Here is a 144179-nt window from a genome sequence, read left to right on the forward strand (position 1 = left end):
CAAAATCTTTATTCTCCTTTTCTGGACCAAAATTCTGGAATTCTTTTGATAATAATGTAAAAGAAGCTTTAATTCTTAATACATTTTCTTTAAAGTTAAAGAATTATTCAAAAACTTCGTATGCATCAAAATGAATAATTTTTTTTTTTTTTTACTTTTGATTTTCAAAATCGTCTGTGCGTCGGTAACCTCACTACTCTTTGTTTATCAGCGAGCATGTGCCTCCAGTGACCTGGTTATGACCCACCATTTCCCTCCTCCCCCCCCCCCCCCCCCGTCCACCTCGGACTTCCTACCTCCCTTACTATCTTTCTATCCTATCATCAATCTTTCCTTACAAGAGAGCCTCTTTATGTTTGTTAATGTGAGTTGGTATGTGTGCATGTATGTGTGTATTACTCTGTCTGGCTTTTTTTTTTTTTTTACTACCGTTAAGGGAAATTGTTGTTGTTGTTGTTGTTTTTTGCTATTATTTTTTTTTCTGTATGAGGGGACTGCATTCTACAAGCCCTGTTTTTTAGCAGTCCCCTCCATTTCCAGCAATATTGTTTATGCATTCACCATAGTGACGTAACAGTTATTTGTATCTCTGTTGATAATTTACCTGTATCTCTTTTACAATGTTATTCTGTTCATCGCATTGTGGTACTGATTTCATGACATCTGTGTATTTGAGTGTTTTATTGTATTTCTAATTATTTTGTTTGATGGAAATGAAATAAATCAACTTGAAAAAATGAGAACGAATTTGGTATTTCTCTATAGTCTTACCCACTTTACGCTCCATGGAATGTGTATTACATTTTTTGTATATATATTGTGCTTGGGTGTGGGAGGGGTGTTTGAATGTCTTGATGTCTTTTTTTTCTGGAAATTTAATAAGCATTACTTTATTATAAAAATCACCTTTACAAAACCCAATAAGTCATGAATATCGCTGCACAACGACAGCGTATAGAACCACAGTTTGTCTATTCCATGACTGTAAGTAATAATTTTCTTACTCTAATGTTTAACTTATCGATCTATATTGTATTATATTTGTGGTATAATAATATGTTATGTATTCTTTACATTTATGAAGTTTATTCATATTTGAGTTGCACAAATAAAATTTAAACCTCAATTTCAAAATTTCATATATCTTGTATCATTGCAAAGCAAATTAAAGGATTACGATTTTTTTCACAAATTGTACGTAATTGAATTTCAGTTTTCCCCAGTCATGCCAGTGCACAATGTAAGACAGTCCACTATGTGATAACCTTGCTGTCATAACACACTGACTTAGCAGGGATCGTCACAGAAAACAATACTGTCCATAGTTATCTATAACAATCTGTAACTATCCCTAACTATCCAAAAATATCCGCAACTCTCCGCAAGTGTTCAGAACTATTATGTGCCAATTCGTCAGAATATCCGCAAGTGGACGCAAGAATTCGCATCTGATCGTATTTGTCTTTAACACCCGCACTTTTTCTCGGTATGTTTTGAATAAATTTTCTAGTGACGGCAAAGGATCCGCGGGAGTCCGCAATAGAAATGACTTTTTTGGACGTAACGCCGGACGCAGAGCATTATGTGACTGGGGCTTAAGGAATCATGATCGTAGCGAAAACGATCTTTTATGCTCCTCACTCTCCCCTCTTATCTCAATTATAAGCTGAAATATGCCATTCCAGTGATAGATTCCGACAGTCTATATGATAAAGATGAAGAATATTAATATGGATTTAATGGTATAGTTTATTTTATATGTATAATTCAAGTGATGAAAGAGCATCTCGCTCCGTGGCCGAGTAAAGAGCCGGGTTACTATATAGGTTAATGTATGGTGCGCCATTGTCGCATCGCAGAGCGAGTGACTCCACTGTAGATTATAATTGAGAGAGGGATGCGGTGTGCATCACCCAAAACCTTAATGATGAAGAGGATCGGAGCTCATTTGCATAAACTAAGAGGTAGTCTCCCGCGTTTTTTTTTTAGATCCACTCGTTTTAGTCTATGATATTTTGATTGTCAGTGAGATGAGTGTGGATTAAGGTATATACATATAAGTTTCACGATTTTTGCGCGGAATAGAGTGATAAATTTGCTTGATAACGCACGAGAATTTTAATATAAAGAGTTTTCTTTAAAGATGGTTCATAATGATGAGGAAAACTTTTCTAGGCCGCCATTGGTCAGTCGGCAAAGTCCCGATAGTTATTTGCATATTAAGTGTCCATTCACAGAAAGAGAAGCATTGTACTTTTAACCAATGAGAATTGATCGCGGGAATATCAAAAAGTGACATTGGATCCAAGCGGGGAGTATAAATAGCGGAGAAAATTCTTCAGAAAGGTTCTTCTCTACAACTTCAAGGCAGTTTGCAGTTTCTTTTCAAGTTTTCGTCAAGCTCATTCTGATAGAAGCGTGTTGCTGACGGCAAACACAGTGAGTGTTTTCATAGGCATTTCAAGACTTTGACACAAAGGCCCAAAATATTGTGATACTTGCGGAGATACTTGTTAGCGTTATTTAGTATATTCCACGAGCAGAGATTCTGTGTTTCAATTCTTCTTCCATGTCACGATATTGGATTGAGAGATTGATTGTTAGGCTTTTTTTGACTGAACTTTCATAACGGAGCATGAATTTTATCATCAGTGTCTGCTATATTGTGGCTCATGTCCAAAGACACGATTTCGTAGTCACTGTAAAGAATTCCCGTGGTTGAGGTGAAATCCCGTTTCTTTTCGGACTACAGTTTTAACTCTCTGGTGATTGTCATAAAATCATGGCATCGCATTGAATTCAGATTTAGTTCAGGTCGTGTCACAGTTAGGCTGACTGTTGATATTGTGGCTAAATCCTAGAAGCCTATAGCCTCTTCCACGCTTATTCTCGTGACAAGTAGACATGTCGTAAGAAGGACTCTGTTAGTAAATGACAATTAACGAGTGGTATCTTTTGTCATTTCTTTTGTCTTTATTTACAACCATAACGTTATAACAGAGGTCAGCATGATAGCTTTTCCGTGGAGCAGGGTCTTTGACCCTGGAATAGACATGTTTTGATACCGTCATGATAGATTTATTGGCTATTCTGACATTTCGGAACCGATTGACAACGAGAACGAATTGTGATAGCTCTTTCTAATGGTTACTGATATTCTGAAAGTAAATGACAATGAGAACGAACTGTGATAGAACGTTTTAATGGTTACTCAAATTCTGCTGGCAACGAGAACAAATCCATAACGGATAGCACATGAATTTTTATTGGTTAACCTGAAATTCTGGAAATGATTGACAATACAAATGGCTTGTGACAGAACATTTGGTTAACATTAAATATGTAATTTTGGCAATGACATACGAGAACGAAGTTTACGATGGAATGCAAATTATTCAAATAATTGTGTGCCTCAGTAGTTAGTGGTAGGATAAATATTGTAAAACTGTCAGATGTATGTGTTAGAATGTGCAGGAATTAAGTCGGTAGGTGAATGGTAAGACACAATAAAATTGGCTGGTAAAGGTAAGTGGTACCAGCATTTGATTTAGCCCTTAGCTGCTGATGGTCGCCAATAACGAAAATCGGGCAGCCGATCCCGAACAGGGAGCCCAATAGAAATCCTGAACAAGGTATGAGTAAATGGTTTTGCGCTGGCAATTCATCAACAACCGCCATCAAAAATGGGAAGGCTTTGGCAGATTGGATGTACTCCTGAATAAGGAATGTTATGACAACCATCGTAGAGTGCATCTCAAGCCTGAACAAGGCATGATGAGATCACTTGCCATGGCGTGGCAGAGTGCAGTGGATGCAAGTGATGGCAGTTGATGAAGTTAGCAATGACCCCCCCCCCCTTTTTTTTTTTGAACTATAGGTACACCCCCCCCCCTTCTTATTTTTACCATGCCATATGTCCATTACAGTTGGGTTACTGTATGTAATACAGGTTATGAAAGTACTTTAACTGGTTTTGGAGTAATGTTGGGCAAGATATTTGGTCAGTTAGAAACGACACGACAAGTCGACGTGTTTGTCGACTTGTCCTTCGTACATGGGCGTAAATCCCGGGGGGATGGGGGGATATATCCCCCCCCCCCCCCTGAGGGGGGATGGCCTGTACAATCATCCCCCCTGAATTTTTAGGAAAAAAATGGAGGAAGCAGAAATGTGATGTGTATCAATTTTGGCATATTGCATGACGTTTGTACGCCGGCCTTCAGACAGGTAACAGAGCTGAACAATATGCTATCTTGTAGGAAAATGTGTACACAATTTTCTCACGCGCTCGCTCGCTTCGCTCGCTCGCGAAGAAAGTAACATCGACATACACTACGAGGTATGGCTCAGACGTTGACAACGTCAAATAGTATAGGCCTATACATGTAAACATCCTATGATGCGAGTAACTGGGGACCATCTGCAAAATATGTACGAAAACAAACAAACAAACAATAAAAAAAAAATATCGCCATAATTGAACCCCCTCCATTTCCTGAATCATTCTAATTGAGAAACGACAGTGCAGTCAGGATACATCTATGGGCATACCCAGGGAAGATCAGGGGCGTCGAATCTATTGGTGGGGGGGCAAAGGGGCATTTGCCCCGCCCCTATACGGATGTGTTTAGGCAGACAAATCATTTATCCCCCAAGCAATTCCCGAGATGAGGACAAATCTCGAACTTTCTTAATGGAAAATATTGTCCAAATATCGCCAGAATTATGCACCAGATCGTTGTATTGCAATCATAAACATGCAAATGCTCTGCTATACAGGATCCCTTTCGATAAACTTTGTACACTTTTGATATTGACGTATATTTCCCTAATTTATCAAAGAGTGTGGAGCAGATCTTTCACTTGAAGCACCCTCATAGAAGAGGCGTCGATGGGGGGGGGGTGGTTCCCCCATAAAAGTGGGACAAACAAAAGCGAAAAATATAGCTACAAACGGCAGTTTTTGGAGTGTAAAATGTCAAAATTTTAAAGCTCGCTCGCATTTAACCGCTATGCCATTCTCCTGATGTTGCTGCCAGTGACTGACAGCAGTTGTGCCCGTTGCGCCCCCCTTAATTTCCAAAGCGAAAAATATAGCTACAAACGGCAGTTTTGGGACTGTAAAATGTCAAAATTTTGAAGCTCTCTCGCTTCGCTCGCTCGCATTACTAATCATTATTCCATTCTCCTTGTGTTGCTGCCAGTAATTGCCAGCAGTTTTCGCCCGGTGCGCCCCCCTTAATTTCCAAAGCGAAAAATATAACTACAAGCGGCTGTTTTGGGACTGCAAAATGTCAAAATTTTGAAGCTCGATCGCTTCGCTCGCTCGCATTTAACCATTATGCCATCCTCCTGATGCTGCTGCCAGTAATTGTCAGTAGTTTTCGCCCGGTGCGCCCCCTTAATTTCCAAAGCGAAAAAATACAGCCACAAACGACAGTTTTTTAGACTGTAAAATGTCAAAATTTTCAAGCTTACTCGCTTCGCTCCCTCGCATTTATTCATTATGCCATTCTCATGATGTTGCTGCCAGTAATTGCCAGCAGTTTACGTCCGGAGCGCCCCCCTTAATTTCCAAAGCAAAAAAAATACAGCCACAAAGGACAGTTTTTTAGACTGTAAAATATCAAAATTTTCAAGCTCACTCGCTTCGCTCGCTCGCATTTAATCGTTATGCCATTTCCCTGATGTTGCTGCCAGTAAATGCCAGGAGTTGCGCCTGGTGTGCCCCCCCCCCCTTAATTTCCAAAGCGAAAAAATACAGCCACAAACGGCAGTCTTTGGACAGTAAAATGTCAAAAATTTTCAAGCTCGCTCGCTCCGCTCGCTCGCATTTAACCACTATGTCATTCTACTCATGTTGCTGCCAGTGATTGACAGCAGTTGCGCCCGATGCGGCCCCCCTTAATTTCCAAAGCGAAAAATATAGCTACTAACGGCAGTTTTTAGACTGTAAAATGTCAAAAATTTCAAGGTCGCTCGCTCCGCTCGCTCGCATTTAATTGCTATGCCATTCTCCTGATGTTGCTGCCAGTGATTGACAGCAGTTGCGCCCGGTGCGGCCCTCCTTAGTTTCCAAAGCGAAAAATATAGCTACAAACGGCAGTTTTGGGACTGTAAAATGTCTAAATTATTAATGCAAAAAAATTTCATCGTGGGAGAGGGAAACCTCCCTACCATACCCTCCCCCCCCCCCCCCCCCGTCGCTTGCTTCGCTCCCTCCGTGGCACATAACCGCTCCTCCTAAGATCAAATCCTGTCTACGCCGGTGATAGGCCCCATTATTAGTAGGTCTTCACAGTGATGTCGCACAGGCGGAGCAAGAGCTGAAATACCACGATTTAGTCATTCAATAATATATTGTGAATATTTCATTTTCTTATTGTTTTTTAAAGAAAAGAAAACAAAATTTCACCAAAAGTGTGCACCAGATCGCTGAATTTCAGGTCTGAAAATGCAAAATCTTCCTCGTGTGGGAGAGGGATACACACCCTCCCCCCGTTCGGTCGTTCCGCTCCCTCTCACAGATATTTCAAAAACAAAAAGAAAAATGTTTTCATACTTTTAAGGTCTCATTTTCCGCCGAAAGTCATCTGACAAGCAAAAAAAAAAAAGCAACAAGTAACAAAACGTCTTCATATTTTTGCTGCCACTTTCCTCCCACTATAACTTATTCCATGTAAAAGAGTGGGACATCCGATCCCTGTAAAGTGTGTGTGTGTGGGGGGGGGGGGGGGTTCACCAAGCTTCCCTTCCCCCCCCCCCCCCCCCCCCCCCCCAAGGCTGCGCCGGTCCGGTTATGGGCTTGTAATCGTGGTGACGGTGACCATCCCCCCCACTCCTCAGTACGGATTTACGCCGTTGCCTTCGTAACTTTAACAACAGCTTTGTGAAACAACCCACCCCCCCCCCTCAGTATGTGACTACATTACTGACAAATTACTAAATTGACTTTTCTCGAAAATGATCAACAAACGACGAATTTGAAACTAGGATTGGCATACTCCAGATTTCTCGGGACAAAATTGAACTGAAGCCTATTAAACTGAATTCAATAAAAAAAAAATGTTTTAAATCAATGGGAAAACCTATACGTAGGTAGCCTCAATATTATGATTGCATGTTTCTATACCTTGGATCGGATGGAGCGCGAGGATGATGGCGAGATAAACGTCATTTAAAGGCAACCTATAGTCAAAGGTATAGAGCCGCAAGTAGAATCTACGTCGATTTTCGGGAAAAGGACAGAAGTGGGGGCATTTCATGAAGCATTTTGTCCGAATTTGCTCTCAGCCAATCAAATGCAAAGATTTCAGTAGCTTGTAACAGTTTGTCAGAAAAATATCCGATCAAAACGTTTCATTCCCCCCCCCCCCCATATGTATTGTGTGGAAAAATTACAGTACACACGCCTAGTGTCCCTGTATAAGGCCTTAAGGGAGTTCACGGTTGTGATTTGCACATGTGCAAAACAAAGGTCAAATGAGAATGTCTGTGTATTTGCCACTGACTTTAACTTGTGTAAAGAAGTTTCGAGCAACTATAAGAATCTGAATTATGTCAGTACAATGTATGTGTTTCGGATTAAATTAGAATGTACAGGTGTAAGTCATTCATCAACAGTGTTTAGCAAAATCTCTCCATGCCTTTTATCAACATTGATTTAATAGAAGATGCCATGCTTCAACAAGGAATTCTTGATCACAACACAATATCATGTCCATGTTATTTCAAAGTCTGTGGTGTAGGGGTCAAATGAGACATGCGCTAACCATGAACTCCCTTATACAGGGACACTACCCGTTCTATATAGAACCTCTTTGGACACTACACACTGCACACGCCCAGTGCACACCCCCAGTGCCGTACTGGCCAACTCGGTTTTTTGGCTTAGGTGTTTTGAAGCCTGTGATTGGTCAAAAGCTGGTCCCGTGACCTACAGGCGCCATGTCGTTACCAAAGTCAATCACGCGGGCGCGAGCAGAGCTCATACGCAGTGCCCATTGTTCATTACGCGCAGCTACGCGCTATTAAAGGGAGCTTTAGATTTTAGACGCGCGGACGTTCAAAGAAAAAAACATGTTCTGAGCGTGCGCAGTAGCGCGCGTAAAGTCAATCTATTCTTAGCTTGCGTCGCCTGAGTTTTTCATTACGCCGTACTGGGCTATTTTCACGTCCGCACAGTTTGCGACGTAGAGAGCTTCTTCATGCACTGATCATATTATGGGGGCGCGATTTTGTTTTTTATACGTTGCGTCCCAGCGTAATCTAAAGCTACTTTTCCACACGACGCAGGGAGAGAACGTCCAGCGCAAGCGTCGGCTCAAACGTCCGCGCGTCAAAATCTAAAGCTCCCTAATATTGCTTGCCTAGGGGACTTCCCCTGAATATCAGTCATGGTGCAGTGGGGATAATGTCATTGCCGTTGTCAACTTCATTGAAGTAGAAGGTACAATACGAAAGATATTTTGATATGTATCTTACTGCGATAAACTGATGATTCGTCATGCCTTTCTGCGCAGCATGGCGTTGCGCAAACCGACCTGGCTCTTAGTGTAATGATGCACCGCTTTCCGACAGATCCAAAACAAAGGAAAAAGTGGGAAATCAGAGTGCGACGGGAAAACTATCTGATTTGTTTTTCTTTGGATTCCTCGTGGTGTCTTTCAGACTATCCAAGTTTTGATTCACATTTGTATGTCTCCGCCATAGCATACGAAAGTGTCGCCTGAGGCATTTGTTTTGGTCGTCCGTCCGTCCTTCCGTCTGTCCTTCATTCCGTAATCAATTTTGTGGACACCGTTTGAGGTAATGAAACTTGACATGTATGCTTGTTTGAGTGGACGAAGTTTTGCTTTTAGCTTATAAACTTTTTGTGTAAACACGCTGAAAGTGAAAGGTCAAAATCATGTATAATGGTTAAATTCTTAAAATATCACTATTTTTCCCATATCTATATGCAATTTCTGAAGGTAAGTATATGTATTTCCAAACGAAACTTACTGCCTGACCGTGATTTTCTTGTGATTTTTTTTTTTTTTTTTTGGGGGGGGGATGGGGGTATGGGAGGGCGGCAACGATCAAGGATAAATGTCAGGTAAAATGTTAGAATTGTACTATCTATTGTTGAAATATTATTACCCATGCAGTTCCTCCATACCTTGGAAATTACCCAATTCACAAACTTAAAACCAAACATGGTACACTGGTATCTACATGCCATCATTATTACACAATGACGCGTGATAGGGAAAGATTTTGGCCATGATGGTCAAAGGTAGGTGAAAATACTGAAATGACAGGATTTTCTACATATTTTTAAAATAACCGTTCAAGGTATTGCCATGAAAATAGTAGTAAGTAAAAAATAGTAAGAAGAAGTAAGCAAAGTAAAAATGCTCAAATTCCTTAATACTTGCTCTCTTACAGTCTTAAGCAATAAAAGTCATCCATTCATACCTAGTTCTAGGAAAGTAAACACTCAACGCATTAAATTTTGTGACAAATTTACCATTTTTTCTGCCAATTATGTGAAACTGTCATGTAACATTGTCAAGACGTACTCAACACCTGCTAAGAGAACAATGTAATATGGCGGAGGAATACCGGTCGCCATTAGGACATTTTTTTTTTATTATTATTATTATTTGGTACGGATGTCACTGAGGATATCCCTCATGTTATCCAGGTACTTGTACTTTCGTTCAATTACATGTCTTTTTAAAATATTATTTCTAAACAATTTTAGATCATTTTACATACCTTAATACCAATGACGTTTTCATGTTGTACATTGTACATAGGTGTATTTAATTCAATTCAATTCAAAGTTTATTTCACTTTTCGACAAAACATAATGTTTCACTTCCTTTGATAACAGAGAATAAGGTAAACAGAACATTGTGTAATTAAAAGGCTGTACAATAATTGAGGACCTTATAGTAATTATACATTGTTGTAAAAAAGAAACAGAAGTGGTCGAAATGAAGTACATGTATAACCTTGCTTAAAGTGCGAAAAATGGAGAGACCCACTAAAAAGACAGAGCTTGTAGAATGTAGGCCCCTCTGGAAAAGAACATCGATGGGAAGATTAATTGAAGCATCATAAATACGAAAAAAAAAAGAGGAAGAAGTCTGTAGCCCACTGAGAATTAGATTCACAGATAAATACACTTACTTTCATAGACGCGAACAAACATGAAACAAGACTATAGACAACAAAACAATTACTGAAGAAAAGGATGTACGGGACAAAACGGAATGGACAAGACATAAACGCGAACAAGCATGAAACAAGACTAGACAACAAAACAACTACTAAAGAAAAGGCTGTACGGGACAAAACTGAATGGACAAGGCTAACAAACAGAAGACAAAATAGTAAACAAAAACACACAACAGAGACAGCAATCTTCGGCAGAAGCATGTCAAGAGAAACAGAGGATAGTTGTGGAGAAAGAAGTGATATTGTAACGCCTGAAAAGAGAAAAGCAAAGGAAATAGAGGGGCGTATGAACAGGAGTGACAGACGGAAATTCAACTCTTGGGCGCTTTGGGCAATCGCATAGATGACAACAAACAGCCAAAAGATTACAATTAATTCTTCAAAGAGGAGAAAAAGTGAGTAAGTCAGTTATGTGAGAAAGAAGGCCAAATGGCTAGTTCAGTACTGTAGAGTCATACGATTGCAATAGAAAGGACTTCAGTCTCCTCTTGAAAGAATGTATGGATAGGGCGTTTTTTATATCATAATTCAAAGAAGTCCAAGAATTTTGGCCTATATACATAAATAAGTGTGTTTTTAGCAAGGATCGTTCGTAACAGGGGTAAATAAAATTCATTGGAACGTCTAGTGGGATATTCATGAAATGATTGATTTTTGAGGAACATAGAATAAAAAATAGACGGGAGCTAATTGTTTCTATACTTGTACATAAATTGCCCCAAATTGTACAAAAACAGATCTTTAATGTTTAAGAGCTTGTTAGAGGCAAACAACGTATTTGTATGAGAACGTATTCCTTTTGAATTACATACTATAAAGGCCTTCATGTCAGTTTCATACATAACAAGGAAAAGTAGAAATTACGCGGTGCGTAATATATGTCCCCGCCGGAAGTAGCATTTTGTAACAAAATGTGCAATATAGGTAAAAAATCAAGGTCAAAGGTCAAAGAAGTCAAAGGTCAAAATTCTGTGTAGAAATTTTGAAGCCCTCACCTAGTGCCATCACATAAAGCAAATGGAAACGAAATTGGGTTAGAAATGGCGAAGGAGTAGCATTTTGTAGCCAATGTACAATATAGGTCAAAAATCAAGGTCAAAGGTCAAAGAAGACAAAGGTCAAAATTCTGTGTAGAAGTTTTGAAGCCCTCACCTAGTGCCATCACATAAAGCAAACGGAATCGAAATCGGGTTAGAAATGGCGAAGGAGTAGCATTTTGTAGCAAAATGCACAATATAGGTCAAAAATCAAGGTCAAAGGTCAAAGAAGTCAAAGGTCAAAATTCTGTGTAGAATTTTTGAAGCCCTCACCTAGTGCCATCACATAAAGCAAACGGAATCGAAATCGGGTTAGAAATGGCGAAGGACTATTTGTAGCAAAATGTACAATATAGGTCAAAGGTCAAGGTCAAAAGTCACAACTGAAATTCTGTGTAGAAGTTTTAAAGCTCTCATGTAGTGCTATCATATAAAGCAAACAGAATCAAAATTGGCTCATAAATGACAGAGAAGTAGCAAATTGAACATTTTGATCACACACGGACGCACACACGGACGGACGCACGGACGGACGCACAGACACACACACGTACGGAGCCCGTTTCATAGTCCCCTGCTCGAACTCGTTCGGCGGGGACAATTATATGGGACTAAATAGGATGGTAATTGATGATTATTTACGTGCGAAACAGTAATAACTGTGGGATTCGTCTATCCTCTGTGCACAGCTAGAATTGTAAATTTATATAACATGTTGTTATACAATATTCTTGTTCCCTGGACAACTTGCTAAATACAATATATATAGCATACAGTCTAGTGAAAGTTTACGATACGACTTACTGTTGATTCTTCTTTTATTTTTACAGCAATAATTTATCATATATTCAGGAATTATGTTCCTTAGACAGCTTCCCTATTATATACGGCATACCTGTGTGCTTGTGTCAATTTGAATGTGTAAAATGATCGATTGTTGGCTTTGTTCAACATGGATGGAATGAAAGAATGTCCCTCCCCCAACCTACCCCCTTTCTCTCTCTCCCTCTCTCTCTAAAAGTCAAGCAACACCGTGCCTTTGGGACGCCTGTGCGTACACGCTAACCAAACCCTCCAAGCGCACACGCTAATAAAACCATAAGCGCACTGTACGCTGGGTAACGACATGGCGTCCAATTTATGATTCTATTCTATTCTATTGTTGTATCAATGGGGACCTATCTATTGATAATTTTCCCCACAATGTGCGTATTCTTTATATAAAATCATTTGTTGTTAATGAGGATGGGTGGTTTGTTAGATGAAATGGGGGATGTAGCGATATATGTGTTGGGTTCATAAATAACTGTATAGGTTGGTTCATTATATTGATAATGATATTATATCGGTGGCATGTTTAAAGCTTGAGAACATTCAGTGCTCATGGCACTTTTCAGTGCCATGAGCACTGAAAAGTGGACCTGTACGCTATACAAGTAGCCACTATTATTATTATTATTATCATTATTATTATTATTATTATTATTATTATTACTAACAATGTATATATGGGTTCATGTTCATATGAATTCATAGAATATATATATATATATATATATATATATATATATATACATATATATTATACAAATAATGAATGTTTATGAGTGCAATGGACAGAATATTTCATGAGGTGAAAGATGAAATGATCCATTCAACGAGGCGCAGCCGAGTTGAATGGATCAAACATTTCATCTTTCACCGAATTAAATATTCTGTCCATTACACGAATGAAAAACATTTATTATCTGTTTTATATAACGCTTAAAATAGATCCATGTCATTTGATGTTTTATTTATTTAGAAACAAGAGAGACACTGAGCTAGATCGCGAGAGTGCAGTGCTCACTGAGCGCTTTACGCTGGCGCGCTGTCGCATACACACGCTGCAAACGCAAGGGCGTTTAACACGCGTAGTGTGCCGGGCTCTCAGCGAGCGTGCAATGGATCAAATCGTATGGATCCAAAATTGCACGGTAAATGGAGCACGGACGATGACGTCAAAGTGAAATGGGCCGAATGATCAATGTTAAACAACCAATCAAATGACAAGGATCTCCTCAGGCGTTATATAAATACATATATACATATATATACATATATGTTGCGAATTCACGTATTGGCTCCAATATAGCGAAGAATCAAGAAATAAACTAGTAATGCATTATTTCGCCAATAAGAATGAGTTTATTGAACAACTCAAATTTTCGGTGGCCTCCACCTTCTTCAGGAGTCTCGACGCGGAATGTCAATACCAATATATTGTATGTATATGTATATGTATGTATATATGTATGTATGTATGTATATGTATGTATATGTATATGTATGTATATATACATACATACATATACATACACACACTGGTCTGATACTATAAATGCGTGATAATACACAGGGCCATATATTCATATATACATACATATATATACATACATATATGGGTTTATATTATATGAATACATGTTGATGTATATGTGGGTTCATATTATATAAATTCATTCTTTATGGGTTACTATGTTTGTCTTGTAAGGGAGCTGGGCGCCTTTGAATGTTTCAACAGATAAATGGCGCTATATAAATGCTGTTTCATCATCATCATCATCATCACCAAAACTGTAACCAAGTCTAGTATACGGGGCCAAAAAAAGGATGCCTATATCCCACTGTTGTAATTGCGTGAAACATTATTCTAAAATAATTATAACTCTTCTCATATTTACCTTTCTTATCTATATATATTCAAAAAAATATATATTATCTATATTCTGTAAATGCTATAGATACTATACCCTGACATTGATGCCAGTATATATCCCAATATTACCTATTATTCATATAATTCATACAATTCTTAACAATCATTAAAATATATACATATACAAATACCTAATAGCACAAACATCTGTATATGAGTGTAGATAATACCTATATTCTGAAATAACTTTACGAATACACAAAACATATAATACCTATTTATAATGCCTATCTGAATCATTTCTACGCAAACAAATATATTTTGTATTCACATACATAATGGTATACATAATAAACATTAAATAACATCAAAAATTACAGACAGAAGTGCGACTATACTGTGATTACTGAAAATTGTGTGATTACTGAATATTTAAAGGCCTGAAATGGGTCAACCATAGAGTAAGTACTCCTATAAATTTGGTTCACGTTTACCAAATTTGGAAACAGTCGCAATTCTGTCTAATAACAAATTTTGGTAATTAATGACAGGTCTCGTTCGCCTGTATAAAAATATTTGATGACAAGCAAATCAAGCAAGACATTACAATGTCTGATGGGTATGAAGTAAATGTACATAATACAATAACTTTCAGTAATAAATTTCGAACCGCTCTCAGCTTGTTGGTTGACCTCGGATTTGAAACAGTGCTGGGAGCGGTTCATTGATACTGAACTGATATCAAAGAAAATTTCAAAGTATGAATAATTATATCAAAGAGATCAAAATTATATATAGGCCTAGTTCATATGATTCATAAACTTGAAACAGATTCATATGGAGAAAAAAAAAGGCCTTATAGGGCAATACGGCACTTTTTTTTAAGGCCTATCAATACATCATTGTTTATATGTATATATCAAAATGAAATGTATAATCGTATAAATATTGGAGATAAAAAATAGAAACAACTCAATTTATGAGTTTAATAGTGGCCAGACTCTCTTTATACGGCACTGCACCAGTGCCGTATATTAAGAGAGTCTGGCCAACTCGGTTTTTGGCGTATGTGTTTTGAAGCCTGTGATTGGTCAAAAGCTGGTCCCGTGATCTACAGGCGCCATGTCGTTACCAAAGTCAATCACGCGGGCGCGAGCAAAGCTCATAATTATGCAGTGCCCATTGTTCATTACGCGCAGCTACGCGCTAATTTTGTTTGCCTTTGGGAAATCCCCAATATCAGTCACTGTGCAGTGGGGATAATGAATTGTCATTGCCGTTGTCTACTTTATTGAAGTAGAAGGTATATGATATATTACCTTAAAGTTATTTTGATATGTTTCTGCGAAACTGAAGATTTGTCATGCCTAAATTCCTGCCCAGCATGGCGTTGCTTGAACCATCTGACTCATGTGTAATGATGCACCGCTTTCCGACAGATCCAAAACGGAGGAAAAAAAAAGTGAGAATGATGTGCGACAGGAAAACTGTATGATATGTTTTCTTTGGATTCCTCACGGTGTCTTTCAGACTACCCAAGTTTTGATTTACATTTGTATGCCAACGCCATAACGTACGAAGTGTAGCCTGAGGCATTTGTTTTTGGTCGTTCGTCCGTCCTTCGGTCTGTCCTTCATTCCGTATTCATTTTTGGACACCATTTGTAATGAAACTGTTTGACATAAGATGCATGTGTGAGTGGACGAAGTTTTGTCTTTAGCTTATACACTTTTGTGTAAACACGCTCAAAGTGAAAGGTCAAAATCATGTACATAATGGTTAAATTCTTAAAACAATATTGCTATTAACCCACATATCTACATGCAATTTTTGAAGGTGAGTACATGTATTTCCAGACAAAACTTACTGCGGCGACTATGATTCTCTTGTGATTTATTTATTTATTTATTTATTTATTTATTCATTCATTTATTGGGGGAGGGGGGAGTAGGGGTGGTTGTCATGGGAGGGGGCCAAAGGTCAAGGATCAATGTCAGGTAAAATGTTAAAATCCTAGTATCTATTGTTAAAATATTATTACCCAGTTCCTCCGTACCCTTGGAGATTACCCAATGCAAAAACTTAAAACCAAACACGGTATTTGCATGCCATCATTACTACACAGTTACGCGTATATATAGGGAAAGATTTTGGCCATGATGGTCAAAGGTCAAGTGAAAATAGTAAAATGACAAGATTTTCCACATATTTTTAAAATAACCACTCAAGGTATTGCCATGAAGTATAGATAGGTCATTTAACTGACGAGTAAAAAATGCTCAAATTCCTTAATACTTGCTCTCTTAAAAAATAAAAGTCATCCATTCACACCTAGTTCAAGGAAAGTAAACACTCAACGTATTATATCTTATGACAAACATGCCATTTTTTTCTGTCAATTATATGAAACTGACGTGTAACATTTTCAAGACGTACTCTACCGTATGTACCCCCCCCAAAAAAAAAAAAAAAATTACAACGGGACTCTCCGCATTGATATCTTTAAAAATAGTCAATCAATCTAAATACAAATTCAGGGTATGAAACTATAACTCATTGCCCACATTATTTACAGAAAACCCCATTCGATTTGCTTCAGTGGTCAAAGAGAAATTAGGGGTTTTGTAGAGGATGTCATAAATCTCTTCCCTGCAACTGTTCACTGCACTGCACACGCCCAGTACGCCCTCTTGTGCCTATAAAATATTTTGGTACGGTTACGGAGTGCGGTAGTACGCTATTTTATGTACATAGGACCTACTTGTCTTGTAGAACGTTTGTACGAAAGACTACGGAGCAGTGAGGTTTATGTGTGGCGGGAAAATTGACATGCATAGGTTATACGTGTACTAAGATGTGTACCGTACCGACCACGGATTTTGCACTGTGCATGCTCTGTATGGTCCTACGTGATATAATTCAGCGCTTGATTACAATGCATTGATTGATGCATGTTGTGATTGACGTGGTAATAAGGTACAAGGTGTCGACCGGATCGCCGCGGAAGACCTACCATGCTGATGCTGTAACGTGTCTCCTATGATGGCCTACATTTGCCCAGGAACACCTATGTTAATATAGACTGCCAGATAATTAGCTCAACTAGATATTCGAACAGTACAATTTCACGGGATTCAATCGCATGATAACTTTTATTCACGACATTCCGAGGACCGTGCGGCCCGTCCGAAGGTAACAACCATCAACCATTGAGCATTGTTAACTTCTTGTTGTTGAATGTTTAGAGGCCTAGGCCTACTACACTACACACGGTTAGGAACTAGTATATAGTAAGTGGTAGTCTAGTAGGACCTACGTCTACTAATTCCACGGTTACACACACTAACTTTAGTTACATATATGACAATATGTATCTATGTACTCAATGAATGCATTGCCATTGCATTGCTATCCTGCTATTAGCCCGACCAGACGCATTATACGCTGGGGCGCGCTACGTACGTAAAGTTTACAGCGACTGGGCTGTGTATTGAGTATTAAAAAGCTAACGTTAGGCACTAGACTTCTAGAGATCTATAATTTTATTACGGACAGTGTAGCTACAATAGATCCTATATTGACTTGGCAAGTTGTAAAGGGCCTAACGTTAGATTCTATAGGATCTATGCAGTTTAAAATGTTTTATAACTTAAGACAAATCGATAAGCTAACGTTAGAACCTTTTCTACTACGCTAGACAGAATACTCTAACGGTTAACGTTAATTATTTTCATCGATCACTTCTGCTCATGTCATCATGGTTTCACCCATCAATGAAATGGATGTGAAAAATAGAGGTGTAGGTCCTAGAACTACACAATTGACATTTTCATGTAACATTAGTATGTAATAAATTCCAACTTGGGTTTGATAGAGGTCTAACGCTAAAGATATCTAATATCAGCCCCGGGCCCGGCACGGCCTGGCGAACAGCCTTGATAAGCTAGCTATAAAATTTAAAACGCTAGCAAGCTCGCTGCGCTGCGTGCATAGCAACAACAGTTTCTGTATTTTCAGACAGCTCGCCCGCGAGAAATGTCGCCCGGAACAGGTCGCCCTCATGAACAAATTGGTCAAGTTGAGATGCGAATTTTCATATATAAAAACACATTCAATTTTTCTGATCTGAAAGGATTTGGTTTAGAATCTATTTCAAGGATAATTTTATGTTGTACCTAACTCATTCATGAAATACTTCCAAAGACTTGAAAGTGTGATTTATAAATTACCGATTCATAAGCTCGACAACTACGATCTGTCTCAGGGGCGAGTTGTCCCAGATCAGTACAACTTCTGCATGCTGCACATGGTTACACACGCGCGTACGTACCAAACGCGCGAACCACTCGCTAGAGTGACTTCAATGGCAAAGCATTTGACATTTTACACTCAACAAACATCCTTCACAATCATCGCTACGTTTAATCACACGGCACTTTCGATTGAAAAAGATTGGTCGACTCGAAAAAAGGCTAATGTACATGCATGATACTTACCATACCACGGTGAGCTGAGGCGCTGAGACGTACTGGTAAGTACGTACATAGACCCACGTAATTTTCAGTGTAAACTGTCGCAGTCGGTACGGAGGATTTTCTGAGTTCGCAGCGGGACAACCGCCGGATAAAAAATAGTAAATGTCAAAAAAATTGATACGGTAATCAAAAAGGGGTGCAGGCGGGGGCGAGAAACAACAGTTTTTGATATTTTTAAAGCCAATTTTAAAAAATAGTAAATAGCAAAAAAAAAAGCATGTGGCGGCCAAAATAGACACGCGCGAGGACGAGCAACTACTCTCTTTTTTTACTTGGCCTAAGGAAGGGGCCCGCATCTCGTCACCCGCACTCCTATAGATAAAGCACGTAAAAGATGTGTTTGGGGGGCATGCGAGTGACTGTGATGCTCCCAAAGACAAGCACGTAAAAGGTGCATGCAGGTGAACGTGATATAACACGTAGACTTCTATTCCTAATAGAAACCGTCTAAAAATTTCAGATTTTCACAGAAAACTGTTCGGTTTTCACCACAGTTTGCTTGGTTGTGGTATCCCTGTTTCAAGTTTCAAGTGTAGTGAACACAGTCCCAGGCATAAATTTTTGTCCAGGGCGCTAGTAACAATTTTAAGCAGGGTGACAGTACTCCGGCCCCTGACGAGGTGCAGGCACCTCACTATACAGTGCAACTTACTGTAAGAGCGTCAAAATAATACCCCATGCATTTGAAGCACCTATCCTAAAGCGTGTATTTCTAGATTCTACCGCAAATCGCATTTTTGTAATGTGCGCTTCTGAATTCAGAGTATTTTCTTTACATGTGAGTAAAATTTCAAGCACATTGTGACATATTCTAAGTTTCTATGAATTGATAGAAAAACATTAGGGTGTCGATATTAGACACCCGACCATAGATAGGTTCTAATTACATGATCACTGATGATAGTAAATGTGTAAACTTCTTTCCTAAACATGATAGAGGTCTACATGTACGCACTTGCAGCAAGAGCTTTCACACTTAGCAAGCGTTCACACGCTTGTCAAGGATGGCTAGCCATGTATTTAGTAAATTTGCAATGCATTGGTAATTTTATCAGTCGCATGAAAAGGGATAGATATGTTTATGACTAAAATTTGTCCACCGTTCTACAAAACGATGCACAGGTCTCCGTTTGTCAGTTTGGAATAGGGTGCATGCAGTTAACTGGAAAATAGCCTAAACCCACTTGACTGTGCCGCGTACATGTACACAATGTATGTTACACAGTTCCATTATTACTGTACCTTATGCATGCACAATTCTTGACCGAAAAGTCGCTCTGTATCTGGTCGTCGGAGATGTGTTCTGCAAAGACTGCATCTGGCTTCACGAAATTCCCTGGAGGAGAGCTGTATAAGTCAAAAAATGATAAAAGACTCCTTCAGACAGACAGATTTTTCTGTCTAGCACAATTCCTACTGACACACTGAGACCTGTGCATCACCTGTATTGTCCATGTGCAAAGTAATCTGGTTAGCATTGTACTCGCTTGTGTGTCACAACTACAGTCTTGCCATACATGTACAATGTTGTATGATATGAGTCATTTCCCTCACTATGGTACCGGTATTTGATTTAGGGAGGAGGAACAATGAATGATACATTGCTGAAAAAAGTCACAGACAGCATTGGGCTTATGCAGAAAAACCTCGAATGCTCAATTTGGTAAGTGGAAACTACACTGTACTGTATAGTTAAATCTGAACCCATATAATATTTGCTTGTGCTGCTCTCCATGTTGGGCCTTTTACAGGGTCAAAGGTAGCCACCATGTTATATTTCTTGTGTGCGCTCTATCATGCACATTCCGTTTATGATTTCCTTCAAAACTTGCATGGAGGTGCATCATGCAAGTCTATGGGAAGTATTCATCCCATACAAGCTTGCTGGTTTATGTTGATCTTGTATTGTATTGTATTGTATTGTGTCAGATCTCTTCCTCCCTACCCTCCCCCTTCTCCTCCCTACTCCCCTCCCTCTACCTCTCTCCTGTACTTCCCCCCCCCCCCCCAACCCTGCCTTGCTACAATTTGTTTTCTTATTATGTTCTTGTGGTACTAGATCTTAGTACGTAGCAGTCATCAGTATCACACAACTTTGAATGACTGTGATATTCTTTTATTGTGTATCTTGTATTGTGTCAGATCTCTTCCTCCCTACCCTCCCCCTTCTCCTCCCTACCCCCCTCCCTCTACCTCTCTCCTGTACTCCCCCCCCCCCCAACTCTGCCTTGCTACAATTTGTTTTCTTATTATGTTTTTGTGGTACTAGATCTTAGTACATAGCAGTCATCAGTATCACACGACTTTGAATGACTGTGATATTCTTGTATTGTGTATCTTGTATTGTGTCAGATCTCTTCATCCCTCCCCCTTCTCCTCCCTACCCCCCCCCCCCCAACTCTGCCTTGCTACAATATACAATTAGTTTTCTTATTATGCTCTTGTGGTACTAGATCTTAGTACATACATGTAGCAGTCATCAGTACAATCACACAACTTTGAATGACTGTGTTATTTTAATGTATTTCTTTGTTTTGGCTACCACTGAAACAGCTCAAAATACATAAAGTTAGTCTGTTTGACAAAATAAAGTCTTATCAAGTACTTTGTAGGCTATAAGGTGACGATGACACCCCCATAATCAAGGATAACTGCCTGGATCTATGTATTCATCTTATGAAGTATTGATCAAAACTGCAAGATTTATTATTAAAAAAAACCCAAAGGGCATGATTTTCAAAAGTGTCCCTTTGAGAAGCTTTATAACACTTCAATGTGTAATTCCTCATATGATGTAGGGGCAAATATCATCAAAAACACATTTATAATGTTAAAACCCTAGTATGTGGCCTGTATGGCTCCAAATTTGATGTGGAAGTGTGTATCTAAAAATCTAGCCTCCTGTTACTTAATGGTGGTAGAAAAATCAATAATTTTGTGTATCAAGATCAAACAAGTGAGGACACTTGTTTGATCTTGATTCTAAGATCTCATGTCTGCACTTTGCATGACTTACTTCCTTTCCAAAATAAGAGGTTTGTCATCAATCTGAGCCCCCTGTGATTTTTAGTAATGCTGCTCCCAATGTTCCGTCTTTTACAAGATCAAACACAGCCACCATATATATTTCTTCTGTGTGCTCTTCATTCCAAAGCACATTTCTTGATGGGTATTTGTCAAAATGCAAAACTTGATGGTGAAATTTAGGCCACTGTATTGTTTCTGGTACATTGTATGGTGCTCCCAGTGTTCTATGTACCCTTTATATGGTGTAAGGTACAATTTTGGTGGGTGTCTTGTGTGTAATTTTGGTGGGTGTCTTGTGTGTGCCATACTACAAGTGGCGTTTTGTGACATATATTGTTGAAATTTTGTACTCGGTCATATGATGGTCAGCTCTAGACCCCTGTTGTTTTTGGTGCTGTTGCCCTCAGTTTTCCGTACTACAATGTATGTAGGGTCAGAGGTCATTGGGTTGCTGACTTAAAGGACAAGTTCACCTTCATAAACATAAGGATTGAGAGAATGCAGCAATATAAGTAGAACACATCAGTGAAACTTTGAGGAAAATTGGACAATAGATGCAAAAGTTATGAATTTTTGAAATTTTTGTGTTGGAACTACTGGATGAGGAGACTACTACAGCTTGTGAGTCATATGCGTACAACAGTATAAAGAAAATGTAAAGAAAATTCAACATATTTTCACATTTTTTTTGCATAATAAAAGACCACTTGACTTGCCTCTTTCTAAAGGCAGGGGGAATACTGATTACCCATAACATATGTCGGTAACGAGTCAAGGGAATGTGTACTTTTTTTCAAAAGATGAAATTTTGTGAAATTATCTTTATATTTTCCTTATATTGTTGTACGCATGTGACATCTAAGTTATTCATACACTGCAGTAGTCTTCTCATCCAGCGGTTACTGCACAAAAACTTCAAAAATTCATAACTTTTGAACGGATTGTCCGATTTTCCTCAAACTTTCAATAATGTGTTCTACTAATATTGCTACATTCTCTCAATCCTTATGTTTATAAAGGTGAACTTGTCCTTTAAGTATAAATTCAAATGCATAATGTCATATGAGCCCCATTTTAGATGTGAGATGTGAACTGATTGATCATATCTTCCTGATTGAACATCTTTCCTTTGTATCACGAATAAAGTTCAATTATCTGCAATTTTAACTCGTCCAAAATATTTTGTACATGAATGCATGTGGACAAATGTGGGCTTAATAAAAGCCTTCAAGTAAGGCAATTTTTTCAGCTCCTGCAATTTTGACTCATGTGGAGTTAACATTGTGTAAGCTTGTTTAGAACAAAAGACAAACAAGATTTAGATCTCCCATACAAAACTGACCACTTAGAATTAGAGCTAAAATTACTTTGTTTATCAAGACCAAACAAATTTATAATATGGTGGTCTAGCTTTAAATGCGTGAACAAAAGTGACAGTTTAAATAAGTTTGGTTTCTTCTGTTCTTCTATGTCAAATGATTACACACACCCACACACACACACACACACATGAACTGTCATAGCAATAAACTGCAAAATCTGTTTGCTCCTACATGTAATTTCATGAAAACCTTTTTTTCACAATTTGTGATGCAGAGATGCCAACTGTTACTTTTTGTAGTATTTTGTACTTTTTTTGGCCAAAAAAACTGCAGGTTTCATAGAAAATACTGTTTTCCTAAATTGTGTAATTGTACTACACATGTCTATTGCAGGAAAAGTAAAGATAACTGTTTTTCCACCAAAAATAGGCCTTTTCTGCCATGAGAATACTACAATGTTAATAGCAAGGTTGGCATCCTTGGTCATGATTGTGGAAAGGCATTTCAATTATCAGGTACAGGAGGAAAAACATGTATGTGTATGGGTCTAGGGCAATGACCCTCTGGGCAATTACCCGGACCCTTCCCCTTCCCCTAATCCTAATCCTGAACCTAATCCGAACCCTAATCTTTACTCTGACCTTATCACTAACCAGTATTTAGTTGGGGGGGGGGGGGGGTAATTGCCCTTGTACGAATATGTAAACATATAAAACAATTTGTATTTGTATTCCAAATCAGTTGATTAAATTTTCAGTTACATTATATGGGACTCCTTTGGCACATTTACAATATGTAGTGTGATTAGTTTTTGATGTAAAATCATACTTTGAAATAAAATTGTATCTGTAGTAAATGTAATAAGGCTCATATTGGGGTTGTGTTGTTGTTACAAGTGAAGAATGATTGTATTGTATTGTTTGTACACTTACAGCAATGGCATGCAATTCAGCCTCAGTGCTGCTATGTATCATTCCTCTTCTGATGGAATAGCCAATATCGATCCATCTATCTAAATAGATTATATTTTTGTCATGTAACAGCAAATGCCTGTTTCAACTTTGCATAAATTTATTCAATTTTATAGCCTCGACTTGCTTCAAGATCCTGTTTGCACAAAATGTGATCACCAATTTTGCAAGTGAGTCAAATCCCTTAACTCTTTGTTATGAAGATGTTGCTGCACATACTTATCCATATAATAATGATAATAAAGAGTGTTCTTTTGTTTTGTGGGAATAAATTGATGTACCTTGTATGCCACTGATTATTTTAATGTACCACGCGCAATTCAGTATTGTCACATAATGCCTTTGTCTTCTACACAGTAGAAAATAGAATATTGATGAAAATAGATTTAAAGGTAGGGAATCCCATTTGTATGCCTTAAATGAAGAGTTGTACAAATACAGTGGTATGTTGAAGAGAGTATCATTTTAGAAACTCCCATAAAGTATTGGAAGTGGAAGGTAACATTTAGTACATTTTTATTGACCGTTAGATTTTTAATTGAATTTTTTTCGGGGCTCACCGTAAATTCCAGTACATTACTAGGCTACCTTTGCAGACCCATGCACTGCATGTGTGTCCATCATGTATATTTTGTGAAGAAAGTTCATCAAAACTTACAAACATTTCTATATACATTCTTGCCACACACTCTATATGTTATTACATCAGCTCTTATACTTTTAGATTTGTGTTTATAGATAAAAAAAAAATACAGAAGACTGCAACAAAAAGGCTTAAGTGTGGCTGACACACAGAACTACTGAGTAGTTGAGTTTTGTGCGTTATTCAAATTGTAGATAACTGTTGACTTCCAAATTTCTCAGCAGTGGCGTAAACAAGTCCCCTGAGGTTCATATTTAATGTTTTGCTGCATTTTGGGAGGTCTGTAAAAGGTATCCCCTACCTTTAAGATAGATCTTCATTATATGTCATATCATCTGTATATGAGTATATTTAATGTAATGAAAATTGTAAATTGTTTCATACTATATTGTCACATGCTATTTTTGTTTGCTTTTTTTTTTAACCTCAATTTTCAGCTTCTGCGTTCTTGCCCTCCTTCAGAGTTCAAGAAAAACTTCAGCTCCTTGTCCTCTATGTAAGGTTGCCATAACCAAAAGGTCAGTATACACCTGTGATTATTCAGGTAAAGAAATGCAGAGTTATATAATACCTGTTGTTTGAGTTGTTTGTGATGCATGCCAAAATGTACACATACCAAAATGTACACATACCATAATCTGTCAGTGAATTAAATGTGTCTATAAGGAGTCTGTGCCTTGCAATCACTGAAAAAGTGTCTTTGTTTGTTTGTTTTTTTTTTCCAAGTAGTTAAACCCCCCCCCCCCCCCCCCCACCCACACATAGTGTGTATGGGGGTTTAAAGGACTCGCTCTGAGGTCGGGTGGCCATGCGGTTGGTCAGTTGGGCAGGCTGGCGGTCATTCAGTTTGTCCATTGCAAAGTCTTGTGGCGTGAACTTCTCTCTCATTTTTGGAGCAGTTGACCTAAAATTTGGCATAAGTGACCGCTGTCATAGGTAGATGTTCAAGACACCTTTTTCATCTGTATGGAGGAGTGCATTACCATGGTCATGGCAAATTTTCGTAAGCATGCAAAATGTTGTGGCTTGAGCTACACTTTCATTTTTTGTGCAATTGACCTAAAATTTGGCATGTATGACCCCTATCATACGTAGATGTGCAAGATGTCAAAATATGCACATGTTTAACCTCAAAAACGTTGTGCATTCTACACTTTAAATATATTCAACACATCTTGTATTCCTATTTGATTAACAGTGCGATCACTGCTTGATTTGTGCTTATAAATCTATTAATCCTCTTAAAGGGATGATATAGTACTGGTTGAGGTGAGGATTCAGCTTGTAAAGGGATCGTATAGTTTTGGTTGAGACCTACAACATTTGTAATTTCAGGTTTCTAACATTTTTTTTGGTAAGATAATGAGAAACCTCCTATGAAATATGAAAGAGCATGTAATTCCATGAGGAATTCAACGTTTTTTTGATGAAAATTGGTCTTGAAATGGCTGAGATATCCAAAACAAAGCGATTCTAGTAAAGTGTGGGACCCACACTTTATTGCGATCGCTTTGTTTTAATTTGGTTTTGGATGTTTCAGTTATTCCAAACCAGATTTTCATCAAATAAACTTTGAATTCCTCTTAAAATGGTATGCTCTGTACTATTTCGTGAGTGTTTTCTTGGTATCTCACAAAAAGTTCAATGCCCAATTCTCATCTCCACCAATACTGTACTATCCCTTTAATGGTTTGCAAGATATTTAGAAACCACTCTATGAAATGTGAAAGAGCATACAATTCTAAGGGAAATTTAAAGTTTATTTGATGAAAATCGGTTTTGAAATGACTGGAATATCCAATAAACATGGTAAAACAAAGCAATCCTAATAAAAGTTGTAGCCTATTCCATTTTATTAGGATAGCTTTGTATGGATATTGGGTAAAATGATTAAAGGACAAGTCTGCCGTCATATACACGTGGATTGAGTGAATGCAACAATATTAGTAGAATACATCAGTGAAAGTTTACTGTAAGGAAAAAAATGGACATGTGTATTGCCTGGCTGTTGCTGCATTTTGGTAAGGTCAAAAAAGAAACTTTTTAAAATGCCTGTAATACTGTAAAACGAGGAATGTTCGTGTGGATTTGAATTTCGCAAATCTCGCGAGAGGCGAGATTCGCGAAATGAAAATGCACGCGACAGCTTTGTCTACACTATATGCACTGAATGTTAGAGGTAACTTGCGAAAATTTCATACCACGAAAAAAGACCGTCGGCTCCGATTCGTGTAAATTTCATGCCGCGAAAATATTGTGTTTTACAATAATGAATGAAAGAAAAAGATGCTTCATGCAGAGGGGTGAAAATGTAATATGACTTCTTTTTTTTTTTTCTAATCGATTTGCCCATCTTCATAAATGAATTTTTGCAACTGCTAATCTACATTTTTAACAAACACGTCAGAAAAATGGAACCAGTAGGACTCGAATCTGTCATCTGCATTTCCAGGCAGAGACACTACCACAAGGTTATTTCTGGTTGCCGGCTGTGACACAGTGAACTTGTATCAAATACCAAGCCCCTAAATTCTGACATTGTAGTTTATACACAGTCCAAGGTGGACAAGGCTAATTGGACGAAAGAAAAGGATTATTAATGCAGAGGGATGGCAGTAGCCGGGTGGTAGTTTTGCTGCCCAGAAAGCTGCTTGGCACAGACCTAGATAATTATACATCTGGAATATTAATAAGTGCTTTGGTAGGTGATCTGATGTAGTTTGAGTCTTATAATCATAGAGCTAAACTCTCCCTTGCACCCCAGAGGTCTCTCTTTTCGTGCACCTGCTTGAAGTTGTCGCCATCCACACCTTTTCTGCCTGCTGCCATGTCAACAGGCCTCAAGTGGTATTCTGAAATCCTTCCTAGGAAGAAATTTCTTCCTAAGTCAGGATATTTTCCTATAAAACTGCCTTTCCTAAGTTTCTTCCTAAATTTCTTCTGAACCTTTTTCCTAAACTTAGGAAGAAACTTAGGAAAATATGCAAATGATGATGAATCCTAGGAAGATATGCAAATTTCTGACTTAGGAAGAAGTTGGTATTCTAGAATGCACTTAGGAAAGAATTTGAGGAAGATTTTTAGGAAAGCCCCACCCCTGTCCTAAGTACGTTGTTAAGATATAGCAAGCTGCAAAACTTTGTGATAGCCCCTTGCCATTCACTGCGCCCAATATGTACTTTATACTTGTATGTGTGAAATGGGCATGAAAAATGGGACATGCCGCACACACATGCATTTAACCCTGTCATTGGTTGGTTCCTTGTGATACGGCATTTCATATTGGCTTTAAAGGACAAGTTCACTTTCATAAACATAAGGATTGAGAAAATGTAGCAATATTAGTAGAACACATCATTGAAAGTTTGAGGAAAATCAGACAATCCGTTCAAAAATTATGAATTTTTGAAGTTTTTGTGCAGTCACCGCTGGATGAGAAGAATACTGCAGCGTATGATGTCACATGAGTACAACAATATAAGGAAAATATAAAGAGAATTTCACAAAATTTCATCTTTTGAAAAAAGTACAAATTCCCTTGACTTGTTACTGACATATGTTATAGGTAATATTATTCCCCCCGCATTTAGAAAGAGGCAAGTCAAGTGCTCTTTTATTATGCGAAAAAAGGGAAAATATGTTGAATTTTCTTTACATTTTCTTTATACTGTTGTACGCATATGACATCACAAGCTGTAGTAGTCTCCTCATCCAGCAGTTCCAACACAAACATTTTAAAAATTCATAACTTTTGCATCGATTGTCTAATTTTCCTCAAACTTTCACTGATGTATTCTACTAATATTGCTGCATTCTCTCAGTCCTAATGTTTATGAAGGTGAACTTGTCCTTTAAAGGAGACCTCTGGATGATTTTCAGATTTTTACATTTGAACAACTATAAATTAGTTATACTTATGACAGAGTTTCAGAATTTATGGTAATTGGGGTGAAAAATAAGAATATTTTTGAAATTTATAACAAATTGCAATGAACAAGGATGATGACATGGCAGGGTCACCAAAAAAATGCATGAGTTGGGGCTGAAGGAAGCAGAACAAAAGAAGAAGGCATGCATAGATTGTACACCTTGTAGGTGAACTCGCAAGCAAGCGGTATAAGCCAGTTCGGGGTTAGCTCATGGGCACATCGGTACAAATGACCTTTCTTCTTTCTCAGTTGATTAGGCACTCCACAAGTTTTCAAGCGAGAGAAGGTATTTCAGCTTACCCGACGTAACAATTTATGGAATTCATCAGTCATGTTCAAAGAAAGAATGAACTTGCGTAGACCAGGTGACCAGAATGATCCATCAATTAGCACTTTGGAAAGCATCCATTTCATTATTTCGCATTGAATGTATTAACAATCTTTTTCTATTGATATTGTCAAATACCGCATTTGCTGTCAGGTGGATGTGCTAGCAAGCACCACTCATAATGATCACTTGAATAATCATTACATCACAGATGCTTATCTCAGTGAATAAAAAACCAACATGCTCTGCCGGTACTGATGACCTTTTTCTGCTCATGCTCTAAGTGGAACCCCGAACTGGCTTATTGTAATGGAATTACACTGCTACATTAACTACTGAAATATGTGAACCTCCTATGTCATCATCCTTGTTCAGTGTAATTTGTTTTTAAGTTTTTTTTTCAAAGTATTATTTCTCTACTCCAGAATCACACTAAATTCCACAAATCTATGCATGGAGCTGTTGATTTATGTACTACATGTACCTGATGTGAAATTATGAAATTTCCGAGGCACTTCCTAACTTTCTGACATAGGAAGTCACTGTGAATAGGAAGATTTCTCAGAATACCACACCTGGCCTTGGCCTCAACCTAAGTTGCTTAATAAAGAGATTTCAATCCAATCCTCCCTGATTTTCAGAGAGGTTTTCTGAAAATGTGTATTTTCACATAAGCCAGAGAACACAAATTCCCCCCCCCCCCCCCCGATTTCTAAATGAATCCTTTTGCTAGATGCATATAAAGGTTGGCATTGCTGTAAATAGGATGGCATTCCTTTCCCTCCTCTCTACCATGGTCTTCCTTCTCAGGTATGCATGTTTAATTATATGTATACATTATATGTACTGTAGTGTGCTCAAGATATTTTCGTGGCGTGGAATTTTTGCGAATTGCCTTTGGCATTCAATGCATATAGTATAGACAAGAACTTTCGCATGCATTTTAATTTCGCAAGTCTTGGACCCCGTTTACAGTGCGGGGCCGGGCTCGCAATTTTGTCCGTTTACACTGCTGGGCTCGGCCGCGCTTTTGATTCAAACCTTTCAATATTTTGTCGTAGTGGCGCTCTGCTTGTAAACAAACGCAATTTGGTATTGTCTGGTTTTCAGACTCTTTGCAAAATGAATTCCGTGGCGACAAAGTCGCCGTTCGGGCAAAGACCTTTGCCGAAGGAAAAAAATCCTTTGCAGGACAAAACCACCTTAAACTATACTAGTTTTCGACGTTGAGGGGGTTAATATTCTGAATAGCGAAAGATACAAGCAGAGGGTTTGGAAGCCAGACTAAAATTGGCCGCGCAATTGGCCGCGCATTTGGCCCAGTTTGCGTTTACACCAAGAAGAGGCAGGGCTCGGCCACGGCCGAGACCACCTCCAGAGCGAGGCCAAATGCGAGGCCAATTTTGGCCTCGCATTTGGCCTTTTGCGCGTTTACACTGAAGCGGGGCTGGGCTCGGCCGCGGCTCGGCCGCGGCCGAGCCTCGCACTGTAAATGGGGTCCTAGTCACAAAATTAAAATGCACACCGCATTTCTGGTTTTACAGTATAATCAAATATGATGCCCATCTTCATCTATCTCCTGACAGGAGCCTGACCAAGAATGAACAGCTGGATGAAATTGTCAGAGGTGTCCGTGCTGTCATGGCAGCAGTGGAGGAAGACACTGGTCTAAGATGTAAGTTGGGAGTTGATGCTGCAGTCTCACTTCATGTCATTGAACTGAAGTTAAACCATTTTTATCCCTCTCCCATGAAGTGTTGCCTGAAGCATTATATTGCAGGTTGTATGTCGCTCTGTCCGTAATTGATTTTGTGGGCAACGTAACTAATAAAACCATTTTAAGTAAGTTAAGTTTAAGCTTTAAACTGATGTATACTCAAATGGACTCTCGTATTACACCGTTTTACAGTAGATATTGGTAGAAAAGGACACACTCTGGAGAAGTGTGTACTGAGAAAAGATTCTCTGAAGATTAGGGTTTTTTTCAAGCACTAATTCTTATCAAACCATGCTAGCTATGTATTGAACGGGACAAAAAACAACCAACAACAACAAAAACAGGATGTTAAACACCTGACCAGCAACAATGAAGGGATTATCAGATGAAGCTGATATTAAAAACACTCCATTATCACATTCCATTTATGACTAATTCCAACTTTCAATGCAGTAGCATCATCATTTCAAAAGCTATTAAGAGTTGAAAGTGAAGAATGTGAAAAGGATTTTTAAGAAATGAAAAGGGTCCTATATGAAAACATACCTCACTACACATTTCTACAACCAAGTTTTCTAATAAAACTGCTAAAAACACAATTTCACTTTCATTTTATGATCCCAAACTTTAAGATAATGTAAAAGAAGAATTGTTCTATCAGAAAATATGAAAATCCAAGATAGACTGGGTTGACCTATTTCACCTATTGTATACGCCATATATAATAGGGAGTCTAAATTGTCGCGAATCAGGACTTTCCGGTGATTTTGCGAGTGGTTAAATTCGCAGTCGTGCAGTACTGCACTGAATGGGGAAATATATAAGTGTGTGTCACATTCATATCGGGATCAGAGTCACCATTTTTGCACGTCTTTAATTTCGCTACTAAAAAGCACCTGACTCGCAAAAATCATGAAAATAAAATTCTCGTGAAATATTCAGCGTATACAGTATTTGAAGTCCTCATGTAGAATCAGGGTGTGACACTTTTTGTTGGTGTTGTGATGCATGATCACATACAGTTAAACTCGCATAAGTCGATCCTCTCGGGACTGAGCAAAACACATCGACTTAGGCGATTTTCGACTTGTGCGTAAGTCGAAAAAAGTCGACTTACAGTTTCACCACAGGTACAAAACAGTAAGTGGTCTACTCTGGAGCCGAGAGCTGGAGCGGTGTGCCGCAGCACGGGTCGCCCAGCAGGGCCGCGGCTAACTTTGTATGGACAGTGCATTAGTATTGGCACAGGTCCAATTACTTTACACCCTTGTTAAACCTTGGGGAAGTGAATATGAACGATATTTGAGCAGTGATTGATTCCAGTTTACCATACCGTGGCTTGAAATGCATGTAGAGGTGCAATTCTGATTTACCCGTGCCCGTAACTTTCCCCCTACTTTCCGCTTTGAAAACTCAGCTGCTTCATCCATTATACCACTCCACTGCACAGCGCTGCAAATGCCAAGCTACATGTACACTGCAAGCTCAATACTGTACATGTAAATGAATGCATGTGTACTGTACAAACACTGTACGTACGTAGCGCGACAGCTGACAGGGCTGTACCAGCGGACCTCCAAATACGAAGAGAGTTAAAACGATCCCATGCGATCGCTTTGAATTTTGATTTTAGATCATTTTTTTTTTGTCACCTCAAACTCGTCTGACAAACAAAATAATGATGAGTAATGAATAATGAATAATAAATGACAGTGATTTATTACACAATAAAATCTTATTCGACGTAGGCACAGTGAATTCAATGGTTTTTCCGTGAAAGTGTTCTTGGAATTTCATCGACTTAGGCGAGTATTCGACTTACAAAATTCGACTTGTGAGTGAATTGATACACGTACGTCAATGGGGAAAAATCAGGACTTTTTAAAATCATCGACTTACGCGATTATTTGACATATGCGACGTCGACTTAGGCGAGTTTAACTGTATAAAGAAAATGTAATTGGAATTCAGCATTTTATAATTCTTCTACAACATGAAAGAGCACTTGTGTCATTCAGAAAGCGGAGGAGGGGGAATTATTACCTGCAATATATGTCATTAACAATTCAAGGAAATATGTGATTTTCATAGAAAGTGAAAGTTATGGAATATCTACATTTTTCATTATATCCTGTAGTGACATCGGGAACTGTTGTAGTCTTCTTTTACAGCGATAGTGGCACTGAAACTTTAAGCATTCATAACTTTTGAACAGATTGTTTAATTTTCCTCAAACTTAAAGGACAAGTTCACCTTCATAAACATAAGGATTGTGAGAATGCAGCAATATTAGTAGAACACATCAGTGAAAGTTTGAGGAAAATTGGACAATCGATGCAAAAGCTATGAATTTTAAAAATTTTTGTGTTGGAACCGCTGGATGAGGAGACTAGTAAGGCTCGTGATGTCATAGGAGTACAACAGTATAAAGAAATTGTAAAGAAAATTCAACATATTTTCACTTTTTTCGCATAATGAAAGAGCACTTGACTTGCCTCTTTCTAAAGGCAATGGGAATAATATTACCCATAACATATGTCATTACCATATGGCCCTTAGAAAGCAGGCAAGTCAAGTGTCTTTACTTTTTTGCGAAAAAAAGTGAAATTTGTTGAATTTTCTCTTAATTTTCTTATTATGTTGTACTCTATGACATCACGAGCCTTAGTCTTCTCATCCAGCAATGACTGCACAAAAATTTCAAAAATTCATAGCTTTTGCATCGATGTCCAATTTTCCTCAAACTTTCAATGATGTGTTCTACTAACATTGCTACATTCTCTCAATCCTAATGTAAATGAAGGTGAACTTGTCCTTTAAGTAATGTGTTCTACTAATATTGCTGCATTCACTCAATGCCATATATATATATTTTTTTTTTATACAGTCAACCTCGCGTAAGTCGACATAATCGGGACTGAGCAAAACACGCCCGACTTACGCGAAAGTCGACTTACACGTAAGTCGACATTTTGTCGACTTATAAATGAAAACTAATTTCCCCTGTACAGAGTAAGATTGGGATCAGGATGCGGATCGCTACCCAAATCTTACTCCTTTTGCTGCCAAAACATGCCTACTGACATCAACAACAATAATGTTTTAGTTCATGCATAAATCTCGCGCGGGTTAGTAACGACAATGCACAATTCCCAAATCTCTAGAGAGATTTTGAGAGAGCGGGATTGGAAACCTGGGCCCGTTTCTAGACACTTTACGTTTTAAACTTGATTTGAAATATCAAACACAAATTCCCCAAATTGCATTAAACTTTAAGATTTAAATTCAAGTGTCTTGCTGCGAAGATATGCGTGTGATTTCCTATGATTCTGTCGAGATAATTTTTCAGTGCCGACTGAGTTGAAATATGTGTGATTTTCCTTCCCTAAGTCGCCATATTTGTTTTGCGTAAATTTCTATTGCCATACTCTAAAAATGAATTGTTCTTGCGCTCCGATTCGCAACATTACCGCTCTGTACGGCGCAGGCCCGTCTGAAATAAAAAGAAGAAGAAAAGTTTGTTCATCCGAAAATGACATCTTTCGGACTACTAACCTTTGTAAAAACAAACCTATTTACATCGTCGGACTAATTTAACTTTGGACTGAAATTTAAACCTTCGGCATTGCGAACTGTAACAATAATTTGTTACCATTTTTTCATTGACATTTCATGAAGCAGCATGCATTTTGGTAGTTTGAAACGTGTAAATGTTGCGATGTCTTTCCCCTGCTAGCGCAGACAAAGTTCGGTCACGGCGAAAGTTCCGTTACAAAATAAGAAATAATGCGAGTCTTTTCAAGAATAACACCTTAAATTTTTATGCGTTTAAATGCAGTTTCTAGTTTCGTACAAAAACCGCAAGTCTTTTCTGCAACGCTCTTGCATTTTAAATACAGGGTTGCTCATGATTTGATGGACTTGCATTTGATTTTTAGAGTTGCGTTTAAACGCAGTTGAGTTTAAGTTTCCTACACTTTTCTAGTTTAAACGCGTTTAAACGCAGTTTCTTATAGTTTCATACAAAAACCGCAAGTCTTCTCTGCAACGCTCTTGCGTTTAGATACAGCGTTATGTGTGATTTCATGGACTTGCATTTGATTTTTAGAGTTGCGTTTAAACGCAATTGAGTTTTAAAAAAAAGTTCCCTACAATTTTCTAGTTTCGTATGATTATTAAAGACACCCAGTCGCGAGGATATATGGACATATTTCAGCCGCGGGCGGCAGCACGTAAACTCGCTTCCGAAGTTGCTACGAAGCGAAATGTGTGTGTGCGCAAGACATCCCTAAAGCAATGTATCGCGCTATAGTATCTCGTTTGCTCGCTTGATTGATCTGAGCGCGGGGAGTACGTTTTGTGTAATGTGAATTGAATGTATGGTATACTGTATGTACTGTGTGATGCAATGTTCACATGAGCTATAGTAGCTAGCTGCCTATACTTCGTACGACTACAGTGTACGCCTTCTCTTCATCGCACCGTCGATCGTCGTCACTCGTTAACTACACTGTAATCGTCAGATCAGGATAGGTAGGGTGGCCATCATGGACGATGACACATCGTCATGGGTAGCGGATATTACCGCCGAGTTGTCCATTCTGAACGCGGACGATTGGGTCGGAGACCCTGTGTCTTGTACTTGCCCTGGCGTGTGTAAATTCAGGACGGGGCAGCGACTGTGCCCGTGCAGGGCCAACGGCCACAGTTGCACTGCACAGTGTACCTGTGGCCGTGGTAGAAGGGGGCCGTGCACCAACCGACATACCTTCAAGTCGAAGTAGGGCCTAAACTAGAAGCTATTATTGTTAGATCTATCATCTTTGAACCTATAGTTCCCCTGTTTAAACGTTAGAGTTCTACCAGATCTATTGGGTTAGACTACATGTATGATGGAGCTTGCGATAGATCTATTCATTTTTTAAAAATTTATTTGCAAATCCTAAATCATATTCTTTGGGAATTTGCATTTTAAACATGATTGATATGAAAAACTTCTCATTTAATGGGACTAATGACATTAAACTGACCCAGCAAATGTCATTTCAATTACGGCATTATCATAATTTGACATAAATGAGAACTTAGAGAAGTTTTTCGCGGAATTATACATAGAAAAATAGGCCTACTTGTCGATCAAACGCAAATGCCCGAAAGTTACTGATACTAGATTAGAAAAAGTCATTCCACTTCAATCATTGATTCATGTGTAGACTTCTACTTACACATCATCTGGATCTGGATTCCTTGAAGTTGTTGACTTGGCCAGGTGGGGTTGCTTGATTGGCGTAAGCCGTGGCAACACAATTCCACCGTGCATGTTGTAACACGAATTTGCACATTCTAAATAAAAATTCCTGCAAAACTGTTCATGCAACTCCAGCAAGTGGAAAGCAAATTTTTCATCGGCACGCTGACGCTGAAGCCTCCCCCTCTGGTCTCTTACTTGTCCTCCAGCTAAGAACACGTCTCTCTGCGTTCTCCACTCGTCGATAGCGTCAAACAAGTAGATACGTTGCCTCGAGTTGGACGGCTGTTTGATCTCCATTGTGAGGTTTCATTACTAAGCCAAAGCCAAGGCTAAGCCGAAACAGTACAACACTTTTTATTGCAAACAGTACACACATACCACACACAATATTGATATTGACATACCGGTACCGACGACTTTCTATCAACTTTGTTACGTTACGATCCGGCCCAACGTACTGTAAGCTGTACATATAACACATGCAGCTGACGCAGCAGACAACATTGCACGATGAGATCATAACAACCTGCCATATGGCCATATGCATTGCAACTTGCTATACATAAAGCTTAGAGTTTTAATATTTCTTCATCAAAGCATATTTATAAATACCAAATATTAAACAACGTAATATATGAATAATTTATGATATTGTTATATAATATTTTCAGACATTTTGAAATATTATTGCTTAGATTGCTGAAATTGGCACCATAGTGCATATAAACAGAGACTGGAGCCAGATACGTACGTACGTACACCCGACAGCTCTCACTACTTGTTGTGTCGCGGACCGGGAGAGATTTTCATGCGCATGGCTGTTGTGCGGTTTTGTGCATGCACCCATTCGGCCCCATTCGGTAGGTATTCGGGCGTCCATGTTGAAATTACAGTGGACATCTCGCACGGCGCTCGTGCCCCATCTGGTTTTCGCTGGTGCGCTGCGTAGCGTCGTGTTCGGCATTCGGTACATACGGGGGTACAATAACGGGAGGAGCAGCTTGTCGTGCTTTTCTACTGAGCTGCGAATCGCCTGCGACGACCGGCTGCCTTTAAACGCAAGTCTTTTCAGCTTTCCGTGTGATTTAATGGACTTGCATTTGATTTTTAGAGTTGCGTTTAAACGCAGTGGAGTTTAAGTTTCCTACAATTTTCTAGTTTCGTATGATTATCAAACGCAAGTCTTTTCAGCGTTCCATATGATTTGATGGACTTGCATTTGATTTTCAGAGTTGCGTTTCATTTTTCATTTTGCTTACGAAATAAAAAATAATGCAAGTCTTTTCAACAATAACGCACTTCCGTAGATGTAAAGAGATGCTTTTAAACGCAGTTTAGTTTCGTATGAAAACCGCAAGTCTTCTCTGCAACGCTCTTGCGTTTAAATACAGCGTTGCGTGTGATTTGATGGACTTGCATTTGATTTTTAGAGTTGCGTTTAAACGCAATTGAGTTTCAGGTTCGTTCAATTATTTTCTAGTTTCATATGATTATCAAACGCATGTCTTTTCAGCAACGCACTTGCGTTTAAATGCAAAAGTTGCATGTGATTTGATACACCTGCATTTGATTTTTTTGAGTTGCATTATTTGTTGCATTTTAATAGATTTTCTAGAAAGGGCCCAGGTTTCTAATACCGCTTCGGAATAATCAACGTTAGAATATTCGGATTAACAAAAACACCTATTTCATGTTCAGGTAATGAATATCTACTGGGACATATAGGTGTACGAAATTTGTGCGTTTTGAGAATAATGAGAGGGAGAAAAGGGGGAAAGTGAACTGCCTTGGGTACTACATGTAATACTCCAGTGTAAATGAGTGTATGCCCTTTTTATTCTGGCATACAAGACAATGGACGCATGGCGCGAACGCTACCGTGCCGCACACTAGCGAATTACCGAGTAGAAATGCTGCGAATCGGAGCGGGAAAACAATTCTTTTTTCAGAGAATGGCGATAAAATTTTGAGCGAAAAATTATGTCGACTTAGACGAGGGAATTAACACGTATTTCAGCTCAGTTGGCACTGAAAAATCAGGTCGACTTACGCGAGTTGTTGACCTATAAATGTCGACTAGGACGAGGAAATTTTCAAGGAATAACAAAGGCAAAAATCGGGACTTTTTTATCGTGTCAACTTAAGCGATGTGGACTTAAGCGAGGTTTACTGTATTTCCCCTTAAGCAGGTTTTTTAAGGTGTTGAATTTTTTTTTTTTTTTTTTGCAATCTTTAACAGATGCAAAAGCCGCAATGTGTGCTCAAATCATGTGATGCAGTCAGACCTGTGTCAGTAGCTTCATGGTACACTGCTGTGGTAAATGCATTTAATAGCAACTGAGGTCAATGAGGCAAATGCTATAAACACTTTGTTTTCCTCATGTAACTTCATCCTCAGGTTCACCTCCACGGGGACCTGTCCTGTTCTCGCAGCCTGACCTGAAGACCAAGCAAGTGTCCTCAGACAGTCAAACTGAGGCCAGAGCTAGAGGCAAGGGTAAAAGAATCAAGGATAACAAGAAGGCCAGAAATGTACGAAAAGCACAACCAAAATCAGCTGTGATGATAAAGGTGCACCAAGATGAGAATGAATGCAGTGCTGACTCAGAGAATGAATTACTTGTTGTCGGCCACACCAACATCAGGTATGTCTGTTTTCATTATGAGGGTAATCTTAAGACTTGTTGCAAGTCTTTCAATTTGTGTCATTGATGATAAGACAAATGTGCAAGAAGCTGGTTATTGATCAGTGGGATTTTGCATGTGTGTGTGTGTGTAGATTTTTCTGCCATATGATACTCTGATAGAAGGAACTAACTTTGAGATACCAAGTTTTGTGGTAAATATAGAAAATGTGTTTTCCATGATAGGATGGGGCCCAAATACCCCAAATGAAGAGAATGTAGCCCAGTGGACCTGTATCAAGCCTCCAATTTTAAGATTTTATCAATAGTTTGACTTGGGTGGAGTGCCATAAACAGGAAGTATGCTGCTCAGATGAGGCCCGCATGTCTTATTAACTCACCTGAGCTGGAGGCTCAATAAACTATTGCGATTGCTCACTGTCCGTTGTTCATGAACTTTTTACGTTTTCATCTTTTTTCCCAATAACCCTATGACAGATTTTACTTAGCAGTTAGCATCCCAAAGGGGGATAGAATCTCAGTTTGTTCAAATGGGCACCATATGCCCCTTGGGGGTCACAAACCTTCCAAAATTAAGGAATCTTTAAAAATCTTCTTCTCTAGAACTAGAAGTAATAGAGCTAAGTTAATACTATGAGTTAGTACATTGATGAGTGTAGTTTCAAGTTTGTTCATGGCCGATCCAGGGGTGCCCCCTTGGAACCGGGGGGGAGGGGGGGGGGTCCAAATAAGGTGCCTAAATTGTAAATTTCATCTTCAAAATCCCATGATGAATTTTCACTTAACTTGGTAGGTAACATCCCAAGGGGGATATGATCTCAATTTGTAGAAAAGGGCACCATGCTACCCCTTGGGGGTTCAGGCCCTAACCCCCCCCCCCCCCCCCCAAATGAAAGAATTTTAAAATCTTCTGTAGAACCAGAAGAGATAAGCTAAGATAGTGCTATGAGTAAGTAGATTTGTGACTGTAGTTTCTACTTTGTTCATGGCATATCCAAGGGTGGGATGGGTGGGGGGGGGGGGGGGGGGGGTCTTCTTCTTCTTGAAAACACATGGTAAAATGTGCCACCAAACCCAGTGCAGGAGATCTTTTTTCACATAAAGAGAATTGAGCTCAATTAAATTTTTCTGATTGCAATATTTCATAGTATGGAAAAATACTTTGGATAACTTGTTAACATTTCCTAAACTCTTGGATGCAAGGAACATTTGTTCATGTTGAAGATGCCATTTTGATTCTTACAGATGATTGGCTGAAAGTTAGAAAGCATAGTTGCTTCCTTCTATCATTAGAGCTTTGTAGAAAATTTCTGGAGTTGTTTCCTTTTAACATACCAATAATTCCAAATTGATGGGGAATGCTAGTATGGGCTGCAACCACTTATTAGATGGAATGATGGTTTCATTGCCCCATAACGTACCATAAGTTCGCGTAAAAGATATTGAAAATTATGTTTTTGTTGGAGAAATTAACAGCTTCAATGCCATCATGCATATAGTCAATTGGGATATCCATATTATGTCAATACAACGCAGCAATAATAAGCCAGTTCACAGTTAGCACTAGTCTGCAGTGACCTCTCCAACCACAGACTTTGCAAAACATGGAATAGTCTTCAAGAAGAGCAGTTGAAAACAGCCATGCAGGAAGTGGTAATTTACATGTCAGTGCTGCATGAATGGCTTTTGTTAATGTTGCTGAAAAGAATGCACATTCATCTGTAAATACCAATCTGCACCTGGTTCATTAATAACACAGTTTTCACGAAGCCCTAGCTAGGTTTTGAATACCTCAGTTGTAAATCCATTTCAAGAAAAGGTCTGCAATGACCTTTATCAGCATATGCTCAGATTGGAACTGTGAACTGGCTTATTTGCTGTGAATTATACTTTTTTTTTTCTCTATGATTTTGATATCAAAACAAGGACATTTTGTGAAGATTTACATGTATGATGTGCATGTTTCTGTGAGGGACTTTTGAAGCCATGACATCATTAGCTCACCGTATTTGCAGTTACAGTTACAACTGATATTACTGTTTTGTGAATTCCCATGACCTGCTTGTTTCATGTCTGATTTTGAATAAATTTCTGTGATTCTGTTTGTTTTATTTTATTTGTTGATAATAGACAGAGCAAATTTGAGCATGGTGTGGAATTGCATGTTTAGATTAAATAGCCATTTGTCAGTGAGATGACGTTTTTTTTTTTTTGACATGTGCCAAGTGATGCTCATTTGGCAAGGTTTCAAGTGGAATTTTCTCATGTCTCTTGTTCATCTGTCATTTTGCAGGTCATCATTTCCAAACTTGTCATTTGACAGAAAAAAAGGCAGACATGCTGATTTTCAGAATGACACAGACTTGGAAAGAGAGGCAGTAGAACTCCTGAATGCGCTAAATGTTGCACCCCTTACAAGTACAGTAGTCTCCAACACCAGTTGTGACAAAGACATGGATAGAATGGAACAAAATGAGTCAGTAAATCACTCAGGAACACTTCCTGTCTTGCTGCAAGGGAATGGTCATGAAAATAAAATTTCAGCAAGAGAAGACATCAGCAGCACAGAAGTCCCACCAACAAAAATTTTGCCACCATGTGGAAAGGAGAATGTTTCTGGAGATCCAGGAGTGGATCCATATGAGTTTATTCCAAGCCAGCACACCCCAAGAAAGATTAAAATTAGAGATAATGTTCGTAAGAGGAAAACCTTGCAAGGAAAAAAACGCCTTCCAGTCTTGAACAAGAAATCATCTAGAAAAGTGACTGAAGTCAGTGAAATGGTAGTGGAGGTTGCTACTTCAGAAAATGAGAGTAGATTACATGGTAATTGCTCTCTTGTTGGTGGGGATCCTAGCAGTAATTGTGCACCAACTACCTCAAAGATTCACAACTCAGATAGCACAGAGACAAAGAGTGGTGCTGCCGCTGAAGCTCTCCAAGATAGCCAGCCAGTCTCAAGTGGAGGCAAAATACAAGATTCACAACCAGTCATCTTAAACAGGAACCACGGCAAGAAAGTATTTGCAACAGCATACAGGAAAGGTAACAAGGGGCAATGCAAGAGTCCACGCATTGATCCACAAGAGCGTGTCCTGGATTGGCTGGTTAGCAAACACCCTGGCAGTGATGAGAGTGATGACGAGCATGGAAAGGACAGTAAAGAACTCTGGGACAACAAGGTCAGTCAAGAAGGAGAAATGGAGGATCTGCATGATATCAGAGGACAGTTGCCCCCAGGCATCAATGTCTTGCAAAGAACAAACCATCAGGATTCATTGCATGCCAGTGTTAACTTGCCAATGGGAGAAACATCAAGAGCATCTACCACTCCAGATGATGCAAGTGAACATGTGCAAATTTTGGACAAGAAAGGGCAAATGACTTCAGTTGCAGGTAGAGATACTGGACCATCTTTGACTTGCATCAGAGAATCTCCACTCTCCACAAATGACAACAAAGCAACTCAAAATGAAGTGGGTCAATGCGAACCAGAAAGAGAGAAGGGAATCAGTAATCCTAAGCCAGGACTGACTTTGACTGACTTTGATCATGCTGATATGGATGGATTGATGGAACAAGAGAATGTCCAGCTTTTCTATTCTGGGGAAGGACATGGCTGTGTCCGTAAAGGATTCATGGAAACTGCAGAAGAAACTTTTCAAGACCAGAAAAGAGAAATGCTGCACAACTCCAAACATGCAACCTCTGCTTGGAATGGGGGCCAAGACATGCAACAGATACCTGAACATAAGACAACAAATCAGATGAATGCAGAGAGCTGCTCAACAAATATTAGGAATGAGGAAGGAGATGTTTCTGAAAAAGTTGCACTAATCAAAAGTGACTGGAAAGTAGCCTTGGAATTAGCTCACGAGTTTGGGACAGGGCCAATGCAACTCAGGAGGCAGTTGCATCATAACAGTGAAAAAGAAATGTGTACACATGGAAAAGGCAAACTGCCAAAGAGAAGTCAGCGTTCCACAGCTGATGAGAGGAAAAGCAGCAGACGAAACAAGAAAATCCCAGCTAATGTCCAACATCAAAGGACCCTTACCGAGCAGGAAGTTTGCAGTAACTCTTTTCAAACTCAAAACCCTGACGATAGGACCAAACGAAGCCAGAAGAAGAAACAAAAAGCTCCAGAAAGCAGCAATGCATTCTTGACCAATCAACAAGACACAATGAAATCTCACCATGTAAATAGAGATGAAGGACTCGGTGGTATACAGCAAGTTGATGTTTTTGAAGGAGACCTCGTGTCATCTACTTCTGATTTGAAAGTTGAAGATGTCACTTCCCCAAATCAGATTGTGAGAGAGCAATTTCAAACTTGCAATTCTGCAGTCACATGTTTTGAGGAACCAGTGGAAGAAATCATCATACTTCCCTCCATCCCTCTTTACACTGAAGATGTTACTGCTCCAAAACAAAGTATTGAGCAGGTATGTGGAGGCTCAGACACAACTGAATCAATTGAATTAACCAGTGATGAATGTGAGGAGATTTGTGAATCCCATGATTTACCATTGCAGCCAACCAAACAAGACAGCAGGGAGGACTCCAAAATTTTAGTGACAAATGAATGCCAATTTTCATTAAAACAGGAGGTTGCCACACACCTGGATACTGAAATGGAAATCCTAAACTCCATTCTGCCATCACATAACTCTCAGTCAGCTCAAATGGACAATTCTACATTCATCAGCACATGCAATTCTGTAGTTGAAGTGGTATCTGATGATCATGTCTGCCGGGCTCATTTATCCCCAATTTCAGCAGATCCTGACAAAGAACATCTGAAAACTTCAAACCTTAATGCAGACTATTGTTTGGGGACAGATATCGCATGTGATCCAACCAAACCAAGTAGTTCACTTGAAACGAGAAGACAAGGATCATTTCCTCTCTCATCTTTAGATATGTGCTCACAACCCAGTGAATCATTGCTGAATTCCTCTAGGAGATCAATATCACATCCTGAAAAGCGCATCAGGGAGAATGATGCCAGTGCAGGTAATCATGAACCAGTTCAAAATATCAGTGATGTTAATGACAAGAAAAGTGAGTTTTGTAACAATCTTGAAGAAAAGAAGGCTGTGCAAGAAAATGCATTTCACATAGAGGATAGTCAAAAAGGCACAATGATGGAATACAGCAGTCAGAAAACCCATACTTCCTCAACAAACTCTAATAATGAGTTTGTGTGTTCAGAGACTCTTGAGAACCAGACAATGACTGCTTTGGAGAAAATATCAAGTGATAGTGCAAAGCAAGACGTGGACAGTGATGTTCCTAAAGGTTCTGTGGAAAAGGTATCCTCCTCCCTCTCAAGTGTCATTTGCATCAGTGAAAGTGAAGACCAGCCTGTTAGGAGATCACTACGTAGCAGATCAAAGCATTCCCAAGATATGAATGCATTCCAATGCACAGGAAGAAAAAAGGAAAAGTCCAGAGGCAAGGCAGAGAGTGACAAACAAAGTATGTGTGTGTTTTCACCTGCCAGACCCAGGAAGAGTGGGATACCTGATGAAGACAACACTGAGACCAATATGCATGTGACAGAAATAAGCAGTGTCTCCATTGATTACCGAGAGACTAGTGGATCTCAATTCAGAGTAACAAGAAAGAGAAGGAACAGCCTGAAACAAAACATACTGAGTCCCATGAAGGTAAAGAGACAAAGTCTTAATACTGAAAACACAGATCTTGCCTTGGCACTTGAAGGCCCAGAGGTCAGAAACAGGATGGAAGCTAACCCACTTCAGGAAAACTTTTCAGAAAATCTCATGTCAGAATGTGTTTCACTGAGATCTCAAAGAAGTATCTGTACAGATGATGACCCGATAGATACATTGATACCACCTACACCACCCTGCCAAGATATGTCAAAATCCAGAAGTAATCTCACTACATCATTTGGAAAACAAAACATTGGGAGTCATGGAGATACCTCAGGTAGTAGAGGAGATATAGGAATTTCTCAATCCTTGCCAGAAAAGCTAACATCAACCTCTCAAATAAGTAGTGCGAGCAGCCAGCAGCAGGGAAGAGGTTTGCAAAGCAAGAATCTTATCTTGGAGATTCAAACTGTTGATAAGGAGAGTAGCAAGATGCATTTAAATGAGGACATCATTATAGTAGACACGTCTGCCAAACAAATACACAGAAGGATGACTTCTCCAGGTAACCACAGCCAGGATATGGGTACTTCTCCAGTTGTCTCTGTTTGTCAGACAGCTGTTGGTGAGTATGTGTCAACAGCTAGGGAACTCTCACCAGGGGCAATAGCAATAAAGTCTTCTTATGACAGTGATAAAGAGAGTGAAAGGAGAGGAAGGCCGAGAAAGCTTTTGATATCAACTGACACCAGCAGTGATGAAGATGGCAGTGACACAGATGTAATTCAGAGACGTAAACAAAAGAGAGCAAAGAAGATCCCTGCATTGGAAGAGGAAGAGGAACAAGAGGGGTTGGACAGTGATGATGACCTCATCCCATGTTCATTCCTTCAACAGTCAGCATCAGTGCCTGTATCACTTGAGGAAGATGGAGGAGAGATGACAAATTCCAACACCACTGTGCCTGCCAGGAGTGATAATGATTGTAAGTATGCGTTCTAGCTTTTTCATTGAAAGTTTGCTCTAGTGTAGTTTTCTCACAACAAACAAAGTTGCGAAAGTGAAAACTGTAATGTACAGTAGATAGGGAGAAAAATTACAGTTTGTGGAAAATTCTTTCTTTGTCTTTCTAGAAAACTGCAAAAGCATGTTTGAATTGGTCATGGTTAGGCATGGTCTGTACTATACTTGGACTGTACTATGCAGATTTTCATTGTATTTTCCTACAGAAATAACATCCATTAGTTTGTAGGTGGAAGATTGAGTCTATCACATAAAAAAAAAAAAACACCAAAGATTGGTTCTAATAAGAAATCATGGCATAATATTGGTGCCAACTATGCCCCATCAACATCACATCAGCTCCAGGCAAACCCTGTTGCATTGAGAGACTTGAGCTCACCTGAACCAATTATTAAATGGCTTCAATGAGCTTTTGCAATCGGGCACTGTCCAATAGACCAGTTTGTAATTCCACTTTGCGCATGAGCAGAAAAAGGTCATTTGTACCAACAGGCATTTTGGTTTATTAATTCACTGAGATAAGCATCTGTGATGTGATGATTATTCATGAGATCCTTATCTAAATAGTGCTTGCCAGCACATCCACCTGACAGCAAACCTGGTATTTGGCAACATCAAAAGAAAAAGGTTGTTATTGCATTCAAAACGAAACAATGAATTGATGCCTGCTAAAGTGTCAACTGACGGACTATTCTGGTCACCTGGTCTAAACTCAAGTTCATAATTTGTTTGAACACGAATTCCATAAATTGTTATGTCGGGCAAGCTTATGCATTATACCGCTTTGAAAACGAGTGAAGTGCCTAACCAACTGAGAAAAAAGAATGGTCATTTGTACCAAGGTGTACATGAGCTAATTACGAACTGGCTTATATCTCTTGTGCATCTTATGTAAGTTTTTTTTTTTCTTTCTTTCTTTTTTTTTTTTTTTTTGTTGTTGCCATTTTCATCTTCTTGGAGACCAGTGGCTGGATTTTGACCATTGTTTGTATGAATGGTGGTGGTGCCCCAGGGGGCCCCCTCAGAAGGGTTCAAATACCCCAGATTAGCTAGTCATAATTTTTTTTTTTCAATATTGTACCTTTTTGCGAACGGAGGGGGCTGGATTATGACCAAACTTGGCAGGTATCAGTTAATAGAGGGGATCATAGTTTGCGCAAGTAAAGGTGGTACTTTTTTCCCCCCTTAGACAACTCTGTGAGCTCCGAGGACAGCTGTGGAAGCCAGTTTCTGAACCAGACTAGTGCTTCTTCCATTCTCTCCAGCCAGAGTGAAATCATGAACACACAGGTAAGATGAGTTATGTGGAATGCTATGTGTGACCATGCATCACAAAACTAAAAAGTGGGATGCCCTGATTTTACATGAGAACTCAAAACAGGTGAAATGGATCAATCTAGTCAATCTTGCGTTTTTCATATTTTCTGAAAGACCAATTATTCTTTTACGTTAGTGAGGGTGCTGTGGCATAGTGGATATGACTCGCAACTCCCAATTGGAGTACCTGAGTTCGATTCCCACCCAGTGCTTACGTCCTTGGACAAGATATTTTTACCCACCATGTCCCTCTTGACCCAGGTGTATAAATGGGTACCTGGCAACGCGAGGGTAATAGTAATGGCAGGGTCTTATGGTAGAGCAGTGGCAACACTGGAGAGGCTACCCTGGATAGATAAGACATTATTATTGCTATTATTATTGTCGTTGTTTTAAAGTTTTGGATCATGAAACAAATGAGATATTGTGTTTTTAACAATTTTTCTAGAATTCTTTTGTTGTTGAATAGTGTGATTGGGCGTGTATTAAAGGCCTTTTTATTTCATAAAAATCCTGTACATGCTCTTCACTTTCAACTCTAATAATGTTTGAAAGGATGATGCTCCTGTTGTGAAAGTTGGTATTTGTAATGGACAGAATGTGTTATTAAAGCATGCTTTATTTCAGCTTAATTTGTTAATCCCTTCATCGTCGTTGCTAAGGTGTTTTACATCATTTTTTTTTTTTTTTTTTTTTTTACTATTCATTGCACAGCTGGCACAGCTCAGTAAGATTAAGTGCTTGAATAGACCCTATACTTTTGAGTCTCTTTTCTCAGTACACACTTTCCTAGAGTATGAGCTTTCTTTCCAATATCTAGATAGGTTAGGAAAGTCTATTTGATCTTAGTTATACATCATTTTAAAGCTTAAAGTCTGCTCTTTCAGAATCTGCCCTTGATTAAAAATCCATGTCTGGCGACTTTTTGTTGGTTTTGTGGTGCATGGTCACATATGAGGTGAAGATGTGCTGGTGAAATTTTGGGCAAATCTCTCCAGATTACTGAACCCCAAAAGCCCAGAAGTTTGTAAATTTCAAGATCTCCTCCAGCTCCAGAAGCAGTAACACCATGTCATATTTTACATTCAAATACTCTAGCATGGGACTAAAGACTATAAAATGTTTCAGGACAGTGGCAGTGGCACCCTAAGTCAGCACTTAAGAGGGTAATACATGTATATGTATGTTGGGATCGAGCGTAATAGTCAAAATTACATATCTTCATTCCTCATCATCAGATTTTGACCAAAACTTGGCAGGAATCAGTACATTGTAAAATGATTCAAAATTTTTCAAATTGCATTTAGATGGCCTCAATGGGGAAGGGGGAGCACAGGCAGGGCTCTAAGGCTAACATTGGTGTCAAATTCTGGCACATCTGTGTGAATCCAGAAGTAGTGTATGCAGCCAAGCTGTATTGTGTTACATACCATGGTATTTAAGTAAATTTATCATTCACAACAATGACAGAGTTACTTAGCTCAGTTGAGCAAATTATAAAAAAAAAAAGAATGATTTGAAATATGCATTAAAAAAGGAATGAAGTCAGAAATGATACATGAATGAAGAACCAAATTTGGGGCCAGTCGTGACATTTTGATTTTCTTGTTGAAAACTCATGGTCAGATTTTCTACAATCTTGGCAGGTTTTATTGCCAAGATATATATTGATTGTATTGTAGTGATACAATTTTCAATTGGACACCATGCCCCCTGGAGGCTCCGTAAAGCCCCCTTCCCAAGTTTTAGGATATAGTCTGCAAGAACACAGAAGGTGAACTTGTGATACTCCAGTATTAAAACTTAATACCCACTGGGTCTCATGTTATATTTTGTTTTCATGGCAGCAAAAGGAAAAGGCATACGAAAAGATACAGCAGCTGGAGAAGCAAATGGTTGAGCTGCAAGCTGCCTTAGCAACTGAAAGCCATGATCATTCTCACAAAGTTGAGGAGGAGGAAGAAAGACGTACCTTTGATTCTGGCAGCAAAACTGATCATTTTGGCAGTCACAAAGCTTGTAACCATGGTACTACAAAGATTGCAGAGATGAACAAACAAGCAGATGATCAGAGTCAAATCAAAGCAAATTACACTGAGAGACCATGTGTGATGGAGGTTGAGGAAGGGGATAGAGTGGCAGCAGAAGGTGAGTTGTCAGAGCCTGAATCACCATCCCCACCTCCTGCTCTCTCGCCTCACTCTGTGAAAAAGCTGTCATCAAGCATAGAGCTATCTGAGAGCATGCACACCGTCACAACGCTTGTTGAACAGTATCGAAAGAGGAACACTAAAAAACCTAGAGTTACAAAGAGAACATGGCAGAACAATGTCTCAGATGATGAAAATATGTCAGATAAAAATTTGGGGAACTGTTATATTTCTCCATCACTCACCTCTTCATGCAACAGCCTTTGTGCACAGCCAACTAGTATGCCTTCACCAGGTAGCTTTTCCAGAGAGGGGAAAAGAAAGAAATTGAGGATACTCGGGGATAACACCAATGACAATTTCAATCAAGAAAACTGTGGTTTCAAGAAAACACTTATTCCTCAGAAAATGACTTCAAAATTCAAGAAGCCTCAAGTTGATGCAGGTGAAACCAATGAACTAGGTAGCAGAGGAAGAGGTAGACACATACACCATGATGAGGAAGATAGTGTCCAAACTGCTGTGATACAAACACCAACAAGACAAGCCTCTAAGATGCCACAGACAGAGCTAATACCATCGCCACCTCCTGTTCAAAGGGGTACTGTCATGAGAACACCGCAGAGCAGCAATACAACGCATGGGTCTATTCAATCATTGTCGGGGGCAGGAAAAGACAGCAGGCAGCGAGCCACTTCCAGTGAATCCATTTTATCAGGAATGGGAAGGGGAACCAGACAGATGTCTTTAATTGCTTCTGGACTTAACAGGATAGAACTGGTGAGTGGTCATTTCAGTTACGAAAGCCATTTGATGATCATTATACTCTACTGTCAGTATATTTTATAATTCATTTTTTGATGTCTTAGTCAAGAAGTTGGGCTGATATGTTGCACAAAATTAATTACTACTTCTTTCACATAAATCTGAGAACGCGAATGGTTTGCAAAGGATGCGAATGTCAAAAAAAGAAAAATGGCAGTTCTACATTTATATTTTAGTCTACAAAATATTGCCAAATGGCATGGAAGTGCAGAAGCATTGCCAACTGTTTGTGGGCATCACTTTTATTTCAGCAGGAGTTTCACAGAATGTTTACATGGCCTGAAAACATTTCCAGAAGTTGGGGGGTTACTTTCTCCTGATTTGTTTTCAATATTGTAGTAAAGGCTTCACCATATGTGCAAATCCTACTCAAGATGTGCACAATGTTCACAAATCCTTGTGAGACCCCTAACAGATGGCAACAGTTTGGAGAATGTTTCGCATAATTATGTCCTGCAAAAGCAGCAAAGTTCATCTGTTTTTTTCTCATCGGTGAACGTTTGGTGTGTGTGTGTTTGGAGGCAAATCCGCACCATGTGACGTCTGACTAGATACAGTGAAACCCCATTATAACGAGGTCGTGGGACCGGCGATATTACCTCGTTATAACCTGTACCTCGTTATAACCGTACGCATCGAAAACAAAGAAAAACATAAGCACGACATCATATACCCGTCAATCAAACTTAAGAACATCCTTTGTGTTGTTATTGCACAATTATGAATCGTTACTATAAAGACAATAACGGGAAATTATTTGTGAATTGATACATAAAATAGATGGAAAAAAGTAGGTGTTGAAATGCGTTAATTCTTTATTTTTCTTCCAAAAATCTCTTCGCGTAATAGTTGCACATTATGTTCTTGAGAAGTAGGCCTACTCGGCAGGATCATATCGTGATTCTTTCTACACCTATATGGTTAATTCCATAAATTAGGGACCCACTTTGTGACATGCCTATTTTGCCAATAAAATCAGAAAATCAGATTTTTGTTCAACATAACTTTAAAAAACATTCATATTGAGTAAGTCCCTTGAAAACTGACTGAAAATTAACATTCTAAACTGAAATTGAAGGAAGTCAGCATACCAAATTGCAGTGTATGGGGAAAAACTGGTTCACCATGTAAAGGGGACACCATTGGTGTCCCCCTTACACGGTGATCCCATTCATTTTGGCATCTTACCACATATTTCAAACTAGTTCTATGTTTGTTTCAATAAAAGTGATTATTTTGAAGTAAGAAATTAACTATACTATTGAAAAAATAACACAACCCCTATTTTTGGCCAGGAAAAAAATTCTTCAATGTTTCTCGTGTAAGGGGGACACCAAATATTATTTTTGCATTTTTTTTTTCTTCAAATTAATAGAGTGGTCAATTTTTGATACCTGTTACAAAGAAACCACAGCTACATTGTAAAATATGCCAGTGAGGAGCAATTATTGTTGTGATAAGACACAAAAAATTAGCTATCACTGTGCCCCGACGTAATATTTAGGGCGTGGTTTAGAAGGAGGTGTAACATGAACTACTCCGCAAAACGGGAAAGAGACAATGGATAGCGTGAATTCGGTTTTCAATGTTTCGTTTGTCGCGTGTTTGAAAGCGGCAAGTCAAGAAATGGAACCCTTCGAAAATGAAAATGGAATGATTATGATTATGTTATGTGGTTTAGAAGAAACATAGAAGGAACGGTACTTGGTTATTCGTCACTGATAATGGGCGGTAAAGGATAACGGAGGGACTGAAACATGTTTGTTTCCGAGTCTTCCCGCTTCAGATAAAAGACGGGACAGGCACTTGTGCTGTGTGTTACTGTGTTCAGCACAGACTCTGTAAAACTGGGATAGCGTGAATTCGCTTTCAATGTTTCGTTCGTCGCGTGTTTGAAAGTGGCAGGTCAAGAAATGGAACCTCGTTGTATCCGATCAAATTGCTTATGTTTTTCTTTATCATGATGCACCGAAAATGTCCTTGTTATAACCGGAATCTCGTTATAACCGAACTCGTTATAACCGATTGTTCTGCCATAGGTTTACACGCAAAGGTATACAGGACCGACGCGATCACCTCGTTATAAGCGGTTCCTCGTTATAACGGGGTTTCACTGTACTGACTTCATTTGAATTAGAATTAATTTTTCTACAAATTACAATCTGTAATACACATCTCCACATCAAACAATAGTATTTTAAGAAATATAGAGAGAATGAAATTTACATAATGACGTAAGATCAAGAATACAATTAAATCAGTATAGAGTATGCCATATTTATATGTGAAAATTAAGATACATTGTAATTTGTGGGGAAACCTTAAGAAAGAATACTTGTGGGTCCTCAGAAAAAAAAAAAAAAGTCAGCCTACACGCACACACAAAAACAAACAAACACAAGTGCATGAACCAACAAACAACAGAAATGAAAGCGAAAGAAAAAAGAAAAAGAAGAGAACAAATATGCCTGCAATGTAAGACAGCCATCACCTCCCGTGGACACCTTTTGCCAGTGATTATAGGACGGTCTGTGTTGGCATGTAAGTTGCCATTTTCTTTGTTCGTGTGGACTTGCCGTAGTTCAGCAGTGGTACACACAACATTCGCACATTCATTGTGAGAACTAGACAGTACTATGCCAGAATGGTTAATGACTCCATTGTCTTGACACATCTGAAGAAAATTTTTCCTGAATGTTTAACTTAACCTCTTTTTTTTTTGTACATTCATGTCCTTTGCAAAACATTTGCTTGCTCAGTTAAAACAGTCCTGTAGAAGTCATGCGTAATGGGCAATTTCTGGACTTCATGTAGAAATGATTATGTACTATGATACAGTGTTCTCCTGTTATAACGTTCTCAGTTATAATTAAATTCTTGTTATAGCAAAGTAAAAATTCTGGTCCCAAAATTATACTCTAATATAGCTTAATGTACTTTACTGTTCAGCCATAACAATATTTTGACATAACAGAAGAAAGCTGCTGGTCTCGAGGATTTCGTTGTAGTGGGAGTTGCCTGTATCATATTTTCGAGTACAGTTTGGGCAGAAGTTGAAAAGATGAAATCATGAAACTACATAAATATTTCTGGCTAAAATATTAATTGTGTCAAATATGTGTGTGGATACCATGTTGCCCTCCAATTAAAGAGCAAAGCCACTAAGTGTTCACATTAAATTTGATGAATAGAGCAAATCATGTTCTTTTTATAGTAATGACAGGGACTTCATGTGATGATGTTACCGTGTTGTCTCACAAGCCCCCATTCATTTGCCCACAAATATTTTAGCTCAGCATTGCTTACATTTAATCAATAGCATAAATGGTGAAAACAATGTGATTTCTGTCACATGTGTAAACTGATTATATATGGGACAATTGTGAGATGGCAATATCATTGCTTCATCTAAATTTTATGTATTGCTTAATACTTGTGTGGTGTAAATTTAGGGCAGAATATATTCTTTTTATACACTGAAAATACATTGATATATGCATAGCATGAAGAGATGGCATTTCAAGTGCAACTACGTACCTTATGACATTTTTGGTGTTGCTACCTTTACTATATTGCTTTTGTTAATTTCTTGTAATATAGCGACAGGTAGAAAAGCTGACTAGACTCATCGATGGTTGCCGATTTGCCAGTGCCTTCAATGCCAATACCACTCATGTCATCGTCAAAACAGGTTGGAGAAACCCACAAGAAATTTATCTCAGCTTCCAGATAGACATTATAAACATGCATTGTGCCCAACTCCTAGTGTTCTATTTCAGGTGGACTTCCATCTTGTATTCATCATCAATATTGCTTACTGGAAAAGAATACAAGCTTTCAAACTATCTTTGTATCAGGATCAATTTCACACACTGTTACAAGTCCTGACCTCTTAACAGACAGTGTCTTGGCATAATAGAAACAACTGCATGATACAATTTGGACACCTTTTTTTTTTCTTTTTTTTTATACTTTTTTCTTTGTGAAAATGTTGAATCTTAATGTGTTTTTTTAGATATCAGAATGAAAGAAAAATTATTGTGCACACATGATGTGTAATAACAGCAATATTACAAACTTGTGTACTTATTACTTAGTCAGACATGGAGCAAATTCATTTCTGTATGAATTTAGCACTTATTGAAAACCATTTCATACTTACAGAAGGCAGTCTGAGAATTGAAATTAATAAGATAGGTTTTCATCAAATGTATAATCTTTGTTTCTGGTGCACTTCTGCTTTCCACTTTGCATGGATATGGCACTTTTAAACTTCATATTTAGGTACTCTGACTGAACAAGTCATCTTCTGACCTCTATTGCAAGGATGCCCACATTCTTAATTTCAATCATGACTGAAAATGTCAGATCACCTGACTTATTGACATCCTGCTGACAAATGGCAGGGCAATAAACTAATTTTCTTTAGGTCATGAAATATGGAGGTCTATTTCCAAATATTTATCTAAAAAAATGTGCTGCTATTTTTTTACAAAGTTTGATACAGTAAACCCTGTTGTAACAAGGTCCGTGGGACCGCCAATATTACCTCGTTATGAACAGTTCCTCGCTAAAAACAAAGGAAAAAAATATGCATTAAGTCCTAAAACCTTCAATCCATCCTGCGAGCAGTCTTTGCGTTGTCTTTACACAGAGTTTTTAGGCACTCACTGATATTGCCAAAAAAAAAAAAAAAAAAAAATGAACCACATCTTGTTGCAGTATCTTGTTTGAGTGAGAGCAAATATGGCTGTCAACTGATGTGCAAAGCAATTAATGTAGGATTTCGGTTCAGGCCATAAACTTATGTTGACATACAGGTGTCATTTTGTAAGAAATTACATGAAGGAAAAGAGTAACCTTTCTCATTTGAGTTATGTGAGGTTTACTGAAATATACATATATTACAGTGTCAAGTAAACCTCCAATGAGCTGACATGCCGTAAGTCAATGCAATCAAAAAGTCAGAATTTTTTCCTGATGTTGTCTGTTACTAATTTTACTCATAAGTTGACATTATCAAACTGGTCAATCATCACATTTGTCAACGTGATTCATGATTCATGATTTCTTGGTCCCAATCCAGTGGGAAATTTCAAAATTTGGGACATGTCCTAACATTTTCTTGGACCTTTGTATTATCAGTCTGTAAAAGCTCGTTAGAAACGCAGCACTGTATCAATGTAACTTCAGATCCCATTCAACTCAAGCATTCTCTAGTCAATATTCTTGTTTCTTCAGTTTTCACATTGAAATTGGAGCACACTTGTTCAATGAATTGGCATGACCAATATATACAAAATTTCTTCCTGTGAATACATGAATTTACTCTTTGAGACTTGAAGCAGAATTTGCCTTTGTGTCTATTCCAAAGGTCATATCATATTACAACTGTACATATGTTCATTAACTGCAGTCATGTGACTGAAAACTTCATGTAAGCCCATGTAATGTGTGTCAGACAGTATTTGTTGACTGGTTCATAAGCCTACAGATTTTCTTCAGTCCTGTGTATGCCGACTTATGTGAGGTTTATTTTGTACACCGTTTGTGTACTGCCATGTGGTAGAAGATCACAGAATAGACTAGACTTCATTTTTTTATGAGCTGTTTCACATGATGAACACTTATTCTTCCTCTCATCAGATGCTTCACTGGTGTGTGAGCGAACTCTGAAGTATTTCCAAGGCATTGCTGCCAGAGCCTGGGTCGTCAGTTTCAAATGTGAGAGTTCAGTTGTATTTATTTGTTTATTTTTCTTCTTTTCTATCCTTTTCATGCCATCGCCATGAAGTGTCGTACTTGTACGGAGGCATTATGTTTTGGGGTTGACCATCCTTCTGTCCATCTTTCCTTCCATCCATCTGTCTTTCCATCTGGAATCGCTTTTGTAGACAGTGTACCTCAAGCACCGTGTGAGGTATCGAAATGAAACATGGTAACTGTATGTATGAGTGGACGTGTGAAACGAGTGCATACTTACCCACATGCAATGTACATGTTTACCAAGTACTTATAGATGTATAATGCATACATTATGCAATACACACAATATGTCGGATAAACTTGTCTACAGGTTACCTGTTTATATGGCCACTCTTCATCTCCCTTCTGTTGCTGTTATTGAAAGGTTTTACGGTATTTGCATATCTACTGTATATGCCAAATATTTCGTAAGGTTTTTATTTTAGCAAATTTCATGCATTTTACTATTCTAAAATGATATCTTCCTTTCAATGGCCGTTTTCTCAAAATGTGTTTTTATATGCCTTTGTTTACAAATTTTGCCGTAACTTGAGAATGCTTCAATATTTTCTTCCCATATGCGGTACTCTTATGCATAAGGACATGCTTATTGAGCTTTTTGAAATTATGGGCTTTAGTTTTAAGTTATTGACAGCTGAATCCTGATTGGATAATACTGGTTGCCATGGCAACAGGAGAAAACTTTTTTTTTAACAATAATCAATATTTTTTTTCATTGCATCTATCTAAAAAAAATGATCAAAAATACCAAAGTTTGCAGCAGTAGGCATTTTTGGGGTTACCAATCACCTGTAGGCATCTGGTTACCATGGTAACCATGCACAATATTATACCTTACAATGTATCCCATTGTATTGCTGAGATTTCTAGCAACATGTACATATATGGTTTTATGGAGTTTTGATGAATTCTTCATGAAATAAATGCAAAAACTGATTATTCTGTCATTTTATAGTGACAAGCGTCACGGACCCTAGTCTAGTTTCTAGCCGTTTTTATTTCGTCTTTATTTCTCAGTTGCAGCTTGTGTATGTGAGGGCTGAGTGAGGACACATACCCAGTGTGACTGCGACGCCTGAAAAAAAAACAAAAACAAAAAAATGGTTCGGGCGTCGCAATCACTGGGTATACGCCCTCACTCAGCTTGATGTAACTCAGAGAAATAAAAATGAAATAAAAATGTCTAGAAACTATACTACACCGACCCAGCTTGGCATGAAAAGCTAGTTTGCAGGCAAAAACCCTTGTTTGTTGAAGAAACAGTCTGCGTGCTCTAAGACTACTACACACACCACTAGTGTTAGTGGCGCATGTAGTCGTCTTGGCGCGCGCAGACTCTTTTTCAAACAGTAAGGTCTTGTCGCAACTAAAGTGGCCTGTAAAATTTTATTGATACCACAATTTGGAACCACATACTACCTAGGGGTGTTCCAAAGGGTCCAACCGACCACCCCATGCAGTCAAACCTTTTCTGCGGGGTGGGTTAAACGAAGTCATTTTTTCTGGGTCTCTGCGCCTTGACTACAGGTGGTTTTGTTAACTTCTTTGCCAGTTTGTGTGCATTATAAGTCAGTTCACAGTTCCAATCTGAGCATGTGCAGTATGAAGGTCATTGCAGACCTTCTCTTGAAATGGATTTGCAACTGAGGTATTCAAAACCTAGATAGGGCTTCGTGACCACTGTGTTAGAAATGAGCCATGTGCTGATTGGTATAAGTACAGGTGAATGTGCATTCTTTTCAGCAACATTAACAAAAGCCATTCATGCAGCACTGACATGTAAATTACCACTTCCTGCATGGCTGTTTTCAACTGCTCTTCTTGAAGACTATTCCATGTTTTGCAAAGTCTGTGGTTGGAAAGGTCAGTGCAGACTAATGCTAACTGTGAACTGGCTTATTATAGATGTTTTTGGGTTTTTTTTTCTTTGCATGTCACATCATAGCAAGTTGTTACTTTTAAAACCTGGCAGAAGTGTTCATTATTGTATTTGTCATTCAACAGTCACTAGAAACTCTACTATTCCAGAGGAGGATTTGTGTTTTGTGAATCATTTAAAATGATCATTTATAGTTTTTCATTTAATGCCTTCCACAACTTGGTGCTCTATTACTTTTGTTTCATTTTACTTTTGTAGTATTGTGGCAGATACTTAAAGCACAAATATATTTCTGGAGATGAAATTTCATGCTAATTTTAATCTGATGGTATTTACAAAATATACTCAATATTGCCACTAAAGGAAAATTCTTTGTTACTGGCAGCAAAGATTATCACCAGGGAAGTTTAAAGTGAGAGTCATTCTCCTAAAGTCCCGACATTAAGTTTTTCATGATCTGTATGTTCTGAAGGGGTCTCGGACAGTCTGGAAGCTGAACAACCCCTCGCGGAGGAGAGCTATGAGGTCAGAGGTGATGTGGTGAATGGTCTTGATCATCAAGGACCAAGGCGTTCCAGGACGTGGGATGGGCCTGGTTTCCTAAGCAGATATGACCTCTGCTGTATTGGACCTTATTCTGGACTCAACAAGGGTACTTGTATTTTAATCCAAAGTTAGAAGTACACTAGCCCTAGTAGTTTTCCATTAATAGACTTATTTCATGATTACAGCATACAATAGTTTTAACCATGGAGGTGAAGAATTTCTACAGGCAAAATATATTGTGAAAGTTTTGTGTTTTTTCATTTGCAATTAGTAGAGACACATTATTGAGAGGGGGATGCCCCTTATTCTGCATAATGCTTTATTAGCTTATTAGCTCACCTTAGCTGAAGGCTCAATGAGCTATCGTAATCACTCTTCGTCCGGCGTCTGGCATGCATCAACTTTTTACATTTCCATCTTCTTCTTGAAAAGCCCATGACCAATTTTCACTAAACTTGGCAGGTAGAATCCTTAGGGGGATAGAATCTCAATTTGTTCAAATGGGCACCATGCCCCATTTGGGGGGGGGGGGGGGGCAAATACCCCCAAATTAAGGAATTAATCTCCTCTAGAACCAGAAGTGATAGAGATAAGTTAATGCTATGAGTTGGTACATTGATGACTGGAGTTTCAAGTTTGTTCATGGCAGAATCAGCGCCAGCATGTTTGTTTGTTGTTAATGTTATTATCATTGTTGTTTATAATGTTAACGCCCTCCGGTGGGCAATCGTGTTAAGCGTCTTGGCTGCGGTAATAAATCTACACCACAACCGTACCTGGAATCGTCCGGTGTTTTCTTCTCGTAATGGCGTGGTGGCATCGTTTGGGATCCGAATCTTAGGCCCGATTTAACGTCCACAGGAATCCGAACGGGGAGAGATCTCGCTCGACATAAAAGGGGCCGGACGTTCAGCAAAAGCGCTGTGATAGTTCCAGGTACTGATTTCACCTTTGTGTGTGTAGTCCCATACATACACATTGAAAATGTGTGATGCATCAACGCAGCGATGCGCCGCAGCGGCCAAGTCCAAGGCACCCGCACCCGCACCGACACATCGGTGCCCCGTGACTACTGTCGGAACCACGGCAGCTGACACATCGTGCACAACCCCCTACTTCCCCGGAACTGTTGGTCTCTACCCTCCCGTGGAGGTCGACGTCCACTTGAGAAGTGGTACACCACTGAACATCATCAGAGTGTCAATGGCAGAGAAGTTGGAGTTGGATATTGTGGTTGATTCATATGGATATGATGATCACTTAATTCATGATTACTGGTCTATTGGAGATAGTCTCAAGCTGCCTGATAGTCTCATGCTGACAAAGATAGTAGGCCTGACCTGCTTCTCTATTTATTGTAATGGCTTACAGATGTTGTGTGATGCCATCGTCGTGAGTGATGACAACACAGATAAGGACATAATTGGCGGCGCCCCCTTCATGGAAACAAACGACATCTCAGTGCGCCCCTCAAAGCATGAAGTCACATTCAGCGATGACTCTGTGTTCACATACAATTGGCATTGTGATTATCCTCCTTCCTGTCAGCCTATTCATGCAAGTGACTATGATAACCAGCATCAATCTGTTTGCAAAGCAGCTGACAGCACGCCTGATCCCAGTCACCTTCAGCTTTTAGCTCAGTGTGAGTCTAGCTCTTGCACCAAGCGTTTGCCTGCCGCCCATGCTGGACTTCTACATACAGAGCAGGAACACCACCTTGAGTATGGACTTAGCTCTGATGACTGTCACCATCCTGTCAATTGTGATCCTCATTGCCCTACTACTACATCCCCGTCCGGCTCCCAGCTGGAAGGCGTGAATGACCCTCCACCCTTGGCTGCTACGTGCCCAGCCTTGCCAACGCACACCTCATCAATCCCATGCTCTGGCACCCCATCGCCATCTGCTGTCATGATAGACATCGCACAGACTCCCCAAGACAGAGAAGGCCCTGCCCATGCACATGGTCCACCCCCTGAGGCTGAAGCCATGGACGTTGGTCTCCCAACAGCGATGCAATACCCCGGTAGTGCCCGCGTGGGTGCACCTGACCCCAAGCTAAGGGTGCCCTTCAATGTTGTCCCTAGCACTTCCTGTCACAATGGTGATGTCTGCTCCCTGACCGCTGTACGGGATACCTCTGATGCCCATCTTGGTCCTGTATTGCTATATCCTTTGTGTACCAGCACCAGCAGTTTCCCTCCTGACAGCTCGACTGATGTGCACCACATGTCACCCATGGGGTGGGATACGCCTCCCCAGCCGTGGCCTGATGATGTTCTCGAGCATTGTCCTCTCGTCACTAGCCAAGTTTTGGTACAGCCAGTCCCTGCCCTTTCTGCTCCTGCCCCCTACCTTGCGTATGATGACAACCATCCCCCTGATGGTTCCAGCCGGCCACCGTCCACCATCCCCTTACGGGCAGTACAAGCTCCTTCCCTCTGGATGAGTTTGTTGCTCCTTTCCTGTTCCCATTTGCGCCCCCCTGATGCCAGCAGCCCACTGATGTCCTACATGCTCCATGCGGCTTCTTTGGCCCACACCCTGATGACTCCCTACCCCAAGTCATGCCCCTCTTCTATCTGTGCTGCCTATGCACCTGGATAGTGTGGCCCATTTTGTTTTGTGTATATTGAGTATAGACAATAGACTTTGATGGACATGTTAATCATGCAGTAACTCATTCTTTTGTGTTTTTATGTACAGATGAATAAGATGTTTAACATGCCTTTTTATCGGGTATACATGTACGATTGTATTTCATTCTTTCTAAACATTTACGGTTGTTGGTTTGTTTGTTTTTTTCATCAGAAAGTAAATGTAATGTTTCAGTTGTCAGTATTTGTACCAGGTGCACCCCCTTTTTATAGATACACGTCTTCCTGATTATTTTTGTGTTTTCATTAAAAAAAAAACAAACAAACAAAGACAAGAGAGAGAATAGATACAATTGTACTGCACTGCTGTTTATCAGTAATGTCCTCAGCTTATTGTTTGCTTTTCACCAATGTAGTTGGTGTACTCATGTGTTATGATCGCTTTCATTGCTGCAATGCAAGTTTGTCCCTGTCATACTCAAGCCTTTGGACTCTGTCCTCTTTGTACATATGTAAGTGTGTTGTGTTCTTAGAGGGTTCTCTATCTTTTATAAGATGTGTGGTTTTACATCATTGGGTAAAGCCAATTTCATTTCTCTGTTTTGGATGGGAAACCAAATCTGTTTTTATACTTCTTACACTTTACCCTCATTCGGGTATTTGTACTTTCTGTTCAAATTTGAGATCTGAGTGATTCCTCATATGGGATTTTTTTACATAGGTTTTATGCAGATCTCTATAATTATTTTGATCTGCAAGATCTGTATAATACTTGTTTTAGTTTCAGATTATACAGGTTTTATACCTCTTGTCGATAAAGTATTGTGTATATTATGATTTATTATTGCCTCTTCTGTTGCTGTAACTTGATTATTACCCAACAGATTTCATTCAGACTTGCTAGGGAGAAGTATGGGTGATCATTCCACATGAAGGACACAACAGTTTGTGGTAATGGCGCCCTCAGTGTTCCAACTTTGGATGCCAATGCTTATTTCTTGTGTGTGCTCTATCAGCCACATTTTTTATAAGATTTTTTTCAAATTTGGTAAAAAGGTGCTTTATAGTGAAATGAAGATGCTCATATTTTTTTGGTGGTGGCACCTTCGTTTGTTCTGTCTTTATACATGAAAAGGTAAATTCTACAGGGTCCGCTTGTGTGTGCGACCCTACCTTGTTTCTTGACTGATCTTTTAAAAAAATTTTTATGTACATGTATCTTAGTCAAATTTATACACCTACATCTATTTGGATTTTATTGTATCCTGCAACAGTTGCCATGTACAAAATTGTGGCCTACAAAGTAATCCAGATGGAGTATGGGAGATGGGTTCGGGGGATACATGTGCTCGATTGCGAGTGCTTCTAGTTTACAATTTGCAGTGAACAGAAAGAAGTGATCTGGGCAGCACTTGTTACATAAATATGCTCTGTGTTTGATATTACATGTAATTGCATTCCAAATGTTATATGCATAATTTTGAAGATAATATCTATGCAACAGTCAAGTAAGTCACTGTTTGAGTGTAGATTTTTAGGTTTGGTTTTTAAAACAATCCTTATGTTACAGTTTGCTAAAGTCACCCATTATTTGGTTTGATATATGAGTATAGTTATAGACCCTGTGTTTATGCTTGTCCAGCATTCCCACGTGTGACTCTGTGTTTTTACTAACAGTATACCATGCTGTAGTAGAAGTATAAAGTAGTTATTGCAAATTTTTTATATGCATAAGTATTGTATCATTTATGCAGGGAGCTGTCTGTGTATAATTGCTTAATGAAGTGATTTTGATGTGTATTATGGGTAATATGAAGTGCATGCATATGTCATAGCTTCGTGTATTCTTTCCATGCATACGTGTATCATGTTTATTTTTGTAAACTACAAGATGGTGGATTTTAAGTATACTGTGTTTGATTTCACTAGTGTACATGTGTGTCAATAGAGATTTTAGTCTCTACGTACTATGATTTAAAGCGTTAGATAGATATTTTTATAGGGATGGAAGAACACATCTTCTGGCGGTAGTTATGTTTTTTTGTCTCGATTATCTCACACTCTCATAAAGGAATTGAAGAGAGAAGGTGGTGAAGATGGTATGTACATGTATGTTAAATGATGGTGTGGTACAGTTGTTTAATTTTGATACAAAAGTTTAATAGAGTTTGAAGTGATTGTTACTAATTTATTATGATTTATCTTAGTGCTCATGTGTTATGTAAAAGGGCATAAAAGTATTGTAATGTTTGCATATTTGCAGGATAAGCAGATATGTAAGTTATTTGTTGTTTGACCTTTCGTAATACCTGTTTGGGAATGTTATGACTTATGTATGTATATAGGTTCCTTTTTTTCGTTGTTACATGCTGGTTTTTGACTTGCTCAGCAGTTTGACAGATTTTGATAGTTGATGTGTAACATCAAGCTGACAGTGCCAAAAGAGATGATGCGTTATAAGTGTTACTCAATTGTGATGATATTTTATTAGGTTAAGGGTCAGTTGATGTTATAAATAAAGCTTCCTCTCTTTGTGTTTGAGTAGGATATTTTGCTCCATTTTATTGGAGGTATAAACTGATGTTGTTTATACAGTGTAGTAGACATGTTGCCAAGAATTACTTAGAATCTTGTTTGACATGCCGAATTGGATTTTCAGAGAGAAGTATTGTATTGAGCTTTGTAAGCAAAGGAGAAAAGAAGTAGTCACGCCAGCATGTTTGTTTGTTGTTAATGTTATTATCATTGTTGTTTATAATGTTAACGCCCTCCGGTGGGCAATCGTGTTAAGCGTCTTGGCTGCGGTAATAAATCTACACCACAACCGTACCTGGAATCGTCCGGTGTTTTCTTCTCGTAATGGCGCAGGGGTGCCCCCTTGGGGCTCAGGGGAGGGGTAGAAGGGGTTGTAATGGGGGCCTGAATTGTACATTTTTATCTTCTTAAAAACCCCATGTTGAATTTTCACCACACTCAGGGACAGATCCAGGAATTCCAAAAGGGTGGGGGGGCACCAAAAATATTTCTGGTGCCACTTCTGGATTTCATCGGCTGACAAGCAAGGAAAAAAAAAAAAGACGCTTCAGCGCGCAATTTTATCCATTCCTTGTGCCCAGGATCCATCGACTGACAAGCGAAAACAAAAAGCTTCAGCACAATTTTCTGCTGCCACTGATACAATCGGCTGACAAAGATTGTTTCTTCAAAAATTAAAGGGGGGTCAACTGACCCCTTTCATTTTTTCTTTTATTTCTTTTGTTTAAAAAAAAAAGGGGGGCACATGCTCGGGGCGCCCCCCTCTGGTTCCGCTTATGACACTTGGCATATACGTGTAGCATCCCTAGCGGGATAGGATTTTCACCAAACTTGGCAGGTACAGTGTAGCATGCCTTGGGGGGGGGGGGGTTTAGGACCTCGATTTGTTCAGCTGGGAACGATGCTACCCTTGAGGGCCCAACAAATATTTACAAATCTTCTTTTATAGAACCAAAAGTGATAAAGCAAAGCTATAATACTATGAGTTAGTATTAACGACTGTAGTTCCAAGTTTGTTTATTGAAGATCCAGGGGTGCCCCCCCCCCCCCCTTGGAGCCATGGGGGGGGGGGGGAGGGATCCAAATACAGGCCTAAACTGTACATTTTTCATCTTCATGAAAGCAATGTGATGGATTTTCACCAAACTTGGCAAGTAGCATTCCAAGGGGGATAGGATCTCAATGTGCTCAAATGGGCACCATGTTGCCCTTGGGGGCCCCAGGAGGCCCAAACCTCCTAAGTCAAGGAATTTTCAATGATATTCTTCTCTAGAATCAGAGGTGACAGAGCTGTACATCTTTTTTTTTTCCAAACTGCATAGTCCAAGTACAGTGAACTTGGCAGGTATTCTTACCAGTGTGATGAAATATGCAAATGGACACCATGACCCCAGCTCTCAAAGCTGTCCCCTACCCCCAAGTTTGCAATGTTCTGGAGGTAAGAATCTGCAAGAATGCATGGAAGGTGAACTTTCAATACTCCCCCCCCCCCCCCCCCCCATCCCCATCTCTTTTTTTTTTTTTTTTTCTAGTGGTTATTACTCAAATGCTGAATAAGCGGTATTTATTTGCTAAGATCTGTTTTCACAAGAAAAGGTCTGTTTTCACAAGATTTTATTGTAACAAGAGACTTCTTTCAGCCCCATCTATCTCATAGCAGTTCACCTGTATGATCATAGTTAGATGCACCATTTGCTGTTGTCTCTTATAGTTTTCATCAATCAGCAGGGTTTTATTTTGTTTGTTTTGTTCCAAATCATATTCTCATGTTTCCATTGTATTGGAGCACCTGCAATAGCATTTTAATAGTTGTGACCCAAGGTCAACATCCACATATTTATTTCACTATGCTCTTTTTTTTCTTCTTCTTCTTTTTTTACAGACCAACTGGTTGGCCTGTGTGAGATGTGCGGAGCATGTACGGTGCAGCACCCATCACTCTTTCCCTACACGAGTGGCAAGACGGCCTTTATTGTGGTAGAACCGAATCTTACTGACACACCAACAGACTACCAAGGTACTGTTAATTACTTTACGATGAAGGGGGCGGGGGAGATTGATGACTTTGACTATTTAGCAAAGTCACCTGGGATGCCTCCACTTCTCAGTGAATATCTGTGTCTGTTTTTCGACCTTTACAAATCTTTGTGTGTTTTTTTTATTGGAAATTGTCACTGACCACTTTTCTACCATATTTGGTATAAAATTAAACAAAGAGATTAGTAGTGAAAATCAGGTTTTTAAGAGTTTCATGACAGAGCACTGTTTTCATGAAGGGTGGCAAAACTGCCCACCATCTTCATTTTTGGCCTGCGAGGCAATTACACTACGGCTTTTCTGCAGTCAAACTATCACGACCTTGCAACAATGGTGCTACGAGCAGACTGTGATGCATTAATGCCAGGTTCATGCTACGATCTCAAATGATCAGAATACAAATAAATTCGGTTACATGATTTACTTCTTCGTGGTCAAATCAATCTGGATGTGCAGAACATGGTTTTACTCCTACATCTCAGCGTTCTAGAACAAAACCAGTAGAACCCGGTGTGTCATTGCACTCTTATAATAGTTAAGTCATGAAATCAATTGACTCTTTATGTGCCATGGAGAAAACCCTCTGTGTGCCACATTATTCTGAGACAGTTATGCCTTTAGGAAAACATTCTGTTCTTCAAATCTATGTAACTTTTATACATTTCTGTTTAAAGCTGGACATGTAGTCAGCAAAACAGTGACAAAAACTTAGAATTTGCACGTAAATCCAGTATGGAACACTGCTTACTGGTCAATCACCACATAAAATGGAAGCTACATGTGAGAGGAACAGAATCACGAGAAACGCTTTCATTGCACTGTGTCATTTGGCGATTTATCAACTGGTTGGACAGGTTTGTGTGTTTGAGCAGAATATGCGAAGTTGGCACGCCATCGACAGAGTCCCCCTTTTTTTCTTTTTTTTCCCTTTACCACGCTGCGTCACTTTCTTTTTTTGACGTCTCTCTCTAGATGCGCTTTCTGCTCACCTTACGCTCTTCATCTTGGATGCCTTGCCTTTTGTTTTTTGTTTTGTCTAATTGTTTGTTTATTTTTCTGAGGCATCTTCCTTACTTTCTTTTATTACGTCACAGGCTACTTTAATACGCGCCTAGGTTTTCTTGCGTCATAATAACCTTCGCGTTGCTTTAAATTGTGCATCTTTTCTTTTTTCCTTTGTGACGTCACCCCCTAGCGCTTATACCATGCGTCCAGCCAGGCTTTTGTTATTATTATTTGTATCTTGGCAACTTATGCGTCTTCTTAGTTTCTTGCATCAAATTGTTTATGTTCAGACTTACTTTGATAAAGGTCTTTGACCGAAACGTCAGTTCAATTTTTTGGCTCCTGCGGTGTTTATACGACTGATTTTACTCTTGATATCTATTTACTACATACCGACGCAGAACTTTCATATTTTGATATATATTCATTGTAGCCTTCTTTCCTTCTTTCGCTAGTGTATATGTTTGTATACGCTGTGTGCCATCCGGCCCCGGCAACTAGCTGGAGAAGGGTCAGGATGGTCCGAGCTAGGCTGGGGTCCGTTTGGTTGAAATATACAACCAGGCGTGGAGAACGGCGTTGAAATGTACCATATTGCTGGGTTACTTACTACCAGTCTGTTCCCGTTACTTGCTTACTACCAGAATACTACCAGTCACAATTCATCCAACGAAGATACCAGTACCAGAGCAGCTCATCCAATCGCAGATACCAATAGTCCAAGAGCATTACGTCAAAAAGGCCTAAACCTGGACATTTTTGGTAACAAGCTGATTTTTTCAGGATAGGTCCAGAAAAATGTCTAGAATAACATACTAAAAGTCCTCATGAATCCTCCTTGAGCGTTTTCCGCAATCCAAGATGGCGTCCAAAATGGCCGCCATTTCCAGAAATTCTTGTTACTTTTCAACCAGAGAACCCAAATACAAAATTTAAATGTCTAAATATATGTTTTGAAGCATGAAGAACTCAACAAAACACATATCAAGAGATGTTGATGCACGCAAGTACCAAAATCCAAGATGGCGTCCAAAATGGCCGCCATTTTCTGAAATTCTTATAGCTTTTCAGTCAGGTAACCCAAATACGAAATTTATATGTCTAAATATATGTTTTGAAGCATGAAGAACTCATTGAAATACATATCAAGAGACTCTGTTGCACGCAAGTACCGAAATCCAAGATGGCGTCCAAAATGGCTGCCATTTTCTGAAATTGTTATAGCTTTTCAGCCAGGTAGCCTAAATACAAAATTTAAGTGTCTAGATATATGTTTTGAAGGATGAAGAACTCAATAAAATACATATTAAGAGATGTTGACGCACACAAGTACCGTAATCCAATATGGCAACCAAAATGGCCGCCATTTCCTGAAATTTTCATAACCTTTCAACTAGAGAACCCAATACAAAATTTAAGCGTCTTTACACGTTTCGAAACATGAATAACTCAATAAAATACATATTAAGAGATTTAGACGCACGAATGTGCTGATTTTAACGCTCGAGCTCTTCCTTATATGGAAAATGGGGTGCAAAATGTCCCAATTTTATCTCACAATTATGTAAATAAATGTCAATATATTTTATAAGAAAAATTTTATTTGAAATATAGTTCTTATGTGTAAAGTATACAAATAAAAGCATTTGCATGTTAACGTCAAGGAGTGTGTCCTTGTTACGAGAGAAATGTTTCACCAACAGATTTGTTGCTAAACAGAAAGCCTACTAGAAGGCAATATCCGTTTACCACATGGTCTATTTTCGTCACTTAAGCACATGAGATGAAAATTTAGTGCTAGCCCCTTTTTATTACCAATGCATTTGATGTCTATCATGAGGTGAGTTCCAGTTGAAACTGTCAGCTATCACTTGAGAAGTAAAAACAATTCTTTGAAAAGTAAAGTTATTTGAGCATGGAGGGGGGATACTTCTCCACCACACGAGGGACTTTTTTTCTTTCTTTTTTTTTTTTACTCGAAAGTGAAATACATAGTGCAAGCGTTTGGTAAGATATTGAATTATTTCCATCAAAGAGTAGGAAATTGGATATAAAGTAGTATTCAGGGAAATGGGCAATATGATTAGGGAAGGGTGTGGGGGGGGGGGGGGTCCCCTCCCCCTCCCCCCCCCCCCCAAAAAAAATGAGGGAGATTTTGCATTTTCAGACCTGATATTCAGACATCCTGATGCACCCTATTGGTGAAATATTAGATTTTTGTTTCCATCAAAAAAGGAACAAAAAGATATACAATCATGGAAGTGCGCGGTTATAGGGTTGCCTGCTCCCACACGAGGGAAATTTTCGTATTTTCACAGAGCTGTTGCATCCATTTGGTGAAATACCCGATATTTGTTTTCTATTTGAAAACGTGAGGAAAAATATATATTCAGGAAAGTGTCGGGGAGGGAGAAGTGTGAAAGGAGAATACTCCTTTCCATACCTCAGAAATTTTTGTATTTTCCAATTTGAAATTCAGAGATTTAGCGCACTCTTTGGTGAAATATCTGAGATTTGTTTTTGTCCTAAAAGTAAGAAAATAATACTTATGGAAATATGCGGGGGAGGCGTATGAGGTGATGCACCTTCCCACAAAATGGAGATTTGTGTTTTTTTTTCAGGTTACGAGTTTTATGGTGCGCTCTGTTGATGAAATACTAGATTTTTGTTTCTATTAAAAAGTGTAAGTAGAATAAAGACTAGTATATTCAAGGCAATGAACTAGTAGATGATGGGGGGGGGGGGGGGGTCACTTTCGACTGGAGGGAGTTTTGCGTTTCGATGATCGTCATTAAACGGCCTAATGCACCCTTGGTGTTATATGGAGAAAATTATCCATTCTCGAAGAGTAGATAATAATAGTCTCATTATCGCCATCCCCCATCGAAAAGAGGGAGCTTTTACACTTGAATAGAAATGAATTAATTATATCATTTACACACATTTGATGGAATATTTTGGAATTGTTAATCAAAAGGGGAATTTAATATATATTGGGGGAAGTGAGCAGTTGAAGAGTTAGGGCAAATTACCCTTCAATATGAGGGAACTAACTTTTGCATTTTGTAAGTGGAAGATCTAGTGCACACTTTTTGATGACAGATTCGGAAATTTGTTAATCTCAAAAGTGTACAAAGTCTATAAAAAGGGGCCGAGCGAGGGACGTTTAGCATCTTTATGATTGCAACTGAATGACAAAGTGCAAATACTTCAGGTTGAATATTTGGAAAATAATAATTGTACAGGCCACCACCTTCCCCACGGAGAAGGGGGGGGGGGGGATGCATCCAACCCAACCTATACCCGTTTTGTGCACATTTAAGGGAAAGATTCCATTGGACCTTCTGAGTTGTTGAATCTCGAACATTATGTTGAATTTCTTTGTCTCTTGAAACAGGCTAAAAACAGCAAATTTTGATGAACAAACGGCGGCCATTTTGGGCAACATTTGGTTTTCGGGAAGAACTCACGTGGTTTCATTTGTACTCATGTGCTTCATGATCTCTAAATAAGTATTTCGTTGGGTTCCTTATGTCTTAAAATATATATTTATACATTTAAGTGCGTATCGCAATTACGTAGTTGCAGGGTTATGAGAAAAACAGGAAATGGCAGCCATTTTGGACACCACTTTGGATTTCTGGAAGTGCTCAAGTGCTTTATTTGTGTTTCAAAATCTCTGAATTTGGTTCCTTGAGACTCAAAACGTATATTTCGACATTCCAAGTGTGTATAGTTGACATCTACTTGCAAAATTATGAAAAAAAAATCAGAAAATGGCGGCCATTTTGGACGCCATCTTGGATTACGGTACTTGTGAGCTTCAACAACTCTTAATTCGTTCTTTATTGATTTCTTCATCCTTCAGAACATATATCTAGACATTTAAATTTTGTATTTAGGCTACCTGGCTGAAAAGTTATAAGAATTTCAGAAAATGGCAGCCATTTTGGACGCCATCTTGGATTACGGTACTTGCGTGCATCAAAATCTCTTGATATGTGTTTCAATGAGTTCTTCATGCTTCAAAACATATATTTAGACATTTAAATTTCGTATTTGGGTTACCTGACTGAAAAGCTATAAGAATTTCAGAAAATGGCGGCCATTTTGGACGCCATCTTGGATTTCGGTACTTGCATGCATCAAAATCTCTTGATCTGTATTTTATTGAGTTCTTCATGATTTAAAACATATATTTAGACATTTAAATTTTGTATTTGGGTTCTCTGGTTGAAAACTTACAAGAATTTCTGGAAATGTCGGCCATTTTGGACGCCATCTTGGATTGCGGAAAACGCTCAAGGAGGATTTATGAGGACTTTTAGTATGTTATTCTAGACATTTTTCTGGACTTATCCTGAAAAAAATCAGCTTGTTACCAAAAATGTCCAGGTTAAAACTAATACTCTTGGACTACAATACCAGTGCAGCTCATCCAACACAGATACGAATATCAGATACCACCAGTTCACAAGCATATTATTTAAGCAGCACCGTAATTGCATTGCACTACTCACCAATACTTATGTTATACTGCAGCAGACTTCAAAGGAAATGGTCCAGCCAGTAGTGTCCACTTCAATCAACGCTTTATTAACACTCAACAACACTAATCATCCACACTTTGGCCTGTATCCAGGCCCACCCAGCTGTTTTGATACATATTCGACCTCTTCTTATTCTCTGACCGCTATATTTCCGAAACAGTTACGCATTTTACTTACTGACCTTTTCCTCAAATACTAACGCTTATTAACCCTCCTCATCATACGGAAATGATTAGATAACAAAGCAATAATTATATAAAATATTATTACTGAACATAATCGCATCTCCAACAATTATTACCCCTCTAAAATTTCTAACAAAACAATCCATAATCGTTAGTTTCCCTGAAACTGAATGATTCATGATCGATTGCTAAAACAGTCGATCGATTATGTAATCTATCACGGAACTTTCAATATTTGACAAATTTTCACCCGTTTTCTTACTAATACACTAATCTACCAATTCTTCATTGGTTACACGACACCCCTCCCTCGCTAAGCTCGGTCCCCGAGCTGACAAACAACAACTCGACAACTTGAACTGCATTGGTAAGTATAAAATACAACAAAATGCAACACTCGATAAAAAAAATCTTGCTACTATCTCAACATCTTGATAATATTTTCCTCAAACATCCAACCACATAACGTTTTATACCAAACATCCCTACGTTCTAACTTCCGCACGAATGGAAACCTCATGAGCACTGCTCAAATCACAAAATCCCACCGGGTCTCACGTCCTATAAACATGAACATGAACATGTTGTAATCTGTCTGCTAACACATTGTGCTGAATGAGCAAAACATGGCACTTCCCATTTTAATGGGCCCTTACTGTTTGATTTTCATCCTAACAAATCAAGTAAATGATACCAGCCTAATCAAACATACATCATCCAAGATTACTGCTACTCCCCTTAAATAGAACACGGTCTCTACCACTTTGGTCCTATTTCTTCTTGAAAGAGAGACAAAACATAATTCGATGTGATTATTCCAAAACAACCCGGTTGTATCTAAACCGCAACTAATATAAAAATCCACAGTCTGCACTGTTAATCCCAATATACCACTTTGGTAGTATGGTCTTTGCAAACATTGTTATCTTCCATCACTACCAATTAAGTGAATACCTACTTGGTATAAACTGAACTGCTTATGGTTACCTATGACATAGTGCTGGTATAAACAACCGACCTGTTCACCTTATGCCAGCCACCACTACCAATTACACAACATTGATAACTGACACTCGAAAACCAAAACCCTACATCTGATGTGAATAGTTAAGATAACAAGTGGGTGCATGAAAATTGCACCATTTTCACACCACTTTATACCAACAACATTCCATATGTGAGCAAAACATAGAATCTTAGCATGCAAAACTGAGTCCATTGCGATACTTAATATCCACTGTTTACAACTTATAATCAGTAAAGCGTCCATCATAAGCCTGTTCATCCCGGCTTTCATCCTTTCATTTATTTATTGTCCATAAGTTCAGACTAAATTTGTTAAAGTCCACAAGCAAAACAGGCATGCCAACTTGGCATCACTTTTCTTTCATGTATGTCCAAAAATGTTTCAAAATTTAAACCAAAACAGAAAAACACTGATTGCTCTGTCAAGCTGGTTCCCTCGCTCAATCGTCGGCCACGATATCAGTCAGCACCTCCAACCACTCCCCGGCCGTAGTAATGTACCGCTCACTGCGCCTCGTCCAGACACGCCCTGGCCGCAACACCTGCCTGGTAGTGTGATCGATGCTGTCCGTCAGACTGGTAGCCTGCTCCCGCTGGCGCAGCTGCGACAGTCTGCCTCTGATGATAGCCCCGTCAAGATCTGCTGGCCTCACCTGTACCTCTGCGTCAACAGCCACCCTAATCTCCGACCCTCTAGATGTGGAGGCGACTGGGGACCTTGGAACCTCCCTCTTCCTACCACCTGTCAGGTCCAGTAACTCAAACTCGCTGTCTTGCTCCAGACACGCCTCGTCAATTAAAGGCGTCTCACTCCATGACGGTGAAAGGCGCCGAGCGGGTGACATGCTGCGAGATGGGACCCTCTTACGCCCCACTGCCACAGGTGACCGGCTCCTGCTTCTGTCTTTGTTGGGCGTGCTTGGGGCCTTATTCTTAAACGGTGCGATGACGGGGATCTTGGTGTGGACCCTGGTCGGAGCGCAGCTAGATGCATGCTTCCCATAATGTCTTTCCAGTTCCCTACGGTATGTGGTCCTAAATGAACAACGGTCGCAATAGTACTTCAGAGAATGTACGTCCTGTTCGTGTCTCTTCACCGAAGCCCGCGAGGCATAGACTCGCGAACATACCAGGCAGCGGTATGTTTTCTTGGGGTCCTTTTCGTCTCTTCTCTCCTCGGTGGGCATGGTCTTGAAAATAATGATAACAAAACACACACAAAAAAAAGGCATCATTAAATTGACCAATTTGGCACTGGCGTGTATGCTAAATTCATCCAGTCACTCCACATACAATGACAATCACTGTTCCGTCACTGATTATCACTTCAATCTTGCTGAAGATCGCTTTGGACACATACGTCTGCGATGAACCGGTATCAATTAGGAATGTGATGGGCTGACCGTTGATCTTAGACTCAACATGAAGACCTTGATATCTGCTATTGCCAACTGGCCGCGCTTGCTCTGCTTGTTTTGCCTGGGGTGCTCGCTGTGGTTGCTCTGGTGTCCTTTGTTGCACGCCACCAACATCGCTACGAAGTGGAGCTGGTCCCCACTCTGGCTGACTGCGCGCTGGTATCTGCTCGATATTTGATGCTTGGGGGCAGGGCCTCCAACCACGGCCAACTTATTGCAGTGGTCGCACCCCCTTCTGTCTGCATCGATGCTTGCTGGCATACTTCTAAGTGGTTGCTTCACTAGACGTGGGCAATCTCGTTTCCAATGGCCAGCTTGGCCGCAGTTGAAACAATTGTTGCTCTGGTCCCCAGGCAGTGGTGATGCTGGTACCCTTGCAAATTGTGCTGTCGCGTTGATTCTCGATCGTGTTGGTGGAGAATATTCCACTCTGTAAATCAGCTCTTCTACTGCTTTCGTCATTCGCCTCATAGCGCCTTCTTTCTCCTTGGTTGCAGGGCTTTTCTGCTCAACATCATCAGTCGCCAGTGCTCTGCTATACAGATGCGACCGGCCATCGCTTCTCTCCATCTCCATCCTCAGGAAAGCCTCTGTACTCAGTGCTGCTTCGATTGCCTCATCAAGTGTGCGGGGCTGGGCGCGGAAAAGACCTTCTCGTATCTCTGGTCTTACGACCGCGTCCATGAAGTGGCCTCTTGCTAAGCGATCTTGCCTCTCATCAAATTCTTGGTAGGCTAATGCAGTCAGCTCCCGAATACCCTGTCCCAACTCCTGCAGAGTCTCCTTTGGTTTCCTCCTCCTGGTCCGTAGCTCAGCGAAGAAGACCTCGGATTTGCCTGCTGGGCCGAACCGTTGCTTAAGCCTATTTACCAGCTCGCTGTACGTTAACCTCCTTCCTGTCTGTTGAACAAGGACCTTTACAGCTGGGCCTCGCATGCTGGCAGCCAAATACTGCAGTGCTTCATCTTCGGACCATCCGTTCACCCCTGCGCAGGCCTCAAAATGACTCAAATAGTCAAGAATCGGCCCCCTGCTGTCGAATCTATCGGGAGTCATCCGCAGCTTATCTCCACCTCTATATCTGCGCTGGTAACTGCCTTCGTCCCACAGTTCTGGTCTTTGCCACGGTGTACCCATTGCTGATGGTGCTGCTGATGAATTACCTCCAGCACCTACCAGAACTTCATTTACTGGTGCTGACTGGTTGCCCATTGCTGGTGTCTCCCAACTGGTCTGCTGGATCCTGCTGGGGCCGCCTGCCATCCTACCTTCACATGTAGGACCACTCTGCCATTGCTGACTTCCAGTCATCATGCCGACACCAAGCCGTTGCGCTGTAACTGGTTGTTTGCAATACCTGCTGTATCCATCGTTGACTGGTCTGCTTTCAGGAGTTGCAAAGCTACTGGGGAACGAATGAGGAATCTCAATGCTTCCACCAGATCGCCTTGCAAAACTAGCAGGAGGAGCTGTACTTCTGGATGACTCTGCTGCAGCATTCGGCGCTGTGGTGAAGCCATCCTGGTCTAGTGGTGTGCTGCTGCTAATTCCTGCCCTGCGTGAACTCATCATTCCTGAGCTGGGGTAGCTGGTGGTAGCGGGTCCCTGCGACGGAGGTGGAGTTCTTCCGAGTGCTGCACGAAGATCTGTCATCATCGCTTCGACGTCTGCCAGCTCCTGTTCTAGCTGCCACCAAATTTCCGCTGGAGTTTGCTGACGCAGGCCAGCAGCTCTTACTGAGTGATGCATCTTGCGCTGCCCTGTCTACTGCCAATCCCACTCCTGACACCACGTGTAGCCTTCTCTCCTTCTTTCGCTAGTGTATATGTTTGTATACGCTGTGTGCCATCCGGCCCCGGCAACTAGCTGGAGAAGGGTCAGGATGGTCCGAGCTAGGCTGGGGTCCGTTTGGTTGAAATATACAACCAGGCGTGGAGAACGGCGTTGAAATGTACCATATTGCTGGGTTACTTACTACCAGTCTGTTCCCGTTACTTGCTTACTACCAGAATACTACCAGTCACAATTCATCCAACGAAGAAAGCAGTACCAGAGCAGCTCATCCAATCGCTGATACCAATACCAGTGCAGCTCATCCAACGCAGATACGAATATCAGATACCACCAGTTCACTCGCATATTATTTAAGCAGCACCGTAATTGCATTGCACTACTCACCAATACTTATGTTATACTGCAGCAGACTTCAAAGGAAATGGTCCAGCCAGTAGTGTCCACTTCAATCAATGCTTTATTAACACTCAACAACACTAATCATCCACACTTTGGCCTGTATCCAGGCCCACCCAGCTGTTTTGATACATATTCGACCTCTTCTTATTCTCTGACCGCTATATTTCCGAAACAGTTACGCATTTTACTTACTGACCTTTTCCTCAAATACTAACGCTTATTAACCCTCCTCATCATACGGAAATGATTAGATAACAAAGCAATAATTTTATAAAATATTATTACTGAACATAATCGCATCTCCAACAATTATTACCCCTCTAAAATTTCTAACAAAACAATCCATAATCGTTAGTTTCCCTGAAACTGAATGATTCATGATCGATTGCTAAAACAATCGATCGATTATGTAATCTATCACGGAACTTTCAATATTTGACAAATTTTCACCCGTTTTCTTACTAATACACTAATCTACCAATTCTTCATTGGTTACAATATATATATATATATATAGAGATATATTTGACAATTTCACTTAGATTACAGTATTGATGTAAGACGAATTGACAGTGGGCAACCCCAAAACATGTAAATGCTGCTTCCCTGCCATTTCTTCATTGAGGAATATCCAGTTATCTTGTACAAAGCAAACATTGGTAAAAGCTCAAAATCAGAAGCCAGCAAAATTATTGAAGTAAATGTGCAGTTGCCAGATATTGGATTAATTTATTAATAGTTTTATTTGGTGTAATGGATTGAAATAAGTTTTAAAACATTTCTTTTGTTACTGGTCAATCCATGATGAGTGGTCATACCTGTATGGCACATATAGTGATAGCATGAGAAGCGGAGACATCCCAGTTCCCAGTTAACTGTGCTGCTGAGGGATTGCTCTAGTTTGATTCATATGATATACCCTTGCACTATTTCCCACCATTTGTGTTTTCAGTTATCTTAATGCTTTGTTATGTAATCTTATTGGGTGATTGGATCAATGGTTAGGTTAAAATGCTAAATTATTAGATCTAATGCTCAAATTACACATATTTTCTCCATATCTTGGAGTAATACATACACATAAACTAGGTATACACATGCATTACTGCGCAAAGATTCTGTAGGGAAAGATTTAGGACATGAAGTCAAAGGTCAGGTGCAAATTTGTGATGTCAATTTTGCCACATTTTGGTAATAGCTCAAAGTATTGTCATGAAAATGTAATGTTATCAGTGAATTATTATTTGAGGAAAGTTGTTGGCCATGGGATCAAATTGCAAGGGTCAAAGTTCCAGTGAAAATGCTCAAATTCCCAAATACTTGCTTTCTGAAACAAATCTAAATTTAACCTGGTTCAAGGAATGAAAACACTCAACAGACTTGCAGTTGTGCCAAACTTTCAAACATGTCATTTTAATTTTTTGCCAATCATGTGAAATTGTCATCTCACATTGTCAAGACATACGGTACTTTATGTTGAGAGAGTCATGCAATATGGCGGGAATTGGCTCTTTGTCCAATATGATTTGCAGTTTGTTCATAGGCCAGTTCTTTGTTGTATACATACATTTTAACCTCTTAACTCTTTATATGCCACGTTCACATGCCCAACTCTGTCGATGGCGTGCCAACTTCGCATATTCTGCCCACACACACAAACCTGTCCAAACCAAACGATAAATCACCAAATCACACAGTACAATGAAAGCGTTTCTAGTGATTCTGTTCCTCTCACATGTAGCTTCCATTTTATGTGGTGATTGACCAGCAAGCAGTGTTCCATACTGGATTTACGTGTAAATTCTAAGTTTTTGTCAAAGCTGTTTTGTGTGCAAAAGTCATGCATTTACAGTAATGTAGCTACTGATTTGTCATACAATTTAAGCCAGAGCAATGCTTGGCATTTTCTCTACCACTATGCTGACTACATGTCCAGCTTTAAACAGAAATGTATAAAAGTTACATAGATTTGAAGAACAGAATGTTTTCCTAAAGGCATAACTGTCTCAGAATAATGTGGCACACAGAGGGTTTTCTCCATGGCACATAAAGAGTCAATTGATTTCATGACTTAACTATTATAAGAGTGCAATGACACACCGGGTTCTACTGGTTTTGTTCTAGAACGCTGAGATGTAGGAGTAAAACCATGTTCTGCACATCCAGATTGATTTGACCACGAAGAAGTAAATCATGTAACCGAATTTATTTGTATTCTGATCATTTGAGATCGTAGCATGAACCTGGCATTAATGCATCACAGTCTGCTCGTAGCACCATTGTTGCAAGGTCGTGATAGTTTGACTGCAGAAAAGCCGTAGTGTAATTGCCTCGCAGGCCAAAAATGAAGATGGAGGGCAGTTTTGCCACTCTTCATGATTTTTTTTTTTCTCAGATCACCATGGTTGCCATGATCACTTTTCTCCAGTCTGACTGTTCTTTCTTACAAATACATGTAAAGGGTTATTAATATTAATCGCCATGATTGTAAGAGTGACTGCAGTCATATTTGACTGCGTTAATTGTTGGTGACAATGATGGTGTTGACCAAATTAAACCCATAAGAGGGTAACATGTTGGAGAGTGATCAGTGCTTGGCAGGAGTCAACATTTAGAGGAATACAAAGGTCTTCAAGTTGCACATGAAGCCCAGAAGCAAGGTCCAAAGAAAAGCCCAACGATCCAAGTGCATATTACCATCTTCTGGGACCTATTTCAGAGAGATGTTTGTAATTGTTGTAAGTTTTAGTATTTATCATTTTAGTGATTAGAGATGATTTGGTTAAATCATAGAGCGTGTTTCTACTGAGAGCACCTCGCATCACCTCATATTTTACGACCACTCGAGCTGCTTCTACTGAGCAATAAAATACGCGGTGATGCGACGCTGCCTCTGCACTCACTGCCATTTTGTGGTAGGCCACTGAATTTCGTTTAGTCTTTCCATTCAAAAATGCCCCTCACCAACATTTCCTGCCACTTGGTTAATAGGAATCGTTGCAGGTCTAGAGTCCAGTTAATGCTCTCTAGGGGCTCCGACATACTAACATTAGTATTCCAGAGAAAACGAATAAGGGAATCTACAACTTCGAGATGATACGATATTATGGGAAAATGAACGCAGTGTAAAAATCAGAGTATATACATAGTACTGTAGTATAATAGGCTGTTGGGCACGCAAACAATAGACAATGAATGCACGCAATTCACAATCATGTACCACATGTATTTAGTAGGAGTTGGCACAAGGCAAGATGTGTGCGAAACTACGTGACGGTCGCCGTGTACACAAGTGTCGGAGTGTGCAATGAACCGATTTGCAAAGCGCGGGACGAAAGCTCCCAATAATTCAAGACTTCCGGTACACCGCGAATTTCACTATGCGGTGTGTTTCTACTGAGAATCGTCCCTCGCATCACCGCGCATCGACCACCTCAAAAGGTGGACAATGAAGCACCGCGCATCGGCCACTACCCGATCTGTTTCTACTGAGGAAAAATTCGAGGTGTCACCGCATCACCAGGAATCACCTCGCATCGCCTCGCATCACCTCGAATTTTCATCGCTCAGTAGAAACACGCTCATAGAAAGGCTTGAAAACTAGAACACCTTCTCACTAATCAAAGTCATATGGAGAAAAAGGAGACATCAGGCACACAAGTCGTACATGGTATCTTCCGGAGGTTTTATCCGAGGAGGTTTCACGTGGACAAGTCGTTGAGCAAGTCACTGGTTTACAATATTCAGCAGGGAGGTGACTCGCCTCACTGGTGTCAGGCAGTAAAACAAGGGGTGCATTTTGTTAGTCAGATACAGGCAAAACTGAGAAACTTATAAAGCAGTGGTCATCGTTGACAAGCAATTACCTTGGTTTGGGATTATTTATGGGCGGTCTTATATATGTACATTACACCGGCAGCCTAAGAAGACGAGTGAGCATCAGGTGGTGTCTATTGACAAGCCACAAGAGAAAATTTGTTCCGCTATCTGGCTTAAAAAATACTAGCAGTTGTATCGGCTATTAAGACACTCTGGCAAGCGGAGGCCCACAAATTATCACTAAAGAGTTTGCTGACATAATATTACACGATAAGGGAAACTGATTGTTTCAGGAGAAAATGAAACAAGCGGAGAGGGTATGTGACCCAGAGAGAGAGGGGGAAGAGAGAGAGTGGGAAAGACAGAGAGATAGGAGCGGAGACAGGGAGATTGTGGAGGAGAGAGAAGCAGAGAAAAGTTGAGCTGCTACATCATGATGATTGCAGTTACTTCTGGGTTGACTGCAGCATGATATATGCCTGAGTACCACATTTTTTTTTTTTTTTAACTTTTGTGTAATGTGTATCAGAATGCGCTTGAAGAAATATGCAGAAATTATAGCAATTGATATTCCTGGCTCTGAATGCCAAAGATTATTGTAATTCTTTGGTTTGTTGCTCTCTTGCATTTCTTTTACAGCAAGGCACGTTTCCAGCTCCACTTCGTCTAACTAATCTTATCCTGGTATTTTTGTTTCTTCAGGTCTGTACAGGAGGTTTCGTGTCCCTGTCATATCCAGGGAGTGGATTCTTGACAGTATAGCACAGTACAAGACTCAGCCAATCCTCGATTACCTCTTATCTGGTGCAGAGCAGCCAATTACAGACCTAGAGTAATAGCAAATGACTCAATTATGTGTGGGTACATAGTCATATAGTGAGCTGTGGTAATGTATCAAGAAAATTGCCCTAGTATGACTAAGTTTTATTTAGTGATCAATTCAAATTGACAGTTTTATACCTCTTTACTGAAATATTGCGAGTTTTGTTAGTGGAATATAGTTTCATGTAACTGGACTGCACTTTCAAAAATTATGAATGTCACAAATACCAGAAGGCTAGTACATACAGATAATGTAAATTGAGTTATTAAGTTCTGCATGGTGAGTTTGATGTCTGACTTTTTACTTTCTCTGATATATTAAGCATGTCTTCTGTCAGGTGACGTAAAAGTGAGATTGATAACTGGGTTGAATTTACTGTAAATGTTTGAAAGCAAAAATCAATAATGCAAGGGTTGCACTTCATCACACTACAGTGTATAATACCCTGCAGGTACCGCCTAGAACAGATTCTTTGTTTACGTGGTAGCAATAAACAGGTGCACCTTACCAAAGTTCATGCTTTTTACTTCATTAACCATTTAAATTCTTATCTGTAGTATAATGTACCACATAAAGCATAGTAATCCATACTGTAAGGGTTTGTGTCTCAGAGTGTGTAGAATATTACTGTGCAGGCAGATCATCATTCATCAACACTGAGGGTTTCCTATGTTGCACATGTTTACATGAATGGCTTACATGCATGCAGATCTTTGAAAGGTTTTGCGAGCAACATGACAGGTTTTTGTGTTTATTTGTTCATTGACGTGTCAGTTTGGGTAGTGTTGTTCTTCTTGTACTAGGGAATTCAATCAATTTAAGTGTCCTTGACACTGAAACTGAAGCAACCTTGGAATCTGTGAATAATTATGAACACCACTACTTATGTTGTGTCCTTGCGTGTAGCTGTGGTTTGCCAATCTCTACTTCTTTCAAGAAAACTGTCCTTAGTCTTTGCTGTGATAGGAATGACTTGAGCCATCTCAAATAAATTGATGCTACAGTCCCACATGAAAGCCATTGTAATGCACCTGGTATTGATGAGTTTATATTCCTTTTTAATTGACAGTTTCAAGGCATCAGTGCTGATGGGTAGAGGAAGAATGTGAACAGCTATATGCAGATTGGCAAACAAAGCAGTACAACGTGTATAAATTTTAGGCCATTGTGCTTTTATGAGCATTGTGCTTTTATGACATTGGGATCTATGTGTTATGATTAATATTACAATGAAAGAACAATGTGTGACTAGTTGTGTTTGCTGCAGGTGTAAGAGCTAATATTCTGATCAGTATTGCTGTCAAATTTTCTAAATGACTTTGATGAAATGAATTTGAACAATATAGATTTAGAAGGGTTGATTGAAATCAGTTTTGAAACAGGATTCATGCTAGGGGAAAATTTCTTTGAATGTCATGCTCTGTTTTGAATGACCCATGAGGTGTGAAGTATTTGTAGTCTTTGAATATCTGGAGACTAAGTTTTACCAAGTAGCTGTTCATTTGTCTTGTGGAACTGATGAAAGCAACCTCAGTAACAAGAAAAACAGTACAGGAACATTGCGTAGTAAGTCAACATCTCGTTGATGGGGGGGGGGGGGGCGCTGTGGACATTACATTAGTAATGAGAGCACAGATTTCTAAATTGATACGTAACTAATAAATTCAGTTCATCTTGTCCACTACAAGTGTATTATACAGTATACATGCTGTCTACTAACATGTATGCACTTAATCACACAAATTTACTGATTTCATATGCAGACTGGTATGGTATCATATGTTTAGTTTTAAATGGTGATATGTTTTATATTTCCTTTTAAAAAAGAAAGGCAAAATTCAGAGTAATGCATTCTTTTATAGATTTATTAAGAACAAGTATTTATTCTAAGAATGAATAGTACACTGTATATAGATATATTGTACCCTGGGCAGAAGGCCTCCAGTTTGAGTTTCAGCTGTACATAATATTTTATATCAAAACAACACTGTCAGGATGTAGCGATGACAATTCAGTTTGTTGAGTATTTACAGTACTGTAAACTGTATGAACAGACAGGGTGGTCTACAAGGGGCTTGAGCATGTCGCTGCAGCATACTCAAATTCTCGTGCAACATCCTAAAAAAACAGCAATATGCTATGCTACATCCTTGAAAATTGGTTACATATGTGTATAATAATATGAATTCAAACATTTGAAAAACATGTACAAAACTGAAGAAATAATGATGTGCACTCCCTGCACATACAATTCCCAAATGCATGTATTCTCACATTCAAAGCTTGCAACATGCTCATATTTCAAGTTGTGGAGCACCCTGAACAGATAAAGTGAATAATATGGTTTTGGTTTGTGTGTTTACATCTTTATGTGTTGGTAACATTCAAATTACATCTTCATAATGGCTTTAAAGTTTAGGGAAAGGGTTACATTTCTTGTAATCATAACTTTATGTATAGCTGCCTTTTCCCTTTTCCCGGTATCTTTGCCACAAATATATACAGTGCCTATATAGCGCATATCACTACCTTAGTGTCTCTATAGGCTTTAACTCTATTTTAACTGGGCTATTTGAGACCAAGTTTTTACGGGGGGGGGGGGCAATTTGACCCCCCCCCCCCCCCCCCCCCATCAGATCGCGGCCGCGGATCGCGCGATCGCCGCAAAATTTTGCCTGAAGATAGAGCCGGATGTCAACTACAAGATTACATGGTCATACAATAGAAAAATATTGGCTTTCTATTTTTAGTAAATATGCAAATTTATGCATGAAATCATATTTTCACCTATAACTCCATTAAAATGACTGTAGGATCCCTAAATTTTTGTGTCAGAGTTCCTCAAGACACATCAATTTTCTTTTGAAAAAAATAGCGAAATCAAAATCAATTTCTTTTGTTTTTTATTGTTTTGTTAATTTTTTCAACCTGTTTTCTATTTTTGGGGGGGCAAAATTTGTTGCGGGCACTTTTTCGAACTTATCTACATTAGAATTTATTAATTTCTATGGTTAAAAGTTGAAATAATCTAATTTATATCAATTTAACAAAAAAACAATTTGCATTGGATTTACACACGATAGCATTAATTTGAGCTGTTTTTGGGTTGACATGCACATGCAAAATATTACGTAACTTCAGAACAGTGTACCCGGACGTCGCAAATTTGGTCTCAAAATATGCGGGAGACTTCAATGAAAAAAGTCATGAAACGACGCGGCAAAATCATTGCGTGTTGTGAAATCGTGGCACGAAACGTCGAGGGGGGGTCAATTTGACCCCCCCAGTTGGAATAGGGTTAAGGGAGAGGGATGAAAATTGAAAAAGAAATGCGCTGTACAATGATCCGTAGATGCAAACCAAAACTCATTCATAATATTTTTTAAATAGAAATGTCTTGAGAACAGTTTTGAACTTTTAACACTGTGGAAGCTTCCTTTACATAACATGGAACAAAGTTCGCTCACCATAAATGTATGTAATGTTCCACAGATACATTTGTTGCTGTCTTGTCTTCCCACTTGCACACTAATTTACTTTTCAAGCATAGTAATGAGTTGCATTTTCTTTTTCGTTTAGCTCAGCCCTTCATACATTACAGTCTACATGTACTTTGTTTTACCCGAGTCCAGTTGGACTGACATTCTTGTAAGAAGTCTTAATAGCCAGCTGTCAGGGGAGTTCACAAGTATGTGTATGTCTTATTTTATTGATTACTTTAATATGGACAAGAATGGCAGAACCGGATGAAGACTCTGAGTACAATAAAACAGTGAATCAAAGTTTATTGTCTTGGTTGATTCTATGCAGTGTGACATTTCGTTACAACACAAAATAACATTAAAATTCATGAAATTCTTCTGTCAATATGTTTTTATTGCAACTGATTGCCAAATCGCCCTACATTGACATAAATAAGCACTGAATCAATCAGTGTTTTAGTATAAAAGCCATGATAAAAAATCATGGGCGTATGTATTCAAGCCGGACTCAAACCTACAACCTCCTGATCTCTGGACAGGCGTCATCTCCACTAGACCACCGAGCTTCCACCCGACAGCAAGTGTTGGTTCTAATCTCTGTAGCATACAGTGTACTACGTAATTATTCAAATTCATGAAATTTTTCCATTGAGATGTTTTTATTCCAACTGATTGACAAAATTGCCCTACATCGACGTAAATAAGCACTGAATTTACCAGTGTTTTGGTATTAGCCATGATAAAAAAATCATGGGTGTACTCGAGCAGGATTCAATAGGGAGCTTTAGATTTTAGACGCGCGGACGTGGACGTTCAGAGGGAAAAAACATGAGCGTGCGCAGAAGCATGCGTCAAGTTGATCTATTTTTAGCTTGCGTCGTCTGAGTTTTTCACTACGCGTACTGGGCTATTTTTACATCCGCACAGTTGGCAACGTAGAGAGCTACTTCATGCACCGATCATATGGCCAATATGAAAATGAAACTTGCCAATACTTTCATTTTCTCCATTTTTAGGAGGCAGACAGCGGTATAACTGTTTCAGAGCTCAAAATGTCATCGCGAAGCATCTTTTCTGCTGAGGCATTAAAAAAATATGAAGAAGGCCTAATGTCATTTACCTTTCAATCTGTAGTTTCTCAAAGTTTGTGTTTGAGCTGACCAACGCCCTCCATCTCTCTCTGTCCAGATCATTGACTGTCGGCCTATAAAGTGTATGATGTCCTTACAAATGGGCATCTGCAAGGCCCTGTTGCATAAAAAGATGCAATCAAACAGAAGTCAGAAAATCAAACATAAAGTCAGGTATTAGCCAATCATATTTGAGTATTTTGAGACTTACAATGAATTTTTGACTTTCCGACTTTAATATGTTTGATCTCAACTTTTATGCTACAGATCCCACGAGATTCCATACTCAGAATTCCTGTTTTTTGGTCATCCACGTTTTGTTTTGTTTTTGTATGGTTTTTTTTTTTTTTTTCATAATGCAGGCTTGTAGTATGATTTCTCTAATAGCTGCTAGGATCAAAGCATAGTACAATTGTATTGTTAGGTTTTACAACCGGAGTTAGTCAGAGACCTCGAGTCGATGATCACAGAAATGTGCACATATGTATCGGTTTGAGAAGAAATCACTTTATTCACTTCAGTCAGCACTTGTCTGCTCCGGCGAACTGTTTTACAGACTCTCTCATAGCGAACTGTTCTACAAACTCTCTCATACCTAGTTTATATGTCTTTCTGATATGTTTCTTCCTTACCTGGCATGAATTTGCCAGTAACTGCCACATGGTCAGCCAGGCCAGACACATGGCTCAGACAGTGAGTTTTACATGAATAAAGGTGCTATAAAACTAATAAAAACTAATAAAACTAATAAAAACCAATTAGGCTGTAACAACGTAATAAGACCAAACAGCTGTATGACAGTGTAACAAAATCGAAATACATGTAATAAACGCTGAAACTCGCCAATGTACCATGCAATCACACTAATTACACTAAACCTATGCATACACATCGATACACTTGGGGAAATAAGGCAATTATCATCGTAAATGAAGTTAACACAACATGAATAAATTGCAAATCAAAATGCTCGTTTGTACACAATTTAAAACATCTACATGAAGCTGGTAGACAGACCACTAGACCGTAGACAAACGAGAGTTGATGAGTGAGAAAGGGAAGGACAAGCGATTAGAGGAAGGGGGAGAGAGAGGAAAGAAAAAAAGGAGGGGATCGAGGAAAGTGAGAGACAGCGAGAAATAGCTGAGGGGAAACTGGAATGGCCCTGGGCAAATCAACAGACTAAACTACGCATTAAAAATGTAAACCTATATTAACATGTGTCCCAAGAGGGATCAAAATTCAATCGAATATCAGAACATAAATTCCATGACACACGTTGTTGGTAGATTCACGTGACCACGACTGTAGTTGCAAACCTCATAATATTATAACTTCATCGGAGCTCGCATGCATGGATACACTCGATACTTTCAGTCAAAGTATCCTGTCCAACCACACACACAGAAAAGAAATGTCATAAGCAATCATACAGAATAAGACATCATTATGGTAAACTCAAAGCACGTCAGAATACAAATTAACTTGGAGTTATGAGTAAGCAGGTACTGACTCGCACGTTTTTAGAAATGAAAACAGATTAATCACAGCTACTGGAATACATATCAAGGTTAACTGAACATGACTTTACAACATAATACATGTACATCACAGTAAAAATAAGAACAAAGCGTAACATTATCATGAAGTGATGACCAATGTAAACACGCATTCATCAAAGGCTGACAACCTAAGAGAGACTGAGAAAGACAGGAGAGAAAAAAAAATGTACAGCCAAGGAAGAAAAATCGTTGGAACATTTTTAGAGGTGAAGTGCGAAATGCAACTGTCAGGACATATTATCTCATAATGCATTCATTATTACAGTACCACCGCACACTAAAGAGAACTCGTGAGTTTGAATTGCATAATGTAGGGATGTCCCAAAAACACCCTGGAATGAATCACTATGTCAGAGTTAACCCAGACATTGTTCCCAGTAAAGAGAATGAGTGGGATACAAGTGAGCTTGAGGGAAGAAATAAAAAGGCCAGAGTTAGGAAGAATAGGGTCAGACATAGACACGTGGAGCTACAGTTCCATGGTGGGAGGAAAATTTATGTCCCCTTCCCCGTCAGACCAATAGTCCAACATCATAACAAAATTGCAAGGCATTCATTTTCTTCTCGCCCTGAGTGGTTGGAGACCTGGCCAATCAGATAGTGGAGTTCAGTTCTCCAAAATAGGCCACGCCCACGACAACTGCGCACACCCTATGTACTGACATTTATATAATATTGGATGGCCTTGAGATTAATACAAGGAAATATTGGACGAGCTATGCACAAATATTGGACGAGTCGAAGACGAGTCCAATATCTTGCTTAGCGAGTCCAATATTTCCTTGTATTAATCGAAAATAGGACATCCAATATTATCATTATTATCCTACAGAGGATTTTAGCAAAGAATATTTTCACTTACCCTTTCTGTCTCCGAGTGCTGTATGGTCTCCTACTGTACTTGATCTTGACATGGGGTATGGTACCGGTACACTCTTCAGTGCAAGTTAATCTACCTCATTCCCTGATAAAACAGTGATCTATATGTATCCATGGTAGTCGTCATGTTACTGTTAGGCCGAGATCTATCAATAGCTAATTTAAACCAGAATTAGATGTTCTTGTATCCGAGATCTGAGACACAATTCACGTCACATCTACCGTAGATCGTGAAAGATTTACTTCAGTAGTACTGTAGTTCTATGGCCTACTGTACTTAGTAATAACACATAATGTATGTAAATGCAAGCGGCGGCGGCCGGCTACATGGATTGTATTTGTATATCGCGCGCGGGCTATCTAGCAGTAGCGCTGAGCTGATCATTCGTCGCCGGCCTGCATAAAAAAAAAATGCAACTTCTTTTCATCAAACCTAAATCTAATTTCCTGGTATGAAAGTGATATTTTGAAAAATTGTATGCAAAACAATTTCAACTAATTGATATATGAAATTTGTTTGTATAAACACAGAATTTTACAAGAAACGATATTTTAGTTAATTCGTGATTGACCAATCAGAGACGTTTTTACTTCATATTTCAGGTCATCTCGTATATATCTCAGCCAATCACGGTGCAGTTTATAAAAACTTTGGGGAATCCCCCTCTTGCCGTCCAATATTTTAAATATTGGTCGCCTCGGCAAAAAATATTGGTCGAGTTCAACAAACTTTCTAAGTGGGTCGGAGATTATGAAGTGCGTCGACAAAATAACACTTGTATTCGGGCTCCAAAAATCCTCTGTATGGATAATAATATTCAATAAATATCTACTGTGCCATTAAAGATGCACGAAATATTCAAACGCATGTCTATAACATAAAGTGGTCATTGTACCAATTTATCTACAGTAAAACATTTATATACAGGTGCATGAAAATGCATGAAAATGAATTCAAACAAGCTATAATGGCAGTCAAATACAAGTGAATCCTGCCAAAGATAAAGAAAATGTGATTGAAGTAGCGAAACAACAAGAAAAGGTGAAGGGAGAGAGGGATCGAGGAGAGACAGCCACTGACGGAGGAAGGATGCCAGGAAGAAAAGCCATAAGGTGTGGAGAGAGGGTGGGGGGGGGGGGTAGATCACCAGCAAAGGGGAAAGCCATGAGCTCTCCAGCAATTACCTTTTCCTCGTTTTATTTATGAGCCAATCCATTGAAAATTACTTCTTACATTGTCGTTTGCAGCTTCGTTTCTACTGAAAAGTCAATACCCCAACATGTATCATACTTATATGTATCATCAGGAATTAATGCGGCCTGGGATAAAAATCCCGATGTGAAACTTGGATCCTATGCAAATAAATTACCAGCATCAAATGAACAATATTATTATCACAGTGTATTAAAACCTAAATCGGGTGACAAGTGGTGATGCAAATTTCGATACCCTTAGTCTACATCAACGTTATATGAAACAACTACATGCAAAACTCTGCAGGAATTTCTCTGCGGCCCGGACATATCCGGCTAAGGCATCTTTGTATAGATGCAGGGCAGATTGTTCCTTCGCTTCAACAAAAGTTTATACGCTCTTACAAACCTTGGAGCCTAACCTCTACAACACTGGTATGTATCATTTGTACACAACTAGTCAACTCAACTAAAAAGGTACTGTAATTACATTCACTTGACATATCCAACTAAATTCTATCACACATGTGTAAAAGTTCACCTAATTACTGATATTCCAAACCAGGAAAAATAAAATGTCGTCATGATTTTCCATACGGTTTACAGGTATCTAATATTTCTAACTATCAGCAACTCTTCGGAGAAATCCTCTTGTTATGTTTTCGATAAACTGTAGCTTTATTCACATATGCATGCTTTTACAAGTTGGATCATTGCTGCCTGAAAATTTCAGCTATGGCAACTTTGTATAGTTGCAGGGCAATTCACCGGTAAAAACACCCATATACGAACAGCAGTGCACATTACTGAATTATTTCCTTAACTCATTAAATCTAGGCACCTTTACTCACTATCTAATTGACAACCCCCAGGATTTCAATTTTATCCGTCGTTTCCATTTTCGTGCCAATAACAAAATTTCATCTCACATTTCTCGTTGTGCACGCATTCCGTACAGAATATCGAAACATAATGCATTACTTTCAACAAGCAGTGTGTGGAACTAACTGAATTTCACCAATGTCTTTTAACAATGAGTTAATTACAAGTTACAAAACCGAAGAGCCTGTGTAGTTATGAAAAACGTACCGGAAAGAAGGAGAAAAAGTAGTTTGTCAATCACTGCACTCATGGTATGGTCAATGTCTCTTCGTTGTCATGGTGATATTATTGTATGTGCCAGGTTGATCTATCCAACGATGTGCTTCCCGTCCAGCCAAGATGTCTCGACGGTCGTGCTGTTACTCATGGAGAACTACCAGCGTTTGTCATGCTCATCCAGCCCGGTTCATAGTGGTTTGGCTTTAAAGGTGTCATCATCAGCCCCGTCGTCATCCGTGTCATCTTGTCTCCAGTGTCATTTCCACGAGGAAAGTCTCCGCCCTGGATTATGACCTTGGTAACCGAATACTTTCAAAGGACTTGCAAGAGCAGCAAAGTTCTTTGTTGGCTTTGGCATCGTTTTCAGAAGCAAACTAGGAACATTTCTCAGAACTTCCTTGTCGCTGGACACAGTGTCAAAGAAACCATTTTCGGTGATCATTGGTCCTGCAGATGATTTGATACTCTTTTCGACATCTGCTGACATAACGAAGTAGACCAGAGCTACTGATGCCATTAACCAAAGAGTTAGGGCCTTCATTGCCCTAATGGTGACGGTTGTCATGCAGACCCTATAGACCCTCGTGGTCCATCTCGTCTAAAGGTGGTTGGCATTGCATGATGTCACTAAATTTGCGTCATTTCAACGATGAAAGTGTTTGCGTTTCGATGGCATGTACAAGTTCAAAATCCCAGCGCTTGCCACCAGAGTTAGGTTTTACAACCGGAGTTAGAGACCTCGAGATGATCACGGCAAATGTGCGCACATGTATCGGTTTGAGAAGAAATCACTTTATTCACTTCAGTCAGCACTTGTCTGCTCCGGCGAACTATTCTGTCTATTCCGGTGTGTTTTTCTTTATCCGTATGACTAATCCAACATTTGCTTTTATTTCTGTGAATGATGATGAATTTGATGATACAGTTGGGCACTCTTTTGCGTCATCTAGGACAGGTAAACAAAACGTCCCGTTTATTTGAAGCATAAACATGTATATCAAATAAATTAAATGATTCGGTATAAGAATTTGAATATAATTTTGATTAACAAGATCCTGTGCAGAGCTCATCATGTGCTTATCTGACTGTAAATCAAAAACAACATATGAATATTATTGCTGATGATTTCTGTCAGCTCATTTGAATATACGGAGCATCAGAAATTTTGATAAGTTGCGTTTATTTTTAGTAAACTAATAAAGATATTGTTCTGTTGTTGGTCTGACGGTAACATGGTTGACGGCCATTATAAGCTTCTTTTTTTTTTTATTCCCGTATCCAATCCGATTTTTATTTCGCGCGTAGAAATAGAAATAAGAAAATGGGTGATGGAGTTGGTTTGTATATCGCGAACAAATTCGAATATCTTATTCACAAAGAGCTGAATGTTTTTACTGTTGTGGTTAATCTTTGTTGTATTGGTAAATCCAAGTGGTAAAAATATGTTGATCAGAGTTGTTTACAGACCCCGGGAACATTTCTTTTTATATTGGATATACAAAATTTAGTGCAGAAGTCTATTTTCATAAATAAACATGTATGGTGATGGGTGATTTTAATATTGATCTTATGAAATGCAATTCCGAATACTTCGCAAGAATTTGTAGAAACATACCCGTGTCACTAAGCAATTTGCCACTTGAGTAGACAACATTTTTTTAATGATATTCTCCCACTTTCCCGAGTATGGCATTGTCCTTTTAGACATCTCTGATCGTTATCCTATATTTACAGTCTTGTAATTAAGTTAACTGCCAAGCAAAATAATCGTCAGAAATGTCGTTAGATTACGACAAATAATCTATACATGTAGTTATAGTTTTAAAATATTGATTGGTCTTTTGTATATAATAGTGCCGATCTTGATTTGTCTTAAATATGATTACCGGTACTGTATTTCACGAAAGCTATTATGCCTACTTTTAGAATTGATGATCATTTTCCGTTCTGTGTATAACAGGAAAAATAGTTACAGAAGAACTCCAAGACTCCCGTGGATAACCCAGTCTCTTTAAGATCGAGGAACAGAAAAGTAATTTGTTTTATAAGTATAGATGCAACCCCACTGACAAACAGACACACACACAAAAAAAGATATATGTGACCTATAAAAAAAAAAACCGCTCACTAATTTATTTATTCAAAAGAGGAACATTTATGTAAACCAAATAACTATAGAAATGATATTAAGAATACTTGGAAAAAATAATGTGTCTAGTATCTCAGAAGTTCGATGGGGTAACACCTCAGGAAATGTACCTGCTGGCATGGCCGAAATTTTCAACAATTTTTTTTATTATTATTATTGATTGGGGAGAAAAAATTATCACAAATTATCCCTTCATCTAGAAAAGTGGTTTATGACTTTTTAGATATACCTAACCCCGAGACTATATTTGGGCACCACATATAATGAAGAAGTTATTAAGATTGTGTATAATTTGAAAGAAGGAAAAAGCTCAGGTTGTGATGGAATCGATGATAATTTGTTGAAAAATATAATTCCCCAAATAATAGATCCCCTATACTAAACATTATTAATCTATCGCTCATGACTGGACTTGTACCAGATAATTATCATGAGGACTGCAAAAGTTATTCCTATAATTATATAGAGAGGAGAGAGGATTGGTGTTAACAATTTAATAGGCCCATATCTTTATTAGCTTCGATTTCTACAAATTTTGAAAGAATGAATATCCGAACTGTGATTTTTTTAACATGAGCAATATATTTTACAAATTTTCAATTTGGATTCAAAGAAAATCACAATACCACGCACGCGTTATATCCCTCTGTTGAGAAGAGTACGCATGCACTCGATACATTTCCGCATACAAGAGGCATCTTCCTGGACTTTAAAAAGGCTTTTGATACGATTTCTCACGATATACTTCTCTCTGAATTATCCCATTACGTCATACGTGGAAAAGCCTTGCTATGGTTCACGAGTTCATACATGATTTTAGGTCTTCAGATAAACTCTCTTTTACATCATTTGCGGATGACTCCAATCTTTTTTATTCTCACCCTGAGCCTAATTTTTGATTAGTGACGGAATCATGACTTAAAGAATGTCGCACACTGTAACATTAATTATTGAAAAGAAGATATATGTTTTTCAGTGATTCCTCAGATAGACTTCCAGGTAGTGTTGTGTTTAACACAACTCGCCTATACAGAAGAAGTCTCGTCTATTAAATTTGTATAGGTGTTTGTGTTGATAATGACCTTTCATGGAAGTGTCATATTAATGATATTTGTAATATTGTTTCACGTGATAGGTTGAAATATTATCTCCCTGTATCCGTTTTGATGTCACCTTACTCAAGTTTTGTATTGCCGTATTTAGATTATGGAATTCTTGCTTGGGCAAATACATATTTGACATTGCTAAACAAACTTCTTTATTATTGTATATATGTTACGTTCGTTCTGTAAGTTATAACTTACAATGTGTATTCTATGTATTTTGTATTGTGTTTCATCGTACCACAATTTGTATCTACTCCATGACTGAATTCCTCTTTTCTAATTTTTTCTTCGAGACGCTCAGCGCTTAGAAACATTGTAATAAGCGCTTTATACATGATATTTATTATCATTATTATTATTATTATTATTATTATTTTGCAAAATATGGCGCTTATAATTGTTTATAATCTTCATATCCGAGTAAATAGGCCTACTTTTAATTTTTTGTCCATTGAAAAATCCTGAAAATAAAGATCTGTATTTATTTCAACTTGGTCAGTTTATGTTCAATTAAAACTGCAACCATCTACCCAAAATATTTCACTTTTTATTTCATCGTAATAGCCACGTCTACATAACTATCCCTCGAAGCAATCCAATGAATTCCATCTTCTATTAATGAGAACTGTACATACAATACATTTGTTTATACTGGACCCAGATTTTGGAATAGCTTAGATAATTCATATTGTATAGGCTTTTCCGCTCAGTTTCGTACTACAATATACTTGAGTCATTCCAATTCATGAATGTGCATTCAAATTCACACAGCGCACACATGCACGCGAAAATATATGGGCATTCACATTCAAAAATGCGGGCAATTTTATTTATGGGAGCTCCATTCCGTTTCCGTCAAATCAAATTTACGTATGTGCGTTCAAGTTCCAATTTTTTTTTTTTTTTTTTGGGGGGGGGCCGTTCAATTTCATTTTAAGATGATCAATTTCCTACTCCGTGCAATTAATGAAGGAAATGAAATAGATTTTTGAAGAAGGAGTAATGGGGAGAGGACGGGGGAGAAAGGGGCGAAAACATATTAACTCACCGGTATACACCACTCACAAATGTTTATGTTTTGTATGCATGTATGATTACACTGCAAAAGTCGGGCGTAAAATATGAAACACCGAGCTCATTTTTTGTGTTAAATCAACAGCTCCGGTGTGGTCCTCTATTGACACTTGATCAGTGCTAGATTCAACACCCATGGTGTTAAATCCAACACCAATATTTTTGCAGTGTATTTTTTCAAATGTAAATGTATTGACTATATTTTGAAGAATGTGGGTAATGGGGTAAGGATGGGGGCAGAAATGGGTGATAGTTTCTTATAAAACAAGCAAAGATGTGTATACACAACCCAGGCTTATGTTAAATGCTTTGCATTGTTCTCTGTTCGTGTATTCTCGGTTTTTCATTTAAAGACATTTGAAATTATAAGGTCCAATCAGCAGTGCACCAAACAATAATATTTAAACATACTCCTTGATGACACCTCACACATTACACAAGGACAACCCTCCAACAGTAACCAAACAATGTCCAGTAACTGCGTATTGGCATATTTCTATATTTCTGCATGTTATTTCTGTTTGTTTGTTGTTGGTTTTTGTTGTTGTTGTTGTTGTTGTTGTTGTTGTTGTTGTTGTTGTTGTTGTTGTTGTTGTTGTTGTTGTTGTTTTGCGTGTTGTTTTGCGTGTATATGTCTTCTCTTTTGGTCCGACATTTTCCCGGTATACACGGCCAAATAGTGTCTGTGCCATAATATTGCTGTGTTACAATATATTTCATTTGCATTCTAAAACAATACAGTATGTCCCCCAAAAAATACAATCGGATTTTCGCATTGATAACACCCAATGTGATTACACCGTCTAAATGCTACTTCAGGGTCTTAGAATATAACATCCCTCCATCTTAGCTCTATTTTGCAGAAAACCCCATTCAATTTGGTTAAGCGGTCACAGAGGAATGCGGATTGTTGTAAAGCATGTCATGAGTCTGATTCTTCCGAGTTTAGCACTTGGGATGCTCTTGGAACTGCATATTAATGTGTGAACACAATAGTCGAGATTCCTGACATGCTCTACGAGATTCCTCATTTCTCTTTGACCACTGAAGCAAATCAAATGGGGTTTTCTGTAAGATGTGATGGGCAATGAGTTATAGTTTCAAACCCTGAAATTGTATTTGGATTGATTCACTATTTATAAAAGTTATCATTGCAGAGGGTACCGTTGTATTTTTTTTTTTTTGGGGGGGGGGGACAAACGATATTGTTGATATAGTATTTATGCTTGTGTCATCAGCATCATTATTACCAAATGTACAATGGTACATTGATGACTTTAACATAAACACATCTTATTGGTATATCGATGTTGCTATTATTTTCATTTTAGTGTTCCATTTCCTAAAAGCTTGGCTTTTTAGTGAAGCACTCTTTTCCATCATTATGATTACTTCTCAGTGTTACCATGACAAAGAGTGCATTGTTCATTTTTTGTGTGTTATAATACCATTTATGCATAAATTATTTCATATTGTGTTCCATGAACCAAACTGTCCTTTCCAGCTGGATAAAAGTCAAATTGACACATGAACCGCTTTGTATCGTGTATTTTTTTTTTTGGGGGGGGGGGATGGAAATAAAAAATAAGCAATATTGGATTGAATTGAAGTTATTGCATTGTCATAATTGAAGTTCAGCGATCTAGTGCACAATTTTGGTGAAATATTTGGGAAATTTTCTGTCAGAAAACAAACAAACAAATCGTTAACATCTGATGGGGAATTAGTATATAGGGGGGGGGGGGGCAAAATGATATGCCCCTGACAATCGTCATGAGTTATCGATCACTTCATTCTTGCAATTTTACATTGTCCAAAAAGTGACGTGTACGTGTATACGTAAGAACGCTGGTGTATAGACGTAGGCTAAAAACACAGCCGGCCAAAATTTTGATCCTTAGTTTGAGTATACCCTTCACTTAGATTTCTATTTTTATCCTGAAAAGAAAAATGAGAAAAGGAAGGCAGGTACTTATCCACTGGTCTCGTTGATCTCCTCATGTATCTTAAATTTGTATAATCTTACTTCGCAAAAGGTTGCAAGGCAGCGACTTCATTTACGCGCAGCCTTATTTCCCCTTTTATCGCCTCCAAAATCTTGGGGTGACCGCCCCTTTGCCATCCCCCCCCCCTTTTTTTTTTTTTTTTTTTTGTGTCTACTCCGATGTTTGTGGGTAGGTTCAATATTGGACTTTGAGTGCAGGTATTTCATGGAAGCAGTAGTCTTGGGAGCAAATGTCATGGACCCCTTTCTAAAGGACCCTCGAGCTTTTCTGTTCATGGTATTGAAGACCTCAGTCAGATCAGAGAAGAATAGGCTCGGTCAGACAGGCAAAAGATCGAAGTCTTCCCGATCTTTTGTCGTGCGGTCACACTGGCAGCCAAACTTCTCGATCTGTGGATCGAGAAGTTTGGGTCATCGGTGCGCGCGCGCAAGACAAACAAAAGAGCGCGCCGTCCGATGGCTAGTTATTGTGACGTAACAATGCATATCTGTACATGACAGTGGCCTCGCGCTTCGGAGACACTACCCGCAAGCAGGTGATGGACTGGATTCTGAATTCCTTTTAAAATGGTACGGTCTGTACTAATTCATTTAGTGTTTTCTTGGTATCTCGCAAAAAGTTAAAAGACCAATTCTCATCTCCACCAGTACTGTACCATCCCGATGACCAGATGCAGACCGATCTTTCAGTCAAGAAATTTATACGCGCTATGGCAATATGGGGCACGGTGGCAAGATGTGGCTTACCTACCATACCGGTATTTGTATTCTAATGTGTTAAAGGTGCATGGTCCCGGTGTTTTAGTCAAATGCGTACGCGGGCGCACGGCGCAAGTTTCCTATAGAGACCTACGCTATCGACTCCTCTTTTGCGCTTACGCTTTGGCCCACTACCCCGAGTCCGAAGAAGTCCGATTCACTGTAGTCAGTGGTCGGATTACAGTTCGGCTCATGATTCGGCTGAGGGGGATGACAGCTTTAGCAAACTTTTTTTGTGATGTCATGATAACAAGCACATAATGCACGCACCCCAGTCAGACCGCAACGCTGCTGTTAATGAGCTCAAATCAAAAATTTATCGTACGCGCAGGTTTTTGCGCATGTCCTTCTCAGCACCCGAGATTTTGCGAGATAATTCAGAGACAAAGTGCATGGTCTACGAGATTCACTTATTGGCGACATGAAGATCTATTATCCGTGACCAATTGACATGGTTTGTGAATATTTGAAATAAATCACACCTTTTAATGCTTACATTATACAGAATGAGCTTATGATATCATTATTCATATCTCTGCATTATATCGATATTTTCCAAACGACCCTGAGACAAATTAGAACAAGGCTTTCTATTTATTGCCAACCCGACCCGTTCATAGGTTGAATCACCACATGAATGATAGTCAACGTTTTAGATATACCTGTTATAACAGCACACTAAGAACTGAATTGGTCCCTCGCTTAGAAAACAATAAAAATTGAAAATCTCGTCGAGCAAAAATCATAGTGTGGCAATTTGAGATACATGCGCTCCCAGGGTATCATTAGATAAATTACTCAGCGATGTATACAGTGGATTAATAAGGAATAATTATTCTAATACCAAAAAAAGAGCCCCATAGAACTCATGTATGCAAACACAGTGCTAGATCTTGTATTATTGATTTGTATGCAACTTATTAATGCACTCTACTTTTATCTAGTTGTGCCGGCAAAAAAAAAAAAAGTTCAAGCCAAAGTTGAGCTGTCGATCAGAGTGGAGTGTTGTTCTTGTTGTTTACGTGGAGATCTTACACCAGCTGCAGTTGCCTGAACCTGAGCGCGTATACACACATTGTGCGCGCGCCCACACACACACCATATAGGGTCCTACACTGTCATCTACACACAGTGTATTACTGTTATGTAGAGTACACGTTTACTGTCATTCCGCGAGGTGCGTTCAACTCTCCACTCAGAGGGAATTAACCAATCAGAAACGCGTATTCGCGGCAAACTGAAATCTCGTCAAAAATTAACTGTACAACGCAATGATTTATTCGCCAACCTGACCCGTTCATAGGATCAGTCCACATAAAGTCATTATGTTTTCATAGAATGATATTTCCTCTTTCATTTTATACCTCTTCCATTTTGGTCCACCTTAATTTCGTCGGTCTAGTGTACCCCTTAAGAAGAATGGAAAATATGCAAATTTTGTGTTTTATAATTTCCTTGTTCAGTATATTTTATATGTCATAACCTTTCAAGTGGTCGAATTTCATCAAAGTACAACTCTTCAGCTTTTTATCGATATATAAATCATGAAGATTGATAATGTCATTTAGATTTACAGACACTCTAAAAATGTGGTCTCCCAGCTCATTACGTATTCATGTCCGCGAGGTCCATGCATATGCGTACGATAAATGCGAAGGCTTTTCAGGACGTTGCGGTCTGACTGCACCCTGCATGGCATTACTACAGACTGCGCGATGCGCAGAGAAGACAACGAAGGCAACGTTACTTAGCAACACCTACGCACTTTACTCTTGATGACAGCTCAACTTCGGTAATCTTCGTATCAATGCGAACGGTGATCGGCAGTATCATCAACAGCGCCCTCTACACTACCGGGACTATGCACCTTTAAACTTCTTGATCTTTTGCCAGTCTGACCGCGCCTATAGAGTACAGGTCACTGTTCTTTGCATTTCTCTTGATTCTCTTGCATGTCAGCAAAGATCATGTCGATTGTGCTGCTATCTCACCGAAAGCCACGATGGGTTTCGGGAATAAATAAGGTTCATTATTCCAAAGTTCCGTTATTCTGAAGGTTTATGCATATGAAATTGATTTTAATCATAACTGTTGTAAGACAGGTACCAGGAGAGAGAGGTAGAGAGAAACCTACTGATACATACTAATAGATTGCGAGACACGTTTCTCGGGCGAAACGCCCTCTAGCGGTGCGCATCCCAAAGGAAAAAAAAGGAACAAAACAAAACGTGCGAAAAAAACAAAAACAACGATCACCAGTCTGGCTTCCAGACCGTCTGCTCGTATTAATTTCCTTCCCATCGCACAGGGATTGATAGTTTTTGTTGAGACCTAATTTCAGGTTTCTATTTTTTTTTTGTATGTATGTGTGTGTGTGTGTGAGAGAGAGAGAGAGAGAGAGAGATAATGATAAATCTCTTATAAAATGTTAAAGAGGATGCAATTTCAAGATGAATCCAAAGTTTATTTGTGATGAAAATTGGTTTTGAAATAGTTGCTTTTTTCCAACCCGGCAACCGTTGGGAAGCTCAACAGGGAAAGCCTGACACTTTGTTTTCTCTTGTTTTGCTTGTTTTATTTGTTTTTCTGTTATCACTTGTATTGTTTTGCAAATGCCGAATAAATAATAATAGTAATAATAATAATAATAAAGACAGAGCAATCCTTATAAAAGGGTGGGACCCACCTTTTATTACGATCGCTTCATTTTACTTTGTTTTTGGATGCCTCAGCATTTCAAAACCAGGTTCAAAACCGATTTTCATCAAATAAACTTTGAATTCTAGCTCTTAAAATGGTATGCTCTCTACTATAGACCTACTATTTTGCTTTTTGGTATAGTCTCGCAAAAAGTTAAAAGCCCAAGCCTCATCTCCACCAATATGCCTACTGTACCAACCCTCTAGGTAACAACCAAAGAAGTGCATTGTTTGTAGAGTTACTCAGAGTATGGACTCGATGGTCCTGCCTTCAGCAATGCAGCGACTTCAATTCGATCGTCGGGGGCGACGAAGCGAGAGGGCGCATTTTGTAAGAGGAGTAAAGTTGGCAAAGGGTCTGGAAACCAGCCTAACCGATCACAAACAACCTCTGTGCATTCACATGCACGTGCTGTGTATGTGCAGCATGCACGTGCTGTGTATGTGCATCCCGATGATGTTAGCATGCATGCAGTCAGCAGCATGCAAAGAGCGTAGGTCTGTACAGTACACTCTTGATCTTTGGTCAGCAGCATGTTGTGCATGCAGCTGCTCGTGCATAATAACGATTTTGGAAGGAACGACGCCTGCATGATGACAAGATGGTACTATGTTCGAAGTTTCTGCGTGCTTCTTCAAGACCACGAGTGAGTGTCAGAACATAGTGTGGGGCCGATTTCCACAGCATAGCATCTTTCGTCCTCCCTTTCTCCCGTTTTTTGCTTTGGTCTTCAACTTTTTATTCTCGGCAGGACTCCCTAATGTCCCTCGACTAATTTAACGGCCAACCATGGAGCTACTAAGCTCCATGATACAATTTGTACAACCAAGCGCGCCGGAACACTTCTGGTTTGTTTGTTTGTTTGTTTGTTTGTTTGTTTGTTTTTTTTTTTGGGGGGGGCAGATTCTCAACGGGGGCACATTTATGTGACGATTTGAGATCCTCGGCGCGGGAGCGAAGCGAGGGGGGTGGGGGGGTGGAAAGGGGGATCCCCCCACCCCACTGTAGGGAGCTTTTGTAAAACAGGGTACAAAAGTCGCGTTTATAGCTAGACCATTTAAAAGCAAATTTCTAAGGAATTAAGCATAGTGAAAAATAATCAGTGCGAAGGGCTATGGTTATACATACGGGAGTACAAATAATGTGATAGTGTGAGATCCTCGGCGAGGGGGGAGGGTGTGGGAGGGACTTTTTGTAAAAACAGAGTATAAAAGTCGCATTTATAGAACATATAAAAGCAAATTTCTAGGGAATTTACATATTGAAAAAAATCAGTTGGAAGGCCTATGATCATAACATACGGGAGTACATTAATAATGTGATGGTGCGAGATCCTCGACGAGGGAGCGAAGCGGGGAAGGGCGTGGGAGTGGGACACCCCCTCCCACGGTAGGGACTTTTTGTAAAAACAGAGTATAAAAGTCTCATTTATAGAACATTTAAAAGCAAATTTCTAGGGAATTAACATTTTGAAAAAATCAGTTGGAAGGCCAATGATCATAACATACCGGAGTACATTAATAATGTGATGGTGCGAGATCCTAGGCGAGGGAGCGAAGCGGGGGGAGGGTGTGGACTTTTTGTAAAAACAGAGTATAAAAGTCGCGTTTATAGAACATTTAAAAGCAAATTTCTAGGGAATGAACTTATTGAAAAAAATCAGTTGGAAGGACTATGATCATAACTTTACTCATAAGTTACTATTAGTGTATAGATACAATAAAATATGTTGTTAGTGTATTATAATTTTCGCCCCTAATGGGGCGAAAATTTTTGCATTTTCAGTTATGAAATAACAACATTTAGACAAGAAATATGCCTTTAATGTTCATTTTGGTCTTTAAATCAGTGATTAATTATTTGTTACAAGGGGCACTTTGGGGGGGGGGGCAAAAACTCGTTTTGCCCCCGACATTTTGTTTGGGGGGGGGGGGGGGGCAAGTGCCACCCCTGCCCCCCCCCCCCCCTCCTTGAATACAACCCTACCTAACCCCAAACCCTAACCCTAGGACCTACCCTTGCTTGCTAACGCACGGGTGCACGCGCACTGCAGTGGGGCCAAAGAGGTTCTATAATTATCATGTAATAGAGCATGCGCTTGCATAGGCCTATAGAAGCGGGACCAATTGAACGACCCGCCGCCATTAGCAAAGAGGTCGACTACCAGAAGCCTTAACCCGGAAGTGCCTATAATACACGTAAAGTACAGCTTCGAAGATGGGGTTGGGTTGGAAAAATCATTCTAATTTTAAGGAAAATTAATATTTGTCCATATGCCTCCGGATTTTATAAGAGAGATATATTCTCAACACAGTATACGTGTTTTGATGAAAAAAGGACTTGCTCTAATGTGTCAAATATGTGCCTTAACATGAAGCCAAAATTGCCAAATAGGCATTCATGCTTTACGTGTATTACTATAGGCACTTCCAGGTTCAGGCTTCTGGTAGTCGACTTCTTTCGTGCGCGCGCGCCACTGTTCAATTGGCCCCGTTTTCATTTGTACGCTCTGAATGGTGAGCGCTTACTCTATTACATAATATAGAACCTCTTTGGGTGGGGCCTATTTCACGATTTTGCCATGATGATTTTGCCATATATTCCAATAATGGGCCCAGTGTTATTTCTTTATCTGTTGGTGAGCTCTCCCTTAGCTAACGTTCGGTTCTAAACTAGCTTAGACAGGTAGTCGTGGTATGGTAGCTAGTAGTAGTAGGTGGTTTACTAACTGCGACCACTCGCTCTCATAGTACATGTATAGTCAACCTCGCCTAAAGAGCTAAAGGTGTGATTTCACGGAGCGCGCGAACGATTTGCGAAGGACACGAATGGAAAAATCCAATATTCGGAAAAGGTTTTTCTCCAAATGTGTTCTCCGAATGTGTTTCTTGCGCAATTTGTGCGAAGTTCTCATGACGTATGTCCGAATCAGCGAATGTCAAGTGTATCATTGCTAAAGTACAACATGTTACATGTGGTACACGAAGAACATGCGACGGAAATGCGAACAACGCAAATTTTTTGATAATCATGGGAGAAAATGTACCCAAGGAGAGGTGGGAGCTGTCTTGAGTTGAATTTTTTTTTTTTTCCTGTATTTCTCCAATCTTTTTCTGTCATTTCTCTACTGTGTGCATGCCTATAGAGTTTTTCGTAGGACCTATCTCCACTAGTAAAGCATTCAATTTTTTTTTTTCAGTTTCTCCAATACATAATCTCAGTACTACTCTAGTTTCAAATGTAATTTTGGTATACTATAGATTCATTTTAAGTGTATTCTTCGATGTTTTGTACATCAAACATTTCTTTCTCTTTTCTAGTCTTTAATTTCTTTTTTACTATATAGAAAGGGTTCTAGTTGTTAATAATTGCTTGATTAGATCTATGCTACGATTTTGATTTGTAGAAAACGTAAATCATACATCCCCCAAACATGCACTAAACGTTTGTGAGAATGTCTCAAAAGGTACGCAAGGAGTTTGCGGTTACATCGTAAAATGATCGCAAAAACTTCACAGATTTCGCGAAACATACGTGAGACATTCTCCAAAGTTTCGGGGTCTGTTTGGGGTTTCATGAACATTTTGCGAACATCGCGCCCGTCTTGCGAAGGTCTTGCTCATATGACGAGGTTTGAAAGACACTTTCGAGAACAAATCACAAGCAAATCACGACCAAGTGTGCGGAAGAGGTTCGCAAAGAATTTCAACATTTTTTTAAATTCTCGCGAAGTAAAAACGACATTTGCGAACAATTGATGACGCTTCCGAACCCTCACGTTTGTTTGGCGATCTTTCGCAGACTAAAATATGAATGCTGGATTTTGCCATTCGCATCCTTTGCAAATCGTTCGCGTGCTCCGTGAAATCACACCTTTAGTCAAATCTATCTCCACTAGTAAAGCATTCAATTTTTTTTTTTTCAGTTTCTCCAATACATAATCTCAGTACTACTCTAGTTTCAAATGTAATTTTGGTATACTATAGATTCATTTTAAGTGTATTCTTCGATGTTTTGTACATCAAACATTTCTTTCTCTTTTCTAGTCTTTAATTTCTTTTTTACTATATAGAAAGGGTTCTAGTTGTTAATAATTGCTTGATTAGATCTATGCTACGATTTTGATTTGTAGAAAACGTAAATCATACATCCCCCAAACATGCACTAAACGTTTGTGAGAATGTCTCAAAAGGTACGCAAGGAGTTTGCGGTTACATCGTAAAATGATCGCAAAAACTTCACAGATTTCGCGAAACATACGTGAGACATTCTCCAAAGTTTCGGGGTCTGTTTGGGGTTTCATGAACATTTTGCGAACATCGCGCCCGTCTTGCGAAGGTCTTGCTCATATGACGAGGTTTGAAAGACACTTTCGAGAACAAATCACAAGCAAATCACGACCAAGTGTGCGGAAGAGGTTCGCAAAGAATTTCAACATTTTTTTAAATTCTCGCGAAGTAAAAACGACATTTGCGAACAATTGATGACGCTTCCGAACCCTCACGTTTGTTTGGCGATCTTTCGCAGACTAAAATATGAATGCTGGATTTTGCCATTCGCATCCTTTGCAAATCGTTCGCGTGCTCCGTGAAATCACACCTTTAGTCAAATCTATCTCCACTAGTAAAGCATTCAATTTTTTTTTTCAGTTTCTCCAATACATAATCTCAGTACTACTCTAGTTTCAAATGTAATTTTGGTATACTATAGATTCATTTTAAGTGTATTCTTCGATGTTTTGTACATCAAACATTTCTTTCTCTTTTCTAGTCTTTAATTTCTTTTTTACTATATAGAAAGGGTTCTAGTTGTTAATAATTGCTTGATTAGATCTATGCTACGATTTTGATTTGTAGAAAACGTAAATCATACATCCCCCAAACATGCACTAAACGTTTGTGAGAATGTCTCAAAAGGTACGCAAGGAGTTTGCGGTTACGTCGTAAAATGATCGCAAAAACTTCACAGATTTCGCGAAACATACGTGAGACATTCTCCAAAGTTTCGGGGTCTGTTTGGGGTTTCACGAACATTTTGCGAACATCGCGCCCGTCTTGCGAAGGTCTTGCTCATATGACGAGGTTTGAAAGACACTTTCGAGAACAAATCACAAGCAAATCACGACCAAGTGTGCGGAAGAGGTTCGCAAAGAATTTCAACATTTTTGTAAATTCTCGCCGAAGTAAAAACGACATTTGCGAACAATTGATGACGCTTCCGAACCCTCACGTTTGTTTGGCGATCTTCGCAGACTAAAATATGAATGCTGGATTTTGCCATTCGCATCCTTTGCAAATCGTTCGCGTGCTCCGTGAAATCACACCTTTAGTCAAATCTATTGGGACCAACGAAAAAACTTCGACTTACGCGAAATTTGACTTCCACGAAAGTCGAATTTTTTCGACTTGTATTTCCTGACGAATTTTCGTATGCAGTGTCTTTTTATGTTTTCAATGGTCGTGAAATTAAAGTAGACGGTAGTAATATGTTGTAATTTGTTTGTTTTGTTTATTTAAAAAAAAAAAGAATCCTGAAGCTCAATTATTGGACTGCGATATTCGAAATGCGTTGCATATATACAACTGTAATGTCTACCAAAGATCGCCAAACGAACGTGGGAGTTTGGGGCGTCATCATTCGTTTGGGGATGTCATTTTTACTTCGGCAAGAATTTCAAAACATAATTTTTTGTGAACCTTTTCCGCGCAATGAGTCATGATTTGGTCGTGATATATGTTTTCAAAAATATATTTAATGTCTCGTCATAGACCTTTGCCAGACGTGCGCTATGTTCGCAAAATCTTCGTGAAACCCCGAGCAGACCGCGAAGTTTCGGAGAATATCTCACGCATGTTTCGCAATATTTTCCGATGAGGTTTTATAATGCAGTGTCTTTTTATGTTTTCATTGGCCTTTAAATTACATTAGACGGTAGCAATATGTTGTATTTAGAGTTTTTGTTTTGTTTGAGTTATAAAAAAAAATCGTGAAGCTCAATTACTGGACTGCGATAAAGGAAATGTGTTGCGTGTAATGTGCTTTTTTCACTCACCTGAGCCAAAGGCTCAAGTGAGCTATTGCGATCACTCTTCGTCCGGAGTCCGTCGTGCGTCGTCCGTCGTCCGGCATCCGGCGTGCATAAATTTTTACATTTTCATCTTCTTCTTGAGAATCCCTTGACCGATTTTCACCAAACTTGGCAGGTAGCATCCCTAGGGGGATAGGATCTCAATTTGTTCAAGTGGGCACCATACCCCACCTGGGGGGCCCCCAGAGGGGCCCAAACCCCTCAAAATTAAGGAATCTTAAAAAATCTTCTTCTCTAGAACCAGAAGTGATAGAGCTAAGTTAATGCTATGAATTAGTACATTGATGACTGAAGTTTCAAGTTTGTTCATGGCGGAATCAGGGGTGCCCCCTTGGGACCCAGGGGAGGGGGGTGGGGAGGGGTCCTAATGGGGCCCAAATTGTACATTTTCATCTTTTTCTTGAAAATGCCACAATGAATTTTCACCAAAGTTGGCAGGTAGCATCCCTAGGGGGAAAGAATCTCATTCCCATCAAATGGGCACCATGTCCCACTTGGGGGGCCCCAGGGGGCCTAAATTTGGACCGAAATTGTAAATTGTCACCTTTTTCTTGAAAACCCTATCACTAATTTTTACCAAATTTGGCAGGTAGCATCCCTAGGGGAGTAGAATCTCAATTCCATCAAATGGGCACCATGCCCCACCTGGGGGGGGGGGGGGGGCCTCCAGGGGGCCCACCCCCCCCCCCCTCCTGTAAGGAATCTTTACAGATTTTCTCTAGAACCAAAAGTGATTGAGCTAAGTTAATACAATGAGTCAGTATATTGATGACTGTTGTTTCAAGTTTGTTCATGGGAGAATCAGGGGTGCCCTTCCCCCCCCCCCCCACCCCCTTGGGACCCAAGGAAGCGGAATGGTATGGGGAAGGGTCCAAATGCGGGCCTAAATTTTCATCTTCTTGCTGAAAACAACGTAATGGATATTCACCAAACTTGTCAAGTAGCATTCCCATAGGGATAAGATCTCAAAGTGTTTGAATGGGCACCGTGCTTTCCTTGGGGCCCCAGGGGGTCCAAACCTCCTAAATTAGTGAATATTCAATAATATTTTTCTCTAGTTCTAATCAAAAGTGATAGGGCTATAAGTCTTTTTCCCAAGCTGCATAATCCAACATTCTTTAAAGTACAGTGTACTTGGCACGAACACCGACATCTTTTGGGCTCCAATCCCATGGTCTCTAGCTCGATGAATTCCTCTATGGGACCAATAGCCAAGACATTCAGGTAGTTCAGGAGTGAAGTGGTACCGGATAAACGCCCTCCTTGGACAAACCATCCTAATGGGCACCGTACTGCGACAGGGTCGTCAGATCTTTGGCCACGCAAGAACTCCTCCCATATCATTGAGTGGGTGTTATCAACTCCTCTAGTAGGACATCGATTGTTGTGGAGGGAGCAGCGCTCACCTCAACGTCACTCAAGTGGTCATATTGATTCAAGTCGCCTGCTTGAATGACTGGAGCATTCCCACAAGGCCTATTGATCTCTGTCACTGTCAGTAGGTAGGACCGTCTTCCTTCCAGATCTTCTACGTGACAATCGATGAGTTGTTTCTTGTTTCCCCCAACCAGTGTCAGTTCGTGATCTTGATACCTATCATGCCCCGTCCTTGGAAAGATCCCCTCTCTGACTAGGGTGGCTTGGCTGCCGCCGTCAAGTAGTATCCGGACCAAATGACGAGTGTTGCCCAAACGAAGATAGCCCATAACTGTTGGGAGGATGCCACCGAGCTGCGTTCCTGTGGCAGTGTTCGCATTAGCTGGATTCGGACCTGGACGGAAGGGCCTGGCATTGGCGTTAAACTGCCCTGGAGGGTCACTCAGCTGACTCGGAGAACTGACATCACTCCCGAACACCACCGGACAGATTGCCGAAAAGTGAGCATCGCTACCACATGTTCGGATACTACAGGGAGAAGCAAATTGGCAAGACCCTAGATCATACGGAGGCTTCCCGGCTATGCAGTTATTGTGTCCACATCGGTTGCAGATACTGTGTTTTTTCATCAGGTCATACTTCTTCTTTAACTGAAGCCCCCGAAACTTGTTACAAGTTTTCAGGTAGTGTGTGTGTGAATCCTTGTGCAGTACACACTTGGGTACCTCAGGTCGAGAACCTTTGCCTTGTTGTCTCGAAGACGGATTAACTGTGGCAGAGTTGGATGATCTACTGGTTTTGTCACTCTTGTATGACGTTAGCGTTTCTGTACGGGCAGGCTTAGATTTGTCGAGCAACAGTAATTGACTGTACAGCCACCTCACAAGACCGGTCAGTGTATCCGGTGTGTGCTCGTCTCTCACACTTTTGAAGAAAGCTATGCGATGCTCCTCCGGTAGTTTCTGCCTGATGTTGCTTAACATGTAATCCTGCTATTCAGCTCTCCTGAGAGACCAACGGTCTCTGCTTGTGTTTCAAATGTTTGCAGGGTCTGAACAAACCGTCTCATGGCTGGTAGATTGACCCTGCCCTTGTACTCGTATGGTTTCAAGTCATCAAGCTCTTTCAGTAGACTATCAACCACCTTGTCTTCATCTCCAAAATATTCATCAAGCACTTGCCAAGCACGCTCAACACTAATGCATCCTTTGATCATGTTGCGCTCTCTGTTGTTAACCATTGCCTCGGTGAGCTGATAGAAGCATTCAATCTCGGTTAAACCTCCTGCACAGTGAACAAATAGTTCCTTGAACCGTTTGTAGTCCTTTAAATCCCCGCTGAAGATTAGGAATTTCATCCTTGCCATCTTTGGTGTAGGCAACGTTGACTGCATTGGAGCAGGGGACGACGTAGGGGGAGCTTGACTAGAGGTTGATGTTGAATCAGTATTACTTGCGGTGTGAGAAAGACGATTAATCAATCGCTTTGCTCGGACGAGAACTTGAATGAAGTCCTTCTCACATTCCGTCATCCACTTTTCCTCCTCGTCGAATTGTGATTCAGTCTCGATTGCGTCGATTAACTCTGCATGCTTCTACTCGACTCGGTGAAACTGGTCTTCAGCTTTGGTGACATAACCCTTTAATATTTCCAAATCACTGGCATCATCTTCAAGAAGACTTTTGATAGTTGAAAGGGTTCGGGTCAAATTACCCTTTGTGTTTCTTCTTGAGAGTTTCAGCTTATTGATGTCAGCCATGATGTCTCAGCTTACATACGTTTGTAGCAATTGTTTCCCACGTTTACATTTGTTGTTGAAGATTGTGGTGGACTCAATAGACTTTCATGTACATCTCTCACGTTGTTGCAATAAAGAGAATAGATCAGGCGTATGTTGCCTTCTTTAATCTCTTGTGGTATACAAACGGACAAATTCAACAACAGTGTAGGTTACCCTGTAGACGAAACAGACAAAGGCATTTATGAAAAAACACATATACAATGCTACACTAATAAACATGCTCAACTTCTTCATCTCAATAGATGAATGACAAGAAATGAGTTTCTTCTCTCATTTTTATGCCTCCGCCACGAAGTGGTGCCGGAGGCATTATGTTTTCGGGTTGTCCGTCTGTCCGTCCTTCCGTCCGTCCGTAATGAATTTTGTGGACAAGGTAACTATCAAAACCTGTTGAGGTATCCTAATGAAACTTGGCATGTATGTGTATTAGGGGGTGAAGTTGTGCCTATCAACTTTTGGGTGCACATGCTCAAGGTCAAAGGTCAAAAGGTCAAGGTCAAATACATAAAATTTCACTTTTTCCACCATATCTATTGAATGCCTGAAGATATTTTCTTGAAACTTAGTGTATACATGTATTACCCAATTAAGATTCTCTGGTGAAAGTTTGGGTCATGAGGTCAAAGGTCAAAGGTCAAAAGGTCAGGGTCAAATACATGAAATTTCACTATTTTCGCCATATCTATTGAATGCCTGAAGATATTTTCTTGAAACTTAGTGTATACATGTATTACCCAATTAAGATTCTCTGGGGAAAGTTTGGGTCATGAGGTCAAAGGTCAAAAGGTCAAGTAAAAATATCAAAACTTCTTTTTTTTCTCCGTGCCTTGGAAAATTGTTCAAGGTATCTTCATGGAACATAGTATATACATGTACTGACTGGAAGTGATTATCTAGAGAATGTAGGGTTCATGGGGTCAAAGGTCAGGGGTCAAAGGTCAAGTGCAACACTTCAAGATTTTACTATTTCCCTCATATTTATGCAATGCCAGCAGGGTTATTATTTTTTTACACTTGGTGTATGCATGTGTAACCTAATAGAAATTCTCTGGAAAGTTTTTTTTTTTTTCTTTTTTTGCCTCAAAGGTCAAAAGGTCAAAGATCAAGTGAAAGTGCTGAACTAACTTTTTCCTCCGTATCTCTCGAAGTGGCTCAAGTTATCTTGAAACTTAGTACATATTATGCATGTTCTACCTGAAAGTGATTATCTTATGAATTTTAGGGTCAAGGGCCAGATGAAAATGGTAACAATTTACTATTCAATTCAGAAATTGCACTTTTTCTCCACACCTGTACCTTGAAAATTACTCAATGCCTAAATGTATGAATGGGTCAAAGTCAAGTTAAAGTCCTTAAATCCCTAGATACATGCTCTCCTATTCATCCAATTAAACCTAGGTCAAGGAAGGTGAACATTCAAGACATTTGTGACAAACTTGTCATTTCAATATTTTGCCAATTTTGTGAAAATGTAATCACACATTGTCCACATGTACTATCTAGACCTATTGGGAAAATCATGCATTATGGCGGAGGCATACCAGTCGCCAAAGCGACATTTCTAGTTTATACTGTTGTTTTCCATAATGTATTTATAATAGGGCCTACAGTGTATTTAATCAAGTTGTCACTACAACAAAGAGAGTAAAACCAAAATGCGTGGTATGCTTTGAAATTGAGGAAAAATGATATGAAAAATATAAATTTTTCCATTTTGCATATGCATGTAAGAAAGAATACAGATTATACCAGTTTGATGTTTTGCTTCAAGCATTGTAAGCCTTTTTACACTCTGTCTGAGATGCTGAGATTAAACAGTGAAAATAAACTCAAACAATGAGCTGAATTAATAGCAGTTCAAATATAACCAACTCTCCTTTTGATTAGTTTTGAACAATACTTCAACATGTGTAAGTCATTATGAAATACTCTACATGATACGAATAGCACTGTCGTGACAATACTGTAAAACTCCTAACTGTAAGTCTAGGCGTGTGCCTCTTCACCAGGAATGTTGGTTAAAATATCACTCCGCGACCGGCATTGTGCGCGGAACCGTTTCCATGGAGTCAAGCTAACAATAATGTAGTTCCTACTAGAAAGTGCCTTAATTTTGGTGACCTATATGTACGTTAAACAGCAATGTACAGTGTACCTCCAATTAAATCATACATATTATTGTGCTACAACCTTCTACGTCCACATAACCTTTCATACTAAATCAAACTTGTTTTCAATTTGAGAACGTCAGCACTTGAATTCTCACGTTCACCTCCACGTCAAAACATCCTCTCACTGAACAACATGTATACTCTACGCGCACTGCACTACTGACTGCACTACGTTCTGTAAGTCAGTGCGCGAACTATGATACAATAACCAGCGAACATTTATCATCTTATCAGTGCGATAAAAACATTCCATAAGAATTCATACTGCAGTTGTATTACCTTAATAGTGTCGGGTGAAATCCTCAGGAATCTATGGAAATCTGAAAGTCATATCAAGCGAAAAACTGCTACGAAAACTCCGTTGGTTAGCAAACTGCTGTGACTACATGTGAGACAATCATGTATGCGACTCATCAATGATTTTACTCGCTAGTTTCTTGACCAGTCGCTCGAAGTCAATTACAATGTGTATCATAACCACAATAGAAAAGACCTGGTATCGCAATGAAAGTGTCATATCGTGACACAGCACATTTTAGTTGAATTATTTTCATGGAACAACATTAACATAAGATGCTTTTAGGAGGGAAGCAAACAGATGGGAACTCTTTTGAAAGATTTTTCACCCATTACCGATACTCCAGATTACCTTTAACATAGTGTTCTTTGTCATATTGTATTGTTGTATGAAAATTTAGTCATATTGAATTGTGTTATGAAAAACTGAACTTTATTACATTGCAATAAAGCTTAACACTCGTGACAATTATTTCTTGTGTCAATATGTCCTATAAATGATAAAGGTCTAGTACTGACATGTTATTTGTAGAAAGTAAAATTTATTCATGTTTAGCAGTTAAAAAAATAGAATACAAAATCAAATATTCCTAAACTACTAAAGCACTTTTGCTGTTTTGGTAAATAATTAAATAGCAAAAGTAAATAGTAATTTCAGGAAAAAATACATGCATTAATATTTGGCAGTATTTATTATTTCACTTTTAAACATTCAAGCCATTCTACCAATTGGCCCCGAACAATATATTATTCACAACTACTTTGTAACAAGACAACAATGAATCACAAATGACATTTTTATGGAATTTTAATGACATAAGGAAAATATGCATACATCACAAACAAAAGCAATCATCCAACTGTCCAATAATATCCATAAACATATTAAAGCTCCATGAAAAAGTGTCAACCATAGTAAAAACACAATGCTCATTAAGTGTCAAAAATAGTGACAAACGCAATGCTCCATAACCGTCAATAAAAACACTGCTATTCCTGTTCTATAAGTCCTTACTGGAGGGTTCTGCCTGTGTGGCTGTGTACTCTATTATTCACAACACCTTTGTAACAAGACAACAATAAATCACAAATGACATTTTTATGGAATTTTAATGACATAAGGAAAATATGCATACATCACACACTTACAAAAACAATCACCCAACTATCCAATCACATCCATGAACACGTTAAAGCTCCATGAATAAGTGTCAGTCATAGTATGAAACACAATGCTCTTTAAGTGTCAAAAATAGTGACAAACGCAATGCTCCATAACCGTCAATAAAAACACTGGTCGGCCAGCGTCTTCCAGGCCTCATCTTTCTTGTCAGGTTCGGCCCACATGGCATCCCGCTTGTTGTAGAGGCCCAGGCACCCCAGCAAGTACTCTTTTGCCTCTTCCTCCTGAGCATCATTGAGCTTAACGGTCCTCTGCCTCGCTCCAGAACCGCCCCTATTCTTCTGCCTCCTGTTTGTGGGTTCTTCCTCTTTCTCCTCGGGAGAGAAAGGCCCAGCTATACATAGACAACAAATACCCATATTTGAAATAGATATAAATTATATGGTACTGCTGTAAGAAATAAGTAATAACATATTACCGAGACCACTCTAAATAGTACATTTTTATCAACAAAACCATCAACCAAGATGCACCGATTAAAAAAAAAGACACCATGTATGCTCCCACTAAGTTTTTGACATGACAAATGACAACACAGTATAGTGCTAACACAATACAATTACAGTCCACAACTTAAGTCCATAAAGTTACCATAGGAGGCAGTGGATAATCTGGACCTATATGATTACTTACCAGGACTTGCTTGTGCAACCTCCTCTTCAGCCTCACTTGCATGGTGACTGGAAGGGGATGTAGGTGAAGCTGGGGAGGGCTGGTCTTGTTCTTGGGCCTGGGGTGGAAGGTCTGGAGCAACATCTTGGACAGGGGTAGCAGGTCTTGGAGCGGAGCCTCTATCAGCGTGAGCCAGTGCCACCACGCGAAGGTCTTCATCCTCTTCGTCATCTTTGCTGCTTGCAGGGGGCCTCGCCCTGGAGCTCAATTTGAGCTTCTTGGGTTGGGGGTCCTTCTTGGACTGCTCAAGTTTGTCATTCTTCCCCTTGCTACTGCCTTTGTTGCCTTTTGGGGGCATCTTCTTTGAAAATTATGTGAAATCTTGAAGAAATTGTGAAGGAAAAACTGCGTCTACAGAGATGTTGTCGAGTCGAATACTGAAAGTTGTGTGAGAAAGTCCTGCGATGCAGTCATGCTTTCATAGGTGGCAAGTGGCACCGAATGGCGGAAACCAAGTGGTGTTTGGCAGAAACCAAGTGGTATTTGGTGCGAAATAGTCACCAATCAGGTGCCGTTTGGCTCGCGCAACTGTTGATTTGGAGCGCTTTGGTGCAACTTGGCGCACGCCATTACATTCCAGTGGATTCCAATAGGCGGATTGTTTGCGACATTTGGTGCCACTTGGTGGACACTTCGCGCTGATTGCTTGATGCAAGTGGCGTGACGAAAATTTCAAACATTTTGAAATTTCCTTGCCGCCAAACTCAATTTTTGCCGCCGTTACGGGCCACCACGAGCCAGTTGGGAGGCAGTTTGAGCCACTGCACGCCACTAGGCACCTTATTGGCGACACTAGGCGCCACAGCAAATTGCATTGGCGCGAACTGGCACCAACTGGCGCCGGCCCAGTGGACTCCTAGCATTAGCGTTCCGTAGATATCAAACCTGTCATATTTCTAGATTCTCTATACTTTTCTGCTTTAAGTTTGTTCATGGCGGAATCAGGGGTGCCCCCCTTTGGACCCAGGGGTGGGGAGGGGTCCTAATGGGGCCCAAATTGTACATTTTCATCTTTTTCTTGAAAATGCCATTATGAATTTTCACCAAAGTTGGCAGGTAGCATCTCTAGGAGAAAGGAATCTCATTCCCATCAAATGGGCACCATGCCCCACCTGGGGAGCCCCAGGGGGCCTAAATTTGGACCGAAATTGTACATTTTCATCTTTTTCTTGAAAACCCTATCACAGATTTTCATCAAACTTGGCAGGTAGAATCCCTAGGGGGATAGAATCTCAATTCTATCAAATGGGCACCATGCTCCACCTGGGGGCCCCAGGGGTCCCCCCCCCCCCCAAGGAATCTTGATAGATTTCTCTGGAACCAGAAGTGATTGAGCTAAGTTGATACAATGAGTCAGTATATTGATGACTGTTGTTTCAAGTTTGTTCATGGGAAAATCAGGGGTGCCCTCCCCACCCCCTTGGGACCCAAGGAAGCGATGGGATGGGGAGGGGGTCCAAGTGCGGGCCTTAATTTTGATCTTCTTGCTGAAAACAACAATGGATTTTCACCAAACTTGGCAAGTAGCATTCCCATGGGGATAAGATTTCAAAGTGTTTGAATGGGTACCATGCTTTCCTTGGGGGCCCCAGGGGGTCCAAACCTCCTAAATTAATGAATATTCAGTAACATTTTCTCTAGTCTTTTTTTCCCAAGCTGCATAATCCAACATTCTATAAAGTACAGTGTACTTGGTAGGTATTTTTACCAGTGTGATGGAATATGTAAATGGACACCATGCCCCCACCTTCAAAGTTACCCCAACCATAAGTTTCCAATGTTCTTAGGTAAGAGTCTGCAAGAATGCATGGAAGGTGAACTTGCGATACTCAGGTGAGCGTATGACCCCTGGGTCTCTTGTATCTAAAGTTGTTTCTTTCCCGTAACATTTTTTTTTTGTGTGTGTGTGTGTGTGTGTGGATGTTCCTAGGCCGAGTGGTAGAGCAGCGATTTATGTTACGGTTTTCCTGCATTTTATAAGTTAGTTTCTTCTCTCATATTAAGTTGATGGTTTTTAATTCGACATTGTCTATTTGTCAGTTTATGCTAAAACACTGCTATAACATCTGATACATTTCCTTCACTTGTAACACACAAGGTTTTACTCTTGCCACCTCTCGTTTTCTCTTCCCTTTTCGCTACGTTTCTTTTTGTTATACTGCAGATGTGAATGTTTCCATTAACATAACCCAACTTGAGTATTTGGAATGAGAACTGCCTTAATTAACTCTAGGCCAGGTTTATAGCGTCTCGCTCATCTCTTTGAAATTTCAGGTTGTTATTGTTCGACCATCGGAGTTGTAGACAGGCTTTATGTTGCTATAGAGGTATCTCGTGCCACATGAGTGGGAGGTATACATTGTTTAGTATTAGTAAAGAGCTCTTTCATGCCACACCCTGCCAAGTATAGTGTGTTTGAAGGGGTTCTGTGTCATTCTGCCTATGAAAAAGCAAAAGTTTTATTTTCGCCATGGCTGTAGTATTTCTCTATGCATATAGCTGTTGATGATGGGTGTTGTTGGCATCTGGGCAGTAAAGAACCGAGTATCATGCTATAATCCCCCTGAGTTAAGTGCTAAGCGTTCAATTTGATATTTCTTTCTTCTTTATTATGTCAATTACTGCTAATGGACTTACAGAATTATATTATGACACTTTCACTCGAAGCTTATGAAGCAAAGTTTATGCACTATATACAAGTAATGGTGCTTGAATCCTACCATTCATTTCAGAGGCGAAATTATGGTATGCCTGTATGTATGGGCGTCATTGATTTTGAATTAATGAGACAATATACTTAGTACTCCTTCCACTTGTAACTGTCCCCTTTGAATACACAGGATCACGGGTGATCGTCATAAATTATCATTCACGTATAAGCTTACGTTCCATACTCGTGGTTGGAGGAGACCTATATAGTTACATGGTTAAAGGCGCTGTCTCCTTTGCCAGAGCCGTATGTTTGGGCCCGTGAAGTTTCCAATAATTAACCTCATAGGATGCAAAGCAAGAATAGTTTTTCTTTTGCTTTTTTTTTTATTTAATTGAGGTAATGCCACTTTCGTCCAGGTATTAATCACATTGTCGTGTAAACACATACACTCGCTCTATATCCTTTTGTTTTGTATTGGAGACTTCATTGCTTTAACTGCTGGTAAATCTCACAGGCTTGTAGCTGTAAGCGCTCTCTCAACTGGTCATATTATATAATGACAACAAGATTAGAGATAGTCATATTGGTTATGTAAATAAGGGTCAAAGGCCATATTTTAAAAGGCTAATTGATGTTAAAGTCAAGATGGTTATTAAGACACTTAATTGTCATGTTTCAATTTGTTCGTGTCGAGGATCACTTGGTAAGTTTATGCTCTGTATGTACTCAAAAAGCCTGTAAATCGACTAAGTCGCACACGCCCGGAATTTCCAATAAGTCTGTGTGACAGAAAAAAAAAAATGTAATCTGAATTATGTAGGTACAAAAAATGGTTCTTTATATCTCAATATAACTTTAAGGCACTATATCACATTCTTTTCTTTGTCGATCACGGATGACCGATATCTGATGACCCCCTAGCGTATCACCTAACTCGTGTTCAGTGTGACGAGTTTCATATGTCGTTTTTTAATTCATTCCCACATTAAATCTATTTAAAACAAATACAGAGTGAATGAATCTCTGGTTTATCTCATGTTATGTCCATTTTTAATGAAGAAAATTGGTTACAAATACAACACAATTGCAACAAATTTATTACAGTACAATGCATAACATAATATCTACACCCTATTCAGCTTGACTGTGTTTTTCAGCATAACTCCCACTTTCAGACAAATCACCTATTCAGGTTTGTGTGGGTCCCGACGTGGCTGGATACCCAAGGTCGGACTGTATTGTAATTATCATTATGATGCAATGCTGCAGAGCCTTATTATATCGAGGTCACTGGGACAGTGAAGATTGTCTTGTTGCTTCACATTTCTTTTTGTGCCAGTGTAAAAGAACAGGAAAGTATGGGGAGGTGGAGTCAGAGGAATTGCTCTTGTGTGGGGCCTTGGTATACTGTCCTATCTCTCTATAACGAGGTTCCACTGTACCTTGAACATTAAATTCTATTTGAATGTTTCATATGGGTATGTGAACAAATCAGCTTGCCTTGCCTTCCCAATTACTTTCGTTTCTTTTCTTTTTCTTCTTCCTTTTCCACCTTTTTTTTCTCTCTTTCCTTCATTCCCTTTCGGTATTAAAGCTGTCAATTATGGTTTGTCTGGAAACATATATAAGTATTTGTCTTGGAAAATTTGTGTCTTGCACTGTATTTGATATGTGAGTGAATTAGTGCAATTATATTTTTATGTAGAGATTTTATGGTTTATATTTTATTCTCTGTTTTTGTTTGTTTGTTTGTTTTTTGGTGGTGGTGGTGCTGCTGTAACCGAAACTGCCAGAATGTAAATTTTTATGCCATTATATTTTATTTTGTGCACGACAATAGATTTGAATCTTAATCAGAATACCATTCGTCATATAGCAACATTTCTAGGCTTTGTCTACACCATTTTTCTCTGTACAGATTTCCAAAGTACGGCATAAATTCCTTGATCAAGTGCGGATCTTTGTCAGAGGTGGAGGAGGAGGGCAAGGCCTGCCCAAGTATGGGGGAACTGGAGGTCAGGGGGGTGATGTCTACATTAAAGCTGCAGCTGATGTTACATTGAATAGTGTGAAAGCTTCCAGAGAGCAGCAGCGTTACATGGGTGGTACTGGCAGTAACAGTAAGTGAGTACAAGATGTCTATTTTGAGTATTTTCTTACAGTACTCTGGCGAAGACACCTGCACGTCTATAAAACTTGCAATGAGAATTTCATTGTGTAACGAAGGTATTAAGTCATGTAAACAAGAGAAAAGAAATGTCTTGTTACTTCATATTTGCTATTCAAAAGTTGTTCAGCTCTCACCTGCTCTCAGCAGCAGTGCGCTAACTGGTGTTTATGTCTCTGGGGTTGTGTGTATTTGCTCATGTTGTATGTGTCTGTAGAGTTTGTGTGTGTGTGTGTGTGTGTTTGTTGCACCAGGGAGGTGTAAGAAAAGGAGAGACAACTCGTTCGTAATTCATGCAAACACGTTTGGTTTCAAAGCGTTACAGTGGGATGTCTGTCATTCCACTATATGCTTTAAGGTCCTGCTCTGCACCGCTCTAGTTGCAAGGCAAAGTTCGGAGACGAACGCATTTCACCTTTCGTTGAATTACAAGCTTTATTCCCCCGTAAAATTTCAAATGAAATACTCGAATTGATTAAGAGTAGTTTAGGAAAGAATTCAATATTATAAACATGTATTTCTAGTTTCTTCGTAATGCGCAAATCGAAATGAAATGAAAATTAGGCCCTCTTAAAAACCTAATATTTTCCTATAATGCGCACATTTCCGCATGTTAGTTTTCTATCTTTTAATCTGTGATATTTTGATCTTCCAAATAAAGTACTCCACTAAAGCGTGCTCCAGCGTGCTTTTAAACTATTTGCTGTTAAAATTGTCCAGTTTTACACTGCATTTTGATTGCTGCTCCAATTCAAGGTACTGGTACACAAATTCATTGTTGCCATCACATTGAAAGAGAGAGAGCGAAATGCAGTAGGGGCAAGTATTCTAGATGTGAGAGCGCTAGTCCCGATTATTGATGCTCTCTTTTGTCAAAGCATCTGATTTCCACTTGTAGTTAAGCACATAACTTCTCGGCGGTGCCACGCATCCTTCAAAGGAGAGCAGGAGTTGCCTCTCCTTTTCTTACACCTCCCTGGTTGCACGGTTACGTTAGCATAATCTCATCTACATTACATGCAGCAAGTGAATGAAGCTTGCCATTATAACATCGAACAAGGATTCCAAGTAGTTCTGCTGAGTTGTCAGCTGTTCTCTATGATTTCTATATGACTTCATCCTTTCCTTTGCATTTTGAAGTAGACTTGTTCTTTGAAGGTATATTGCATTTATGTCACATTAGTAGCTCATCCACATTCTTAAACTCATATCATCTGTGCAGACCACGTATCCTGCAGGGATCTAAGGGTAAAGATGTCTATGTCACAGTTCCCGTCGGAGTTTGTGTCACAGATGACAAAAACAATGTACTAGGTAAGATTTTTTTTTCTTTTCAAATTAATGAAATTCTTGTGTCGATTTGTTTTCATTACAGGGCCATTCTCCCAAAAAGTGTGCAAAACTGCAATTTTCGTGTCGCCAGCATGTTCATACAGTTTAAATCGATATTTTGTCCCTCAGAAATCAACATTTTTAGTTCAATTCATCCGAGTGGTTAGACCTGTAAAATATATATCAATACAGCTATTGGGACATCCCGGGATAATATTAGAAATACGATCCGAAGTTTGATGTAACCCTAAATACCCCATGTCGCCAGAAGTGGACGTGCTCATATAACAAGTTCTTACTCATCAACGTATCATTCAAATCAAATCTTTTGTGCTTCATTCCATTGCCCCTCAAGTGCATGAATGAAAAATGATATTACATAATAATATAATGTTTTGATATTTCTCTAGGAGATCATTTATATCATGTCGCCAAATCACAGTCAGATATGTTACCCTGTTTGAGACCTTTGAGAGAAGATCAAGGTAATGCCGCATAGCAGTGTAATTTAATGTGTTAAACAAAGTCAACCTCACGCATACATGGAATCTCTTGTTAAAAAAAATATATATACTGATCCGAAGCCATGGAAACCTAATTTTACAATGAGCTGATATCAGATACGTTACTTATATTTTGCTTCATTTAGAAAAAAAAAGTCTGCTGTTATATGAAAGCAAAGCTCCGGTACTTTTGAATACTTAAAGGGGATGGCTAGTAACTGATCAGTGGGAATCAGTGGGAATGCTGGGGGATGATTGTTCCAATCCTTGTGGGATTCATTTAAGAGTACACACTGTACATTATATAGCTATTGTTGTGTGAAAATTATTTGCTTCAGAATCGTCTCATATTAAAGTAATGTGCAGTTTAATGTTTATGATCGCCCCGTCACTGTACAGGCCTGCTAACCTGGAAAACAATAGAAATTGCTCCAGAAAATTAATATTTTTGTAAGTAATAGTGTGAGAACGGTAATGGCACATCAGATACGTTACCATCATACACGCGCGATATGTTACCAATGATATGCATCGTGCAGCAAAGTTAACCGCGACGCGCTTTTGTGCGCGGATTCAACCAGTCAACATCATGCTCTATACGACGTGCTAAGAAAACATGCAGTTCTAAAAGGAATTAAAAGTTTATTTAATGAAAAATCGGTTTTGAAGTGGCCGAGATATCCAAAATAAAGTAAAAGAAAGTGGTCCTAATAAAATGTGATGGCCGATCTACTTTTATAATTATAAACATTTCCTTTTACTTTATTATGGACATCTACATTTATTTTTAAACCGATTTTCATCAAATAAACTTTTCTTAAGTATTTTGTATAAGTGGATTTCGATTATCTTGCAAAAGGACGGAATCCTTATCTAAACCAGAACTAAATTATCCCTTAGAATTATGGTATTACAAAAAGTGCCGTCAGATATACGTTACAAATCCATTTTATTTCTGCTTTGTTGATGTTTTTGTGTGTGTTTAGTATCAAGATAAATTTTTGTAAAAATCAACTTAGGACTTTTAAGGGCTGAAGTCTGGTACCCACCTTATGTTGTCAGCTTAATAGCAAACAAGGCTACATGAACGGTCTATACCTTTGTTCATGATAATTTTGCATCTTATCTACATAAAATGCGCTCAGTATTATGGTTAAAGTCAAGAGCACTTCCTTGGATGCATGTTTATGTTCTGAAAATGACTATAGGATTTGATAGAACGTTTTGCATCAGGTGTTTTTAATCACATAATTGAGTGATTTGGGTTTGATGTAAATCGGTAATTAAATGTGTCAATAAACATAAATGCTTTGTCAGATACGTTACCATCGTTTCTCGATTTGTGAGACCTAATTTTTTTACAGACAAGAACAAAGAAAAATTGAATTCCTGTGTGTTATGTGCATAGAAATCTTTTCCAACTTCATTTTTACCGTCTTCCATGTAATTACAAAGTTTTGGAACTATATCAGAAAAAAAAAAAAGTGTTGTGGATTTGTGTTTGTTTGGTTCTCGTATTTCACGTATACCTCAGTTTTAGCGAAGAGTTGTCTAATCTACCTATTGCAAATCATTCTTTACGTTTAGAAGTGCGGTGTTTTAACGAAAATAGTCACATCGTGATGTTCCTACAAGTTAAAATGAATTTATTGGCATGATTGGTGTTGGGTCTGAAACGTATGCTAACAGAACTTTTGATGCGTCAGATACGTTACCACAAACGGATCTTCTTCCGATCCAGAATTAATCAGTGTTTAGTAGTAGCCATGATAAAAATCATGAGCATACATACTCAGGCAGGATTTGAACCTACGACCTCCTGACCACTAGACAGGTGTGTTATCCACTAGACCACTAAGCTTCCACCCAGTGCTTTAAATTTCGCCCGACAGCCAGTGCTGGTTCTAATTCTTATAGCATCTATTCAAATCAATGAATGCAATTCTTGCATCAAGTTTAAATTGTAGAGGTACAGACAAGTTTGTAATTGGCATGTAGATGGCGCTGTTCATCCTGTCAATCTCATGAGCCTTCTTTGGGTAGTATCGGTCTCGTGGGCTTTCTTTGCCTAGTGTTGGTCTCGTGAGCCTTCTTTGCCTAGAGTCGGTCATGTGGGCGTTCTTTGCCTAGTGTCAGTCTCGTGAGCCTTTTTTGCATACTGTTGGTCTCGTAAGCCTTTATTGCGTACTGTCGGTCTCGTGAGCCTTTTCTGTGTAGTGTCGAACTCATGGGCTGTATGACTCGTGAGCCATATAACTTGTGGGACATATGACTCATGGACCTATTTTTTATGTCAGTCTCGTGGACCGTATAACTCGTGGGTGTCGGTCTCATGGGATGACCCCCAATATGGGCCTTTGTACTACAGAGAACTAGAAAGAGATAAAATCTGTTCTCTCTGTATAATGCAAAAAGGACACTTTGACAGAGTCATGAACCTGTCAGACAACGCTTTGTAGAATTAGAATGGTGGATACAGTCGCAGCGGACGACTATAAATAACTCCCCCGAAACCCACGAAACATTTTGAATTTTCAACCGTCATTGAGACAGTGCGAATCGGGCGTTCTCATTTTCACCAAAATTTCACCTTCTCATATCTCCGCTATACATTGACCAAAATCGCTCAAACTTTCAGTATCAATGCAAAATGATGATTCTATCCACATATGAAAAATCACGAGAAACGATTTAGTACTTTTTAAGTTATTCAATATTTCATGATTCGCTGTCTCCGAAAACTACCCTCCGATTATTTCCAGACACATCTGGTCGCACCACTAAATATTCATGAAACTTAACATACATATTCATAAGACATCGGCTGACGTTAGCAGAGTGCTGTTCGCTTTGCTGAAGACCAATTTTTGAAGTTACAAGTGCAAATAAATGAGGTGTTTTGTCAGAAATCTCAAATTGTGCGGGAGCAGCAAACGAGAATAATGACGTCATATTCTAAGAAAAACTGATTTGCGCTTGCGCAGTGAATGGACTTTCCCATGCTGCTTCGATCCATTGAGCTGACTAGTCAATGCGTACTGTGCGATGCGAGGTGGCTGCTGCGGATGCCTAGTACACTGTGCATAATTACATGCATGAGAGTGGGCCGCAAGGTGTCGATAAGTAGCAGCATGTGCTGCAGGGGACTCCGCCACCTCATAAATAAGCACTTACTTTATCAAAACTGGCCTATTAAAAAGAAAGAAGCAAAAATGTGAATATCTACCAGCTATGATACCACTTGTAAATTCATGACATTGGATTATTTGGACTTTACACAGATTTTACAGCACTAGTAAGTAACAATACAACTACGAATTCCCGGTACTAGTTAATACGATCAGAGTACAGGTGATGTGAGTGCCACAAAGATGTGGGTACGTGGGACTGTACCCTGTCTTCCTGTGTGCGAATGACTATGAAATTTTGTGCTCGGAACGAAGGTAGAAAGTGCACCTCTTTCGATTATTTCCAGACATATCCAGACGCATGACTTCTCGAATGTGATATTTTAGAGTTCTGTAAAGAAATACATACTTAGTAACATACTTGAAAGTTTTTTGTTGTTCACGAAGTCAAAATGTGAAATTTTAGCAACGATTTCTGACAATTATTTTCCGTTTTGAGAGTGAAGTTCTGCTCCATTTTGGAATATTTTATTGTTATTATATTCTGCTCCATTTTGGAATATTTTATTGTTGTTATTATATTCTGCTCCATTTTGGAATATTTTATTGTTGTTATTATATTCTGCTCCATTTTGGAATATTTTATTGTTATTATATTCTGCTCCATTTTGGAATATTTTATTGTTGTTATTATATTCTGCTCCATTTTGGAATATTTTATCGTTGTTATTTAAATAAGGTAACATAATGGCAGGTTAAAATTAGGTTTTTACTTTTCATAACCGTTTGGATTGTCAAAAAATATGAATTAATAGTAAAGTTACAGCAGTTTTGCTGCGACACTTTCCTAGCGGTTTTCATGCGAAACATGTTCACTCCAGAGGAACGCTAGGTCACATCAAAATGAAAACAGCGAGTTAATTGCACCCGTCCGCTGTGACTGGATATACAATGTCACTTAGATCAGTTCAGTTCCCTTCAGATTGTAAAGGCTCCAGAGATGGAACCCTGCATAGATGCAAGTGGTAAAGGATGGGGTGCCTTGATCAAGTCACAAAATTGGTCATCACAATTTGATCATTAAAAACAACACAGATTTAAATTGGTCTAGAGAGAACATAACAGTTATGTGGAGATCTTAGCAGTGAGCGTGGGATTCAAATTCTATTGCTCTAACAAGTGAAGTGTTCATGTCTTGTCAGAGTTCAGGTGAACCCGTAGCAATCATGCTGGCCATCTCTGAACTTGGCTGATTCCCAGGTTTATCACAATTATGCTAAGCTGCAGGTAAATGTGGAGCATGATGCTTTGCAACCATGAACAATGCTCGTGCAATCACCCTTCAAAACTTCCAGTAGAGTTTGTTGAGAAGTTTTGAAAGACAGCCAAGGGGTATAAGAGACACTTTGTGCCTGAGACATCAATGGAAATCTGTTTTTTCTATCCAATGCTCAGGTGACTTAAACTTAGTTGGGGACGAAATTCTGGTAGCTTCTGGAGGAGATGGTGGGAATAAGTCCAATAGATGGTGTGGCACCAAGGGCCAAAGAAGTAACATCAAGCTTGTCCTCAAGCTAATTGCTGATGTAGGATTTGTAGGGTAAGTTTTTCCTTTAAATTATTACCTTGTTTATCTTAGCCATATATATTGCTTCGCTTCTGTTGCAATGTAGGTAATGTAGTTATGAATGATGTCTGTTTTTCTCTTACATGTTTCCTTTGCCATTTTTTCTGTCAAATTAATACATATTTTTGTTTTTCATTTTGAATATAACAGTATGGTAGAAGGTACATTGTGACATGACATAGTGCTCAACATCATATCCTAGATCTATCTAAAATAAAAACAATTGGGCATTTCATAAAACAAGTCAATTGAGTATTCCAAGCAGTTGAAACAGTTCCTTGATTGATTAAATGCTATGAAGCATTAGAGTTTTCTTTTATGTCAAACCATGTTGTCACATGTCATATTTGATGATGTTTCTGTCACAGATGTGCCAGCATATCCTTGAATCAATACATCTCCACACACACATTTTAATATTATCGGTTATGTTCAGACAGTGATCCTTAACTTCGAGGATATTAAAGCTAACTTTGAGGATAGGCTCGTAGTTGAATTGGGGGTGCTAAGTGTTGCATGGTCTCTTTGTTAATTTCATGACGAAACAGACCATGCCACACTTGGCGCCCCATACTTAACTACAAGCTTATCTTCAAAGTTAGCTTATCCTCAGTTGATACCCCCATCTCACTAGACGGCAATTCCGCTACAATCTTAGATATTTAGCAGAGCTCTTGTGTTGTGGCTTGATCATGTCAAATCGTCTCCATCGTATCTTGAACGTTTTAGAAGTGTTAAGGGTCGCCACCATCGCTATGGTTGCCACCAAGTTTTGAACATGTGTAGAACTTCCATAGCGAGAGCACAGTGGTTTTGAAGCATATCACAATTGCCTCACAAGCATATTAAAAGCGGCATATTCATAGCTCTCCAACGTGGGAGCAACGCGTAGAGCGTAACTTAAGCGCATTGGAAGCGGCTCTCATTGCCTGTGAAAATTTTGCATCTTGTCAGCCTGGAAAAGTGGCAACAGTGTGGCAGCATCGTCGTATTATCATGGCACTTTTGCCTTCAGTGCGGGTTGAGATTAGAGAAGCCATAATGTAATTGACTTGCAGGTCAAAAATGAAGATGAAGGGCGACTGCACCACGATGTGTGAATTTTACACAGATCGCAATGGTTGACATAATCTCCTTCCTAGTGAAATAGGGGTATAAGAATCACCATCTGAATGTAACTAATGTTTATTTCCCTGTAGACTTGGTTTGATTTACACTTTCTTTTTAGATATTGTATAATTTGACACTGAAGTGAGGCCATTTATTCCGACAGAAATGAACTAAATATCAAACTTGTGTATCATTAGGTTTCCTAATGCAGGAAAGTCCACACTACTCAAAGGTATTTCAAGAACACAGCCCAAGATTGCTGACTATCCATGTGAGTGATCCATTTGCTTTTATGATACAATGCAGCATACTAGCAACTGCCCAAGTCTTGGGCTTGAAATTGAAACACTTTTTCAGTTTATCCATGAAATTGCCAGAGAGGAGGGTGAAATATTTTTGGTAGTGGTTGGGTGGTCATATGGCTGATGAAGGTATGTCATCAGTCATTACATCTTTTCTTTCTTTCTTTCTTTCTTTTTTTTTGGGGGGGGGGGGGAGGCTGTTATACGTTTTTCACCATGTCATTTTTGTTTAGATAATATAAAAATGTTTTAAAGCAAATTTTATATTCTTCCACTCATTCTGGTTTTTAAAAAAAGTTGTAATGCTTTTAGCGGCTTTACTCATATTTATTTACAAACATGTTGATTATGTATAAGTTTACTTCATTGAAAGTTGATACCTCATGGAAAGGGTATTTTGGCAGCATAGTTATGGTTTTTAAAGGATACAGTGTGATTTTTTTTTAAAGTAACCTATGATGAAATGTTGGGAAGAGCAGGAAATTGCAACTTCACTCTACACAAAATAGCAAAGATAATGACCCCAAAAGTAACAATGACAACTGAGGCATAGGAAGGCAACATCCCACATTTTTACAGCCTTAAAACTTCAGCTACAGAGCAGCAACACTGACAAATTGTGACCGGCAACAACTGTTTCAGGCAAAAGTCACAAATTTTGAAAATTCATGTTTTCATTGAATCACATTGCCCATTTCCTAAGATTTGCATTGATATAAAACACTTGTATCCTCTAGCACCGTAAGTGGGCATATAAAGCAAAATACAATGCACTTTTTAATATGTTAGCCTGACATAATTGCAAGAAAACAGGCTTTGAAGATTCACTCATTGCTCAAAGACAATATCCGAGCGGCGATGCAAGGTGAGAATCACCCATCCGTACGATGGTGCCAATCGAGATTAAGCTCCATCTCTAGCAACCATAGTGCCTTCTGATTGGCTCACTGAGAGAGTCAATTTCCCAGGCATTTCCTCAAAACTCAGCATATGGAGCTGAAATACACAATGCGTTTCGCTCAGGTTTGTTAACTAGTATGTCTTTCAAGATATACGATAAATGCACTAAATTGCAAGCCTGCTAGTGTACATGTGTATGGTGCACGCATTAACCTATAGCATCCACAGATGTCTGTGTGTACATGTAACAGGAGCGGGTGGCGCATTCATATCCACATCTATACACATTGCGTTTTCCATGTGTGTGATTTGTTTGTTTTCATAATTGAGGACCCTTTCATAGGCAGAAAAAATTATTATTGCTAACACTGACAAGGGTTACGCTTCTGTTGTTTATTTTGTTTTTCAAGCATATGTTGCATTGCGGTGTTGTTCATTATATCAAAAAACAAACAAACACAGCTACCGTTTGTTGCAATCCTGATGTTTAGTATTTGAATATCGGTCATTAGCTGACCGATCCTTTCCTCTCCTCTGCTGTCCTTTGAGTCAACCTGCTGTTATATTACTACAAGCACACAGTCGAATTTGAAGAATTTCATAAGTTTTCTTTACACGATTATGTCATTTTGCCACATTTGACAGGTGAGTTTCTGATCGCATTGCACGATTTATGTGGTGATTTGTGTCTCCGATGCATTCAAACCATGTTCCCTGTTACGTTTAAGGACACATAATAACTCACACGATCAGTCCATAGATATACGGTTCTTGGGATACCTTACTGCCATTGTTGCGTAGGGGTTTTACATGTGACGGAAGAGCTTCCGTATATCACTATAACTGACCTATTGACCTGACGCTATAACCTTACTGCATCTAATCTGCATACATCACATTCCCCATGCTATATGTTTTCATGTTGGAAGTTAGCGCTGCTGTTCACTTTTGTTTCACTTCCATTGTTGAACATTGCAATAGACCGATTCGGGTTCGTTGAGGGCAGCAGACAATTTGTGGCACTGGGCGCAGCCATAAGGCCATTTTGAGGTGTATTAGCAGACCCCCTGTAGAGCCCACTAATGTCAAAATCGACCACTAATGTCAAAACAACCACTAATGTCATAAACACGTCGACGACAAATGTCATAACAACCACTAATGTCATAACACGTCAACGACAAATGTCATAACAACCACTAATGTCATAACACGTCAACGACAAATGTCTTAATGACCACTAATGTCATAACACGTCGACGACAAATGTCAAAATCGGATTAACCACTAATGTCATAACACGTCGACGACAAATGTCAAAATTTCCATTTTTACTGCAAATGTCATAACATGTCGACGACAAATGTCAAAATCGGATTAACCACTAATGTCATTCACATCGACGACAAATGTCAAAATTTCCAAATTTTACTGCAAATTTCATAACCCGTCACAGGGGCATATCCAGGAATTCCGTCATGGGGAGGCGCCTTTACAAAATCAAAGGCTGGCGAGACCCTCCCCCCCCCCCCCCCCCATTTTCTTATTTTTATTTCTGTTGCGTTAACAAAATATAGAGAGGGGGCACCAGAGGGGGATGCGCCCCTCTCGATCCGCGATTGCGTCAACCGCAAATGTCAAAATTGGGTTAATAATCACAAATGTCATTTCGGAACACGTCGACCACAAATGTCATAACGCGTCAAAGGGGCGGATCCAGGAATTTCAAAGGCCAGCAAAACCCCTCCCCTTTCTTTTTCTTTTTCTTTCTTTGTTTTAACAAAACAGAGACGAGGAGGGGCCGCAGCGCCCCCTCTAGATCCGCCACTGCGTCAACCACAAGTCAATGTCAAAACCCATCATTTGCATTACAGAGACGGATCCAGGAATTCCGTAAAGGGAGGCGTCTTTACAAAGTCAAAGGCTTCCACACCACCTCCCCATTTTTTTTCTTTTATTTATGTTGTTAAAAAATAGAAGGGGGCACCATAAGGGGATGCGTGCCCTCTCCATCTATAATTGCGTTTAAACCACAAATGTCAAAACTCATTGCTTGCATTACTGGGGCGGATCCAGGAATTCCGTAAAGGGGAGGCACCTTTACAAAATTAAAGCTGCCGTACCCCCTTCCCATTTCCCCGTTTTAGTTTTATTGTTTTAACTGAAAGAGAGAGAGAAGGGGGGGGCACCAGAGAGGATGCGCCCCCTTCTCGATCCGCGATTGCGTCATGCACAAATGTCAAAACTCATTGCTTGTAATACAGGGGCGGATCCAGGAATTGCGTAAAGGGGGAGGGGGGAGGCACCTTTACATAATTAAAGCCTGGCGCATCCGCCATCTTTTATTATTTATGTTGTTTTGAAGGGAAAAAAAGGAGAGGGGGCACCAGAGGGGAATGCGCCCGTCTCTATCCGCGATTACATCAACCACAAATGTCAAAACTCATTGCTTGCATTACAGGGGCGGATTCAGGATTTCCGTAAAGGGGAGGCACCTTTACAAAATTAAAGCTGCCGCACCCCACCCCCATATTTCCCCTTTTTAGTTTTATTGTTTTAGCTAAAGAGAGAGAGAGGGGGGGGCACCACAGGGGGATGCGCGCCCCCTTCTCGATCCACGACTGTGTAAACCACAAATATCAAAACGCATTGCTTGTAATACAGGGGCGGATCCAGGAATTGCGTAAAGGGGGGGGCACCTTAACCAAAGAGTGGCACATCCCCATCTTTTTGTTATTGTTTATGTTGTTTTGAAGAATTTTCTTTCTTTCTATTTTCTTTTTATTCATGTTGTCTTTTAAGGGGGGCACCAGAGGGGGGATGCGCCGTCTCGATCCGTGATTGCGTCAACCACTAAATGTCAGAACTCATTGCTTGCATTACAGGGGCGGATCCATGAATTCCGTAAAGGGGAGGCGCCTTCACAAAATTAAAACCTGCCGCACGCCCTATTTTTTTTATGTTTCATTTGTGTTGTTTTTACAACAACAACAACAACAAAATAGCTACTGCACCCCTGTTTTTTTCTTTTATTTCTGTTGTTTTAACAACAAAAAAAAAGGATAGAAAGGGGGCACCAGAGAGGTATGAGTCCCCTCTCGATCCGCGATTGCGTCAACCATAAATGTCAAAACTCATTGCTTGCATTACAGGGGCGGGTCCAGGAATTCCGCAAAGACGTCTTTTCAAAATGAAAGGCTGGCGTAACCCCCCTCAACTTATTTATTTCTTTTTATTTTTACGGAATTCCTGGACCCGCCGCCGCGGCCCCTGTAATGCAAGCAATGAATTTTGACATTTGTCGTTGACGCAATCGTGTATCGAGAGGGGGAGCATCCCCCTCTGGTGCCCCCTATCTATATTTTGTTGTTAAAACAACAGAAATGAAATGAAAAAAAAAAAATAGGGGGAGCGGCATGTTTTAATTTTGTAAAGGCGACTCCCCTTTACGGAATTGCTGGATCTGCCCCTGTAATGCAAGCAATGAATTTTGACATTGTGGTTGAGGCAATGGGGGATCGAGACGGGCGCATCCCCTTCTGGTGCCCCCCTCTTTTTTTTTCTTCAAAACAACATAAATAATAACAAAAAGATGGGGGGGGAGGTGCGCCAGGCTTTTATTATGTAAAGGTGCCCCCACCCCCCCCCCCCATTTACGTAATTCCTGGATCCGCCCATGTTTTACAAGCAATGAGTTTTGACATCTGTGGTTGACGCAATCGCGGATCGAGAAAGGGGCGCATCCTCTCTGGATCCCCCTTCTCTCTCTTTCTCTCTCTTTCAGTTAAAACAATAAAACTAAAAAGGGGAAATGGGGAGGGGGTGCGGCAGCTTTAATTTTGTAAAGGCGCCTCCCCTTTACGGAATTCCTGGATCCAGGAATTATGACATTTGTGGTTGAGGCAATCATGGATCGTGAGGGGGCGCATCCCTCTCATGTGCCCCCTTTCTTTAAAAAATAACAACAACAACCCAACATAAATAAAAAGAAAAAATCTTCAAAACAACGTAAATAATAACAAAAAGAAGGGGGGGGGGAATACGCCAGGCTTTAGTAAAGGTGCCCCCCCCCTTTTCGTAATTCCTGGATCCGCCCCTATATTACAAGCAGTGAGTTTTGACACTTGTGGTTTGCACAATCGCGGATCGAGAAGGGGGCGCATCCCGCTCTGGTGCCCCCCTCTCTCTTTAGTTAAAACAATAAAACTAAAAAGGGGGAAATGGGGGTGGGGTGCGGCAGCTTTAATTTTGTAAAGGCGCCTCCCCTTTACGGAATTCTTGGATCCACCCCTGTAATGCAAGCAATCGCGGATCGAGACGGGCGCATCCCCCTCTGGTGCTCCCTCTCTTTATTTTCTTCAAAACAACATAAATAATAACAAAAAGATGGGGGGATGCGCCAGGCTTTAATTACGTAAAGGTGCCCCCCCCCCCCTTTTACGTAATTCCTGGATCCGCCCCTGTATTACAAGCAATGAGTTTCGACATTTGTGGTTGACGTAATCGCGGATCAAAAAGGGGGCGCATCCCCCTCTGGTACCCCCCCCCCCCTCTCTCTCTCTCTCTCTCTCTATCTCTCTCTTTAGTTTAAACAATAAAACTAAAAAGGGAAAAATGGGGGGAGGGGTGCGGCAGCTTTAATTTTGTAAAAGCGCCTCCCCTTTACGGAATTCCTGGATCCGGCCCTGAAATTCAAGCAATGAGTTTTGCCATTTGTGGTTAACGCAATCATGGATGGAGAGGGCACGCATTCCTCTATGGTGCCCCCCTTCTATTTTTTTAACAACATAGATAAAAAGAAAAAAATGGGGAGGGAATGTGGAAGCCTTTGACTTTGTTAAGGCTCCTCCCTTTTACGGAATTCCTGGATCCGCTTCTGTAATGCAAATGAAGGGTTTTGACATTAACTTGTGGTTGACGCAGTGGCGGATCTAGAGGGGGCGCCCCGGCCCCTCCCCGTCTCTGTTTTTGTTAAAACAAAAGAAAGAAAAAAGAAAAAGAAAAAGAAAGGGGAGGGGTTTCGCTGGCCTTTGAGTTTGTAAAGGCACTTCCCCTTTACGGAATTCCTGGATCCGCCCCTGTGACGCGTTTTGACATTTGTGATCAACGTGTTATGACATTTGTGATTAACCCAATTTTGACATTTGCGGTTGACGCAATCGGGGATCGAGAGGGGCGCATCCCCCTCTGGTGCCCCCTGTCTATATTTTGTTAACGCAACAGAAATGTAAATTAGAAAATAAGGGGGGAAGGGTCTCGCCAGCCTTTGATTTTGTAAAGGCGCCTCCCCTTTACGGAATTCCTGGATATGCCCCTGTGCCGCATTATGACATTTGCAGTAAAATTTGGAGATTTTGACATTTGTCGTCGACGTGTTATGACATTTGCAGTAAAAATGGAAATTTTGACATTTGTCGTCGACGTGTTATGACATTAGTGGTTAATCCGATTTTGACATTTGTCGTCGACGTGTTATGACATTAGTGGTCATTATGACTTTTGTCGTCGACGTGTTATGACATTAGTGGTTGTTATGACATTTGTCATCGACGTGTTATGACATTAGTGGTTGTTATGACATTTGTCGTCGACGTGTTATGACATTAGTGGTTAATCCGATTTTGACATTTGTCGTTGACGTGTTATGACATTAGTGGTCATTATGACTTGTGTCGTCGACGTGTTATGACATTAGTGGTTGTTATGACAGTTGTCGTCGACGTGTTATGACATTAGTGGTTGTTATGACATTTGTCGTCGACGTGTTATGACATTAGTGGTTGTTTTGACATTAGTGGTCGATTTTGACATTAGTGGGCTCTACACCCCCCTCCTCTCCCCCACCCCACGGGCAACATGTTTATCGCGCACTTGTAACAAAGGTTCGCGCACTAAGCAAGCATTCGCGCACTCAGTACGAGACGCCCATTGGCTGAAACGACCATGCATCAGTTTTTCATTCCGTGCGCGTGAGAGGGGTGGGGAGAGAGGAGGGGGGGTCGGATGATACACCGCAGTAATGGCGCTGCCCATGCCAAAAATACACATTGCGCGTCACAGAATCAGTCTATAGATAAGCTCAGATAGGAAGCCAAACAAAGAACATACACTACGCAGCGAGCATATCTATTGTACCAACAACAATGGAGCATGCATGCATGGACAAATCATTCTCAAAACACTGCCAGATGCTTTTCTGAAAGCTGAACTGTGTAAATGTGTGAGGCCCGCTAGCCAATGGCACGCAAGACGCCACACCCTGGCATCACTGGGCACATTGAGTGTGTTTCTACTGAGAGCACTTCGCATCCCTCACATTGCCACGAATTTTGTCCAACGCAGCACCACGTATTTTACGACCACTCGAGCTGTTTCTACTGAGCGATAAAATACGCGGTGATGCAAAGGTGACGTGCAAATGCGGTGATTCCGGAAGTCGGATATTTTTAGGTCACAGATCGGGTCACGCGCGCACTGCCTTATGGGAAGGTAAACAACACGAAGATGGCACCAACCAGAGACAACATGTTTCTTCTAGCGTACCTACATTTACTCATATCAGCCTTAAGCACGGGGCTGGGGAACAGTTGGTAATACAGGGGGCATACTTTCAGGATGTAATCCCTTCCTTTTCCTGAAGTGTTCAGCCTATCAGCTATATAAAAGCGTTCCCTCAAGACTTAGTACTTTAGCTTGTTCCTGATGGCCGCCTGGACAGTCTTCTTGTTTCTCTCTGTTAATACGAGCCCTGCCTGCTTTGCTACTGCCTCGGTTATTTGTTGATAAGCCACGGTATTTCTCTTCGTCTTCCCATCCAATATACCCCGAACTAACATATCCTGCCACTGACTGATGAGAAATCTTTGGAGATCGAGGGTCCAGTTGAGATTTTCTCCAGGCAGCGACATCCTAATGTAGTACTCTCGCGATTCGAGACGATATAAAATGAAATAACGCAGTGTAAAATCAAAGTATGTGATGAGGGCTCAGTAGTGCAATATTAGGCTGTTAATCACGCGAACAATAGACGATGAATGCCACAATTCACATGTAACGTAACGTATAGGGCCTACACCTACACGCGTACACAAGCGAGTTATTGGTACAAAGCATGATGCAAAAACGGTCGCTGTGTGTACACACGTATTTTGTACACATGTGTCGGAGGAGTGTGTGCGATGAACCGATTGAAAAGCGCGGGGAGAAATTCTAGACGTCCCGGTACACCACGAATTTCGCTACCCGGTGTGTTTCTACTGAGAATCGTCCCTCGCGTCACCGCGCATCGACCACCTCAGAAGTTGGACGACGGAGCACCTCGCATCAGCGCGCATCGGCCACTACCCGATCTGTTTCTACTGAGGAAAAATTTGAGGTGTCACCACGCATCAGCTGGCATCAGCTGGTATCGGCTGGCATCACCTCGAATTTTCGTCGCTCAGTAGAAACACGCTCATTGGTGTGGCATTCAAAAGAAACTGACAAGTGCGCTCCCATATAGGGTGTTGAAAATTCCATTTTTGATAGGAAAACCTTAGTCTTATGCCATGAAATTAAGTGTAGATGTAGAAAACATATCAAAGATTCTACACTGGACAGCAAAAGAAAGTACCCACTTCTGTCAAAGGCTGCACACAAAAATTCACCCCCTAGAAATATACAATTTTTGTACACATGTGTGCTGCAATGCCCCTTACTTATCACATGCACATAAGCAAGTGAATGTCTTCATAACAAAGAAGAACTTGGCTTGCACAGCATCTTGGTCATTGAATCAAAAGTCCTACACAACAGCACTTTCCACCATGCAAAAATGGCCACTGAATGGATAACATTTTTAAACAACCAATATGTCAAGTGAACACCTGCTTTGTCAAAATGATATGAATGAGTGTATTCTGTATTTAGGAATGCTATCCTTCCTGATTATGCTAATTCTCAGAATAAAATCAGTTAGCTCTTTAGACTGGACATTACTTTACTTTGGTCTTTAGAGCAAGCTTCCATCAGGAAAGTTATGCCACGTCTTGTTAGGCTTAGAGGCTCATTCTGTTACATTTTGTGACTTTTGATTCAGTAACCAAGATGCTGTGCATGTAATTTTTTTTTCTTTGTAATAAAGATAATCACTTGCTATTGGGTATGTGATTGCTAATGGATATTGCAGCATACCTGTGTACAAAAATTGTTTATTTCTACGTGGTGAATTTTTGTGTGCAGCCTTTGACAGAAGTGGGTACTTTCTTTTGCTGTCTAGTGTATTTCTGAACACTAAATTTACAAAACTATTGGTAATAATCTCTGTACCCCGCCAAGGAGGGAATTTGCGAGGGACCCCGGAAAATAACCTCGTCTCTCGGCATCCCAACTCATGATAAAGATCACCTGGATATTATATTTTAATATAAATGATGACAAATTGTCCTTTCTGTAATATTTTAGTACAAAAGTAACTGCTTTTCTTGCAATCAGTTTTAAAGATTTAAATGTGATCAGAATGCATGATGAAGCGGCCCTAATTCAGAATATTCATCACGCCCATGAGGTCCAGGAGAGCAAAATATGATACAGGCTACTGAGCATTGCCTCACTACAAATTCCTCGTTTATTCAGCCAGGTATTGTGTGTATACTGCAGGGAAATCCCGTTATAGTGAGATTGGATATCGTCGGCCTCATGCCAAAAGGGCCCTAACAGTGTACAGTCTATGGTGTTAAGGCCCTTTTGGCATGAGGCCGACGATATGAGAATCCATTTATAACAAGATATATTATTCGGTCCCAACTAGCTTTGTGTGTTAACCTTGATAAAGTTTCTTTTATTGTGAGATAATTTTATAATAAATGAAAAACAAAAACAAATTTGTGCGGATATAACAACTTTTTTTAAACCAAACTAAACAGCCGGCAAAATCATGCTTTTCAAAACCAGAAACTATACTGCAACTGATTGACAAATTGCCCTACATCGATGCAGAAACTATACTGTTGAGTATAAGGTTCATTCTCTGTGTGATTGTCTGATTATTGTTGCGTGCAGACAGTGACTATACTGCCAGTGCCGAACAGAACGCAATCAAGAACTTAGTCGCTGCAAGTTCATGAAGTCTCTTTCTGAGGACTCTGATGGAACAGCATCAGAATAAATGAAAGCAAGAGATTATTCAGCAGAGGGGTGAAGATATGAGGCATGAGTTTTGTTCAAATTTGTCTGCCTTCTGTACAAATGAAATATGTAAGATTTGAAGTGTACAGTTGCGATCCTACAAATTTCATTTGTACAGAGGGCACTACAAATTAAAGAAGACTCATACCTCACAGCATTGGAATAGGCCTACATGTTTTCACAATTGCCACAATTCGAATTAGTGTTCTTTTTGGCGCAAAAAAACAAAACAAAAAAAACCATTGCATTTGATATATGCAGGGGCAGATCCAGGAATTCTGTAAAGGGCGGGGCGCAACTAATATTTCTGGTGCCACTTGCGGGTTTCATTTCATTTTTTTTTTCTTTTGTTTTTAACAAAAAAGAAAAGGGGCGTGCGCCGGTCGCGCCCCCCTCTGGATCCACCATTGATATGTACCGTATGTCAAAAAAAAAAAAGAAAATTACAACGGGGCCCTCCGCAATGATATCTTTAAAAACAGTGAATCAATCCAAATACAAATTCAGGGTATGAAACTATAACTCAATGCTCACATCTTACAGAAAACCCCATTCGATTTGCTTCAGTGGTCAAAGAGAAATGAGGAATTTTGTAGAGGATGTCAAGAATCTCTTCCCTCGAAGTTCTGTCTATTGTATTCACACACAATTAAGCATCGAAGTGCTAAACTTGGAAGAATCAGACTCATAACATGGTTTACAACATTCCACATTTCTCTGTGACCGCTTAACCAAATTGAATGGGGTTTTCTGCAAAATAGAGCTAAGATGTTATATTTTAAAACCCTGAAGTAGCATTTAGACAGTTAAATCAAATTGGGTGTTACTAATGCAAAAATTTGATTGTATTTTTTAGGGGGACATAGTGTATATCCGAAATGTTAATTTCACTTTTCAAAAGATAGGCCCTACTTAGACCTCATGCTACAGTCACACATGGCCAAATTTTGAACCAGGTCCATAAGGAATTAAAACCGTATGGACCCGGTTTGAGCTGTAGAGACACGCATCGTAACCTGTGTCAATTCCTGATGGATTCCCGGGGCTACGATACGGCAGTGAAAAATCTTTGGTCATGTTCAAAATTTTCTCACGGATTTCAATTCCGTATTGATATCCGAATTGCCCCGGTTCAAACCGCATTGACTCACATCGACCCGCTGCAACCCACAGCGTAATACCATATGGACCCTTGCCGTATACAGTGTTACCTTCATGCAACAGATGATGACAAGGTTTACATCCCAGTCGGTACAGGTCGAAGCGGGTTGACACAGGTCGATAGGGGTCGAAAAGGATTCAGTTAAGGGTTTAAAGCAGGATTTTATACGATTCGATACTGGTCAATACTGCTCGAACCGAGGCGATACGGTTTTAATTCCTTATGGACCCGGATAGAAATCCGGCCGTATGTGACTGTAGCATAAATTATCCTCCATTCCGGGACTAATCCGGCTCATTTCCACCCGATCAAATCCGTTTTGTGACCCGGCCGTGTGTGACTGTAACTTAAAGGGGGTACTGGTATCTGTGAGTGGCGAATATTAGCAAACAGATCGAAATGTATAGGTTTCGTCGGAAATGTTTAACATTTTTTTTGGCAACAATGAAAACTTTTTGCAACAAAGAAAACTGTTTTTGAGTTTGAGTGCAAATGCTCAAAACTTAAATTTGTGACATTCACTATGTTCGCAAACATTAGCTGCTCCGTAGATACCCTCTCTACATATCTCTTGATTACGAGAGAAATTGAATTCACATGTCAAAATTAAAATACGATGAGATCATATGCTAAAATTTGAATGAACTCTATTGTATCTAATCTAAATCCTATCTCAGTCTATTTTGTGATCAACAGCTAATTGTTTTTGTTGTCATCAAAATAGGAAGTTGGGTGCCATTTCCTAGAAGGAAATAAACAATGAAATGATAAATTATGAAGTAAACTTTCACCATAATCACATGATTCTGTCAATAATTTGTCATAGAGAGATCAGTTAGCTTTGGACACTTTTAATCACAGGCTGCATTACTTTTACTGCTGCAAAATTTTGCAGGCTTATTGAGCTCGCCAAACTGATCATTTATAATGACAGCAAGATTAGACAAAACCACCTTTGTTAGGTAAATATAGGTCAAAGTTCATATTTGAAAACACCAATGTTAAAGGGACTGTACAGTACTGGTTGAGGTGGAGATTCAGGTTTATGACATTCCTAAGTGAGATAATGAGAAACCTCTTATGAAATATGAAAGAGCATGTAATTTTAAGAAGGATTCAACGTTTATTTGATGAAAATTGGTTTTCAAATGGCTGAGATGTCCAAAAAAGTGATAATAATAGAAGGCGACAGACCACGCCTTTTATTAGGATCTCTTTGTTTCACCATGTTTTTAGATATCTCAGCCATTTCAAAACTGATTTTCATCAAATAAACTTTTGATACCCCTTAGAACTGCATGCTCTTTGACATCTCATACAGTGGTTTCTGAATATCTCACAAAACGTTAAAAGCTAAATCCTCACCTCAACCAGAACTGTACACACCCTTTAATGATAAAATGACCCTTAGTAACACTTTATTGTCATGTTTCATATTGTTCGTGTGAAAGACCTCTTGGTAAATGTACAGTTAGATAGCTTGTAAAATTGACTTACTCCCACACGCACACACACATACGTGATTTCCTTTGTTTTGCATTACAAAAACGTTTGGTTGAAATATATCTAACATTTTTCGGTACTTAAAAATCAACTTTATTAGCATATTTCAATGTAACTTTAAGTCCGTATATCACTTCTTTGTGAAAATCAGAGTAAATAATGAGGTATGTTTATATAAGGGTGTCATTGCTTTTGATTTTATAATACCATACATACATAGGACTGCTTCAATTGCTAACTGTCCCCTTTTATCCCGTTCCTCCCACAATTCTCCAAGAGCCTCCAGTGCCCCCTAACAAGATTCTTTTATAGTAGACTTGCTAAGGGGGTAAACGCTGCATTTTTTAGTACAAATGTCCTACTTGGCACAGATGTTCCCTAGGGTAATTGAAAAATTTTCATCTAAAGAGACATTCTGTATCTATGCAAATAAGCCTTAATTTGCATAATTTATGCAGAAATACATATAAAAATTATTTAAAAATATATGTGCATCCAGCGAAAATACCTAACTTAGTAGAAGTATTCTATAGAGTAAGTGGAAACAATTCTAGCAAAAATTGATTTCATACCTATGTAAATAAACATAAATTTACATAATTATGCAAGTTATTCTGCAAAAATCTGCATTTTTGAGAGGATTTCTAAACTATTAAGCACTGGATCTTGTAGTACAAAGTTTGAACCTGGGATGGATGTTCCTTGGGTCAAAAATAAATGATTCATCTGAAGAGACAAACTGTCTCTATGCAAACATCTGTTATTTGCATAATATGCATATCAATACCTACACATCTATAGATAATCAGAACAAACAAAAAGCCTCAACGTGACAATGTCTTAAATCGCTCTGAATTTGATATCCAAAAAAACCTAATGGAATAAGACAATATTCTCACAACAACACTTTTCAGTTGCTTAACTATTGTTTCCATATTGTTTAATTAACTTAGGAATTTTATGCATAAATTATGTAAATAAGTACACCAGACGTGAAATTTCGAAACATATTGATCTTTGAAATAATTTTTGCTATCAATTTTCCCTTATTGCATAAATGCTTTGCAGGAAGGGGGAAAATAGCAATCGATAGTGACACTCTTTAGATATGATTATGCAAATCTAACAGTAGGGCCTACATTATGAACAGATGCAAACTGGAACAATATTGCTTACAAAAGGACTGTTTTCCCCTTGCAATTAGTACACAATTGAGGTCATGGTTAGAAAATCATTACAAAAAAAAACAACAAAACACTACCATAGTGAAAGTGTGAATTCTGATTTACATTGTATTTTGTAGGCAATCAAGCGAATAAGAGGCTTTGTACATCAAACTGATTATAAACTTGTGCAAATTATGTGGATGCAAGGATATCTGCACACATTAAGAACGTACAAGCTTGAGTTAGAAAGAAAGTCTGTTTCTGGAAAAAAAAATGTTAACTCAGTATACTATGAGCTACTATGGCATGGAAACTATGCTAGAAAATTTATACACAATAACATTTTGATAAGGCAATAATATGCAAAAATTGTCATGTGAACTATATAAGAGATATTGTACTTTAAGTCAAATAATGTCAGTCTCTGACTTACGATCAGTCAATTTCAACTATAAATCAAAGCAGAAATAATATGTTCATAGCCATAAAAAAGCATATTTGATGGCTTTTACAATTACTAGGATGTGATTTGTCAACAGATCGTCACAGGCTACTGTTTACGAGAATCGTAAATATCATATTCTCCCTGGTTGTGATTGTTTTCCCTTGGGATAATGTAACTCCCTGGCGGTCCAAAGAATGTCATATTCCACCACATATCAGCTAATACCTGTAGAGATGATCATGACCTACATGATCTTGACGCTTTTTCAAAAAAAAAATATTTTACTGGTTTAGTGTAAAGATGTCAGAGGTTAAATCAAAAGAAATACACAGGTAAAAATGCAAAAGGTAAGAATGTCAGAGGTTATTCATGTGTACATCAATATTAACTTCCATGCGACCCATACATTAAATGTAATGATGGTAATGACTGTACCATGTCACTGAATTCCATGTCCTTTCCTACTTATCAAGAGGAAACAAAAACACTTGAGAGGGGACGGCTTAACATTTTTTTTTCGATAGTCAACAAAGGTATCACTGTCAGGTAGAACATGCACAAATATGTACTAAGTTTCATGATACCTTGATTCATATTCAAGATATGAAAGAAAAAGTGAAATATAGCACTTTCATCTGAGCTTTGACATTTTGGCAGGAAATTTCCCAGAGAATATCCATTAGGTAATACATGTATATATTAAGTTTCAAGAAAAATCCTACAAGCATTGCAAAAACTTGAGGGAAATAGTGAAATTCTGAGGGCCCAATTGACCTTGATCTTTGACCCCTGACCTTTGACAAATGACCCCTAAATTCCCTAGAAAATCCATGGCAGTACCAAGTTCCATGAAGACACCTTTAACCATTTGCGAGATACAGAGAAAAAAAGTGAAATTTCAGCATTTTCACCTGAACTTTGACCTTTGACCTCTTGACCTGAAACTATCCGCAGAATCTTATTTTGGTAGTACATTGTATGCAGTCACTAAGTTTGAAGAAAGTACCTTCAGACATTGCATAGATATGGGGAAAATGAAATTTTAGCATTGACCTTGAACTTTTTGACCTTTGACCTCTTGCCGATTTTACTTAAAAACTGCTTAATCACTTGCCCCATCATACGACATCTTTGGACCAGGTTTGGTGAAATTTGCATAATCCAGTCTTGAGTTATCGCGTAAAGTGATACAATTTCTTAAGTCAACCTTGACAATTGACTTCTAGTACATTCGGGTATTAATATGCACAATATGCTAATTAGGTGGTATTTGCGTAGACAAATAGTGTTTTGATATTACAAACCATTTCCTTTTGACTAAAGGAAATGCATACTACTTCCGTAGTTTTCATCATAAAATGCAGTTCTTAGACTGTAGGAAAAACTTTAAAAATAATGTTTTTATTTTACTTTCTTTAGTAATTATGTAAATTAGCTGGTAATGATGGTCAATTATTCAAATTCTTTTCTCATTTTGTTTCATAAAGTGTTTCTAACGGGTTATATCTATCTAGGATAAGATTTAAAGGAAGTTTCATTAAGGTTTCATTAAGGCTTTTCGTTCTGATTATCTATAGATGTGTAGGTAATGATATGCACATATATGCAAATAACAGGTTGTTTGCATAGAGACAGTTTGTCTCTTCAGATGAATCATTTACTTTTGACCCAAGGAACATCTATCCCAGGTTCAAACTTTGTACTACAAGATCCAATGTTTAATAGTTTAGAAATTCTTTCAAAAATGCAGATTTTTGCACAATAACTCGCGTAATTATGCAAATTTTATGTTTATTTACATAGGTATGAAATCAATTTTTGCAGGAATTGTTTGCACATACTCTATAGAATACTTCTACCAAATTAGGTATTTCCACTGGATGCACATATATTTTTTAATAATTTTTATGTATTTTTGCATAAATTATGCAAATTAAGGCTTATTTGCATAGATACAGATTGTCTCTTTAGATGAAAAAATTCCAATTGTACAGAGGAACATGTGTGCCAAATAGGACATTTGTACTATAAAATGCAGCGATCACCCTTTTTTTCGCCCTTAGCAAGCCTACTATTAGCAGGTCCGACGGAGAAGGGATAGGTTGGTAATCCCCCTGTGCAAAACCAGTCAAGCGGTACCCTATATCCCCTTTCCACAGTAACTACATGTGCCATCGAACAATGCAAAATATTGATCGGACACGAGGTATGAATAGAACATGCTCTGATGGGCTCACAAACTCTTTTGTTCTACGCAAAAGAGGCACCTGAATGGGGACAGCAAACACGAAAATCTGCGGAGCTCAGCCTTGATCGCTATGTACATCTTCATGCAAGCTTTATCGCAAAATAAGCGCAGACTACATTTGAAAAAAGGCAGTTAATACTGTGATACATGCAGTTTTCATATAAAAAGAAAACCGATATTGATAGAAGAAACTCTAATCTTTCAAAGCCATTTTTCTGGGAAGCATAACACAAATGAACATAAATTTAGGCCATGAATGCAGGCACTCTTGTCTATTTTGGGAACCTGGTATACCAGGTTCCCGTTAGTTGACTAAATGCGCACCTGACCGTCTTATCACTTGACTCTACAGGAACCTGATATACTGAGTACCAGGTTCCTGCAAGGAACAGGTTGAGATGTATCGATCGTGGGCAACCACTATCTGATGACCCCAAGTGTATCACTTAACTCATCTCAAGTGACAAGTTTCATATCTCGTTCACTGTTAATCTTTCGAAAAGCAATGATCCTTTGAAATTCTGTTGCATGTGCAGAGTCAATCAATTTCCAATCAAAAGTGCGTAGGAAGATTTTATTCTCCTAGATATAGTATGTGGCAAATTTTGATGACATGTTTCAAGACAGACTTTCATTGTATTCTTTATATCTCGTTTCAGTCACTACAATAAGACCACAAGTTGGAGTAGTGGAGTTTGATGACAAGCGGCAGGTAAGATACAGTATAATGTAGACTTAATCCATTGGTACATATCTCATTTACATGTGAGTTGATGTCAACAATATCTCTGGTCAGTTTTAGGTAAAGGGAACAATTTCCTTGACTATGTACCAAGCCTGCAGAAGGCATCCTTGAATGCAATGTCCTAATATCCTCACCTGAAATACTGAAAAACTGGTTTAAAGTCTTTTAGTGGATTAAATTGATAGTTGACTGAAGATCTGGATACTAATCACCACCCGTAGTCACTGAATCTAACTGTAGATGTGTTTAATCCTCCCCCTCCCCCACCCCCCCCCCCAAAAAAAAAAAGTTCACAGAGACAGCTTTAGAAATGTGGCAAGTTCAAACTAGAGTGATGTTTTGATCAAATGCCCTTTTCGTATTACTCTCTCGTCCAGGATCCTTTTGTAGCTCTCCAGAGCTGTGTATTCCAGTGAGTTGTAGCAGTATCTCTGATGCGATACTCATACATTTTTTGCCTGTTTGTCCCCATTAACTCTTTATGTGCCACATTCGCACACCAGACTCAGTCGACGGTGTGCCAACTTCGCATATTCTGCTCAAACACGCAAACCCGCCCAAATCAATCAATAAATCACAAAATACGGCAGTACAATAAAAGCGTTTCTTGCGATTCCGCTCCTCTCACATAATAGCTTGCATTTTATGTGGTGATTGACTAGTAAGCAGTGTTCCCGACTGGATTTACATGTAAATTCTAAGTTTCTGTCACTGTTTTGTTTGCAAAAGTTGTGCCTGTACAACAATGTAACTACTGGTCATTTGAAAGAAAAACAGTCATACATTTGTCATACAATTTACATTACAACAGACCATGGTATTTTCTCTACAGCTTTGATCACTGTATGTCAAGCTTAACAGAAATCCATAAAATTTACATAGATTTGAAAGACAAAATGTTTTCCAAAGGCATGACTACGTTGGTGTCTCAGAATAATGTGGCACACAGGGCGTTTCCACTATGGCACATAAAGAGTTAATTCCCATGGTTGAATGTCAACTACACTTGTTAAGAATCATTCTTAACCCTTTAGTTGCCCATTCACTTACTGTAACTTAATAAATTGTTAACTCAGCATTTTATAATCCATCTAAACTTGACCTAGTTGGAAGGTACAAAGGCGACTCGGGTGAAGCAATGTGCCTCAGTCCAATATTAAAAGGGCATTGTACCGGTTTTTCATTTTTTTATATGTTGTTCTTTTAATTCTAAAAGACCCAGCGGTGCAAACAGAATCAAAATTTCATAACGATTAAGCCCGTAATTTCATGTTAAAAATTGAACTTTTTGGGTGAGAATTATGCTAATGAGCTGACGAGCCCGGATGTCGTGACGTCACAGGTGCCAACTATATCACTGATTACAAGCTCTCGCATACGCGTGCGTTAAATCGTACCAAGTAGCAGACGACGCTTAGGCCCAATTTAGCTAGCAGGCAGCACTTGTGTACTGTCCTATTCATGCAGCTGTCTCAAATTTCGCTGAGCCAAATCGCACCAAAATTACAGGATATACCTCTAAGCATATTTCAAAATACTGTCTTATATTTGAACGAAATCGGTAATTAAGAAGTATCAATATTGACGCCGACTTTCAAGTCGTCACTGAAAAAAAAACTCACTCTTTGCGAGAGATCATGGTAAA

General features: G+C 39.3%; 2 protein-coding genes across 3 annotated transcripts in view; both read left to right on the top strand.

Annotated features, from left to right (window-relative positions):
- The first annotated feature begins 17045 nt into the window (after positions 1-17045).
- Positions 17046-83430, top strand: LOC140243786 (uncharacterized). 2 transcript variants are annotated; one of them, XM_072323454.1, is made up of 14 exons: positions 17046-17154; positions 20075-20160; positions 23934-23987; positions 24898-24978; positions 30304-30392; positions 38084-38330; positions 40624-44936; positions 46164-46264; positions 48139-49221; positions 52867-52957; positions 54913-54990; positions 57384-57563; positions 64475-64609; positions 79528-83430. In XM_072323454.1, exons 2-14 carry the CDS (start codon positions 20087-20089, stop codon positions 79659-79661), a joined length of 6660 nt encoding a protein of 2219 aa, XP_072179555.1. In that variant the 5' UTR covers positions 17046-17154; positions 20075-20086; the 3' UTR covers positions 79662-83430. The 2 variants fall into 2 exon arrangements, with proteins under 2 accessions (XP_072179555.1, XP_072179556.1); XM_072323455.1 differs by lacking the exon at positions 20075-20160 and having other exon boundaries at positions 17063-17154.
- A 15872-nt stretch (positions 83431-99302) lies between these two features.
- The window catches only part of LOC140243720 (GTP-binding protein 10-like), a 70908-nt gene continuing 26031 nt past the window's right edge, over positions 99303-144179 (top strand). Inside the window, exons 1-6 of the mRNA XM_072323385.1 lie at positions 99303-99435; positions 116950-117155; positions 118421-118512; positions 123617-123761; positions 125096-125169; positions 142449-142501. Coding sequence (XP_072179486.1) covers positions 99391-99435; positions 116950-117155; positions 118421-118512; positions 123617-123761; positions 125096-125169; positions 142449-142501 — 615 coding nt within the window. The 5' untranslated portion in view covers positions 99303-99390. The remainder of the gene's footprint in view (positions 99436-116949; positions 117156-118420; positions 118513-123616; positions 123762-125095; positions 125170-142448; positions 142502-144179) is intronic.

Source organism: Diadema setosum, chromosome 20, assembly GCF_964275005.1.
Source record: "Diadema setosum chromosome 20, eeDiaSeto1, whole genome shotgun sequence".
Classification (NCBI taxonomy): Eukaryota; Metazoa; Echinodermata; class Echinoidea; order Diadematoida; family Diadematidae; genus Diadema; species Diadema setosum.

Bases quoted from the DNA above. Each gene is read 5' to 3' on its own strand.
- LOC140243786 (XM_072323454.1), top strand. From the start codon at position 20,087: ATGAATGATACATTGCTGAAAAAAGTCACAGACAGCATTGGGCTTATG. The intron at 38,331-40,623 runs GTATGTCTGTTT...GTCATTTTGCAG, and splicing joins GTCGGCCACACCAACATCAG to GTCATCATTTCCAAACTTGT. The intron at 44,937-46,163 runs GTAAGTATGCGT...TTCCCCCCTTAG, and splicing joins TGCCAGGAGTGATAATGATT to ACAACTCTGTGAGCTCCGAG.